The 144,179-nt window shown below is 37.1% G+C and overlaps 7 protein-coding genes and 1 pseudogene across 18 annotated transcripts; 5 read left to right on the forward strand and 3 right to left on the reverse strand.

Moving 5' to 3' along the window:
* Window positions 1-6,994, forward strand: part of LOC122351712 — a 9,640-nt pseudogene extending 2,646 nt beyond the window's left edge.
* Window positions 6,995-14,037: 7,043 nt separating this feature from the next.
* Window positions 14,038-16,832, reverse strand: cd247l (CD247 antigen like). The gene is made up of 7 exons (XM_043248994.1): window positions 16,804-16,832; window positions 16,690-16,732; window positions 15,905-15,955; window positions 15,626-15,658; window positions 15,393-15,440; window positions 15,209-15,238; window positions 14,038-14,219 (listed from the first exon to the last, which is right to left on the reverse strand). Exons 1-7 carry the CDS (start codon window positions 16,830-16,832, stop codon window positions 14,142-14,144), a joined length of 312 nt encoding a protein of 103 aa, XP_043104929.1. The 3' UTR covers window positions 14,038-14,141.
* Window positions 16,833-21,707: 4,875 nt separating this feature from the next.
* Window positions 21,708-25,123, forward strand: lamp1b (lysosomal associated membrane protein 1b). The gene is made up of 6 exons (XM_043249545.1): window positions 21,708-22,004; window positions 22,682-22,887; window positions 23,197-23,319; window positions 23,406-23,472; window positions 23,551-23,715; window positions 24,387-25,123. Exons 1-6 carry the CDS (start codon window positions 21,944-21,946, stop codon window positions 24,524-24,526), a joined length of 762 nt encoding a protein of 253 aa, XP_043105480.1. The 5' UTR covers window positions 21,708-21,943; the 3' UTR covers window positions 24,527-25,123.
* Window positions 25,124-25,947: 824 nt separating this feature from the next.
* Window positions 25,948-29,459, reverse strand: grtp1b (growth hormone regulated TBC protein 1b). Its single transcript, XM_043249544.1, has 8 exons — window positions 29,143-29,459; window positions 28,709-28,860; window positions 28,451-28,609; window positions 28,219-28,343; window positions 27,854-27,950; window positions 27,033-27,205; window positions 26,675-26,860; window positions 25,948-26,559 (listed from the first exon to the last, which is right to left on the reverse strand). Exons 1-8 carry the CDS (start codon window positions 29,208-29,210, stop codon window positions 26,473-26,475), a joined length of 1,047 nt encoding a protein of 348 aa, XP_043105479.1. The 5' UTR covers window positions 29,211-29,459; the 3' UTR covers window positions 25,948-26,472.
* Window positions 29,460-30,362: 903 nt separating this feature from the next.
* Window positions 30,363-43,429, forward strand: med14 (mediator complex subunit 14). The gene is given in 31 exon segments (XM_043249407.1): window positions 30,363-30,763; window positions 31,306-31,332; window positions 31,707-31,815; window positions 31,893-32,066; window positions 32,151-32,284; window positions 32,421-32,473; window positions 32,476-32,547; window positions 32,971-33,078; window positions 33,367-33,499; window positions 33,577-33,727; window positions 33,973-34,084; window positions 34,406-34,531; window positions 34,613-34,691; window positions 34,774-34,933; window positions 35,021-35,215; window positions 35,412-35,546; window positions 35,651-35,727; window positions 36,310-36,470; window positions 36,556-36,702; window positions 37,065-37,156; window positions 37,313-37,465; window positions 37,649-37,918; window positions 38,722-38,938; window positions 39,310-39,435; window positions 40,451-40,633; window positions 40,830-41,056; window positions 41,134-41,313; window positions 41,570-41,677; window positions 42,164-42,289; window positions 42,461-42,650; window positions 42,780-43,429. Coding segments are annotated over 31 exon segments (4,269 nt in total). The 5' UTR covers window positions 30,363-30,593; the 3' UTR covers window positions 42,854-43,429.
* Window positions 43,430-44,051: 622 nt separating this feature from the next.
* si:ch211-218d20.15 lies at window positions 44,052-46,496 on the forward strand. Of its 3 annotated transcripts, none has more exons than XM_043248420.1 (8): window positions 44,052-44,404; window positions 44,509-44,627; window positions 44,706-44,769; window positions 44,926-44,993; window positions 45,073-45,175; window positions 45,545-45,663; window positions 45,773-45,918; window positions 46,042-46,496. In XM_043248420.1, coding segments are annotated over exons 1-8 (684 nt in total). In that variant the 5' UTR covers window positions 44,052-44,340; the 3' UTR covers window positions 46,043-46,496. The 3 variants fall into 3 exon arrangements, with proteins under 3 accessions (XP_043104355.1, XP_043104353.1, XP_043104354.1); XM_043248418.1 differs by having other exon boundaries at window positions 44,053-44,404; window positions 45,992-46,496; XM_043248419.1 differs by having other exon boundaries at window positions 44,053-44,404; window positions 44,709-44,769; window positions 45,992-46,496.
* Window positions 46,497-46,685: 189 nt separating this feature from the next.
* si:ch211-269e2.1 (cohesin subunit SA-2) lies at window positions 46,686-65,559 on the forward strand. Of its 5 annotated transcripts, none has more exons than XM_043248944.1 (32): window positions 46,686-46,810; window positions 47,808-47,889; window positions 48,035-48,119; window positions 48,230-48,394; window positions 48,515-48,611; window positions 48,765-48,841; window positions 48,931-49,002; window positions 49,416-49,620; window positions 49,718-49,869; window positions 50,256-50,329; window positions 50,408-50,531; window positions 50,643-50,738; window positions 51,770-51,849; window positions 51,985-52,092; window positions 52,222-52,339; window positions 52,538-52,655; window positions 52,928-53,031; window positions 53,198-53,290; window positions 53,374-53,460; window positions 53,738-53,938; window positions 54,120-54,196; window positions 54,523-54,610; window positions 54,681-54,761; window positions 55,798-55,890; window positions 56,798-56,975; window positions 59,068-59,207; window positions 61,813-61,914; window positions 63,282-63,436; window positions 63,596-63,841; window positions 63,912-64,117; window positions 64,742-64,796; window positions 64,879-65,559. In XM_043248944.1, the coding sequence occupies exons 2-32, from the start codon at window positions 47,849-47,851 to the stop codon at window positions 65,003-65,005; spliced, it is 3,645 nt and encodes a 1,214-aa protein (XP_043104879.1). In that variant the 5' UTR covers window positions 46,686-46,810; window positions 47,808-47,848; the 3' UTR covers window positions 65,006-65,559. The 5 variants fall into 5 exon arrangements, with proteins under 5 accessions (XP_043104879.1, XP_043104878.1, XP_043104881.1 ...); XM_043248943.1 differs by having other exon boundaries at window positions 46,713-46,876; XM_043248946.1 differs by having other exon boundaries at window positions 46,713-46,876; window positions 56,798-56,969.
* Window positions 65,560-65,568: 9 nt separating this feature from the next.
* Window positions 65,569-81,634, reverse strand: ppp2r3b (protein phosphatase 2, regulatory subunit B'', beta). Of its 6 annotated transcripts, none has more exons than XM_043248949.1 (15): window positions 81,509-81,634; window positions 80,466-80,645; window positions 80,241-80,381; window positions 71,581-71,769; window positions 70,950-71,053; window positions 70,311-70,413; window positions 69,357-69,431; window positions 69,026-69,112; window positions 68,568-68,724; window positions 68,127-68,175; window positions 67,927-68,016; window positions 67,558-67,733; window positions 67,295-67,413; window positions 67,094-67,200; window positions 65,569-66,420 (listed from the first exon to the last, which is right to left on the reverse strand). In XM_043248949.1, exons 2-15 carry the CDS (start codon window positions 80,592-80,594, stop codon window positions 66,279-66,281), a joined length of 1,668 nt encoding a protein of 555 aa, XP_043104884.1. In that variant the 5' UTR covers window positions 80,595-80,645; window positions 81,509-81,634; the 3' UTR covers window positions 65,569-66,278. The 6 variants fall into 6 exon arrangements, with proteins under 6 accessions (XP_043104884.1, XP_043104883.1, XP_043104888.1 ...); XM_043248952.1 differs by adding an exon at window positions 66,834-66,878 and having other exon boundaries at window positions 66,285-66,420; window positions 80,241-80,645; XM_043248951.1 differs by adding an exon at window positions 66,834-66,914 and having other exon boundaries at window positions 66,285-66,420; window positions 80,241-80,645.
* Window positions 81,635-144,179: the final 62,545 nt, after the last annotated feature.

Below are 144,179 nucleotides of genomic sequence, written 5' to 3' on the forward strand. Positions count from 1 at the left end.
GGCACTTCTCTATTCATCATCATTTTCTTCATTCTGAACAGTTGGGTATCAGTTTCCTTTTGAAGTGGTGGACCCTTTTTTGTGACTTAAAATCACCTTTAGGTTGACCATTACTTGTCAGTAGCACCAAAAATACTTTATATCACTTCAGGCTGCCAATCCTTGCTGGTTTGATTGGCCAACCTAAAACCTGGACAGGCTTCAGTGTCATTGCATCATCAGTGTGATATATATATATAAACCTGTTATGTAGTGACACACTGAAATTCCTCACTGTTTTCTGTTTTGTGCACAAATTCAGGATTGGGGAATCATTGAAATAATAAAAATAATGCACACCCAAGGATTACTGTGTAGGTTGATATATATAATAATTCTTGGCTAATCCTAAATGGCACATTTTGACAATAACAACACTGTTCTGCAACTACCATTGAGTCCAGGGTAAATGGGCTCTATTGCCAAAATGTGGTGATTAGAGGTTAAATGAATTCTTGTCTTTGTTTCTTTGTCTTGCTCTCTTTTCTGCAGTTGACTTTGGCTCCAGCGCGCAGCAGCAGTTGTGCAGCAGGCTCAGGCTCAGCTCTTAGCAGCAGCGGGTGCAGCATTCAGCCGGCCAGCAGAGTAGCACTACAGGAGCCAGCATCTCTGCCTCCGCTGCCACCCCATCACCCAGATCCTCTCTCCCAACCCATCCAGATCACACACCTGTAAGAGAGCCGCCAGTCCCGTGACTGAAATGCCTTGTTTTATTTGAATGTATTTATTTAGCCATTCTTTCAGTGCAATTATTATCATTTGAATAAATGGTATTTCAGTAAAAGGCAAACTAAGGGATTACAGACTTTAGCAAATGGTGTATTGAAAAGAAATCGGAACAAATATGTGACCCAGGACCTCAAAACCAATATTACATTATTGGGGAATATTTATAAAATAATAAAAAATGTAAAGTATAGGTCAAAATGCTTGAATTTTTATTTCATGGCAAAAATCATTAGGACATTAAGTAAAAGATCATGTTAGTGAAGAGATTTGGTAAATTTACAGTACCATAAATATATGAAAACTTGCTAAGAACTTTGAGCAATTTTACAGACAATTTTCTTAGTATTTTTTTGCACCCTCAAATTTCAGATTTTGTCAGACAAAATTGTCTCATCAAAACACGCATCATTAGAAAACTTATTTATTCAGCTTACACATCATGTATAAATCTCAGTTTTGAATATTTTACCCTTATGACTGGCCTTTTTGTGGTCCAGGGTCACATATGGAAAAAGATAAACACATTAAGAGATAAATATACAATTTTTGATGGAGTTTGCAGACCTTTCAATTTATTCTTTAAATGTGCCAAATGTGTTGGCAAATTTAAAAAGAAGGCATTTCCTCTAGGATCAAAGTTGCATGAAAAGCGAAACCTAAATGTTTTACTTTGCCGATTGTCATGGAAACAGCAAAATATATTTTTGTAACAAAATCTAAAATGTCTTTACTGTTGAACCCTACTTATTTTTAATTGATGAGGTTGTCATGGCAGTCATAGCTTAACTGGCATGCTTGGTATAGTGACTCATACTAATGTTGTTCACGTTCTGCGTTTGTGTGGAAACAATAAAGCAGTTACAGCAGCTGCAACAGCAGCAGAACTCTCAACCTGCAGCAGTTTTGTGCTGGTCCAGCACAGCCACCCCAGCGCAACACAGCTGCAGCCCGCGCAGTTCATCATCTACGGCAGACACCACAGGGCCAGCAGAGTGAGTCCAGTGTCATCTTAACTTTCTCTCCAGCCCTCTGTGTCATCCACCTATCTGATTGCACCGTTTTTCCTCTTGCTCTAACCAGGTCTCCTGCAGGCCCAGAACCTTCTAACTCAACTACCTCAAAGCCAAAGCCAACCTCCTGCAGACCCAGCTAAGCATCACACTTGCCACACAGGTCAGGTCATCCCATTCACCCACTGCATCCATTGTTTTATTTTTGATCTGTTAGACATCTGCAAGAGTGGATTTGCATACACCTTTTTGTATCTATTGCAAACAGCGCTGACTGCAGTGTACATTTTTTCACAGCCTGCTACACCCACACGCATTAAGTAGCAGCGACCCCCATCCAATCCCCTTCCTCACAGCAGACGACACCAAAGCACATCGACACACCCAGCCTGGAGGAGCCCAGCGACCTGGAGAGCTAGAGCAGTTTGCCAAGACCTTCAAACAGAGCCGCGTATCAAACTGGGCTTCACGAGGTAAACAGGGATTTACTGCACTTACAGTTAATGCGCCTCTTGTTGATCTCACTATTCGGATGTCTCTGAGGGTTATTTAGTCATCAGAGAAGCTGAATTATTTTGAATTATTTGCATTCTCCTTCATAAGTCACTTGTAAATTCTTTAACATTTAATGCTATTGTTTTGCTTGTACCAGGGGATGTTGGCCTTGCCATGGGGAAACTTTAGAGGGAATGACTTCAGCCAAACCACCATTCTCGCTTTGAGGCCTTGAACCTGAGCTTTAAAAACATGTGCAAACTGAAGCCTCTGCTTGAAAATGGCTAAATGATGCAGGTATGTATTTTCTCTGCTTTAGCCACATTTCTCTTCTTTGCTGCCTTCATTTTAGAATAACATTGTATACCATGAAGAATGTTAGAAAGGATATGAAGATTCCTGGTGCATTCCTCTTTAGTTTTGGAGTTCTCTCTCAGTGCACTGCAAGTCTCGGGTCTTTTTTATATAAAGCTAATGTTTTACTTAATGTTGCTAAGTAGTAGAGCTGATGCTTCAAAGCACATCCGCAGTGCTGTGTGGCACAGGTGCTTATATCACTCCTTTGTGCTTTGTAATGCAGCTGTTTGTGCAGAGAACCAGACGTCTGACAGGCCCTGTCAGTCCCAGCTCTCTTGGCTCACCTGGGCTGGGCATGGAGGAATCTGAACTACGCTGCAAGAAGAGGACCAGCATTGAGACCAACATCAGAGTGGCCTTAGAAAAGAGCTTTTCTAGGAAGTGAGCGACATCTCATCAGAGCTTATTTGATGAGCAAGTTTTACTTAGTGTTTGAACTATCAATTAAATTGAATTAGAAATGATTAAATATGCAATTCATATTTTCCAATTTAGTTTATTATTTGTATTATTTTTTTATGTACATTAAATTATATACACTCATTTATAATATACAGTAAGATTATAATATATACACAGATTTATATGCTGTGTTTTATCAGAATGCACTGATTTAAAAAATTAGTTGAAAATTTATTCTTTACACTAAAAATATTAAATATTTATAATACAGTAGTAGCTGCAAAATATTTAAAAAATACAATTATTGTATTTATTTATAATAACATTTATCATTTTAATATTAAAATATTATAATAATTTATTTCAGGTTTACACAATTTATATTATTATTTTTATTATTGTTAGTAGCAGTGTACTTTATTACTACTACTACTACTTATATGTTAATAATAATAATAATAATAATTTTTTCAGTTTGAACATTGAAGTTTTTTTAAATCGTTGATTCATATTAGTAGTAGTAATAGTAGTGCATTATATATGATGATAATAATTATAAATAAATAATAATACAGCACTATAAATCTGTAATATTAAACTATAAATTAAAAATGTAAATAATCTGTATGATTTAATGATTAATTACCTTCTTGCATGATCAGAAACAAAACATCCACAACATTCACACCTTCTTTAACTAACATACATTCATACAGTCCTGTTCAAACATTTGAGATTGTCTCAACTTAAAAGGTTCCAGCTGAATTATTACTTCCTCAGACCATGGGCTGTAGGTCATAGGTCTTTGTGTTTTGTTTGGCAGCCAAAGGGCGCTTCTTGTGCATTTGCCCTTTTTAAGCAGAACTAAAAACCTACCTCTGAGGAGATCACCATGATCGCGACTAGCTCAACATGGAGAAAGAGGTGATCCAGGTATGGTTCTGTAAACCGCAGACAGAAGGAGAAGAGGATCAACCCACCCAGCAGTGGCAGCGCCCGCTTCAGCACTCCTATCAAAGCAATCTTCTCTCCCACCACACCTCTGGTACGCGACATGCAAACTGCCTCCCTTCATTCATCACAGCAGATCTGACTGCTTAAAATAGTGCTAAACCTCCTCCTTTCCTCCTTCCTCCTTTATAGGCACCCGGGTACAGCAAGTCTTGTGACCAGTAACACATCGACTACAATGACTGTAAACCCAGTTTTGCCTCTCACCAGCACTAGTGTCTCCAGCATCGGTTTCACTGGTAGCAAAGAGAGAAAACACTCCTATTGTTCTCCTCACAATCTTTAAAGGGGTCATGTGATGCTATTTTAAAGATATTATTTAGTTTATTAGGTGTAATAGAATTTCTTGACATGCTGTAATGTTCAAAAAAACACATTATTTTTCCAACACTTGACATAATTGTATCTCCTCTATGCCCCACCTCTCCAAACTCATTGTTTTGACAAAGTCCCTCCCTCTGATAAGCACAGTCTGCCTACTTTGAATGGCTAGCTGGCACAGTGTATTGTGATTGGCTGATCACCAAGCTTTGCAGAAATGTAACACCCCTTTTCTTAATCGTGAAGTCCAGCTTTCAAAAATAAATGTAAAACAGTTAATGATGTCCTTAGTAATGTGACCTCTGTCTCTCTCTGTGACACATGATATGTTTTGAAAGCCCTGTCACACAGGATGAATTGGAATGGGTGCGCTATGAAACCAGTCATTTTCCATGGCTTGTGCTGCAAGTGAGAGCTAACCTCTACACTGGAATGGTCAATAGCAAATACTTAAAACTAATACTAATACATACTTGCCACTTGTTTTTTTTTGCTTTTTCCAGCCAGATATAGCCTTTGCATAACCTTTTGTAACCCTCTGTTGTTCTAGAAATGCAAATGCACAACCAAAAATGGGTTGTGCTGATCTGTCGTTGTAATCCTAATGATTTCATATACTTTAGGAAGGCTAAATATGTGTAAAGTGTCGCATCTCCCTCGACTGGCTGCATCAACACTGCTATGCAATCCTTCTATTGTTGCGTGACTATTTGGGCTGCTTTGCCGAAAACATTACTACATTTTGACGAGACATGTGGGGTGTTTTAACTAGACTTTAACTAACTCTCATACAGATCTTATACTGCCCAAGTGACGACACATACCACCACACTAAAGAACCCTTTAAAGTCTTTTTATTCCTCCAGGCACAACCATTGGCTCGCCACTACTAACACTGCATCGGTCATCTCCACAGCGCCTGTGATCACCACATAGCATCCTCTCCTTCGCTCAGCCCCATTCTCCCACCGCAGCGCAGACGTCCCTCCTCAGAGCACGCTTCTGCTCCAGAGACGGTGATGCGCAGTGCAAGTTCCTCCCTGGCGCAAACTCTGGGCACTGGGCAGGTGATGGTGGCAGCTCCCAGCCTCTCAGCTGCTCTGCAAGGAGCTGCCCAGCTGCCCACCAGCGCCAGTGTCGCTGCCATGGCTGCAGCTGCAGGCCTCAATCCTGGCCTTATGGCATCCTCACAGTTCACTCCTGGGTAGTGTCATTTTAGTCTTCTGAAAGAACCTTGAGCTTGTGATTGACATCTGTGTGTTTAATACTTCTCTGGTGTTTCTCGTGCAGCGGGGCTCTTCTAAGTTTGGCACCCGTGGTCTCGGTAGCGCTTTGAGTCCAGCACTGATGAGCAACAGCACACCTTGGCCACAATCCAAGGTGTGTGGGGTGGCAAGTACCCTTGTATTTACTTCTATTAATAGGGCTCTGCATGTGCATGATGAATATGTGGCAGAAAAACAATGTTTTAGTGGCACTTTTGTCACTATACACTCTCAAAAGCTTTCTGCATTTGAAATATTTGCATACAATTCCAAGATTAAAATGACTTATTTGCATACAATGAAAATATTCTAAAACAAATATATTTGCATACAGTGCAAATCTTTATAAGTTCATGTGACCTTCTGAGTGCAAGTTTTATAGATAATCTTTTTTGTAGTACAATTATTATTTTATTTATAATATTAATATTTTATATATATATATTAAAATTATGAAATTTCTTTAATCCTGTTGTAATATATTATTGTTTAATAGCAGTAGTAGTGTACTTAATAATAATAATAATAATAATAATAATAACAATAATAATAGCAATAATACTATTCTGCAATTTGTTTATAAAAGTTTATATTAAATCACAAGTTTCTAATTGTTGCTATTAGTATTGTAATAATTTACTTATTATATTATTTTCATAATAACATTAAACTAACTGAACAGAAATTTGAGTTTGTATGGAACGTTTTACATTATCAGAGAGACTGAAAATCTACAATATTTCTTTAAGAATCTATATTTTTTAATGATTAACATCAATCTTATTTGGTTGATATGATTGGTAATATAATAGAAAGTATTATTTGTTTAAAAAAATTTAATAAATGAAATATATTACACATTTGCCAGTATCTGAATGCATAAATTACAGAAAATATTTCAAAAATGAACGTGCTAGGCCTGGGTATGTAAAGAATAGTCAGTTTCAAGTTGGCAGTCAAAATTTCTATATTGCTGTATTTCTTTTCTACTAATTTTATCTGTTATAGGCCACTGCACCTGGAGTTAAAATGCTGTTCATTGTCTCTTTAGCTCTGGCATCTAGTGGCACTCTGCCGATTACATCCCTGGATGGGAGCGGGAACCTGCTGTTTGCCAACACCAGCGCAGGCAGCACCCCTAACCTTGTGACGGCACCGCTCTTTCTGAACCCTCAGAACTTGTCACTGCTTGCCAGTAACCCGGTTAGCCTGGTGTCTCGCGGAGGGGCCGCGAGGGGCTGCCGGAGCCTCAACCTGCACATCACCGCTGATGCCCACCAGAGCGCTGTCACTACAGCAACTATGCCCGCCTCCACCATCACCACGGCCCCAAGGCCCAGTGAAAGCTTTACCCACTCCTCCTAGACCCCCCTTTCCTCTTTCTAAGTTTTTTTTTCTATCTCTTGCTACCACCAAAAACAAACCCTTTAAATAGGATTTAATGTTGTTTTAACGTTATCTTAAAGTTTTAAGTTTATACGTTCTAATTTACACCTTAATCTGCGATGTTTGGACCTCATTGATGGGTTGACTTCAACCAAATCAACCGTAAGCGAATGTTGGCGTCTCTACAGAGCTTGCATCAGGAGAGCAGAAACCTCCCTGGACATTGTGCCAGAAGCCTCTGTGTGGCGCAAAGACATAATCGAATTTCAGTGAACTCGCTCTTTTCTCCCATTTTCACATGAAACCTCTTCTTCAGAGGTATTTCTGAAATGCTTTTAACCCAAAAACTTTGTTTACTCTGTGTTGAATGATACCTTCTTACTGCTGACAGTAACCTCCTCTTCCTCACTGTAGAAAAATGTTCTGTCTATGATCTCTGTCTATGATTTCACTGGAGATCCTGCTTTACAGACGTTCCGGTCCCCGTGGAGCGTTTCCTTTTTAGATGCACATGATTTATTTTTGTCAAGCAATGGGTTAGCTTTATGTCCATTATCTTACTAACTTGTGGTTACAAGGCTTTAAATGGAGTAATAAGCGGCTGTGATGCGGTTTCATTGCTTTAAGGAATCGTTCGACTGGCCTTTCTTTCTATTGAAATGCTTTCAGATATTGTTTTCATATCATATCGTAGTTTACTCGGTAGCAGAAGACTAGTCTGGGTCTGAATCCTCACCCAGTAACAGGCTCACTTAATATACTAAAAGCTTTAACGAATTATGAAATGATTAAATCACGGAGGAGATGTTCGGGCGTGGTAGAAAGTAACTGAGCAGTACAGTCTACTTTTAAGCTTCAGTAACTGAGAGCTCATGGCGTTAGCATCAGGCTATGTAACCACATAAGGTAAACCTCCTCATGGTCTTCCCTAACATGGGATGTACTTAAGGTATCACCACCTGATTGTGAGGGTGTAGGTCAAGCGAGATAAAGTTGGATGATGTTCAAGTTTTGTTTTGTTTTTGTTTTGTTTTGGGTTTTTTTTAGGGTCTTTGGTTTTCTACTTGTGCACAGTATCTGTACCAAAAAACTGGATTTGAGAACTGCAGTCTGCTCGGTTTTTAGCAGAACTTCTGTCACGCTTTAAGAGGTCTTTATTTCGGAGGTCTTTGTATTGCCTCTATTTCAAGATATACCAAAATCTTTTTGTTATACCTGTTGCTGTATATTGCTACTGTAGCGTAGTTTAAGCCTAAATATTTATGAGCGAAGGCTCTCGGTAGACCACAGGAAATATAATGCAATATTTTGATCTTTTCCAAAGACGAAAACATAGTTGTTCTTTTTATTTCTTTCATTTGAGATGGCTGCCCCTCCTCAATTTTGTAGTGTCAGTGAAACTAACCAAATAGATCCGAGGTGAGAGCAGGACGTGATACTACAGCAAAGGACCAGTTTGAGGTTTGGGATTGTCCCTCCTGCTGGTCATTGATGAGGACTTTTAGAGACACGAATGGGGGAGTCGGTTTTCCCGTTTTGTTAAGATCATTTCAAATTGTAAACATGGAAGTAAAGCAAGCGCGTTCTTACTTAACAGGCTTTTCGAACATTTTCCCTTCTTTGTAGTTGCAAGGCGCCAGATTCAGTCCTTCGTTATCTGAAATCAGGGCCTTCTCTAAATTTCACTCCAGCCCAATGCGTAGGCTGTACCTTGGAGGACAGAAGCAGGCGTGAAATATCCGTTATAAAGAGGTGAGAACTTAATAAGGGGGTTTTAGCCGAATGGTCTGTTTTGTTTTCCCTACCAATGTAATGCAGCCATGATGTAAAGCTTGAACCAAAGTCGATTTCTCACTAGCTGCTGTGCCTGTGTGTGCCAGTGTAATGCTGACCACACTTTCACTACTCACTACTGACAAACTTTACCATCTATTACACTTCTTTTAAACCCTACTCCTTTTGACTCGCATTGTCCGACCAATATGAAGAAATATAGCTTCTCTAGCGCAGCGCTAACTTGCTTTAGCTCTCGATATCTGAGCGATAACGATCCAAGAGAGAATCTTAAGGGCCTTGTGTTTAAGTGCTGTTGAGATTTTGGGAGTCTGTGTCCTTCATTTCTTTCTTTAACCTTTGTTGCGAGTCTTTGTTTTTTGGATGTAATCTAATTGGACTCAACACCCATGCTGCGTTTTCGACAAATTAATAGCAATAGAAATATCAAGAGTCCACCAAACGTTTAATTTAAAATCCAGAAGAACCTGTGGAAATGCAAAAGACTCTAAAATGGCTTCATTTGACAAGAAGGTGGATTTTAGTGTTGCATTGGTACACTGTCTAGACTTGCTTTTTGTTGTTTATTCTTGTTAATGAACATTGGAGAACAGGTATTCTGGGAGAATAACAGTACTGTCTCATCCGTAGCATTGCTTTTAACACACACACACACACGTTTTAAATTCTGTGACAAAGTGGTCAGAGTCTCCCCTTACTGTCCCTTTTGTCATTCGTTACTGTGGCCTTGTCTGTCAATTTTTGTTAAGACTGTTTGTTAGCGACGCTATGTGTTTTATTGTTAATATGATTTGAAATACCTCAGCAGCACTTACATGGAAGGTTCACTTTAAGCAAAAGACACCAGTAGTCAACTCCAGAATGTAAAAAAAAGCTGTTTTGACAGTCCATTTAAAATGACCAACATGTAAACAAAACTACAAAGTATAACAGGAAAATAATAATGTCTCACAAGTCTACTACTGCTATTTCAAAGTACTACTATTACTACTTAAAGGGTATGTCCAGGTTAACTTGTAATGAATATTTTATCCTACTTGCCAAAGTAAAAAAGAAAAAAAAAAAAAGCCTTTGTCTTTGCGGCTGGGTCTTGTTGCTGCTCATTCCGCTGGTTCTGTCCGGAAATTTCAACGTAGCCTCTCTGGACATGTAGATTTATGTGTTGTTTCATGCATTAGTGTCACGACCCGGTGGTCGCGCCGGGACTGTGGGGAGTTACTGATATATTTATCTGAGGAATGACTCAAAAGATTAGAGAACTTCTTTTCTAAATTCTATATATATTCACTTATGTAAGATGCTCATATTTTATATTTGAACTAATATCTAGTTTGAATGTAGTGTTTTGTCATGCTTATTCACTAAAAGAAAAAAAAAATAATAAAAAAATTACTTCATTTATATTATAGCTATTCTAAAAAATTAAAAATAAAAATAAAAAAAAAAAGTCAAGACCAAAAATTGCAACCACACCCTTGTGATGTGGGAGTGGCTGTTGTGTGCCCTGCCCACATTTAAATGTGGTTTGTTTGAGTGGGAGGGGCTTGTGATGGTGCTCCTAAAGGAAAGCCCCAGGCTTTTCACTGATGTAACAGACTTGATGGCACCAATTTTTTTTTTTTTTTTTTCTCTCTCTCTTGCTTTACTTTTTTGAATTTAATTTGCAATGTTGCTTTTTAACAATCTTTAACAATCATTTGAGTTTAATTACTTTATGCCCTTTTTGTATATCATGAGGGAGCAACGTCACTGACTTTCTTAGTTTGACAAAACTTGCATTTATCATTTATGCCTTACTATTATTTCTGATTTTGACACATTGTAGCAAACTGTAATATGTTGATGTGAAAGATGATTTTGTTTGGTTGTGAATTTGTGTGTGTGTGTGTGTGTGTGTGCTTGTATATGTGAAAGAAAGGGTTGCAACAGAGCATGCACCAATGTCAAAACTCACATGGTGCATATCAACCATGAAAATAACGCTGTGAGTTTTATTTGTGTTTTGTGATATTTTGGAAATGTTGCTACCTATTTTCTTTAGGTAAAATTCAATCCCCGGTTGGATACCTGTTAAAAAGCTTTACTAATAATCAACTCCAGCTAATAATATGTAGGGGCGCTAGTGGTGCATTTATTTGAAAGATAATTCTTTAGAGAGGGTTCTGTCTGGCGTCATATCTTAAAAGTGAGACTTTTAACTGAGACTCATTGGTAGGAAATACAGGAAACTGATCTTTTTTTTTTTTTTTAAGTGGATATAAGGATGCATCGTACATCATTTGGTGCAGTTGACCACTTGGCTGTAAATGATATCCTTTTTAACCTGTGTGCTCATGAGATGTTTGGGATGTGATTTACCGAGGATGTTGAACCTGGCAACAGCTCTGTACATTTGAAGTTGTTGCGAATCCTTTTGGCACTTGATTTTTGGTGTGTGTGTGGATGCTCTGACTTGTGATTGGATAGTTTCACGATTGTAGCGGGTTTGCCGCTGTAGACCCTCAGTCTAGTGACAAAATAGGATAGTTGCAGAAGAGGTCATGCACCAGAGAGCCGAGCGAGAGCTGGTCTGAGTAAAGGAGCTGTTGTATACCTCATTTATAACTCAAAACTGAGTAAAACTTGCTTTAATCTACTTCAAAAGATGAAATAATAATGAATAAAAAAAGATTGGTCCCAGCACAGAAGCCTGCAGATGTCTGTTTTAAGTTTTGAATGAGGAACCGGATGGATACCCAGAAGGCCGCACAAGCTCATGCACATTAGAAGCCCACCCACTTATTTATATTTTGCTTTTAACGCAAATTTAATTTCACACTATAGCTCCTTTTATTCATTTTGTACCAAAGCTGTTTTTCTATGATTTGACAATCGTCTTTTATAAACCCTTAACCCTTATTCGCTGCAGGGTTTGCGCCGTTCGCTCTTCTGGGTTTGCGGTCTGCTTGTTCCTCACCTTCTCAGTGGTAACCAAAGACTTTCAATGTGATTGTATGGACTAATCTCTTTCTTCTAGTGTCCTGCCTCAACCTTCAGCTTGCGGTTTTAGATCATTGGTCATTTGTGGCCAAGTGGGCAGGGTTTAGTAGAAAGAGGAAGTACAACAGCTCTGCCGGCTTCTGGACTTCAAGGACCTAAAGTAACCCCTCGTGGGCTGGGTGATGTTTATTAATACACGCTGAAGGATGTCCTGGGCTCACTGCAACCTGCTCAGGATAAACTGTCCTCTGGAGTTCCACTCTGTGGCTGCAGCAAAGGCAACACTGTTTCTATGATTGTCTACTGAAAACATGCAACGTCTCTCCATAGTCGTCTTTTAGGTGCCGTCGTCCGTGGTTTAGCTGTTTTGTCGATGTCTTTTATCTAGCTTTGCTGTTTCCACTATCATGATTTCAATTGGTTTGATCAGCTGTGCTACTATGCATCGTTGTCCTCCATCCTGCAAGGGGCTGGCGTTTGTGCGACATGGCCCTTTACAGATGGATCTTAATAGTTTTATGCCAGTGGAGGTCGAAAGCAACTATAAGCTCTATCCCAAAGCAAAAATATCCAAATATGAAATGTTTTACAAGTGCAGATACCAAAGATTGCTCTGTTCTTTTTCCTCTTCCTTCCCAAACCCTTCAGCTTGTGTATTAAGAAACAGAACCCAGCTCTGACAGTAGTCCTAACCTCAGTAATTCCAAAGTTTAGATGTATATTTTGGTATTTTTCTGAGATGCTTATGAGGAAAAAAAAAAAAAAAGTTTGTCGTTTTTAATTTTTCCTGTTTGTTGGATATGTTGCTCTTTTTCTGTCACAGCATGGAAGTTAACTGCAAAACTGTCTTACTGTAGGTTAAAGAAATAGTATTTTTGTATGTTTTTGGATGTGTCAATGTATGTGATATCAGTTTCACTGCCCAACTTATCATTGTTTTTAAAACAAAAAAGAAAAATGGTTAAGATAAAAAAAAAAAAAGACTATGTACATAATACTTTAGTCACTGATTTCAAAAGAAATCCCTCTGTACTCTCATTTCCATGTTTCCCTCACGGCTGAAGCTCAAGGAATGTGTTCCATTTTCACCCTGTCACATACTGTAGATTGTACTTCTATATCTCTCCCCTTCTGAACGCTGTAACTCACTGTTGTAATAATAATGATTGGTTGGATTCTGAGTATCACTACAGACCTGAACTCTAGTGCCACTCATGGCCTGTTATCAAGCGACATATACTCAAGACTGAACGCTAAACGGCTACATCGCAGTAGCTTAGAACTGAATGATTGTGTAGAATATAAGTATGTGAATCAGGATACATGGTAGATTTGATGCATTTGTCTGCTGTATTTTGTTCGCTTTTTTTATATATATATAAAGATAATCTTTTACTGTAACTGTACAGTTCTCTTTTTTGTTGTAAACATCATTAAACCATTTTCCAAGTGTTTTAATATTCTTGCATGTCTTTTGGTCTGTTAATAGTTGCCATGTTTTGGATCATGTTGAAGAATTTATGGAGCCCGATATCATTTTACATTTTATTTTATATTATTTATATTTATATATTATTATAAATATGTATAAAAAACAGTGCTACATCTTTGGACAGGTACTTGAATTGTCTTTTGACAAATGACAAATTCATAAAAATGATATGTTTATGTCTTGAATTATCAATATCTGCATTAATTATCTCAATATCTTGTATATATATATATATATATATATATATATATATATATATATATATATATATATAAAAGTGCATACTATACATATGGAACACACTAGTGTTCAAAATTTTCTAAAAAAAAATTGTTGTAAAAGTCTTGATAAAGATGCATTTAATTAGTATGCAGCAAAGTAATGTAAAACAGTAATACAAAATAACGTGTCAATTTTAGTATATTTTCGCATGTTTATTTAGTCCAGTTATGGCAAAGCTGAATTTCACATATCACATTCTTCAGAATTCATTAAAATATTTTGATTTGGTGCTCAATAAAAACATTTCTTGCGTCTGAAGCAGTTGGGCTTCAAGTTTCTTTGTATAAAACGTTCAAAAGAACAATATTTATTAAAAGAAAAAAATCTGTATAATTCATCATAAATCTGTCTTTACTGACATTTGATCAAATCCATGCATCCTTGCTAAATAGTGGTATTAATTTCTTTTCTTTTTTTATCTTACTGACACCAAACCATTGAACTGTAATATATGCAAGACTCCCAAAACACAGGTCAGGCGAAGTAACAAATTAAAAAAAAGATATAAATGCATTCAGCAAAGATATACAATTTATCTGTTAACAGATATAGAGGTTGCTCCTGAGCTTGTGCTCTGTGTTAATTGTGTAATGCATCAGTGGGAAATGTTTCCATCTCCACAGCCTCGGCTGCATTCCTGTTTCTCCCTGCTCGACCCTTTAAAGTAATAAACAAAAACTTTAAACACAAACAAAAACTTAAATCATTTTTGTTTTTTTGTTTTTACAAAACTGTAGTCTGCTTAAAGCGTACCATGTTGTGATTACTGATTACCTAGAGCACTTACAAGCAGTGTCGGGGATAACGCGATTACAGGTAACACAGGTTACGTAATAATAATACTTTTTACTAGTAAATTAATAGTAAAGTAGCGTTACTTTTTTCCCCTATTTATGTACAGAAAAGTCTCCTTTCCCCATGTTGGGAGAAAAGTACAGTGGCGTTGTGTGTGCTTTGAACATGATGCTACTGTAGGTCTAGACTAAATGTCAACACGCATTAATTCTTCACACACAAAAAAAAAAAAGATTTGTAATTATCAAAATGAATTAAAACAGTGAGATGTAAACACAAATGTACCTAAACCCATTTTATTAATCAACGTCTTTGCTGCTGACCTATGATGATCCAGTTCAACCATACTAATAAGCAAAAATTACTTTACATAAGCTAACAATTCTGTTTCAGTTTTTTTATTGTTGAACTTTCTTCTCCTGCATTCTTCTGTACAGACGTGAATTTACTCTTCATTCGGCCTGAGGTTTATTCATTACACTTGTTGGTACAAAATGGCTTTTCATTTCTATAAAAATAACATATTATATTAAAAAGAAGCAATCAAGCCCTGCTCGTATTCAAAAAGTATTGCAAAAGTAAAGTAACACATTACTTTCCATAAAAAGTAACTAAGTTACGTAATTAGGCGATAACATAATATTGTAATATTTTAATTTTAAAGTAACTGTCCCCAACACTACTTACAAGACAACTTAGGATAATTCTGGAATAGTAACTTGTTAAAAAGATTAAAAAAGATAGGTAAATATTATGTTTTATGCAAAGTGCATAAAAAGGTATTTTGATGTTTAAATACGTGAATGGGATATATAAAACCAAGTTTTTAAAATTAGTAATTCGTACATTACCTCATTAGATTTGTTCTTGCCTTTGCGAGGCTGCAGAAAGAGAACATTAATAGTTAAAATTATTTGTCAATTAAGCACAGTGTGTATATTATGCTTCACTGCTGGGTAAACCTCACATCTAAAACACTTCCTAACCCCCACGACCCACACACTTTTCTCATATTCGTTGGCTTGATACACTTACTTTAGTTCTTATTTCCTGGTATTCATCGCTTGTATGTGCTCTCAATTCCTATAAAATACACAAACCAAAGTAAAAACACCAACCACCCCAGCCGAACACAGTATATTTATGTGCTGTAAACAACCACAGGAGGGCAGCAGGAAACAGAGATGTCGTAAAAAACATTTTCGAAGGTATGAAACTTTTATCTGCTTCATCTCTCACATCCTTTTTGACAAGTAAGTGTTACTGACCTGATAATGTGTCTCTGGCTCTCGTCTTCTTATCTGAAATATGTTAAGGGGTAGATGTTGATAGGCATGTGAAATAACTTAAAACTGCAATTAAGGTTTATCATACTGTATCACAGATTACAAATAAGATTGGAGATCAAGGCAGGAAGTAAAGTATGTGTACAACACACCAAATGGGCTTATCATTAATCAGCAGTTAATGCACTACCGTGTTCTCTGTGATGTTCTGGTTAATGTCAATATAATTGCACAGTGAATTAAAACATAAAATAATCTCACCGGTCTATCCAGTTGCTGATAATCGGAACTCATCTGAGGCAGATCCAAGTCCTAAGAAATACAGCAGGCGTGTTGTCTTTGTTATTTGGGTCGTTCCAATTGTGCAATAATTCAAAAATGCTTCTTTTGTAGTTCAAGGAGGTATTTTAATAAAGTTAAACCTGTTCTGGCTAGACTCAGGCTGTGAATTGTAAGAATTGTGAGAATTGAATGAAGTACATTACATTTGATTTTACATTTAATTTGAGCTTTTCAACAATTTCAGTAACCACAAATGCTAGATTAAAAATTAGTCAGAGTGCTTATCTGTTCTTGGCTGTGAACAGTCTCTTCTGCAAACAAGAAGCCCAGCCCAGCCTTATACATATATATAGATAAAATATATATATATATATATTTATTTATTTTTTTATTTTTTGATTTTAGCTGCTGTATGGTTACCAAAGCACAGAGTTTTCCGATATATATGAAAATAATACTTGGGGGTTTTGGAACGTTTTGATAGCCTATTAAAAGGAAAAAAAGGGGACTTAATAAATTGCCTACCATGCTCATCAAAATATGACTGCAAACTAAAAAGTAAGCTCAAACTTCATGTTTAAAAAGGGTGGTTAATGCTTTTAATATTATTAATATAACACCCATTATAAGGGGATGAAAATGCGCTTTATAGTAGGAATGACTCATTCAGTGTAGGCTAATACACATCATTACGTGAAGTATATTTCAAACTCTATTCAAGAGACTTAATAAAGAGAGAGTTAATAGAGAGTTAATAAACTCACTGTATATACAGGCTCATTGGGGTTATGGCCGGGGTCGCAGGATCTGGAGGAACAGGTCCCTCCTTTGTAAACTAAGCGATACAAGGCAGGTTAGCGGTTAAAATCGTGAAGTACATTTTTTTCACTTGGGGCGTATGGTGCATGCTAGAGCTCAACTTACCTCTCTCTGAAGTAGAGAGCAGTAAAGACGATAGAATACAGCAGCAGAAAAACATCTAAAATATAGCAATACGTTGGGTCACTGACAGACGAGGCCTCTCGCGAAGAGAACAAACATTTTGTAAAGTACTCAACTAAAACATGCTGTTTCAAATTTGGTTGCTTGTTCTGGTGATTTATGGATGTTTTGTTTGTCTTCGTTTCTTTCATTCTCTGCTTAGATGTTTTTGTAATGTTAAAAAGCAAGAAAACAAGAAAGAATATGTAAAAAAAAGAAAATTTAAGAAAATGATCGAAACCACCATGCGAATGTATTTAGATTAGCCGATGTTAGTTTAGTTCTAAGGCAAGTTGTAAAACATCGGAAATATTTGATATGCTTAAATGTCTATATGGGATGTTAATACAACAGTAACAAGGCTTTCATGTCTAGTTCAAGAGTCACTGATTAATATACTATGAGTTTTTCTCATGTTTATTCTTGTAAAATTAGATTTTAAATGATCTGCTTGCATTCATTGGATTAGATGAATACAAGAAGAATGCAAACTGACTTCACAACAAAACACAAAGACCAGGTAAAATTAGCCTCTGGTTAAATACGGCACAATGCATCGAATGGAAACATTTATTAAAAAAGAGCACACTGTTCCTTTTTTTAAATAAATACATTAAATAATACATTAAAACAGTGCACACATGTATATAACATTTATTCAGACATTTAACAGAATAATAAAAATAAATCAATGGATAGTATTAAAGATTACTCGATGTTTCTTGAAGACCGTAAATGTCTTGATCGTGAACAAAACAGGTCTATATGCATTTTCTAATAACTTGAAATAACGTAAATCTTCTGGATATTATAGTATTTTCACTACAGTTTATTATGACGGCGCAACAGAAATGGTACAAACAACAAAAATTCAGAAGAAACAAAAAATGTAGTTACATTGCTCTAAGACATAAAAGAATTTTGCACAGACTATACATAGCATTCATAATTATTCCCATCAACGGAGGGAGATGGGTCACATCCAAGTACTCTACAAGCATTGCGATCTATTAATTTAGCAAGATTTTATGGATAAAATTCTACATCTAACTTGACTTTTAACTGCAATCAGTTATTATGATATTAAGATATTCATGCACTAATGATACTTACCGATTGATACATTGGGGCTAAAAAAAACATTTAAGTAATTGAGGCAAAAATAACTAATGCAAGCAGGAATCACAAATAAACTTTTGTCTAGTTAACCCAATGATCTACTGCTGTTGAAATAAATGCAAATAATGTTTAGCTAAATAGACAATGATTAGATAAATGCATGAAAAGAAAGTAAGTTAAACTAACATTCACCATATGGTAGTTCGTTGCTTGGCAGCCTATTGTATTATAAATATTATTTTAGACAATTCTTGCATAATTGAACATAAAAGGGAACAAGTGTCATTCCTCACACTCATTTCTACATTAGTGGTTTAAAAATAAAACTTTATGGAAAAAAAACTGCATTCATGCCTTCCTGTTAGAGGGCCCAGGCTCCTCTATCAGTCTCTCTATGATCTCTGTGCAAATGTGTGTGTGTGTGTGTGTGTGTGTGTCATCTAGTTTGGTGGTTTCTCTGCATGGGTCTAGTTAAGTGCAAGAACGAGCACAAAATAGTGAAGCCCCCATTGCATCACTGCAGATCAAGTAGGTGTTTACGGGGGCTGGTGGATGAAGGTTAGCAAACTGACCACACACCTTTCACACGACATAGCACTCTTCTTCTGCACGATCATTGCATACAGAAACAAGGACATAGTAACTATAAATATATATTGTATAAGTCTAGACAAATAAAATATTTATACATTCTATAAATAAAACAATTTTGAATTTTGCACCACACTGCATTTTAACATGAATCATTTTTTTTAAGTGTGAGTTTTTTTTTAATGACAATACATTGACTGCTAAGATAGCATTGTCATATACAAATATACATATGCATGATTTTGCAGTTTGTCAAATATATTTGTCAGACATATCTAGCAGATTCATTTGTCAAAAATCGGGTTATGCCGTCATTTATCTACTTTTCTCATTATTGCCTCAAACTTGCTAATAAAGTCTTCCAACATATTTAATAGATACTGAAAAATTTTTCTTATTGCCATGTTTTGATATTGATTTGCAGCACAAACATTTTGCGTATTGGTACAAATGCTCTAGTAAAGTGCAGGTATATTTAGAAAATACTACTTTATTCACAAACAAACATTCTTCTTACTAATACTGTTTTCCTAAAAACACTGCTTTCAGCTTTCGTGTACTAAACAGGTAGAAAGTGTTAATCAATGGATTTGAATGTTGAACTGAAAGGTCTGCATCTCTGAATTGGCCTGGCATTCATAATTCCAATATTTCAATTACAATAAAAGTCCTGTAAGTACATCTGCACGATTTGTTGCTCTATTTATTTTTGTATCGTTTTTTTAAATAATGCTTACAATAGCCACTACACATGAAATAATAATATTGTCAATGATAATAATAATAATACAACTATAATAACGTTTTGCTAAATATTTTTGGTTTAAATTAGATTAGGGTAAATAAAAATAATAACCAAAGTATCCTACAGTAGGTATGTCTAAGCGGCTATTGATGTTGCTTTTGAAACATTTGCTGATTCTGCCAATTTTGACCTCGGGTTTCGTAAAAAGGAGAGAGTGGGTTTTCAAAGTGTTTGAGTTGCTTTTCTTGGATCCTTCTTTTGTTTTTATTCTCAGGAAACAACATGTAAGAGGTTTAAGAAGTTGACAGTTACAAACCATCATAGCAATGCTAAAAACCTTTCATCTTTTCATGCATTCTGTTGCACAGCTGTTACATTTTATGCTGCCTGTCTTGCAGAGGGAAACTAAAATGGCCACATGAAGATGTCCTGATGTTTGACCTCCATGTTCTTTACGGAGAAAAGCAGCGCAAAATAATTCTAATATTTAATTTCTACAGCGTTCACTCCAAACAGTGACAAATACAGATTTCACAACGCATACAGCAGCGAAGAATACAGATTTCACAAACCATATAGTATAGCATGAAATCTTAGCGCTGAACGTACTAGATGTATGCCAGTGTATGGCACCTTACGCAATAAGTATGTACAAAGCAAGAGAAATGATTTTACCTGTGGAGGACACATGTGAGACCAAGAATAAAAGAGTGATTGTCCTTCTCATTTCCATTACATTCCTTGAAACTATGATTTTCTTTGGATGCCGTGCCTTCCTGTTGCTTGGCCTGTATGTGATGTGCAACAGTTTTTAGCCTTTCTGTTTTGATTGCTTCTTCTGTGTCAATCTTTTACCTAACAGGAAGTGGCCCTAGCCCTAAGTTTTCTGTTCTAGTGAATGACAACCACTGCCTCCTCTTGTCCTCTCATCTCAAAAAAGTCTCACCAGCATTTCCTGTATATTTTTAGACCATCTTCACGCTAACAGTTATGTGTCTTTCATCAGTATTGCGTATTGCTGCCACTGAGTTAGATTTTTCCATTTTAACAGCATTGTATTCATAACAAATATGAATCTGAATGAACTTTTTATGCAGGAAATCACATGCAATAGAAATATTTGTTCACAGTTAAAGAAAAAATGAATCAGGCAACATCTTTAGAACAGAGATTATAAACATCACCTGTAACTATTATAAAACATTTAAGTGTTTTTTCACTTTGAAAATAGGTTGCAAATATTATTTCACAAGCTAATTTTTACATGTTGTGCCCCCTGCTGTTTTGCATTTGCCATTGGTGTGGTTTTATTTGTTTTTAAACACTAGTACAATAGTGGCTTTAATTAGAATATTTTTAGCAAGGCCAGCTAACAGAGAACATTCCATTAACTATGTCTATGTCAAACTAACCTTTGATGACTTTTAATGATGTCCATCTTACCTTTTTTAAATGTTCTTACTTTTTTCAGAGTGTTCCTGTTTGCAGAATCATCTAATGGAACTTAGAACATTCTTAAACTTAGTTAACATTAAATATATACTTTGGGAAAAGTATATATAACACAGTTATTTGTTTGACCACAGTCTCCCTCATGATCACTGCAAAATGTTACAGATACATTTTATAAGATAATTATGGCTCTTTAAATAAACCTTTGCAAGCAACATAAAAGGGTAAAAGGTCAGGTATCACACTTCTGTGATGGCACTGCAGAATGGTTCTAAAATCTTTCGCCTCCTTGTAAATTGTCTCTGTGATGTGACACTTAGGAGTATCTTAAGTCACATGTATCCTCATTCCATTGCTCATTACATCACTTACCTTAGATTACTTATGTGTAGCTACTTTTAAATCTAGGCTACATTTTCACAATATTCTATCATTCTTTAAGTGCCGCTTAAAGACAGGAAACATAATATAGGCATTAACTTGCTTGTTCATAATTGTCAAAATATTAATCACGACTAAACAAGATGCAAAACACACACACAGTTGTTTCCTATTATAACGATCCAATCGCACGATGAAATACTACACTATAGGAAATGTAATGCATCGATGTGAGGTTTAATTGTATTATATTTCACTGTTTGCATTATTTTATGATTCGCTAACTGTTCAGAAACGAATCATTTATCACAACGCTTACAGAAATATTATATGACAGAAATATATGACACATATAATTATATATAATTATGTATAATTAATTATTATTATTTCGTTTATTATCGACAGACATAGCAGCACTGCATATTATATCATATCCTATCTTTTCTAAAAGAACAACAACATGCATTTAACGCAAAAAAAAAAAAAACAAGCACCCGACGCGCATGCGCACTTGCTAGCAGTCGCTCACATGACGCTAGTGTTTCTGCTGCGGTTACGAGAAACTAAACAAATCTGACCTACTGCGTTTATCAGATGTAGATTTGGCACAGCGGCAGTTCAAAGCGGCCTTGACGTCTGTAACATAACGACAGTTATCCGAAGAGTCCGTTTGAAGGCGCATATTGAACAGTCTGCCATCATCTGGTTTTCTATCGAATGTGTTTTGATTCACTTTGGCAAGAAACATGATCCCCATCATCCGCAAACAAAACATGCCATCCATGGCAATTTTTAGCCTGCTGTTAGGTAAGTTTGATTTAAATATAGTTTATTTGGAGCCCGCAGGCCTTGTATTTTGGTTCATTAAATAATAATTACAAAAAATAAAAAATAAAAATAACAAGAAAGGTTATTCTTTCTTTATTTGATGTTTGTTATTTAAAAATATATATAATATGTATTCCAACTAAACCGTGGCCTACTAATGTATGCTGTGTATGAAAATCTGAGTATTTCTTATTTGGAGGAAAATGTTTTTGCGTATTTACAGATATGACTTGTAAAATGACCACGTCCATGCTGGTTTTTGACTGCCAGTTTATGAATCTTTTAAGAAGCTGACGTTCATTGTTTTGAAAAAACAAAAAAAAGTTTCTAAAATGAAGAAATGATATGATTATTTGCTTTTAGTAAGGCTTAATGTTTATATAAAAAAAAACTGCATTGTGTACACCTAAAGGGTCGCCCCCTCATGGATGTCACCATATTGCCATTAACTGAACAGCATGTCTTACAGTTTGGTTATTATTTGAATATTAATAATTATGATGATGACAAAAAAATAAACACATTTGTTTGGTGGAGCAGCAGCATTAATAAACAAATACAATGCATCCATGTCAATAGATGTCAGTATAATGTCAAAAATTACTTATGCTATTGGAATGAATAAGCATAGTGTAATAATGACATTACTGTTCCAGCTCTCACTATACATCAGACTTTGACTGCTGATGTTCTCCCCACTGCGGTCGCCCCTGAAACCAGCTCTCCTTCGGCTTCTCCTGCAACCCCCGGACCCCCTGAGCGAGGCAGCTATAATATCACCAATGCCACCGATGCTGTCTGTCTCTTGGCACGGATGGGACTGCAACTAAACATTAGCTTCATTTCGAGCTCTCATGGCAAGGTACTTCCACGTGTACTTTTAGTTTCATTGGACAGGAGTAGCTTGAAATATTCTGCTTAATATCTCTTTATTCTGTTCAGTGGGTAAACAAACCTAAAAATGCCAATTCCATTTTTTATTCTTAGCTTGTTTATGCATAGAAAAAGGACAAATACCAATAATTTTGCTATTATTAAAATTCCTTTGGTTGGCCTGCAAATAAAGGGATTTGCTGGGATAAACGGATTTGTATGACCATTTTATGATTGTAATTCAGATTAATGAAGATTTGTAAATGTAATCTAAATGTAGGCATACATTTCTTTCCAGACTGTCCAGGAGGTCTTGAACCTGCATCCAAACCTGGTTAAAATATCTGGATCCTGTGATCCGGACAGTGCAACTCTCATACTCAATGAGGACAACATTACTCTGACTTTCAGCTTCTCTCTCGTAAGTTTCGCATCTCCTCCAATTTTTCCCTCAATCCTCCGTTGTTGGTGTCATCATGACATAAAATACGCTTGTTTCCTTTTCAGAATTCCACATCAAACAAGTATCATCTTAGTGGGCTGGAGTTATCAGCTGCATTGCCTGATATGACTAGTAAGTCATTAATAAATATTTCATATTTAATAGTTTTAGCTTTTAAAATCTGAGCAATTTTTTATATTTTTTGCCTAGAGCGCAACACTTTCAGGAACACCACTCTAAACTACATGGTGGGAACCCTGGGTCACTCTTACATGTGTCAGAAGGAGAAGACCTTGAGCGTTACACAGGAGTTCTCTCTCAACACCTTCCAGCTTCAAGTGCAGCCTTTTGGTGTCAATGGAGATTTTGGAGCAGGTTTTTTATTCTTTTCTCAGTTTTGTCCTTTAATTCCTCAAGGAATGTTCTGGGTTCGGCACAAGATTAATCCGCAGGATACAATGCTTAGTTGTCATAACAATGTGAAGCTGATAAACTCAATAACCTTTACATAAGAATAAATTTGACACACAATAATATTACTATAATGTGTATATATATATATATATATATATATATATATATATATATATATATATATATATATATATATATATATGTATATGTGAAAAAAGCTAAATTATATTTATATTTTGATATATTTTATATTTATATTTGCTATATTTTTCTTCTATTATTCTCCTATAATTTTATTTTCCTGCACCCAGTAGTAAAAAAAATGATGTATATGTGTATAGTTCATTTATGTATACCAATATAGTTAATTTGTCTTTTATAATAGCAAAATAAATGAACTGACACATTATATTCAAAAATCCTATTTTTCATATAATTGGTTGTAATTGTGTACTCAAATGACATTGCATCTAGTTGTCTAATTGTGTACTCAAATTTAACAGCTGATTTTCAATTTGTTCTGACAATTTGTTCTAAAAGTTTGAGTCTGAGTTCTTGTTATATGTATTATAATTTTCTAAACTTTTGAAAATTTTATATATATACCATCTCCCCTTCTGTCTTTGTTCTAGCTGAGGAGTGTGAGCTAGATGAGGACGACATGTTGATTCCCATTATTGTGGGTGCTGCGTTGGCTGTTCTAGTGCTCATCGTGATCCTGGCCTACCTTATTGGCAGGAACAGAAGTCATGCAGGCTACCAGACCATCTAACCTCATTCTTCAAGCAGGATGTGTAAGCACCACCGATTTCTACTCTCATCTGGACTCAACGACGCTACTACAATTGAAACTGCCTAGTTTTTAACCCACCCTGCCCTCTGCTGGTGACTCACCTGCCACCTCTCAGGTGGACTTGCACTTCCTGGACTTTTTGTTGTATTATGTTAAACATAGTATAATTAATGCATACTTAAGGATGCAGGGCAGAATCAAATGTGTGTTTGAGGCTCTAGGTCGTGCTAAGGCAATGTTTTCAGGAACCAGATTATGCTTATCTAGGGGAATGCCTGGTGTTTGTTGTTATTTAGGTTTAATCTGGATTAGAAAGCATATGATCTGTTTGGTACCTCATATTCTTAAATTTAACTTTGTGCGCTTATTTATATAAATACACAGATTTATGGAAAACTGATGATGCTGTTAGCCTAATAGGGACTAGATATTTACTTCCTGATACAAGACAGCTTTTGAGATTCAACAAATTGGAGAAAGATAATCTTTTAATACTGTTAAAGAAGCCTTGCATAACAGTGTTGAGACAGATGTCAATTTGGTACTAAGTTTTAATAAAGAGAAATTCCACATCTAGCCTGGATCTCTCCAGATCTGCCGAGGCAGTGGGTACATAAGAGACTCCGTTAACTTATACAAATACAATATCCACTTTCTAGAGTAGAAAACCCTTTAATAACACTAAATAGCTCTGTTTCTCCTCTCATACTGCTTATAAAAACAATATAGCCTGCTTGCTTCCATTTAGCATTGTATTTGTACTCATTTAAAAATGTTAAAAGGAAATTCTGTTAGAGCGAGGAAATATTTTTTGCACTACTGGATGGACAAAGGGTATGTTACACACTAACACAACAGGAAGTTCTGAATAACTTGAAGTAGGTTTAGACTATTACAGAACCAGGTAAATGGTTAACTGTTACAAACATAGAGTGCACTAAAAACACGCTTGATCATATGGTGGTTAAATTGCTCCTTTATGATGCACCTTCATATAGAATGACTGCATAAATGGAGATGTTGTGGATATTGAAGTGTTGCCTTGATTGCTATGAAGTTCATGTTGTTTTAAGGAATGCGATTCTAAGTTTCTAAATAAAGTGAAAAATAAAAGACAGGAAAAAAAGAGTTTGCTTGTTAAATATCTTTATTTAATTAAAGCATTTATTTATTTATAAGATTGTTGGTAATAAAGAAAAAAAAAAGTCCTCTTAGATTGTTCACCCAAAAATGAAAATTCAAAATATCTACTTTTGCGTTTTACACACACACACACACACACACACAGTAAAGATTATACAAGTTTGAAACAGCATGTGTCCAGTATTTTTTTGGGGCGAACTACTGTTTAAAGGGTTGGGGTCAGTAAATTTTTTGAAAATTGATTCAGGACACATTAAATTGATCAGGTCAAATTTTATACATCGTTTCAAAAGCATTCAATAAACGCTTTATTAGTTTTCCATTAATCAAACAATATTCATTGTTGTATCCATGAAATATTCATATTAAGCAACACCGAATCAACAAATTGGAATGATTTCTAAAGGCTCATTTGACACTTAAGACTGAAGTAACGGCAGCTTTTGCCACCACAGGAATAAATTGCAAATTTAAGCCTTTCTATATAAATAGAAAACATTATTTTAAATTGTAAATGACACTTTCAATTATTCCTGGTTGCTGTATTTTGTATCAAATAAATGCAGGCTTGGTGATCACAAGACTTCACTGTCAGACACAGTAAAAAAAAAATCTTACTGACCCGACACACTTAAAATGTAGTGTATCCCTGTCATTATGTTAAAAATATGCATATAAAAGTTTTTTTTTTTTCCCCCCCATTTAGTAAGTAATAGATTCTCATCTAACATGCAGAACTGTATGTCCATCATCCATCATTTAGTGTAGTATAGTGGAGGGTTTTAGGCAGAAGTAATGCGATTCCTACACATCTTCCTGAGTTTAGTAATTGTTGCTGTAGAGAGACCTCCAGGCTCCATGAAGATTTTCTGAAGGGAGATGACAAACAAGCACTCTTCAGAACAAACACATCATTATGAGAAGTTCTGTAAGTATTTGTTTAGTTAGTAGTTAGCCTAAATAAACAGTATCCACAGAATTTACCTGCATGAAGGTATGGTAGTCCTCTACGTACTCGCCGCGAGTGATCTGTTTGAAGCGTTCACAGATTTCTGGGAGATTCTGGGCCTGTGAGATGAGGTTCTGATGTTGATGAATCAGCGTCAAAGCCACTCTGAACAAGATCTTGGATCCCTCGTAAAAAAGGCAGTCCCATATTCTCAGCACTGTCTAGCAAAAACAAATGGCTACCAGTCTTTTCATTCAATATGGTCATTACAGACTTTACATATTCTAAAATCGATACTTATTTCATAAGATTTCAAAATTGTATGCATTCAGTGACTGCGGAGCTTACCACTCAGCTCTTTTCACAGAGTACAACCTTTGACTTCATCCTCACCTCTACAGGAAGTATGTCTACATACAGGCAGATGAACCAGCGCGAGACCACCAGGGTCCACATTACATCGTGCTGATTCATGACCTTCCAGACAGCAGGAACCTTCATTCTGACAAGCTCTCCAAGCACCTCTTGATCCATTTTAAGCCCCAGCATTGTTGCTGTGTAATAGTCTAGATTAAAACACACACACACACATACATATATACATACATACATACATATATATACATATATATATATATATATATATATATATATATATATATATATATATATATATATATATATATATATATATATATATATATATATATATATATATATATATATATATATATATATATATATATATATATATATATATATATATATATATATATATATATATGTATATATATATATATATATGTATATATATATATATATATGTATATATATATATATATATATATATATATATATATATATATATATATATATATATATATATATATATATATATATATATATATATATATATATATATATATATATATATATATATATATATATATGTATATATATATATATATATATATATATAGTATATATAGATATAGATAAAGTAAAGAATAGTTTAGAGTAAAGAAAGAGTAAAGTAAAGAATAGTTTAAAAAAAAAAAAAACCCTTCATGTACACCCCAAGTAATTTCAATCCTGTGTGATTTTTGGAAGTCTATATGGAAGATATATAATATATATATTCTCAAATATTTAGTTTTATCTTCCAGGATAACCAGAGTCCTGGTTATATACAATCGTAGGTAATAGTGACTGACCTGGTAAGATCTTGCCAAGTAAAGCATCCATTAACCAGAAAGACTTCTCTTCATCTTTAGTGATGATGAGGAGGTATCCAGCAATAAAGTTCATTCCCTAAAAAGGCAACAAGGGATACATTTCATCAGCCTACTGATTTGAATTCAGACAGGTACAACAGGTTCAGTCATTATATTGACAGGGTAAACAACACAAAATTAGAGCAGTTTAGAGTGTCGTACTTCCTCACTCGTTATAACAGACTATTCTCTAGTATATACACAACAAGAGTATTAGATTCTCATCTACAGTGGGAACTTCAATACATCCTGAATTCAAGTGACAGTGGCCACGTGTGTAAAAGGGCATGTGTACATGACAGTACCTGACAGTAACCAACATCCTTATTGTGGTGTCCATAAGTCAGAAGTACATTAAACAGGGCTTTTTGTAAACATGGCTGGGAGGAGGCACGGAACTGAATGTTGTCAGGAAAGGTTCTGTGCATATCTGGAAAAAAACTCTGAAATATTTTGTTTCCCATACGTCCTACTCAATCGGATTTAAAATCACGCTTTAAAATAAAACACGGTTTTATGTCTGGAGAAATAACTTACCAGCACGTATAACCTCTTCTATTTTAGGGTCATGTTCAGACTTTAATAGAGAATGATAGTAGCCAGGATTTCTGTCCAGCTGGTCCTGGGCTCCACTGGTTGCCATCCAGATCTGAGTGCGATGTTCACATGGAACCCCCTTCCTCACGTATCGCTTTACTGCAAACCCAAAGGACAAAAAAGTGAAAAATACCCCCCTCCATCCTTTGTGTCGATTCAAAAAAACCAAAAACAACACCCCTGAATTAAATCACCTACCTTTAACATTTTTCTCCACTTTTACAGTGCTCTGCAAAAGTTTCGACCACTTGTTTGACCTTCTAGTGACAACAGCTAAATTCTTGGACGTGAAGTCCTCATAGGATTCATAGTTGAAATCTTCTGCTCTCTCAAATCCATACTGGTCTACCCTAGGGATACAAAAAAAATACACGTTTTTAATACTGTTAAAGAATAATAACATTAAATACCATAACATTATGAAGCTAAAATAAAAAAAATTTCATTATAAGTATTATTTTACATTACGTTTGTTTCTTGTAGAAGTGTTCATATGACACTGACGCAAACATCACCTGACGCACAGGTGTTTTGGACCATCTAGTGGCGACCGTTCCTCTATCCATAATATAGCGATTTGTATTTTACAAGAAACATCTCTGCATCATAATAATATAAAGTCGGGGTCATACCTTTGGCAGTCGTTGCTGTCTGAACTTGCGGAACCTTCCGTGTTTTGATCATTAAAGTGATTCTCCATGTAGAGTTTGATGCGTGTCTTCCATCGGACACTAACTGAGCCGAGCTGTTTATATAGACTCCTCCCCCTACACTGGAACCTGGCATATTCACAGGTTACTTTTACCTTGCGTGTTGCGCGTATAATTTTATGGTGTGTAGCCTAGCTGTCTGTTGTTTTAACTCGACGTTTTAACCATTTTAGATGTTTGTTTTAAGTGTTAATACTGAATCTAGGTCGTTAAGTTCAAAGTAATTTATGCAGTTCACTTGATCTACTGTAAACTACCCAGCAGGTGATTGGATGGTGGGAAAGCTGTAAAAAAAAAAAAAAAAAAAAAAAAAAAAAAAAAAAGGACCAACTCTGTTATTTTATTGATTATATTATGTGGTTAGCTATATTATATTAGTATTCTTTTAATAATTTTAATCACATTAGCATTTGTAAGTGTGTGTGTCTGTATATATATATATATATATATATATATATATATATATATATATATATATATATATATATATATATATATATATATATATATATATAATCACTTTAGTTTCGAAAGTTGTTATATGGTATAACGTATATATTTATTATACATGATTTATTATTTATTAATTAATAAATTGCATCAATATTTATCACTTGGTTTCACTTAGTAAAACTGCATGCAAAAATAACCCATACATAATATTTAATAATAATATTTCTATTTGGTTTTGGTATATTATTACTTTAAATCATGTTTTTTTTTTTTTGTTCTCTTCTCTCTCGATTTAGTTTTCAGAAGTCCTGTTTATAATGGACAAAAAATGTGTTTGATTTGTTTGTAAAAGTATCATTAATTTAATTCATTCATTTGTTTAGTTTAATTTTAAATGCTTGATGTATTGAAAAAATACAAATATATTCCAAAAAAACCCCGGATATTCTTTCCGGCCGTTTACCGTGGCAAAATAAAGGTCTCATAGACTATCACTTTACAGCAGTTAAAATGCTATTTGACTGCACATATAGACAAAACGCATTTTTAAAAAAAATACATTAGTGTTCTATTTTATGTACTTTAAAAGAAATAAAATACAAATAAATCTAATATAATTATTTTATAATCACGCTTTTGGCTTTCAGACTTTTATTTTAAATTATTTATCCAGCGCCATTTAGGGAAAAGAAGAGTTTTGTTTCCTGCTTCAGCTCCAGTGGGTGATGGCGGGGCTCCATCTCTCCACATCTTACATGTTACAGACTCATTTCTTCTTTTCTCCATGGGTTAAAATTGTTTCCGCCGCCTATAACCATTAGGACGAACGTGTGATAATATTCTCTCGAGCTAGTCTGCGGTAAACGCGAGTGGAAAAGGGTCGGATCCGTGGCCATACATCGCTCCCGTTGTATTTTAAAATGGCTCCAGTTCAAATCGGTTCGGACGGGCAGCTGGTCCCCGCCGGGGGTCCGAGCTCAGCCCCGCAGCCTCCTCCGGGAGCCCCGGCCACTCAAGGAGTCCGGCTGAGCCTCTTGATCGAGTTCCTGCTGCAGCGAACCTACCATGAGATCACTCTCCTGGCTGAGCTGTGAGTTCATGAGAGATATCAGACCGGTTCTGCTCACTGGTCAGGCATGCTTAAATCAAGTTTAGTGTAGCACTGGCTCGTTTGTTGCCTTGACAAATATTTTACTTTGAAGAGCATGCCAGCTCATTTATAAATCTTGATTTTAAATTGTTAAAGATTATATGGGGGTATATAAATTATGTAGGGATGTTGCTGCAAGTCCTGCTAACCCTTGTATTACTTTTTACTTGGCTATGTTTATTTGGATAACCGTGTAAAATTTTTCAGGGCAAAGTAATATCGCAACATGAAGCTAGTTTATTTGAATGGTCTGCTCATAGCAGCCGAGGTTCATTTATGTTGGATATAGTGAGTGACAAAGGTTTTAAGTTTTGTCTGTGGACCAAGTCTGTTAATAATATGCTGCAAAAAGAGCATAAAAGAAAATGTGCACAAATTTTCTTGTTCTGTTACTTTTATGGATCTTTATTGTTAGTTCTTCCAAGTTGTAAAATGTAAAATGTTATTTGCTATTTTTAACTTGTATCCTTTTTTTTTCACAGACTTCCTCGAAAAACGGATATGGAAAGGTGAGAAACTACCTTAAAGTTTCCGCTTAGATTCTCAAAAACATAAATTACACCAGAGATTAACAGACGGGAGCTGCAAGGCAGAGCTAAGGGAGAAAAAGTTTAAATGTTTACTAAATTATATACTTAAATTAGCAAACGAATGAACGTTTGAACATATAAATTAAGTAATAATAAAGTGTGCTACCATAATGATGAGAAAAATAGCAATATTGTTCGTATTTATTTTGCAAATAATAATTTAGATGTAATTATAACATTCATTTTTAACTATACACATAGATTTGACTGTCCTTGACTCCTAAATGATTGAAAACCCCCGAGTTACATTTTACTCACATATGAACTTCACTGATTTAAACTGTATCTTACAGGAAAATTGAAATTGTCCAGTTTGCCAGTCGGACACGGCAGCTCTTCGTACGTCTGCTTGCTCTTGTGAAATGGGCAAGTAATGCTGGGAAAGTGGAAAAATGCGTGCACGTGATATTTATTATTTTTTTAAATGAATGTTTTTGCTTTCTTGTTGAGGTAGTACTCATTCTTAGCTCTGATTGCAGATGATCTCATCATTTCTGGATCAACAAGCATATTTATTTGTTGACACGGCTGATCGACTGGCGTCACTGGCCAGGGACGCCTTGGTACACGCACGTTTGCCTAGTTTTGCCATACCTTTCGCCATCGACGTATTGACCACAGGGTCTTATCCGCGTCTGCCCACCTGTATCCGAGTGAGTAGTCCAACGCGAGAGCTTAAAGTAGACAGTATAAACGTGAAACAGACAGCAATGGTGGTCTTTTTTTTTTTTTAACAGGACAAAATTATTCCTCCTGACCCTATAACCAAAGCAGAGAAACAGACAACGCTAAATCAGCTCAATCAAATCCTGCGACACAGACTAGTCACCACTGACTTGCCCCCACAGCTGGCCAACTTAACTGTGGGTAAGTTCCAAGCTCCAAGACGTATTCTGCTGTGTAATAAATATCTTATATGTGTCCATTTTTTTAATTTTTATTTATTTATTTATTTATTTTTTTTTTTTTGTTTGTTCTGATTTATAAATGATCTTATTTGTGTGCAGCCAATGGCGAGTAAAATTTAGAGTTGAGGGGGAATTTGAAGCCACACTGACGGTGATGGGGATGATCCTGACATCCCTTGGAGACTTCTTAAACTAGAGATTCTAGTTGAAGACAAGGAAACTGGAGGTAAGATGCATAATAATAATAATATTTGATGGAACCCCCTTTGCATGTACCCTTGTTTTTCTGACATTTTCTTTAAATATGTCTAAAATTATAATTTAAAAAAATATATATTTTATTTGTTCCACTGTTAAAAAGTTTTAATATATTCTGAAGTGTTTTCGGCAGCCGAATATGCCGTTCATCAGTGTGACGCAATCCTTTAGAAATCATTCTAATATGTTGATTTAGTGTTTAGAAATGCTTTCTTTTTATCAAAAGTTGTGCTGCTTAATATTGTGGAAACGGTGACGCACTTTTGAATGCTTTGTTGCATAGAAAGAAATAACTTTAGAAAAAAAGAAATGAGCTTATTTGAAACTTTTTTTTGTAACAATTTAAATTTCTAATTTCTTTTAATAAATATTGGTTTTATAATCCGTGTAGATGGACGGGCATTGGTCCACAGCATGCAGGTGAATTATATCCACGAGTTGGTGCAGTCTCGACTGTTTGGAGATGACAAGCCTCTTCAGGACATGTACACCTGCCTCCGTATCCTTCCAGAACAAATTTGGTTTCTGTTTTTTTGATAGAAAGTTCTATTAACAGTACATACATGGAGTTAAACCGTAACTTTTTAACCAACTTGGATATTTTTCAATACACAACTAGTCAATTTAAACAACTTTTTCTTTTCTTTTTTAAAAATGTTTTTTTTTATATATATTTTCTAGAATACAGTTTGCATAAAATACAAAAATTATCAGTTAAAAAAACAAACAATTGAGTCAAAATGAAAATGAAAAAAATCAAAAGAGTTTCCTTAATGATTGTTATCAGACTCATTTTGCCTATCACTACAGCTGGAAGTGTTGCACTCTCAGACTCTGATGTTGATCAGAGAGCGGTGGGGTGATCTAGTGCAGGTGGAGCGCTATGTCCCTGCCAAGTGCCTCACATTATCTGTCTGGAAGTAAGTTTTAAAATTTGCTACAGAGATTCAATTTAATTTTTCTCTTGGTTTTGTATCTAACGCTTCCTGCCTTGCAGTCAACAGGTCCTGGGTAGAAAGACTGGCACTGCACCTGTGCACAAGGTCGCCATCAGAATTGATGAGACTGATGGATCCAAGCCATTACAGATCTCTCATGAGCCTCCACTCCCTGCCTGTGATTCCAGATTAATGGAAAGAGCCATGAAGGTTAGTATCATTCTTTAATATAATCTCCTTTTTGATGATAACATTGATGGTACCCCAACGATGAGCATTGTATGGGCTTTTCTTTGCTTATAATATATACCACAGTTTCTACTAAATATTAAGCATTACAACTTTATCAACCTTGATAATAATAAGAAATGTTTCTTGAGCACAAAATCAACACTGAAGACAGGAGTATTGGCTTTTTAAGAATTAAAGCTTTTTTTTTTGGGCTTTTCTTTCAGATTGATCATCTCTCAGTTGAAAAGCTTTTGATTGATAGTGTACATGCCCGCTCACATCAGAAGCTGCAAGAACTCAAAGCCATCCTAAAAAGTAGCAACCCTAGTGATAACTGTGAGTATTTTACACCACAATGATTTGCCTGTTGTTCTATTTTACAAAACTGATTTACTATAGTGCTGTCAAATGATTAATCGTCATTTAATTGCATCCAAAAAAGTTTGTTTACATAATATATGTATGTATTGTGTGTATATTTGTTGTGTGTGTGTATATATAAATACACAAAACTTCTATTTTGAATGCAGTTAATTGTTTGACAGCACAAATTTACTGTATATTCTTTTTTTTCTTTTTTCTTCAACAAGAAAACAAAGTCAAAATAAATTATTTAATTCATATGCATTTAATTGATTTTGCGTGTTTATTTTTCAGCCTTCATAGAGACTGCACTGCCCACACTAGTCATACCAATCCTGGAGCCCTGCGGCCGATCGGAGTGCCTCCACATATTTGTTGATTTACATTCAGGAATGTTTCAGCCAATGCTGTATGGAGTCGGTAAGTCACATATCCGTCGGAGGCACATTAGATAATTTGAACAAATCAACTACTAACTAGTCTCGCTTCTCTTATTTCCAGATCAGTCAATGTTAGATGACATTGAGAAGAATATTAATGATGATATGAAGCGCATCATTACATGGTTACAGCAGCTAAAGTAAGCACTCAAGCTACCTGTTCTTGGTGCGTTTTATTTGTTGTGACGGCGATGATAATATATTATATTATGTTTTGAACAGATTCTGGTTGGGCGAGCAGAGATGTCGACAGTCTGTGAAACATCTTCCCACACTCTGCACAGACACTCTTCACCTATCTAACTTAACCACGCATCCTGTGGGCAACTTGTCAAAACACCGCCTGTTCATCAAACTCACTCGCCTACCACAATACTATATTGTAAATACTGAAATAAATATTTACTGTATTTATGTCAGAGATAAAGGCTTTTTTTCTACACATTTAATTAACTCTTGTCTGTCTCAGGTGGTCGAGATGTTTGATGTGTCCAACAATCCGACAGAGCTCCAGTACAAGTACTACTTTCTGTCTGTGAGTCAGATTGAGAGTGAGGATGGGCTGCCTTCTGCTCAGCTGCTGCAGCTGTTTAAGCCCAACCTGGAGGAGCTTGTGCAGGACATTTCATCTGGACGAATGGCTCGTCTTGGGTCCAAGAGGAAGGTGGGATACTGAACTGAACATTTGTTACCGCTTTTTGTTGTACTTAAAAAGGCTTTCTGTTATTGATATTATTATGAATTCATGCATTCATTTCATTTTTTTAATTGAGATGTTGAATTTTTCTCATGAAAATTTTTTTTGTGGCTTTCAGCTTTCTTATTTTAAGTAATGAAGTCTCTTTTTGGTCACCCTGTAGTTGTCGGGAGAGCAAAGTGCCATTGAACCGAAGAAACCCAAAAGGTCAGGAGAAATGTGTGCCTTTAATAAGGAGCTGGCCCACCTGGTAGCCATGTGTGACACCAACATGCCCCTCATCGGATTACGCTGTGAGGTACTACATAGCCATTAGATGGTGAAAGCAGTGCTCTATTAGCTGAAGCTGTTTGTTGTAAATGTCACGTTTTGTGTTTACTGAATGGTCTTTTATTCTCGTAGTTGTCCAATATGGAGATTCCTCATCAAGGGGTTCAGGTTGAAGGGGACGGGTGTAGCCATGCCATACGTATACTGAAGTAAGATTTATTCAAAAATGTTTTCTTTGCATCAACCTATAGCGTCCTTTTTGGAGTCTATCATATAAATAGTGTGTGCAGCGTATGTACACAGATATGTTGTGTACGTTCAGATCACGTGCGTATGTTGCAAACGTTGGGTACATATGTGATACTTTACAAAATGGCAAAATTGTTTCAAAATTTTTTTATTTTTTTTAACAAAAGATTTCGATTTCACTCAAATGCTTGTTTAAACTTTTAATTAAATTGTAATAATTGAATCCTAAAAATGTATCATGGGTTCCACAAAAAATATTAAACAGCTTGTCTTTTTTTAAATGTTGATAATAATAAGAAATGTTCATTGAGCATCAAACATTAGAATATGATTATAAAAATGATTTTTTTAAGGATCGTGTGACGCTGAAGTCTGGAGTAATGACATCATAAAAAAAATTTACAATATTGAAGTTTTTACTTTTTCAAAAAATCCAATTAATACAACATTGGGGAAGATAAGAGACTTCTTTCCAAAACATTAAAAACCAAAATGAAACTTTTGGTGATAGTTTGTGAAATGTTTTTTTTCTTTTCTTTCAGAGTTCCACCTTGTAAGGGAGTGAGTGAGGAAACCAGGAAAACTCTAGAGCGCTCCCTGCTGGACTGTACATTCAGACTACAGGGCCGGAACAATCGCACCTGGGTGGCAGAATTGGTTTTCTCAAGTTGTCCACTCAACAGCACAGCCAACAAAGAACAAGGTAAAGACAGTTCATTTTACTCTAACAGCTTTCGAAACAATAATGTATGTGTCTTTGACAATATTTTCTGTCAATTTCAATTCAGCTTCTACACGACATGTCTACCTGACTTATGAAAACCCCCTTTCGGAGCCTGTGGGTGGCAGGAAGGTGGTGGAGATGTTCTTGAATGATTGGAACAGCATTAGTCAGCTTTATGAATGTGTGCTGGAGTTTTCACGGGCTTTACCTGGTTGGTAAACTAGTTAAATCACATCTCTTCCATTTTTAAGTTTTAATGGATGACCTACTATGATTTGTATTTATTTGGTGCCAGCATAGTACATCTAAAATTATTTCGTCAATTTTCGATTTCTTCACAAGATAATGTTGTTTTACAATATGTTTAAATAGATTTGATAACATTTTACAATATTGCTGTTTTAGTGTTTTTATTAAATGCAGACTTGTGAGTGTAAGATTTCTTTCATAAACTTTAAAACAAATCTTTTTTTAGACATCTTTGAAAGTTTGTATAAGAAGATACTTGACTTATGAATGGTCTGAAGAACTTAAATTGCTTGTACAGTAATTTAATAATTACTTCTTTTTCAGAAATGCCCTCCTATTTGAGCCTTTTCTCAGAGATACGGCTATACAATTATCGGAAGCTTGTTCTATGTTATGGAAGCACCAAAGGCAGCTCGGTAAAAACCTTTTCATCTTGTTAAAACGCAGATGTTAAAGGTCCTCCTAAAGGAATAGTTCACCCGAAAATGAAAATGAATGGAATAGTTCATTTAGTGGTTTAGTTTAAATCGCACTTGTTTCATTTACTTCCATTTGAATACTGTTTCTTTCAGGTGACCATACAGTGGAACTCAGCATCCCAGCGTTACCATCTGGCCCTGGGGACTGTGGGACCTAATTCAGGCTGTAGCAACTGTCACAACATAATTCTCCATCAACTTCAAGAAATGTTCAACAAGACACCCAATGTAGTACAACTTCTACAGGTACCTGGAGGCTTGACTTTAGAAATCACCATAATAAAATTCACGTTTAGGTTCATATTCACCATATTGTATTTGTATTTATATTTACTTTATATATAATTTTTATATAAGTATACATAGCATCTACTACTGAATAGATAGATAGATAGAGATATATATTCTCACATACTTGTCTGTTCTCAGGTCCTCTCAGACACTCAAGCACCTCTAAATGCCATCAACAAGCTACCCACAGTGCCTATGCTGGGCCTCACCCAAAGGACCAATACGGCCTACCAGTGCTTCTCCATCCTGCCTCAGTCACCCACTCATATCCGTCTGGCCTTCCGCAACATGTACTGCATTGATATCTACTGCCGTAGCAGAGGTGTGGTGGCCATCCGTGACGGGGCGTATAGTCTTTTTGACAACACCAAGATAGTCGAAGGTTTCTACCCTGCTCCAGGACTAAAGGTAGGTGGAGCAAAAATATTAAACGCATTAAAGTAACCATTTACTCACTCTTGGCATTCCAAACTTTGCTTTCTTCTGTGTAACATAAAAGAAGATATTATGAAGAATTTTCTTCATAATACATACTTCAAAATATCTCCTTTTAAAGAAATAATTCACCCAAAAATGAAAAATATTTTACTCACCCCGAAGTCATCCTAGGTGTATATGATGTAAATAACTGGCTTTTGTGATTTTTTTTTTTTTTTTTTTTTTTTTCCCAGAAGAAAACTGAGTTCTGGCTTCTTTGCTGACATATGACTCGATGTATGATGCAACTTACGTCATACATCGTACTTTGAGTCAGAAGTCAGCCAAGAAGCCAGAACTCTGTGCTCAGTCAGTGAGTTATGTCAGAATTTTAAATCTAGAAATGTTTTTGTTACACCCACCAATCTGCTTCAGATGACATGTAATAACCCACTGAAGGCGTATAGGTTAGTTTTTTGTTGCTGTACTTGCATATGTATTTATTTTACGAAGCTTCAAAACAATGGCCGCTATCCACCTGCATTATAAAGCTTGGAGAAGCCAGCAAACGATTTTTAAAAAACTCTTGACTGCGTTTGTCTAAAAGAAGAAAGTCAAATACACCTAGCTTTGGGGTGAATCAAATCTGGGGTAATTTTCAATTTTGGGGGAACTATTCCTTTAAGAAAGCCAGGACCGAAACAATTTAAGGTTGAGTAAATGATGACAGAAATGTATTTTTGTTTCACTGTCCTTTTAACTGTTGTTGTGCACTTCTCAATGATTTTCCGCAGACGTTCTTAAACATGTTTGTGGATAGTAACCAAGATGCCCGCAGGCGATCGGTCAACGAAGACGACAACCCTCCCTCCCCAATAAGCATGGACGACACCTTCATGCCCCACACCCAGACGCAGCCTCCAGGCAGAGGGGTTTATCCACCCCTCACATCGCCCCCCAACCCGTACCACGTGCCTCCCTCACCGTCCATGATAACAACACAGTCTCCAGGTATATAAATATGTGTCTTTATCATGTCATATTGCTGCCTGTGCCGTCCTGGTCATGCCACCATGCAGTCAGGGAAACGAAAGGAGGAGAAGCGTTTTCTCATTGGTGTCCCACTCATTTTAAAAGCGTCCCACCAGCTCTTCCTGTCTGTTGGTGTGCATGCTTTTATCGGTCAGTCTGTGTTTGATGACACCATCACAGTGCAACCTCACGAAGCAGCATGCCCACAGTTGCCCACCCATCTCCATCCGGGGTCTGCAGATCCTGTCCCGCTTTGGCTGCAGCGTGTGTGAAAGTGAGCGTGCAGGAACGGGAGCTACACGCTTTTGTTGGATGTTTGATGAGGCCACTGATTGGTTAATTGTGTGCAGGGAACATCCACGCAGCCAATTCCCCTAGCGGAGCTCTGCGGGCCCCTTCTCCTTTTGGGCCCACTCCTTCTCCCTCCTCTCTGGGCATTTCTATGGGGCAGACCTCCAACTTTGCTAGCCCACATGGTAAGTGCACGGGAGGCCTGGATCCAGGGTTTTGCTGATTGGTTTTCTCTTTTACCTCTGCGGTCCAGGGCTTTCCATCTTTCATGGGCTGGTGAAAGACATCACATTTGTTGCTAATGATCGACTTTGCATGGTGGACGTACTCAGTTTAAATGAGCACTTGCTTGATACCTCTTGCATTATTTCTTGATTTTTATTTATTTTTTGTTTCTTTGTCTGGTGGGACTGAGAAATCAAAACATAATCATACACGTGATTATATGCAAGAAAAAAATACAAAGAAGAACTTGGTACTGGGATTTAGTCTTGTTTTATTTTTAATTATTAAAGTTTTTTTAATGATAATTTTTGTTTGTAAAAATGTTGGGGTCTGTAAGAGATCTCTCATGCTAACAAAGGCTACATTTATTTGGTCAAAAATACAGTAAAAATGGTAATATTGTAAAATATAATTTCAATAAAAATATCTGTTTGCTTTTTTTTAGTATTAAGTGTCATGATCATTCAGAAATCCTGTAGGTTTTGTGCTCAAAGAAAAGTTAAAACCATTTTTTTTTTTTTTTTTTTAGGATTCCCTGATGAAAAGAATTCAAAAGAACATCATAAATTTGAAATGTTTTTGTAGAATACTTCTTTAAAACTATGAAATCTTACTGACCCCAAACTTTGAATTACTGTTTATTTTTGTACAGTTTTTTTTTTTTTTTGTACAATTGACAATAAATTCTCACGAGTAATGATTCAGTACATTTTCATGCTTTGAAATGTCTTAATTGGTGTGCTTTTGAAATCATGTGAAAGTGAATCCGCATCATTGATTTAAATCTCTTTGCCTTGTTTTAATCATACAGAATTATCATTGTTGGTTGTTAAAGCAGTTCTGACATGGCATTAGGGATATATGTGTTTCTGGTGGGTTGTGTTGAGTACTGTTACTGCCATGGACCAAAAACTTTGATGGGAACTGGCACTCCTTGAGAGATTACTGTGCAAATGTCTTTAATTTGTATTGCAGGAACTCTTGACCCAAGTTCACCATACACAATGGTGTCTGCCAGCCCAAGGGTCGGACCATGGCCAGGTTCTCCGCAGGTCTCTGGACCCTCCCCAGGGGCCCGAATCCCTGGCATGTCACCAGGCAACCCTTCTTTGCACTCACCTATTCCAGATCCATCCCACTCCCCTCGAGCTGGTACCAGTAAGTCCAGAGTGTCTAAAAACACATCCATGCTATCAGAGCATGTTGAAATCAGTCATTTACTTATTTCCTTACATTACAGTAATCAGAATAATTTATTATTATTATTATCATCATCATCATCATCATCATGTCAAAGCAGAATTCCAATAAGTTGAATTGCTCAGTCAGTAACTATGTATGTGTGTGTGTGTAGGTTCACAGGCAATGCCCCCACCCCGTAAACTGCCACAGCGGTCCTGGGCCGCTTCTATTCCCACCATCCTCACCCACAGCAAGCTGCACGTTCTGCTTCTTCCGTCACCCATGCCATGCCCAGTGCCAGGGCTGGCGGGCAGCTACTTGTGCTCACCTCTGGAGCGCTTCCTGGGCTCTGTCATCATGAGGCGGCACTTACAGAGGATCATACAGTTAGAACCCAATGTGAGTCAGAAACTCTTAACATGTTACAACCCATTAGATTGGTATGATTACGATTACTCGTTAATTTTTCTTCGCAGCTCACCATTGTGAACTCCAATGAGCCGGGCGTTATCATGTTTAAGACAGAAGTGCTTAAATGTAGAGTGGCTCTCAACCCTAAAACCTACCAGACTCTGCAGCTGAAAGTCACACCGGAAAACACTGGGCCCTGGTCACAGGAAGAGTTGCAGGTCCTGGAGAAGTTCTTTGAAACCAGGGTAGGAAATGAACTTTTGAAGAGAATTGTATTGTGTATTTTAAAATTGCCCTGTTTGTACTGATGTAACAACGCTGGAATAATGTCATGATTAGGGACTACCTGTTTAAAACTAGACTGAAAACGATTGTCTTTGCTATTCTGATTAGTGCAATTGGCTTTGATTTATTTCTTTTTTTTAAGCAAATCAGTGTGTTCAGTTCCATCAAGTCAGGTATTATGCAAGTGCAAATAATTTTCTTTTACTTAAACCGTAGGTTGCAGGACCACCCTTTAAATACAACACACTAAATGCCTTTACAAAGCTGTTGGGAGCTCCAACCAACATACTCAGAGACTGTGTTCGCATCATGAAACTGGAGTTGGTAAGCACATTCATGTTTAATTTTCCTTTTTTGTTGCCCTTGTGCAAGCATATGTTGTTTCAAAATGCTGGCGTCAATAAGTTTTTTAAATCAGTAATCAGTACTATATTTAATAAGCATATGGTAATCTGGTCAAAGTGGACAGTAAAGATTTTAAAATTAAATGTTGTTCTTTTGACCATTTAATAATAATAATTAGAAAAACAAGGATCACTTAATCAACAAATAAGAATATTACAATTATTTCTAAAAGATCATGTAACTGTGAAGACTGGAATAATGGCTGAACAAATTAATTTTAAATCTTTAAAGCAAAAATCTAGCTTTGCCATTACAGTAATAAAATACATAAATATGACAGAAAACCGGTATTTAAATTGTAACAATGTTTCGCAGTATTACATGCAAGACCCCTTTCTAAAACTTCCTAAACTTTTGAGCGTTATTTTACATCACAAACTCACCGGCTCATGATTTTTCCCGCAGTTCCCAGACCAAGCGGCCCAGCTGAATTGGAATGTGCAGTTCTGTCTGACCATCCCACCCAGCGCTCCACCCATTGCCCCACCAGGAACCATTGCTGTGGTGCTTAAGACCAAGATGCTCTTTTTTGTAAGTGCTGCAGCCACAGTTTTCTGGTTCGCAGTGTCTCTGGATAAAACACGATCTCACCGTACATGACCATGTCTTGAATTCATTTTATTATTCATTTTACGCTTGGCAAATTGTATTTGATCTGGGGTTCCAAAATGTGTATTAACCTGAAGTGATGCTCTTCTACAGCTCCAGCTGACCCAGAGGCTACCGGTACCCCAGGATCCCATCAGCATCATAGTGCCTATTGTGTATGACATGGCTACCGGACTGACCCAGCAGGCTGATATTCCCCGCCAGCACAGCTCCTCGGGAGCTGCGGCCCTGATGGTCAGCTCAATCCTCAGGAGGTTCAATGAGCACCATCCACCACGACAAGGTTCGCACATCTGTTTTGTTTAATGTGAATTTTTAAATTGAAATAAGCATATAATATTAGTCAGATGATTAACATTTTATGTTTCTAGATTTGCATTTCAGTATTAATGCTATCCTTTTTTTTTTGCAGGAGAGTGCACAATATTTGCAGCGGTTCATGAGCTCATGGCTAATCTCACACAGAACCCTGTTGGACGGCCATAACTTGTCTTTTTGGAAACTTCTCCAGACGATCAGTAAATAACTCAAGGGAAATTCAGGTTTTCTGCTACAGCCGATGGACTCTTCTGCTGATGTATCATATTGTCATAAAAGGGAGCAGAAATATGATGGAATTTTTTAATGTATTATGAAGCATGTAAATTAATAATTGTGACAAAAGCAGGACTTCATTTTTTTTTTAAATAGCTCGAAAAAGTTCTGCTAATGGATTTATTTTTTTTCAGATGCACTTCTTAAGGAAATGATTGTGATAGAAAAAATGTTTAACTACAGCTGTATTTTTTTTATTTGAAACTTTGCAGAAAATTTCTTTTTTTTGTAATACACAATATCAGTACTGTGTAAGTATTGATGTTTTCTTTATCAGCACACTATTTAAATGTTTTTTCTTTGATTTAATTGCTTTGATTTCTTAGTATACCTGTCACTTTAAATATGCGTGACAAACCTCCTAAATAAGCAGTGTTTTATTGTCATTCTTTGGAATCATGGAAAAGGTCTAAGATTTTTCTTGTTTGTGTTTATTACTATTTAATAAACCTTGAAAATAGCTCCATCCTTTCATTAATAACTCCTTGTTTGTTTAAGTGAAATTAAATATATTTAGACAACAAATTGAGAACAGCTATCCTTCTTTGTTAATGTAAAGACTAATTATTGTATATTCTAAATTTGTGTGGGTACTTTTTTTTTTTTTTTTTTTCAGAAAAATATGTAATTATATTGAAAAACGTATTTAAAATTTAATACAATGTTTGGTCAAACAAAGGTCCACCCACTGAGTGGAGAATTTTACAAGCTAATAACGAATTCTTATGTAACGGATACATCATCTTTTAAGGGGTGCATAGAGCCTCAAAATGACAATTATAATAATATACGCGATTAAATCGATTAATTTCTAAATCGCCTTACAACAGCAGTACGCCTTAGAAATGCTCATCTAAGCGAATTTGATTGGTCCATCCTTAACAGCGCAGAGAAAAGTAACAAGCACCTCATGACAATTTCACGTATGCGCTGTTCACTATCGGTTTGTAGAAATTTGTAAATTCAATTAAATATAACTTTTAAACATTAAAATCAAATTAACTGAAAATACACGGTAAATTAAAAGTTATTTCGACTCATCTTACCCGACCTATTAAATATAACGCCTGTGCCACAAGCTCCGCCCATACAGACATTTCTGTCTCATAGATGTCCATTCTAGCCAATTTTCTCAATTTCTATCACAGGTAGTTCAATGCAGATTCACAGAACATCGTGGGATTTTCGTCGTTTAGCAGACTTGACCACTCCTTTTATTTACATCTCATGCCGCTGTGTGAATGAACGCCATGGAGAGGAGGACGACTGAAAAGCCCCCTTGCAATGAGAGTGAAAAACGCCATTAATGGATGAATAAGCCAATAAATGCAGTATTAATCATATGAATCCGTGTCACCGCTGGGATTATTGCTGTTATAATGGCAGCTGTGAGTCTGACGGATCCGCTTTGCAAACCCTGCTCTTACAGTCCACGTTTTAAAGGTAATGCCGATCTCTTCAATGATGGTTGCGTTTATGTAAAAATAATCAGCTGACTTGGTATGAATACGTTCATGTTTTATTTCTCGATTATTTAATGTTTGCAGTTGAGGTGTGCGTGAGCAAGCCCTTGATGCCCATCCACCTGAGCAGTGAGCAGGTGGCACTGGAGATGCTGTGTCTCTGCAGCCAGCTGGATCTACTGATTAGAGCTCAGGTCCATCAGGTGAGACGCTTACGCTGATGCTCAGGTCTTTGAACATACTCTTGTGTTTGTCTCATTCAAGTATCTAATCTGAATTAGCAGTTTCAGGAGCATCTTAAGCAGGACACAAGTCCTGAAGAGTCTGATTGTTTTCAAAAACAAGGTAAGTTTAGGATTAAAATAATATATATATATATATATATATATATATATATATATATATATATATATATATATATATATATATATATATATATTTGTTACTCAAAATCAAAATGAAATTTATAAATGTATGTACAATCAATGAATTTGTGTGTAGGGGCAGAGATAATATATCAGATGAACCAGTGCCTTGAACATCTCAATGAACCGGTGCTTCAGCTTGAGGTAATCAATCTCACCAATTCCTCTTAAACCAGTTCACATTTTTTGAATGATGTGATTGCGCTTATCTCTATTTCTTTAGGAGTATTTGGATGTTATAGGATTGTCTGCTCTGTTCCCTCGAGTGGAAGTTTATATGATACACGGCAGCCCTATTGACATGTTGGAAAGACCACCTTCGGATGGTGAGATCACATAATGAATGGGAGAATGATAATGGGATACAGTTACATTTATTGGCCAGTGCTTGACTCGATGTGGGTAATAATGAATAATAATAATAATAATGCATTTTATTTGTATAGCATGTCAAACAACAAATGTGCTTTACAATCAAAAAAGCATTACCTAAAGCACCAAGTACACGAACTAAGACAAAAAATGTACTTTATTATAATAAAATATTGATAGTAATAACATATGTATTCTACATGTTTAATATATACAATATATTAAAAGGAACAAACAAAACATCTAGAATCTCACTTATTTGTACCTAAACACCTTATCTTATTAATCAGTTTGATTAGGATTTTTTTTTTTTAACATTGCAGCATATTTTCCTCATATTGGGAGGCTGAATCAGCTGCTGGTTCTCAGTCAGCAGTTAGATGAAGATGTGAAACATCTGGGCAGTCATAAGTATGTCGCACATCAGCTATCAGCAATTTACGTGAGTTTGTTTTGACTTGTTCCACAATCAAATCAGTATAATCCACGTGATCTGTCCACAAAAAAATTTGATTCTGCAAATCGTTCAAAGTTGTTTGTTTCTGGTACAGCAAGTCCTAAACTCTCTCAACGATATTTTGCCGTTGTCCATCATAAGAAAGGATATTGAGAGTAATTTCAAGCAGCTGAAGACGTCTCTTTCAACTGAGGAAGGGTCCAGACTGGATCCTCAGTTGCCAGCGCATCACGCGAGCTGGTGAGAGTGCTTTCAGTTCCATTAGAATCAGCCAAAAGTAATCCAGCATAATAAATGAAAGTACTTTTCACAGGCTGTCTGATTTAACACAAAACGTGATATCAACGGTACTGTCACTCGCAGAAGAACTCACAGAAGACCTCAATCCCGTCATGGAAATAGTCTCTAACCTCTCGTAACCGCTGGATCTACAGTGCCTGAAGTGGACGGTGAGAAATTGTCACAGAATGAAGTGATTCCTATGAAAAATGTTTCTTTTTATTTCTTTTGATTTATTCATCTGTACACCCCACAGATATGACTGTGATAATGCGATCCAGATATTTTAAGACCATAAAAATTTTTAAGAAAAATGTTTACGTTCTGAGTACTACCACTAAAAAGTAATTTATTTAAACCATTTTAGCTATTTTTTTGTATTGTTGGCTCATGTTTTTTAATGAATGAAATAAAACACCTTGTGCAATAATGTATTTTATAATGCATCTGTATACTTGAAGTGACTGTTGCTTTCCATTCTGTATATGATGGTGCTAGCAAAATAAACTCAAACACGTTGATCATAAGCGAATACCTTATAAATTTGTGGATTTATTTTTATTACAAATTAGAATTTATTATAACATTATTGATTATATTTGATTATATACATTATAATTTTATCATGCTATCACTTAAAACTATTTCGTATTCATTGTATAAATAACATTTTTTTGTATCAGTATTGCTAGTAAACTGATTTGCTGAAATTATGTAATATGCCTCTCGTGGGCTTACGTCAGACGTACAGCGCGCTCTCGTTGACGTGCACGCGTCTATGTTGAACTGGGAGTAGGCAAATTTATACGTGCAGTTTACATTAATCCTCCAAACAAGATGACGGCTGTCATTGGTAAGACCAATCGCGTTTTTGCAGTAATCGATATATATAATAGCAAGTCTACAATAAAGCCGGAAGGTCAGTATACACTATATCCCGATTGCCTTTTCTGTGCTCATTAGTTTAAATAATTAACTCAGTAGCTTGCGTGCCTTGTTCTTAGCCTGACAGTTTTGTTAACGTTTTGAGCCCGGTCACACATTCAGATGAATGAAACTGCTTCTCGTAAGAGGCTTTTGTTTCAATATGGCACATTAAGAGAGAAATGGAAGAATTCTGATTGACATTTGAACTAGCCAATCAGGTTTTTGGTTTTGTTTCGTTGACGGGCACCTCAGCCAATGGCATCCAAGATTAGGTCACTTGTCACCTTATGTTTTTTTCGTGGTTTACTCGAGTTTCTTTTCATGTCTGGCTCCAAACTGTACATTAAAAGACCCAAGTTAAATTAGAAGCGAAATGTTTTTGTTTTAAATATTTTGGCAAACGTTTAGCGCGCTTAAATGAACTATGGTGATAGTATACTATGATTTTCAGTAAATTGTAAAAATCACGGGAAAACACTGCAGCAGGAGCTCTTAAATGTATTGATCTAGTTTTTGTGAATATGAAATTATATGAAAACAAACTATTTGCTGATATTACAACAGTACCTTACCGAAGTATTGCTTTAATATTGTCTTATATTGATAACATATAGTGCTTATGTCAAAAGTTTGACTACCACCGGATTAAGCTGTATAATATGAACAAATATATCCGTTTATAGTAAGTAACAAGATATCAAAAGCCAATATTTTAGTTTTTGTTTTTTTGATGATGTGAAGTTAACTGGATAAATAAAAGGTATGTGTTGATCTCTTTCTAGATGCATGGAGTTTAACAACATATTCGTTTATTTATGTTTGATATTTGGTGTCTAACAAATGTTAACAGTATTAATGTCGATGGTATTAATGTGACATACTGATTAACATTGTGATTTTTTTTTGCTTTTGTTCCAATTCAGAAAACCATCAGTTTTGTAATCCAGTTATGATCTGAGAGGAGATGATAGCAGAGCCAACTTTACTGTCCAGATCGGTGCAAAAGTGAGAATCCTGAACACTGTTTCTGCGTTTTCATCGTAAAACATTTAGAGATTTTATGCAGGCTTATTCTGAAATATCCCAGTTTGATGACATTTTATCATTCAAGATGTACAGATAAACAACTGCCTGTTCATCCTGTTTTCAGAGAGAACTCTGTAGTTGATGTCTCTTCTTGTGCATCGTTGCATCATGTTTCAAGCGAGAGAAATGAAAACAGACAGAAGGCTGTGGTAAGTGCTGCTAAAACCGCAATGTTTTCATCACAGTGACTTTAATTATAATGCAACTGGCTTCTTTTGAGATTTTGTACTTATTTAGTACTGTGTTTCGTCATGTTCAGAGAGGAAAGAGGAAAGCCCGGGAATGTTCTGAGAATGCCAAAAGAAAGCATTCAAAGAGCAGTAATGGCAGCTTCAGTAGAGCGGAGAACGAACAGCTCAGAAATGGGGACGTGGAAGCCGTCACACTGTTTGAGGTGGTCAGCATGGGCAGGAATGCAATGCAGGTACGTCCAGCATGATCAGCCCTGCTACAGATAATACTTGGAAGGCCACAAAGTTCTTTTTAGGTCATACTGATTAAAACAAACCTTTAATATACGGATGATTGGTTTGTTTTGTTAAAGGCTGTGGTGGATGACTGGATTGACGCTTATACTGGTGACAGAGACACAGCACTGCTCGACCTCATCAGCTTCTTCATCCAATGTTCAGGATGCAAAGGCAAGTTTTGTAATGCCTGTACTCTCTCAAAATAAAACATAGTGTTGAGTAATATATACATTTATGACTAATATAAGTAGTTATTTTTCAGTGGTTTGTTGCTTGTGTTGTATATTGTAGTTCGGGATGTGAATTCGTTCTGTGCTTTTGCAGGGATGGTTACGGCAGAGATGTTTCAGAGCAAAAAGGGGGCTGATGTCTTGAGTAAAATGGTGGAAGATCTGGATGAGGTTAGACATCCAGCATGCTCATCACTGATTAATTTCCCATGTTTCTTGCTCTTACTAATTTGTGGGTTTTTTTTTTTTGTGAATCACAGGACACAGGTTTACAATATAAGAAGTTTCTTGCATTTCCATGGATTTTAACTGTCACGTGGCCTCTTGACATGGTACGATTCAGGGCACTTAACACAATTTTGAAAATTATGATCATGTTGTCCTTAGTGTCTCATTTGCCTTTTTTTGGTGAAATGTTATTGCAGTTTAATTTGAAACTGTGTTCTATTTTGATGTATTTTAAAACAATTTATTCGTGTGACGCAGAGCTGAATTTTCAGCAGCCATTACTGTCACATGATCGTTCAGAATCGTTCTCATATGCTGATTTGGTTCTGAAGTAGAAACAATTGTTATTCATTCTCAGTATTATAAATCATTATGATGCTTTTTTTTGCTGAAACCATGATAATTTTTTTGCAGTCTTTAAGTGAATAGACAGTAGAGAACAGCATTTATTTGAAATAGAAATCTACTGTAACATTGCCAACATTACTGCCACTGATCCTCTTTCCATCCTTTTTAGGACAGTGGCGAGTATCCCCTCATTATGTCTGGCCTGTACTGGAAGAGGTTTCGGTCACACTTCTGTGAATTTGTATCGGTGCTAGTGGCCCAGTGTCAGAACTGTGTAATCTTTGACGGCTACCTCTTGAACACACTCATTTCACTGCTGACAGAGCTCTCCGATTCCAGAGTTCGCGCTTTCAGGCACACCTGTACGCTAGCGGGTAAGTTGCCCCGATGATTAATTCCTCTTGACCTTGAACCACACACACAGACATCCCGCATGCTGATGTTTTGCTGCTGCTGTGTGTGTCTCTGCAGCAGTGAAGCTGCTCAGTGCTTTGGTGAATGTGGCTCTCAACCTCAGTGTCAGTGTCGATAACAGTCAGCGGCTCTACGAGGTCGAGCTGGCTAAGATGGCCAGCAAACGGGCTTCTCCGAGGCTGGACAGGATCCAGAGAAAGATCAGTGAGGTTAGACTGTGACTGGTTACGGAGTTAAACATTTCTATACACAAATCTTTCACACTTGGTTTAAATCTCATTGTAAGATTTAAGTTACAGGCGACATTTAAAAAGAATGACGTTAAATGTTTTAGTTAAATTTTTAACAGCAATTTCTCTAGTCTTCTTTGCCACATGATCCTTTAGAAACCATTGTAATATGCTGATTTTGTGCTCAATAAGCCTTTCTTTTTTTATTGGTGCTGTTTGATCATTTAATCCAGAAACTATTTAACTATTTTTCAGGAATACAAAGTGTTACAAAAATATTCAATGGTGGTGTTGATGTACAGGAAAGAGTAAAGTTAGAAAAGGACAAGACAAATTGAACTAAATGAATTACTTTCATTCCTCAGTTACAGGACAAGAAATGTGAAATTGAGAACATGATGGATGCCATTTTCAAAGGAGTCTTCCTGAAGAGATACAGGTGACCTAGTCTTCACTTCCCTAAAAATTTTATTTAAATTGAAAAAATGTACCATTATAACTGTGTTGTGACTTTCAGAGACGTGATTCCTGAAATCAGGGCCATCTGCATGGAGGAACTGATGGTGTGGATGAAGCTGTATGATTCAGTGTTTCTGAACGACAGCTATCTAAAGTATGTGGGATGGATGATGCATGACAAGGTGAGTGAGCCTGTAGCCGGGTGTTTAAATAACTGTTAAAATGTTTAGATATTTTCCAATATCAGTTGTTGTTATTTACCTGCCTGTTTTATGTTTTGTAATATTCTGCAGCAACCTGATGTGCGTCTGAAATGCGTGCTGGGTCTACAGGCACTTTATCAGGATCAAAGTAGTTCCAAAATGGACCTTTTCACAATAAGGTTTAAGGTAATGATTGCTTTCCCATTCTCACATTATAACTTGTGTCCTGAATGATATACATTACATACTATGTACTATTTACCGTGTAGTGTATGAATTTTAGAAGGTTATTTTGTCTGATAGCCTCTCCCCTTCCTCTACATTAGGAAAGCTGCCACTCTTTCCCCCACTTTATGTTTTCAAAGCGGTTAAGTGCACCCTCTGTATATTTGAAGTGCACTTTTAGTCTTGTAATTTTCACGGCAAACACACTATTCACTATATTTATACCTCAAAATGGCTGCATGAACTGGGACACTTGTCACTTGTCATTTTGTGCCATTACACAAAAATACTGAAAACCATGCAACATTTACATCTAATCAGAACATATTTAATGCGCGATATACAGTTGTGTGCATTACAGCTGACTATTAAAAATACTTAAAAATGTATAAAGCTACTTATCACGATGCTACAGAAACCAAGCACCTTACAAAAATTCCACTTGTTGCCATCACAGGTGATTAGAATAAAATCTCAAATTTTCATGACTACTGTCTGTCACATACCCAGTTAGGACATAGTGAAGTTTTAAGCTGAAACTGTACCTGAGAGTAACTGCTGTAGAAAAATAAACTTCTTTGTGGAGAGTTGTTTACTGGCTGTAAGTTTGTTCTCTAGCTCTTACGGTCTTGCTGTTTTGCCAAAACTTCTTAAATGGACGTGGTCTGTAAACTTCTTTGGCAGTTGTTAAGTTAAGGTCCAGTAAAGCTGCAGTGGGACAGCAGGAGGGCATGATTGCTGATTGACAGGCTGGAAAGCCCCTCAGGTTTTGCCTTGGGCTCACTGCCCTGATAGCTTCCCACAGGACCCCACCCTCACCGTACCCTCACTAACGGCAGCAAGCACATTAGCACAGCCATGATTTAAAGAGCTGTTTAAGTGCATTGTGGGTCTTTAACTCATGTCCTGTTTTAGGGTTTCGAGATAAGATTGCTCTCATAGCGGGTTGTTAAAGTTTTTACATGAGCGATTGAATGCTTTTTCTGTTGAAGGAGAGGATGATCTCCATGACTCTGGATAAAGACCATGATGTGGCCATACAGGCCATGAGATTGCTCATGGTCATCTCTCAGTAAGTATCTCCCCTTGCTCCTCATGCTGACTATTTCTCATAGAGTTCGATCATCCATACTTTGACTTCTCTTCTGTGAAGGGTATACTCTGCTGTTCCTCATGTAATTGTTGAAATCGTTCCCTTCTGTATCAGATCCTGTGAGGATGTTCTGAGTCCTGATGACTACAAGAATGTCTTCCAATTTGTGTACTGCTCCCACAGACCTCTAGCTACCACTGCTGGTGAATTCCTCTATAACAGGTCTGCGTTCATTGTCATGTTTCTACAAAACCAAGCCCTTTTGTGTGTTAAATGTATATATGTAAATGATAGCTGTAATTTGCTTACTTCAATTGATTTGCTGTCATGGTGTCATTTGTCTGCTCTTAGGCTGCTTAGTAACCCTGAAATATCAAAGCCCAGAGATGGAGCCTCTGATCCGGAGAAGCACAGAGAGTTAGTCTTAGCTAGGGTCCGAGCCCTGATTCACTTCCACACTGAGAGCGAGGTTTGTTAACTTGAAGTGAGCCATGCCTAAAAATAAAATATTGTGGGTAGTACATGTGCTTTGAGATTTGGTTGTTGTATGCAACATTATTTCAAAAGCCCTAGACAACTTAGCTCCTGTGGCAATCGTTAAGATTCTGTGGTAATGTATTTGTTTTGAAATTGAAAAAAACTGATTTTTTCTCCTTTCTGTCATAAGCTGCACCAGCATGTGATGTACCTCGTGGATAGTCTGTGGGACAGTGCAGGAGCTCTGCTAAAGGACTGGACCGGTCTTACCTCACTGCTCTTACCTCACATGTCCTGTCAGGAACAAGGCAAGTAGTAGTAGTTTAGTGCACACTACAGTATACACTCCAGTATACTTCTGTGTAATGCTGCAGTATCAGTAGCAGAGATTTCCATCCTTTAACAAATATTTACAAGTATATATATACAACTACAATGAGTTAAATATTTAAATAGACTAATGTTTTAATGATTAATAGAAACAGAAATTAAAATAACTGTTTTCTATCTAGCGTTATCTCCTCTATTTGAAACTCTACCGAGAGAGAGCAAACTGATATCTTTTTTGCATTAACTGCAGCTCTGAGTATTGCTGAGGAGGCTTTTGTGATTGAGCTCATATTGGCGTCAGTGAGGCAGGCTGCAGAGGGCCCTCCTTTGTCAGGGAGAGGAGCAGGTAAAAAGGTAAGACTTCCTGTTGCATCTTCCATTAGATGGCGCTCTGATCTAACAGTGCTGTCAGATATACTTCACTTTTATGTTCATACTCCAGCTGTTCACTTTCTTATAGACACATCTAACACACTGCGGTACTGTTACTTGTTGCTAGTCACATATCTATGTTTTTTAGGTTATAAATGCTAAAGAGAAAAAGTTACAAATTGATGACTGCACAAAACTCACTGAACACTTTATTAAAGTACTACCTGAGCTGTTATCCAAGGTAAAAGAAAAATCACTGCACTGTTCATTTTTACCACAACTGCTTTTTCAGAAATTAACTTGATATCTAATCTCATCCTCTAGTACTCAGAGGATGCTGAAAAACTCACCTCCCTTCTAAAAATACCTCAGTTTTTCCAAACGGACACCTGTGATCATGAAAATTCACTGGTAAGTGTTTGTGTATTATCTGATGCACTGACTTCGCTGTGTTATTTATGCATATAATAAGTTTTCAGAATTCTTTGGTCAATAGAAATTTTGATAGAACATGCATTTAAAATTGACATTATAAATGTTTTTACTGTTTTTGATCAATTTAATGTATTCTTGCTAAATAAGACTAAAATTGCTAAATTAATTCCTTAAAAAAACATCTGAACTGTCTATGTTTAAATTGATAGAGTTTTCTGTAGCACTTTGTATATATATTTGTATTTTGATGTAGTGTTTGCAGGCATTGTTGTCTGAGCTGGAGACTGCTGTGGACAGACACACAGATGCTGGTCTGCTGGAGGCGGCTGCTCGTTCTTACCAGTGCCTCTGCGCTCAGGATTTGCCCTGGCACTCTCTGGCCCGGCCCAGCTTTGACAGGCTCATCCAGCACTGGACAGACACACTGGGAACACGGTTAGGAGAATCACTGAGTGTGAGTACAGTAATGGACCACTAGAAGCTCTAAATGTTCTTTTACATGCTCGTACCAGATACATACATGCATTGTAAATTTTTCTTGACATCAATAAAGAATAAGTTTATTTATGACTGTATCTTATACAACAGAATAGATTCTAATTAAATAAAATTTTCATTCTTTCTTTCTTGTACAGGACGCTTGTTTCACTGCAAATGAGGACAGCACTTTAGATATTCTATCCACACTGAAGAAACTTAATGCGTTCAACGTGTAAGCAGTTTCTAGTTTATTTTATCTATGCACACTTTGCAATATTTCGGATAAGCACATTTCAAAAGCTGTGTTTTAAGAATGTGTTCCTAACATTCTCATTACATTGAAAACACTACTTTAGAAAGTTTTGCACACATTCAAAAAGTAATTCTTTTTATACTTTAAGAATATTTTACTTCTATATGAACATTCCCGAAATGTTACTAAGATGCACAGGTGCTCTTAAATCATAAACATTTAATAAAAATCTGTGTCTTAATTTTGTCTGATGGCATTCAAATGTATTGTTCTTATTTTATTTGTGCTTCATCATATCTGCCTAGCGCTCAGGATCTGTCTAAATGGAGCCTGTTTGAGCTTGGGACCAGACTCCTAGATGTGGACATAAAACATGGTGGTCTTCCCATGGAGGTAAGATTATTACCCTCTACTCTTTTATTCCTTCAACAGGGTTTATCTTTCTAATCTGTATTTCTTGTAGGTATCAATTGAGGCTCTGCGCTGCATGTGTAGCTGCATCATTTGGAAGCTCAACACCTTTGGAGAAGGTTTAACCTCCAGGGTGAGGCATCTACCTTTCTCGTCCACTTCAGTTGAATTGTGACTGCTGTCATAAACCGCAGAGATCATGCTTAGAATGGTAATATCTACAAGCACAGACGTAAGGCCAGAGTTTCCCCTTGGGCAATTAATTAAACAAGCGTTTTTTGGCATGCAAGACTCTCTTTCTACAGAGTTGCCGTATGATCCATCACAAAGAGCCGTGTCCTTTAAACCTGCCACGTTGCATTTCAAACATCAACACAGAGGCTCTAGGGTTATGTCCAGCGGATTTTAATAAGTGATAGAAAGCAATTGATCGTGAGTCTTTAGGAAAAGTTGGTGCTGGTGATGGATTGTAGGGGGCGTAATGGTTGCGCCGCTAATAGCAGGGCTTCTTATTAGGCCTGTGTTTCCATGCTGTGCACGGGGTAATCATATCTTTCCACCTCTAACCTTTATGCAGTGAAATATTGGTGGCCATTAAGACTGCTGTAGGTAAGATTCGCTCAGTACCGGCAAAGAAATGGCCGCTTTCTCCTCTGGCCTCGTCATCAATAACTGACAGGGCAGGCAGCAATTTTTGGCCCAGGCGGCAGCTCAGCTCAATCTGCAATTCTAATGTGAGTGGCGACCCGAGGTGAGAGGGAAAAAAAGACGTGTTCAGCATAAAATTGCGATATATGTCCGATTCAAAAGAGTCATTTAGCTGAATTGACATTGCGACTACGTGGGATGGAGGAACCGATCCGGCACGTCCACCCTGGAGCTCCACGTGCACGTAATTATGAAAGAATATTTTACACAAGAGTCTGGCGGCACTTCTCACAACGACGCTTTCATCGGTCTACATCAGTTAGAGCCCCGCTGCAGTCTGTTATTTTGCTCTTTTTGTTGGTCATATGACTTTGTGTCAAAGCTTTGTTTACTTTCTCTATCAGTACGGTCATATGCATGCGTAATAATTCAATAAATGTAACTACAAATGTATAAATCAAAAGCTGCACAGGAAAAGAATTGTCATAGTTTTGGATGTGTGTGTTTGTGTGTGGTTTTAGGAGTCCGCCCTCCAGCAGAGAAGCCAGCTACGTGCCTTCTGTGAGAAATGTCACCGCTGTCTCTCGCACGCTGAGCAGCTTGTACGAGAGCAAGTGAGCAACACATTTCTCTCTCTGTTCACAGCATACCACTCGATTCAGCCCTTTCTTCAAAGTGGATTATTCCAAGCACATCAGAGAGCATTGTCTGTGCGCTAAGCTGTAGCATGTGTGCCAGTGGGCCGATGCGCTGGCATTGTTTGAATCCTGTTTGTTTTGACTTTAATTTCTTGCGGAGTGCCCTTGGCACCTGCGCTGTGTTTTAATGAATCCTCACTCCATGCCAAGGCACGCTGACAGCTGAAAAACATACTAATTGAAACTAAAACAAAAGGACGTTTCGGACAGTCTTTGTCTATTTTTAAGACCGCTTTGAATTGTCGATATTCTCAGTGAATCCATTTAAAATTTTGAGGGCTGTAATTTTAATAAAGTTAATTACATCAATAATTTATGTTACTTGAGCGAGAAAATTAATTGTATCAGCGCTACACTGCATAAAATGCTTTTCCAGCTTAGACATAGATGAAATTAAGGTTTTGGCTGATTATTTTCCTTGCTCTAATCAAAAACTTGCTTAATTTTGACTTGTTTTATTAAAGCCAAGACAATAATTTTTACTTGTCCAGAAAATCCTTCTTTATTTAAATTTTTTTTTAGATATTTTGGCTGGAAACAAGACGACAAATCTAAGCTAGAAAAGTGCATTGAGAGTTTCTGCTGTTGCATTGCATTTTTTTGTTGTTTTTTTTTAGCGTTTTCAGTCATGAGTGTTTGATTGTTTTATTTCTATAATTAATTACACTTAACATATTTTATATAGGTAAAAAGTGATGAAAACACAAAGTAATTTAGTCTTTTGGAAAAAGATATAATTACATTGATTAGGATTGTTATATTGTCTATTTTATATCACATCTGTTGATCAGGCACTGTCTGTTTTGTGTTGTTTTTCACAAAGGCCTTCATGTGTCTGAGTGATGTTCTCATAGCTCATAATTACCAGCTTCAGATGTGGGATTCGTCTGCAGGCACTCCGTTGCTGTACACCCCTGATCCCAAACTCCAGAAAGCTCTTCTTTCCTTCATTGTGGAGCATGTCTTCACCAGCCCTGAACAGGACACCCACAGTAGTAAAGGTTTTTTTTTTTTCTCTCTCTCTTCTTTTCAGAAAATCTTAAGGGTTCTTGTGTGGCCTGTGCTCTGCTGTGGGCTGACATGTGGGCGGCCTCAACAGATCCAGTGTTTAGAGAGTTGTTGCCCTTTAGATCATTTCTTTTTGTATGTTTTTGAAATTTAACTGAGGCTTCTTTGTGCATAAAACAGAACTTTCATGTTGTTCATGACGCGCTTAACATTGGATGTGCACACAGGATGCTTTTAAAGGAGGGCCCTAAATGAGGATAAAAAGTGGCTGTGGCAAATTGATGAAAATGATGAAGTGCTTCCCAGTTGGCCGATAACTTGAGCAGTTTGCAGTTCAGATCAAACTATCTACTAAAGAAAACGTCTGATGCAATTTTTTGTGTGGAAAATTTTCCATTAAGAGATTATCTGGAATACCTAAGGGTATCATACAATTCTGACACTAAAATTCACAGGGCCTGGGACAAACTTTTTATGTGTGGGTGTGGGCTCCCCCTCCCCTGGGCCCAATTAAACCACAGAGACAAAAACACGAGGAACAAAATCACAACAGCTCTTGATGCTTTTGTGACAGACGCAGTTTCCCTGAGAGACAGAGGTTGTCTCAATCTATATGTGATGCTGTGAGTGACACAGTGACATGTGCTGTTTGTCAGAAATATGCAAGGAAAAAACAGCTACATAATTCCCTTTGCATAGAGGTAAATAGATTTTGTATTTTTTTAATATAAGATAAATCCATCTATATATGAGTGTATATGTATACTGTGTGTACACGTGTACTCTTTATAACATGAGAAATATATTTTTGTTTTGCTGACCAAGTTTACATATTAAAATTATTTCTCAAGTATCATGCAAAACTAAAGACTGGAGCAATGGCTCGTAAAAATTCTGCTTTTCCATGACATTTTTAAATATGTTCAAAAATACAGTAGTTATTTTACAAATAATGATCTAATAATTTACTCATGCATTATTTTTTGAACTGCATTTTTCATCAAATGCATGCCGACAAATACATGAGCAAAAGAAACTTTTTTTTTCAGAAAAAGAAATCTTTCCAATTCCAAGCCTATATTATACATTTAAAACCTTTGTATTATATATATATATATATATATATATATATATATATATATATATATATATATATATATATATATATACAATTTTAAAGTGTAGTAATTTTAAAGAATAGTCTCAATTTTACCAGCAGATGGCAGTCTGCCTCTACACCTGCCTATGTTAGGCACTAAATAATCACATAAAGAAACACAATCAGCCTCATTCGCCTTCTATTAGTGAAAAGCTCTGTAGCAGAACACAGTATTTGTTTGTGGTTAGTTAATCTAATTGTAAACCCACCTTCTTACTGACCTATCAGACATGCCATTGAATCAAGTGGTGTAAGTCTAACAGATAATGCATTATGATAATAATCCCTTATGATGTTATTAGGTGAGATCTTACAGAAGTTGCACTTGTAAATGAACAGGTAATTAGATCATCACAGACGCCTGTGGAATTATATTTAGAAGCTTTGGTAGGCATATCCAAAATGACTACATATGCTGAAAAATCAATATTAGCTCTCCTAAACTAGTTTTTGTGTTGTTTTTGGCCTTGTGTTGCTTTAAGACAAACACAAGCAGCATATGAGATAGCATCAGATTTTGGGGTATTTGATTAGAAATCAAGTGTGACTGAAGCAAATCGCATTAATTCTATAAATATTTCAGAGAGTCGTCGATTCGTGCTGGCACAAATTCCTTACCTCTTGAAAAATGCAATATAAGCTTTTGCTGGTAACATGTAATAAAAAGCAATTTAGTTATTGGATTTTCTTCACGTCACTAATGCTGTTATGAAACCTCTCTATTAAGTGATGGCTTCAGGACCAGGCAGGACGACGACAGACACATTCTGTTTCCAGAGCAGAAAATGTTGTTAACTTTAGCTCACCTTAGGAAAGCATTTCATTTATAAGATTTGAGTATCATAATTATACTGCTCCCTTATTGAATCTCAACCCCTCTGTTTCGACCTGTCTCTCTCTCTCTTTCTCTGTGTCTGTCTGTGCAGTCAGTGAGAGTGAGTGCGGAGACGGACGGCTGGAAGACTTGCACCGGCGGAGAAATCTTCTGGCGGCGTACTGCAAGCTGATAGTTCACAGCGTGCTGGAGATGAGCATGGCTGCTGAGGTTTTCAAGCAGTATGTGAAGGTACGAGTCTTCACTCATCACGCAGGTCTCTCTCGCTCTGATCTGATCGGAGTTAAGTCGATACTTAATCTGGAGTTTGTTTCTCAGTGTAATTCTACAAATAATCACCGCAGTTTGCTGGAATAGTACAACAGCACGCAATGAGCATGAAATAGCAGTGTCCACAGCAAATATGACTTTTTACCGTCTACTTTGAAATAATCTAGTTTAAAAAAATAAATACATTTTATACAAACACACAAACTTTTGCAAACATTTAAAAATCTTACACACTCCAAAGTTATGAATGGTAAGTGTATATTAAACTAAAACCCTGAAATCAGAAAGGAGGATCATTAGGGAAACTAAATATCTCAACTCTTTATAAAGCTTTATATATATATATATATATATATATATATATATATATATATATATATATATATATATATATATGTGTGTGTGTGTGTGTATAATGTATGTCTTTTTTATCACTATATATATGTGTATATATATATATATATATATATATATATATATATATATATATATATATATATATATATATATATACGCACACATATATGAATTTTTGATTTCTAAGTAATGTAAAAAATATCAATTTAGCATACTGTTTAGTATTAGATGGAGGTGGTGTGTTCATTTGGCTCCTCTTTAATAACTGGAGCTCTTAGAATTGGAATTTACGATAGGTGGGATTTACAGTGCTGTGTGTGTTTGTGTGTTTGTGTGTGTGTTTGACATGCTGACATGTTTGGAATGCCCACTTGGCTCGGCCAGCACAGAGCCACCAACATTCTCTGATGAGGCCTACGAAGAGAAAACCACACACACACACACACACACACACGCTCGCAAAATGAATGCCATCAGTTTGAACGACAGCTTTCAAAGTTAAGGCAAATGATGTGAAGTTGGCAAGCCCTGCAAACCCCTCATTTGAACAGCTTCCTCCCGGTAACAAGCGGTCACTTCTCTGAACTGTTCGATAGTGGGATATTTTTTGACCGCTCAGAGCGGATATGTATTAGATTATGTATTCAAGCAAATAGATGGTAATAAATGAAGGCTGCTGTTTGGCAATAGCTGGGTCAGCGGCTGAGGGTGGTTAATGCAGACCCTCACCTACAATGTTTGGGTTTAATAAACAGCATGCATTAACTGGCAGAAGTCTCAAAGCCACTCAGTGTAAGAGTGGATTCGTGCGAGTTTTCAGCAAGACATGTCGGAAATCTTACTTTCTGAGAGAAACCCCCACCATCAGTGACACGTATATACTGAAACACTTCACTTAGCACTTCACAGAGTACCCAGAAAAGCTCAATATAAATGTAATGAATTAACTTTTTTTTATTTATTTTTTTACAAATGGATAAAATAGTAATTTATAGTTAATATTTGATATTTAATTAATAAAGATTGATAATTAAAACAAGCATTTAGTGATACTTTGATTTTAATACAAGTATGAAATATTTCATTAATAATGCAAAATAAATATGTTTCCAAAAGCCGAAAGACAGAAACTGTAAACATTGTCATGTCATACATACACTACTGTTCAAATGTTTGGAGTGATTAAGATCTTGTTCATTTGGAAAAAAGGAAACATTATTCAGAAGTGACAGCATATGTTTATGTGTGTGTATGTGTGCCCCTGGTATTTATCACGTTATGGGGACCAAATGTAAATGTTGACATTTTTTAGGTCCCCATGAGGAAAAAAGCTTATAAAACATACAAAAGAAAAACTTTTTTTTTAAATCTAAAAAAGCCAGTAGTTTCCTGTAAGGGGTATGTTTGGTTGGTGTAGGAATAACACATACCCTGTGCAGTATAAAAACCATTCACCTATGGAGAGTCCCCACAAAACATGTAAACACAATGCGTATGTGTGTGTGTTATGAAACTGATTTGAAATGAATACCGTTCTGTAGACCTTTCATCAAAACATTCCTGAAAGCTGAAATTTCAGCTTTTGTATCACAGGGAAAAACAGGGGAGTTCTTTTAAATTAATAATATTGTACAATATTAGTGTTTAGCTGTATTTTTTATTTTTAAAAAATGCAGCCGTGCTTATAGTATAAAAGACTTTTGCAAACATTTAAAAATCTTACGCACTATGAATGGTAAATGTATATTAAACTAAAATATCTCAACTCTTTATAAAGCTTTATATTAGCTAAGTTTTCTTAAAAGAAGAATTCATGTAAAACATTTTTTTAATAAAAATAAAAGGGTGATGCTGCTTCCCCAAAAGTGTCCAGAACTGCATTACCGTCACTTATCTGTGATATCTGAGACCCCGACTGTACCTCTAATAATGAAGTCACAACGTGAAGTGTGACACATTGTATATGATACAAGTATGGTATTTTGGTATGTTCGAACATGATGGTCACCATATTAGAAGTTCAAAAAAAAAAAGAATCCTTAAACCTCTCATGACTAATAGGCGAGACTTTCCAGAGTCTTATCCTGAGGGCCAGACAGACTTATGGGTAATGTGCTTTCAGTATGCCACAGGCTTGCATTCCTAGGCGTGAAGCCATATGGCAGACACGGAGCCTGTATCGCTCACTGCTGTCATATCTCCCCTGCAGTACTACAATGACTTCGGCGACATCATCAAAGAGACCCTGAACAGGACACGGCAGATGGACAAGATGGAAAGCGCTCGCACGCTGGTGCAGTGCCTTCAGCAGGTATGGAGGCTGCAGTCCTTCACCGCCGCTCTCTCTCATGTGACGTGCCTCTGCGTGGCACATCTGCTCAGCCGGTTGTCCCAGGCCCCTGTGCTCTCTGCTCTCTGATGGGCCCCTGCAGCTGTCGACACCTCAGAGACGCAACGAATCCCGTCATGCTCAGCGGGGAACGTTCTAGCAGCTCTTTCGCTCCTTCAGTAACTTAATGGTAGATACTGTGCCGAGGAACGACGTGAAGGCATGGCTCACACACGTGCACGGCTCTTTAGACATTTTAGAAAACTATTTTTTTTAATAGATATATTAGAACAAAGCAAAGCCTAAAGAGCTGTTTATGCTTCCATTTAATATATGTTTAAATTATTTATATGCATTTATTTGAATTGGAATTTTATTTATAAAATAAAACAATAAAAACTGTAATATTGTTAAATATAATTTTTTTTTTTTATTTAAAATGTAACTCTTTTCTGTTTAATATATCATCAATTTTAATACGCTGATATCAAGATACAGTTTTAAATATTAACTTTGATAACACTTGTGCTGCTTCATATATATGTGGTAACCTAGATTCTCTAATGAATAGAAAGATCAAATATGAATATTATTTTTTTATAATGTAATATTCTTTCCATTCACTTTTGATTAATTTAATGCATCCTTGCTGAATAAAGTATCAAATTTCTTACTCATTTAAAAAATATTACCAACCCCAAACTTTTGAATGGTAGTTTAGATATATTATTTAATCGAAAATGTGTACATTGTATATTGTCATTATAAAATTATTAGTTTTTTTAATGTGTAAACAATATAACTGATATACAGTATACTGCAAATTTATTGTACCATTGTATTCATATTAAATGTATACATGTTAAACTAACTATATTATTTAATTATAGTGAAGCGTAAGCTGCTCCATGATTAAATATTACAATAATGTAAAAAAAGACTACTCAGGATTTCAAACTTGTATCATATGACATGTTTATATTTCATTAACATATTATGCATATGCAGTACCAATTAAAGCATCTTTGTTTCTTTATATATCAGATATCTCATGTTTGAGCGCCAATGTCCAGCATACTTCCCCCCAAAATATTATCAGTGCATTTACTAGTCAACATTTCAAGTTGATTCAAATCGTTTATCTTAAGTTATCTTAAAAAAAAACTTTTGATACACTTTAAATGTCGATTGCTGTATACAACAGAAGACTGTTTTCCCTTAGCTGACAGAGAAAAAATAACCTGCGGTATATTTGTGATCACATATAATTATTAGTATCAGTATATGCAATAGAAATAAGGTCAGATTGTCTGTAATCTGGGGTTTACATGTTTCTTGTGCGTGTTCAGCTGTATCTGAGGCTGAAACAGGAGCAGGACAGAGGAAACACATGCAGCTCCAGGATCCAGACCTACAGCAGCATCAAGGAGCTGGCCAGACGCTTCTCACTCACCTTCGGATGGGACCAGATCAAATCCCGCGAGTCCCTGGCCATGATCCACAGGTATCACAGTCCACTCCGCTGCTGGCTCAGTGTCAGCCAGTTCATAGTCACACAGCTAAAACAGACCGATTGCTATGTTCGACCGCAAATAAAAAGATGCTGCACCGCGTGGCTTCAATTTAAGCCAGTACAGAAGAGTCCTGTCTTTGGTTATTTCAGGACCGAGAAATTCATTTGGCCCGCTGTATTATTGGTCTTGATTCAAATGCAGATGGATAGGAGAAGGAATCTTGAGGTCTTAAAAGGAAACGTTCCCTTACTGGTTTCTTTGTGCAGAGACGGCATTGAGTTTGTCTTCAAAGGCTTCGTTCAGCAGTCTGAGAAACACTCTCCACCGTACGTCTCGTACCTCACCATCCTCAGCGAATTCTCCAGCAAGCTGCTCAAACCGGACAAGAAGACTATGTAAGTTGAAACTAAAATTAATTCTGCGATTTGGATCTTAACGTCTCTAAAGCGGTCGTATTTTCCTCAGCTACAGCTATTTGCAGAAGTTTGCTAGTGAGCAAGTCATTAACAACAGAGAGGAGAGCTGGATGCCGCTGATTTACTACAGAGCGTCTCTGATGGGCACGGCTGAGGGAGAAGATGCCATTTCCTTCATCAGCTCTGACACCAACAAACAGCCCTCCCTCAGCAACCGCTCCAGATCACCCTCCGTCAAACAGGTCAACTCTGAAGGTGGGAGCGCTCAGCGGGTCACTTCTGTGGTCCAGCTTTTTATTAATGCAAAAACATGAACATGAACTTTTTCATCTTTAGACTTAACTTTAGGTTAATGTTGATATTTTAGGTAAATTTAATAATTAATTTTTTTTATTTATACTACACTTGTATGAACAATTTTAATTGTGTGTGTGTGTGTGTATATATATATATATATTATTTTATTTATTATTTTTTGAAGTTTATTTGCAAAAACAGATAACTTTACATTTTCAAACCTTGTGTTTTGTGTTAGCTATGTTTTTAGATATTTTTAACCTAATCAAAAAAAACAACAGTGTTTTGCAAATGAACTCTTCCTATATATATATATATATATATATATATATATATATATATATATATATATATATATATATATATACATATATAAAATTAAGTAACAAATTTGACTAATTACTATTAATTATATATGTCTATGTCAGCAGGTCAAAATAACATTGCAACAGTATTTGTTGATGCGATTAATAAATATATGCACAAACAATTTAGAGCACATCCAGTAGTGTTACTAAGAATTATGAATTTTATGTGAAGTTTAATGTAAGAATTGACCGATTTCTATTTCTATTTTAACAGGGGACCAAAGGTTTCTTTCCCCCTGTTCAGAACCAAAGGGAAACAAGCTGAAAAGGTGAGGTCAATAAACTTTTATTGACTGTGTGTAATGTCAGGCAATTGAGTAACATACTATTGAATTTTTCTTCCATGTGAAGTTCTGAAGACTCAAAAGTCCCACAAGCCCCACTGAGCAGAGAGCAGCTGACCAGCTGTCTCATATCTGATAAAGTTCCAAGGATCAGTGAAGACGTTGATGTGGATACTGTAGATATTGATGGTTAATGTTGTAGTGATGATTAATATGTCAAGGATCTCTTTTTGTTTTACATTTACTGTTTTGGTAATGTCGTTAAAAGACAACATTTGCACTACATAATGTCCTGTATATAAAAATCGTGCCACTTGAAATGACAATAATCACGATCACATTCTAATAAGGCGGTGCTTACATATTTATAAAGAACGTAAATTCAAGGTGCATTGCTATTGATTACATTTTTACACAGCCTATGTGGGCTTAAAAAGATGATGCACTTTCAAATCTTGATGTGTAAAACTCACTTATTGAAAAATATTGCAATTTGGACCAATCTTTTTTAAATGTATGTATTTTGTTGTGCGTTGCCGAATCAGAATGTGGTGGTTATTCGGGTTTTCAAATGAGCTACACCTGTATTGTAAATTGAGAAGCAGCTATATTATTTTTACATTATATTTTTTTTCATTATATTATTTCACAGCTATTGTTTATGCCTTGTAAAATTACACCAGGTTACTCTATTTAAAATGAATTTGACTAGAAGTATTGCCGTTTAATTAAACATTTCCATTCAGCAGTGAATGTGTGACTTTTGTTTTAATACTTTATTGAAATCTTTAAGACGGGTGAAAAGGTTCATTTTCACAATAATAAAAACAAATTGTTAGGAAGCACTTCTATAGAATTACAAACATGGTTTGTTGAAAACATTTAGCCGGACTGAAGCTTGAAGGTTTAGAACAAACAAATATGTACAAATACATTATAATTTAGAAACACAAACAGTAAAATGTCAGTCTAATAACTGCATTATTACATATTAATGTGACCCTCAAACACATAAGGCAAGTCGACAGGGCTCCATGAGAAATAAACCATGCATGAAATCAAGCTGAAATCACTTTGGTGAATCTCTGGAATGTCTTATTGGCCAAATCTGTGCATTAAAAGTAATTATATTTATAAACTTAGTGCACATTCAGTATTTCAAGTGTACCGGTCTGGTTCCAGTGTAGATGCTTGAAGCCTACAGTGCAGCTACATTTGTTTCAGAAAGGTGGTTGTGCATTGATGTCAGACTGACAGAGACTGGGCCAGCACAACCGGTCTAGCTAAACAGATCCTCATCAGACTGTTGGTTGACAGTCTGTTATCCAGTGGCTAGGGGAGCAGATCTGTACACTCTCAAGCCTTGGTTAGCTGAACCAGGCGACATCAGTACTGGAGAGCAGGATTGGTCCACTTCCTGTTCTACACACTAGCAGATTGTAGCCTTGTGTTGTGTGAAGGCGGCTGTCATTCAAAATCATCCTCGTATTCATATTCATCCAGTTCCAGGTTACAGTGAGGGTTGGGAATCTCAAAGAGATGTCTCTTCTCATTTCGCAGGTCAAACGCACAGGTAATGTGATCAACTGGGTCTAGAACATTGTCATAACTGGAAAAAAAAAGAAAAGAAGCAAAAATCGTATGTTGAATTAAAATGACAATGTATTTCACCTAGCCCAACAGATTTAATCAATGATATCAAATCACAATCCTTGGATTGTTCATACCTTTGGAATGGAATTTATACAAAGTCCTGTACTTTGATGATGCTTAAAATAAAAGTCAAAATCAGAGAGGATATTCATATGGATAAACTTCTAGAACCAACTGGAGGGCAAAGGAGTTTAGGAACTGATATGTGAATGCAAGCCATTAAAAAGACACCTGATAAAACTGGAGTATGACGAAACTGTAAAACATACTTTAATCTGTTACGTGATGACCTAAACACTGACCAGGTGAAGCCACGAGGAACAGAAGTGGGGGAAGAACACAGAAGGAACCCTGCACCTAGTGTCTTACCTGTTTCAACTCTACTCATCCTGCCATTAGAAGTCTGTGCTGATCCTAAAAGCATCACATGATACCTCAGCCCTCTGATCACTGATTTAGTGCAGTGACAATAAAGCAAATGACAAAAGTGGACTAATGTTATTAAAACTGCTGCATGAGGTGAAGTCCTGTACAGTTTATAGAGGCTGCTGGCATCTATCATCTATGATGCTGCGCAGTGATAATATTGTGGTCTGTGGGCAGTTCAGCGGTGAGAAATGCAGTCTTACCAATCATTGTACTGCTCGTTTGCAGTTTCTTCAGCTACCAAGTTATCATACTCCTCTGCAGCATATCTCTCCCAGTCAGAAATTTCTTGTCCCATTGTCTCAGCATCCTATAAAATTATATATGCAGATTATATATAGTATTAAATCAAAGTCACCAAAACATAAAACAATATAAATACTGTGTTTAATACTGTTCTTTACCCTTGCAGCCAGTAAGGGATCCCTCTGTTCGTGGTCAAGGTACTTCTCAACATTGAAGAAGGTGTCAAAGAAAATATGGGAAAGTTTACATCTCTTCAAGTCCCTGAGAGTGATTTTTCCTGACAAAAAAAAAAAAAAGCAAACGCGACAAGCAATTTTTACTGTTTTGCTCACTTTAAGTAAGGATGTGTGATTACTTCAGAATGATGACAGACCAGCATGAAATTCAATTTAACATTAAGTTCATCATGTTAAAACAATACCTGGGATTTCTGGCTTAACCATGTCTAACATTTGGCACAGACAGTCCTCAAAAGGCAGTGGTTCAATGGCCATGGCCTCGAGCTTCTGAGACTGCTCCTGGTAGAAGTACTGCAGCTCATACATGGATAGAACTCCATCCCCATCCAGATCCATACAGCGAAACCAGTACTCTATGCTACTCAACCAGCAAGAATAAAAAGCAGCTTATGTAAATAAAATATAATAATTCAAAGTTGGTTTAATTAGTTTTTAAAGGTTTGAATTTTAACAATGTTAAACGTTTTTGGGAAATTATAAAATTTTATCAGTTCAAAAGGAAGAACTGATTAATTATCAAGAAAGCAACGATGGAAGGTCATTTGAGTTACCTGGTCTCAGTCTTTTTGTCCTCCTCAGATATGAGGAACCATACGAAGTCAGAGTAGCTCAGTCGGGCCTCTTTGCGAATCTTTCTGTCCCTGAGCATCGGAGTACAATTAACCACAGAACTCAAAATCTATAATAATGTGACATGACACGCAAGCTTTCAAAAGAAACAAAAGAACATCTGAAATATGAGAGATGGTACCTGGTTACAGCTCCTGAGAATAATCTCTCAATCATTCGGTGGGATATGGCTGTCAAAAAGAGCAGAAAAATCACATCACAGTCTTCTACTTTATTCACAGAAAATGCTCAAGCTTGGTAATAATTTGCTGTCAAAGGTTGTAAATATTGTAAACTGCAACAGCAAGACAGTGATTTAATATCGTTATTTTATCATTTTAAAAGACACAATCATTACTGAACCTGGCTGAAAGGAGATAAAATGATTAGAGCGTCAGACATGCCGTCATGCTAGAGGAAATGAAATGTTAAAATTTTACGCACTTCATTCAATTCACTAAACTCATTCTGCAGCAAACAGAAACATATGCAGTCAAGTGCTGCTAGAAGAGATATTTAACGTCACCTCCAGCAATAAGCAGCCAATCGTTGAACAGTATGTCAGAAGAGTGTGATGGTCTACCTTGATCATTATGTCGCAACAGGTCTCTCTGGTCTATGTACAAGTCATGATCCGTATCCAGCTCCCAGAACTTACAGTAGATAACATAGAAATGTTCATAAGAGAAGAACTCGGTCAACTGATTAATCTCTTCCTCTTCCTCCAGAAGTGCTACATTCTGTTGGGAAACATTTTCACCACTTATTCACCCAAATTGTACAGTGGCCAGCCTGAATTTAGAAAAACCAGCAGTAAACAATTCCAAAATAACTATTTTCAACAAAATCACAACTTGAAACCTACAATGAAAATAATAACAAATCAGCAATTAATATAAAAATAATGTAGGCTGTGTTAAAACACTATATTTAGCATACAATTTGTTCTGTTACGTTGGTTAGAATTACATTTATTAATTAGCATGAAAATAAATTGATAAATATCCACTAGTCTTAGATATAGACTCGTAACATATTTACCTGTAGAAAACTACTTCTTCTGAGTTCTGAACATGTTATTTTTCCAGTCCATGAGCGGTTTACATTATAAAATATTCTTTGGACTACCTGTTGGCAGAAAAAGCACCTTGTTGAACATCAGGTTGATTGAAGTAATTCAACAAGACAGTGCTGATCTGTAAACTGTGCAGACTTATGCAGACAACTGTGTACCATAATAATAACAACAGTATACATATATATACAGTCTGTTCAGGTTATTTGAGGTTTTAGTTAATGGTGCAAATCCATGCTTAATATACAAAAAGCATTTGAATTACTAGAAAAATACACAACTGGAAGTATTCCTTACAGTGGTAATGTAGCGTGAGTGAAAGTCTGAAGCCTCCTTTAGAAATGCCAGACCTGTATGTGAATCCACCACATCCTTAAAAAAAAAAAAAAAAAAAAAAAAAGGTATAAAAATGATTCACACACCAATATAACATCAAAGTCAGCATATAATAACTGTCGCAGGCTTACAGGAGAAGAAAAAAACCCAAGCAATGTTAAATCCATTTGTGTGCAAAGAGGCTCTGGATTAGATTACAGAGAAAAGGCGAATCATTTTAGCCTGTACACTTGCAGAGGCTAATGCGCTGGTACAAGATGTGTGGAAATGTTAAAGGTATTAAACTTCTAAGAACAAAGGGGTGATTTTAAGGCTAAGTTCAGTTTTTAGCTTGTGCATCAGTTTCAGTCTCGCTCTCTGCATACATATGGCCTGCTGGCTTTTCCATCTAGTGCATTCTTCAGCAAAGAAAAAGATTTTACTCATGCATGTTTCCTAGTCAAATACTGGTATATATGCGTAAAAGGCGATAAATTACGACAACTTATTTTGGGGGAGGTGTGAGACCCTGTGACCCTTCCCCATGTGAAATTAAACAATAGAAAAACACATAAATCACTGCTGTAAAGGAGCAGACGGGAACAGGCCAATCTACTCCAAAACAATACTTTTTTCATTCATCAAAACAGTCAAAGCAATTGCTAAAGCTACACAATACAAATTAAAGTGCGCACGCCAAAATGCATCTCCTCCAGGGTGCACGGCCAATCCTGCCAGTAAATATTATTGACACGTCCATCACTGAATTCAAAGAACGCACTTCTGCACAAAATTATTTTAGAACGTTAAGCGTCACATTTGGAATTTTGCAAGTACATAAAAAAGGAATAATGCTGAAATCATCAGTGCTTGGTGCATTTTGACCTGTGTGCGCCTGTGTTCTCAGTGGTAGGTCTCTATTCCAGAACTCTGTACCTGCAGGAATGGAATAAAGTCTTCTTGTTCCAAATAATTGCAGCCAGGCTTGGCCAGAAGGTGAAGAAATTTGGATGCGTCATCATGACAGGTCTGAAGCACTCTGTGGGGAGGAAACAGATGGTTTCAGGCTCCCTCTCACCCTTTCAAAGAGCAATATGGTCTCCAAAACCTTTCACTTCAAATATATGTCTTTAGATTATTGGAATCTACAAATGAGGCTCCAGAATTCACGCTCAGCCAGTTCTGACATGCATTGATGGAAGAATAATGATTTAAAACAAGAGTTTTCAACCTTTACAGATTCACAGACCCCACACCCAGATTAAAAAAGATTTGAAAGATAATCTTGTGTATACCATGGGCTCTCCCTCTCAGTTTAAACTTAAATGAGCATATCCAAGACAGCCACACACACACAAAAAATAATAATAAAAATCAAAGCAATACAGGGACATCTAAAAAAAAAAAAAAATGTAAGTATCGTTGTACAAAATATCATCACCAAAATTGTTCACACAGAGCTCTCTTAACAAGAGCTAAGGTGCAGAGGACATCCACACACCACATTTGTTAAAAAGGACCATGTGCAGCCGATATTAATGTGAGAAGGCACTGTGAAGAGAACTATTGTCTTACTTTCGCCACATTGCCACAAACTTGTGAACGGACACATATCCCCTCCTGTCTCCTCCAGCAGCATGGAACAATGGAGCTTTCCAATAGAGTGGGCTCTCACAGGCCTGCAGGGAGACAAAAGTGTCACGCAGAAATAGATTGTTAATGCAATGTCAGATTGACAAAATGGATCAAAATGTAATGAATTTTAAAATGACTTATTTCTATCTAAAAAATAAGGGCCAAACAGACGGCAAAGTTTTGATAGCTGAATGTTACAGTAGTGTTCCGAAATAAAATGCAACACTATAACCTTTCTCTCTTAAATGGGCAATTGAGCTCAATCAGAGGTTTCTGTTAAGTGCTTGGACATTATGACTACATCTTTCACATGTGGAGTAGAAACTATAAATGGGGCTAATTAGCAATGATTATGTTTATAAATCATTTTGTTTAAATTCCTGAATCCCGTCGTTTACTTAGACGGGTTCTATTCAGGATAAGTATTTCAACATATAAACATTGGTGATATTTTTCCACTGGCTACAGGAAAAGTAAAACCTTCAAACTTGTAAACAGCTATACCTTAGTTACACAAAATGAACAATTTGCAGAGCGGATAAAAGGTTGGCACGTTACAAACCACACTTACCTTGGCGACCAGCCCCATGTCTTTTAAAGTGACTCTTTCATCAGGAAATTGAGAAAATATTTTTTCTATCTTGGAAATAAGATTGTCTATGTTGATATTGGCCTGGGGCTGTCCTCGAGGGAAGTAGAACTTTGGAATGCTTTCACTTAAAGCTGGTGTAACGGGCTCTTCTTTCTTAGCCTGCGCCTGCTGAAAAAGACAAAAATAATAACCATTAGCCACAAGACTCATCGTGGGAGAGATGTACGGTTGCTCTAAAAATTGCACCTCAATCAGCATTTCACTGTGATGGCTTAATTAAGTCGTCGCAGAGTGCATAAAACACACAGTTTAAAACTAGTTTGACAGACGAATTTAAGGAGGAGGCTTGCAACAAAAAAATAAATAAAAATCCTACGAGAATTGCATGTGATGACATGAAGGATAAGACAATTTAACGTGGATAATGGTTTGAAACATGAGCCGTGACTCATTCATGACTAAACTAAATACAAAATGAGGGTAAACCCTTTTCATTTAGCATTTTAAATTGTTTTCCTTAAGGGTATATCTATCTATCTATCTATCAGTATATATACATATATAGTATATATATATATATATATATATATATATATATATATATATATATATATATATATATATATATATATATATATATATATATATATATATATATATATATATACACACACACACATATATACATATATATATATATACATATACATACATACATATATATAAAGAGAACTTCCACCTGTTAACAGAAAATAGGTCCAGTACATAATGTAAATAACCAACTATGAATTCTGGCTGAATCTGGATGAAGTTAAACAGGAATCTCTCCACAGTGTCATAACCAGTGCTAAGCTGCCCTTGAGTCAAATCTATTAGCTATCATGTTATGAAAAGAAAAGTTTTAAACAGTTACAAAACTTATGATTGACCACAGGTTCAGACTTGCAAATGTTACTTTTGGAAACATTAGCTTGGCATGGTAAACTACATCAAAAATCAAGTTAATCAAGTATTTAGTATGTAAAAAAAAAAAAAAAATCTATTTAAAATTTATAAAATTGACAATTGAAGAACAGACTTTATGACCCAGAGGTGGGTAGATGAAAACTTATATATATGTGGAGATTATGTGAAAATGTGACCAAAGTGTTTACAACAACAGTATGATGGCTTTAATCAAATGACAAAATGTCCTTCAGGCCCAAATGTTTTGTGAACACTTGTGGTTAAATTCCTCTTATTACTGATTTTCCAAAGGCTCAGCTTCCCACAGTAACATAAAACCTCAACTATTTGAGTGTCAGGCTGCAGCTGTGAAGATCTTGACCCCCTAGAACTTCCACACAGGAAAAAAGAGACTCCATCAAAATCCACTCTCTAGAATAAGTAACATTACACTGAACAAGACCCATTTGGCTTTCTCTATTGAACGAACACATGGACATTCAGGCTCCAGTCAACCTGACCTTCTGTGCTGCTGTTTTATCCTGAGCGATGTAAATATTTTAACTGGCAAATATTTGGTTACGGTGATATGGAAGCAGATATTCATAACCTCCACTGTCATACTTCAAACCAGCTCTAAGATTTTTCATAACATTTTAAACATAGCAAAAAAGTAATTGCAAATTGGGTCAAATTAAAAAACAACAAAAAAAAATGACAAAATCCTTTGCAACTACACAATGCAACAGAAACACAAAAATGATAAAATCACACAAGGCCACATCGTTAACTATGCAGCTGTATTTTATGCAGCAATAAGACATCACATGGACAGTCATATCACCTCAGTAAACAACATCTTCAGGAACTGTTTACATGTACCAAAAAATAAAAATAAAATAAAATCTAACGACTATATGAGCTTGAGTGTTGTGTGGTAATTTTGACAGTTTACTAAGTCATTACATATTTCACTACCTCACCTCATTCTAGAGACACCCATAACATAGGTCTACTAGAAGTCCACTGCTACTCGTCAATAACAGCAAACAAAATAGCTAAGGTTTGCTTTCAGATACACTAACTTTTAGGAGCCCGCATTGAAGTCTAACACATTTGGAAAGTCTTTCTCTGATGTGGCACGCAGGGGATTCTGCTAAGTCTACCCCTATGGGAGAGATAAATGTGTTTAATCTTGCCTTCCTCAGTCAGTGTCAGCCATGTCTATAAAAGGGAATGACCATCATCAACTCCAGCACAGAGCAGACAGAACCTCCTGCATAACCCTAAACAATTGAATGCTCTTAAAACCACTGACAATCCTCAAGCCTCCCAGGTATTAAAAAAACCCAAACACTACAATTGGCATAGCTATAACCGCACATCTAATAAATACAAAGATCACATCACATCGCCATGGAGTCTGACAGCAATAGCATTAAGCAAACATGATCAGTCTGACGGCTTCACATAGAACACATAAGACAACCTGCCTGTCCTTGCTGGAAGGCTTTGAGCCTCTTCTTAAAGCGAGAGGGTAACACAAAGTCGCAGCCGCGTGCCAGCAGTGCCAGCTCCTTCCTCAGGTCAGGGTCCTGTCGTAAAGAGATCTCCTTCATTCTCATGCTGCTGTTGGCTAATGGAGCCAGTGTGGCAGACAGTATGCACTCCGGGGTCAGGATAATCTTGCTCAGCGACTGTCCCACCACAGGACACTCCTCTGCCTGTCTTTATCAGAGCACTAGCTCTCTTAATGGTGAACGGCAGCTGCTTGCTTCAGCCGTGCAGTAGCCTGAATTACAGCCCTGCCTGTTGCTCCATACATCCAATAGTGGCTGGCAGAGGTCATACAGTCCTGTCCTGAAAAGTCACTGGGGAGATAGGACGAGGGTGTTTGTGTGAGATTGGTGGAGGGAGGAGGGGGGGTGGATCTGCCCTTTTCAGTGTGCATTCCACTGCTCTCATAGAGGTTATGTAAAGACACAAACTTGCTCACTTGGAAGCCTGTGATTCTGTATCCAGGAGATACAGCAGCTACTAAGAACAACACAGATTAAATGCAAATAGGATAGCAGTTCTGATAGATCAGCATACTTCAAATCTACAAAAGCTAAAAGCTTAAAAAAAACCCAGATTCTTCCAAAATTGAAATTGAATCTTTTTTTTTTATATGATTAGAACTGAATGCACTTTGCATCTGAAACATACAACACAATCATCTGCATGGGGTGGAAGATATTAGAAGAGGAATTGTGCAGAGCTCAGGAAAGGGTTGTTCTTCCTTAAATTAGAATGTCAAGTCCACACTATTAACTACTTGTAAAATGTCAGCATCATCAAATATGCCTGAAAGACGTTGTCGAGTAAGTCTGATATTTTATTCAAACCATTACTCCTAAACAGGTGCTTTCTTAAATATTCCGTTTATACGGAATGGTGCAACAAAAAAAATATTTAGTAGTGTGCAAGTTGTACCCATTTACGTCAGTTATAAAATAAACATGGGCCTGTTCTACATGGGAAGAAATTATAACAAGCAATTAAAACATCATACCATATTCACTGTATAACAGTAATGCAGTGTCTAGGCTACCTACTGTGCAAAACTTCAAAAAGCATCATATTTAGATAATAATGTAAGCATTTATATATTTATTAATAAACAAACATCAGTAATTAGCCAACCTAAGCCATTTAGGTAAGTAAAATGTAACAATACGGTGCTTCAATTAAGTACATTGGATACAAGTTGGCATTTTTTGCAATACATAATTTCTAACATATTTGCTACTGTAAAAACAGATTACTTTTATTAGTAGAAACAGATTTAATTATTAGTAGATGCACTATATTTAAAAAGTTGTAAATTTGTGACCGATATTTTATATGTAGAGTGATTTCTCCTTTCTAAACAGATTCTCTCATCACCACTAATGTTGCGTGACGTATCACGACAATAAGGAGATCAAGGCGTGTCCAGAGTGACACATATAATAATCAGTTACAACAAACTCTGGTGCGATTGCTCCATTAATGCAGTTTGCCTGAATGAGTGAGAATGCTACAATGCAATCCCTGGTACACACCAAACAAGTGGACTGACACAGCTAACAACATGTCTATACCGGACACGAGCGGTTCAACGCAACAAAACACAGCAGAATAGGTTCTGTTGTCTAAACTGGATGCAGCGCAACAAATTCCCAACCGAAAACTGTTGTGTTCCATTTATGATGTACTGACAAGTTTCAAACGATTTAATGGCCGCATCCAGACATTAGCTGTTGTGGTGCAGTCACGCAAACCACAGGTTCTCTGTCCGCATTGCTACTTTTGTGGTGAACAATTCACAAAAAAAATTGTTTTCCTTAGTAATCTATAATCTAAATCTGAAAATGCTCATCTTCTCTAAAATGACAGGCCTTCTCTGATAACATCAGTTTGGGCATTAGAGTGAAATTTTTAACCATGCCCCTCCAACTGTGTCCATTCCTGAATAAAATGGATACTTTACTACATGCAATCAATGCCTCTATGTTCATCATTCAATATTTTGTTTCTCTCTGAAGTATGTCAGAATACACAAGTAAAACCAGACACAAACTTCAGATTCACGCAGACAATGTACCTTAATGTACCATATTGTTGGTCATGCATATGGCTATGGTTATGGACAAAGGAATAAGGAATTTACATCAGTCTGAAAACAGCACTCAATTACTATTAAGGGAAAGACACTAGGGATGCATCGAAGCTGAAGCCGAACAAAACACTGGTCTGAAGGAAGAACATTGATGCTTTTTTTAAATTTTTGCATAAATGATATAGCCAAAATGTGCTATTCACGGTTTTGTCTTGCTTTTTAAAAGAAACAAAACAACAATTAAAAAAATATTTACTTAACACTGAACAATTCAATTAAAGTAATATTCCTTCCTGATTCAGGCATGTATAACTTTACAAATAAATGTAGCCTTGCTGAGTAGAAGAGAATTCTGAATATATAGAACATATTACAGATCCAAATTTAAACACTATGTTTGAATGTTATAATAAATGTAGTAAAAGAGCTGTTGTAATTATTATCATTATTATTGTCTATTTTAGTTTATAGAACAACAGTAAAATTACAATATTAAAATGTATGATTATGATACGATTTTTTCCAACATTATGTTGTTCATGGTTGGGGAAAAAAATAAAAAAAAAATTTTTAACCATCTATACAGCTATGGTCAACAATTTATTTATGGCAAAAATGTACAAAGCCTGAATTGGCCCTGAATGGTGAAAAAAAACCCTACACATGCATTACTGCCAATGTTTTGTTTATTTTGCTTTCCAAGGCTACAGCTTCCAGCCATTCCGAGGCTTATTATAGATGACAAGTCTTAGTTAGTAGCACACTGTAGAAGTATTGAATTCAAAGAATGATGGCTGAAGCAGTTGAGGACTATTAAAAGACCCAACATGCTCTGTTTAGGCAACCCCAAGAAACAAATGTATCTTCAGTCCTTTAACAAACATCCGCTCCCAGACTGACTGCAATTACGTCAATTCTCCATAACTGTGCTGATCCAAAGAAACTCAACCTTTGAGGCTGGTTGTTGTGCATCTGAAAATCCCTTTCTTATGCCCATTACTGCTTTGAAAACTAATTGAATTAATAAAAGCAGACTTTAGTGACAACTGATCTGTCATAAAAGTGAGTGAATAGGCACTGAAGGTTTGGAGCCAGAGCATCTAACAAACAAAGAGGTGCAAAAATAAAGCCCTGCCTGGCTTAAATAAGTATTTTTAGATGTCAGATCAACCAGTCCACATTCTTCCACTCATTCCTGTAGAAACAGTTCCTGTTGTTGTCCAATAGCAGGATACTGCACACGTTTGATAAGCCCAATTTTCTCACTAACTACATTTAAAGGTCCTTGATCATCAGTTCATTAATAAACAGGGAAAAAAAACAAAAGGGCCTAAGTCAACTTGCTGGTGAACATGTCAATATTTTTGTTTGTCATCTGGCTCTATTGGAAAGTTTTCTCCTACCAGCACTTTCCCTTCCATTGGACTCTGTGTTTGTGCTATACGTAAAACAACTCTCCACTGTCAGAGTAAGCTGGTACTAACAGAACGAGAAAAAGATCTGCCTGAACAAGAGGTGGCAGCTGTCCGCGCAGACAGTGCCAATTTCCAAACAAAGCTCTGTGTCCAGTCAGTAAAGCCAAGTGGTTGAAGAGAGGATGACCAGCAAGGCAAAAGTGAGAAGCACTAACAAACATGCTACAATTCAAGTGCTGGAGGGGAGAAAAAAATATAAACACTGTGTGTTAACTGTGCCAGTAGGAGGCTGTAAGAGTATAAACTTATCAGAAGTCAAACCAAACTTTCAAATAAAAGCCGTAAGCCAAACTCCTCTTGTAACTGCATATCATTTGAACATATTTAAGGGGGAAGAACCAACACGAGGCAGAAATGTGCTTCAGAGAGAACAAAATGCTCTTGATTTCTAATATAAAACTTGATTAAAAGTAATACTTCGGACAAAATGGATGCTTTTAAATTACCTATACTTTAAAGAGAAAATACTAAACTGTATGGATGGTTCCTTAGACATTTTGATATTTAGAAAGACACTTAGATATTTTTCCAAGCAACATGCCTTAATGACCTCTCACCTTGCAATCAGGAGCCAGGGATGACAGAGACCCAATTATGCTGACCATTAACAGCATCTGACTGAATTTATGCATACTGTATTACACCATGGATAAATATGTAAACTGCCTATGAAGTGTAAGCCAAATTCTCAGTAGTTAATTCCTGCACAGTGGAACCAAGGCTATCTTTACCGGTGTCCTGTGTCAGAGTTGGAACAGTTGTTCCGATGAGCATCAGCATGACGTTAATTGAATTTTTAACTAATACTTTGGAGAATGTATTTGTATTCTGGAATTCCTTTAGCATCTTAAAATAGACCACATGGGATCTCTGTAATACATTGTGACAAGTTGTGGGCACATGTTGATTGTACCATGCCAAAAACCATAAAATACCCAACAGTTGTTCCATCAGCATGTAGGATCACCAAAGCATTTGAGAATAACTGGACATGGAAATCAAAGCCTAGACACATCTGCTTAGCATTTCACAATAAAGTATCACACCGGTCAGATAATGTCCCTGCTCATGATTTACATTCACTGCAAACAGATGTCTTTCCTCAAAATGCAACTTTGTTTGTCACCCTTAAAGAAAATCTAATTGTGCAAAATCTAAGTTTGAAATAAGACTTTTTAAAGACAGAGAAAAATGTCCTCTGTTGTACCGTGTACAAATTACAGGGGCTTCTTGTGTTTCACATCAAAAGCTAATTTTATCTCATAAGCTTTTTAATTTCCACAGGTGCATCAGTGCTGCTTATGGACAAGCCTTCTTGATATCAGCTTCCTCCTATTAGGCCAATAAGACGTGTGCGAATTTAATGACACATTGATCTGATACTGACAGCAGGAAGTATCATGGAAGCACTGCTTTAATTACAGATATTCCTGCATAATCCAATTTAAAGGCTCTGAAACCTCAGCAGCAAGTCCACCAGCATCGCTGGACAGCTCATGATGACAGAGTCATTACCATTCCAGGGATTGACAGCATAGAGACTCGCCCACCTTCAGCCACACATGAACAGGATTACTTTACACAAAAGACACGCAGGGTTCACAGAGCTCATCTGACCAATGCAGGAGCCCTACACGAACTGACCAGGAGCTGCAAAAGCCATTCAGCATCCTCTTGTGGCTAAACTGGGGAAAAGTAGTTTAAGCCTCACTTAGTGATAAAATGGCCATTAATAAATGTGTGGGACCATCATGAGAACATTCCTTAATTTCCTATTAAACCAATTTAAATGAGCAGTTTCTATATTAACATGTAGAAAACATTTGGCAAATGCTTTTTACAACATGAAATATTAACTAGTGGGAAAAACGTTTTCACCACACTTTTTTAGTTTATGTTTTAGTGTGATATGAGGGATAAGCACACACGTCTTAAGACTATTCAGGGCTCAAACAGCTTGATATAGATGTGTGCAAAATGTATTTAGGAATATGTGTATTAATTGAAAAGCCTGAATGTCATTAAAACGTACAGAACTATCACTTATTGAATGTAGGATTGTAAACAGACCTTTAAAAACTACTTTAAATAGCATAGTAAACGTCTATATTATCATTTTCATTTCATCATATCAGTATTTAATTTGGAAATGGAAAAACAGGAATTGCAATGCAGCCTAATGTGATTTAATACATTTTCATTAAATAAATGCGTGTACTGCATGTTCAAAGTCAAAGTGGTGTTCTACATGAGAGACAAACAAAAATAATAATTATCACATTATTATGTTATTGGCCAACTTTAAAGTAGGCCAATACATTTTTCCATTATTATTGAATACCATTAAAATTTTACTTTTTGTACTTAATTTTGTTTGTAAAAGTCTTTTGTATAGTATAAGTTAATTAAAAGAAAATGTTTGATCAATTTAGATTTTGCTCCCACATGTGTTAACTTAGAAGTGCAGGTGAAAAGCATCAAAGTCCGATGATCAGACCTGGATATAAAAGTCTGCAAAGTGACAGAACTGGGGTCATACTGCATTGTAAAGAGAGTGCTGAGCACAGATGCTTTACCTTCTTAGTGCTGACAGAGCGTCGCAGGGCCCTTGCATTCACTCCCACTCTGTTATTGCTGCCACTCGCAGATGGCAGGGTGGCTGAAGGAGGGCTGCACGGGGCACCAAGGGCCGCAGTCATTCTCTCTGTAGCATTAATCTTTGAGGCAATGTTGTTGTTGTTATTTTCTGTTAATACCAAAGTGCTTGTGCCCTTGAAATCAGCATGACTTAGCTCTATTACTTCTCCATTCTTGATTTTGTTGAGGTAGTCTTTTAGCATCGCTTGAGTACTCGGCTCACTCAACCAAAAGAGAAAGAGCTCGTCGACCTTCATCTTCAGGACAGGCTGAAGCGTTTGTGGTGATGCCATTTCTGGTTTGCTTCATGCAGCCAAGATCCTCCCCCCAAAAATAGAAATAACCTAAAGAACAAATCAAAGGACATTCAAAATCCTTAAATTTAGATGTTTGAAACACGCACTAAGCAATTCGCAAAATAACTAATCATCTTTTCTATTAATATACATGCAGCTTTATGAGTGCAAGTATATAAATATTACTTCAAGTGTATGCCATTGTGTCAGCAAAGCTTGCTCATTAATGCATACAAAAAATATATAAGATGTTAATGAAAAATGTGCAATATTTATTTATTAGTAACATTTGTAATGGCCCAAGCTTTATCAGAAAACTTTTAAACTATTATAATTCTAAATAAACAAAACAAACATCTCCTTGTTTTTCTTTTACTCTCAAACAAGCTTCATGAATTAACTTATTCTTTACAAAAATTACTACAAATATTAGTAATTTAGGTCATACCAAACATTATAGTCACTTTTATTGATAGTACTGAAAAACTGTGGTAACTCGCTTCTTCTGTCATAAATAAAAAAATTTTACACGATGCAAAAAAGATTCACGTATTTCGCCTTTTACAATATAAATAACAGCTGTAACTATGATGTTGCAGCGTAAACTGGTTTCTAAACATCCCACGACGGAAGTCGAAACTAGAAAACAGCGAAAATATCTTGTCATTCAAGTTCACTTTATTTTTCTATAATTCCACATATAAGCCAAACGAAAGCGCTTTAATAAAACTAATAGCTAAACTGTGACGGTTTGTTGTTGTTGCTAGCTGACTACACAAAGCATACACGTCCACAGCTAACGGGTAAATAATTACATAAACACCACCAGTTTTCCACAACACAGGCAAAGAAACGTATTTTTAATAGTTAAAGTCCTCAGAATTAAAAAAATACGGTTGGCGTTACTCTACCTTCTGTTATTAAGATGCGTTTTGGATGTTTGTTTTCGATCATTCAAACGGGTACACTTTGAATCAAACTCTCGTTTCCTCAGGTAACCGGGAAAGTTTATATCGCGAGAGCAGAGTTCATGCGCGAACGACTCGTTCGTTTAAAGCGGATCGTTTAAGGGAATCATTCGAGCCGATTCGCAAGAAGAACGCATTCGAACTGTTTGAGGAACCGTTTAAATGGATTAGAGAGTCGAATAATGGGAGTCGCTGGATGAAGTGAATGTTTTGAGATCTTGTTCGACTCCGAACGAATCACTGTTTAAAAGGAAATATTTACGTCTCTTAAGGTGAAAAAGTTACTAGAGAAATATTACGCAGCAGTCCCATGCAATATTTTTCCATCATCAGCAAGTGAACGATTTTTTTATTTTATTCTATTTTGTTTTTATGTAAGGGACACATATTATTGTTCAAACACAATTACTTAATCTATGATCTTAGCGTTTCGATTTTGCTGATAAAATAACCACAGCTAGACAATTATTATTATTATTTTCACCTATTGTGCTTCCCCAGGAGTATTTATATTATTAAGTAAAATAAGTTTTTATTTGAATACTCTCACTTGCTTTATATATTTCATTTAAAATGTAGGTCTGTTATTATTTACATTAGAAGCTGAATGAAAGTTCTCAACATGCAGTAGAAACAGCTTTAGACAAAAACAAAACGATATTATAATGATCACAATATTAAACTGATAAAATAATATAATAATAATAATAATATTATGGAGCCTGCAATGCCCCTAAAATTTACAATAACACCACTTTAGGCTATTTACTTAACAGACATTTTTTGTTCATGTAATGATTTCCTTGCAACCATCTCTGTGTAAAATGTTTAAACTAGACTACAACTGTAATAACATCACGCTTAAAGGAAACATCAGCACAGTCTGAAATCCTTAAAAAGTTATTCCACCCTGTACCTCATGATTTTTAATAAAAGCACAAAAGGACGCCCTCTTTATTCAAAAAAACATTTAGATTTGTAATTCACATAATAAATCAATGCTTGGTGGGAAGAATGGATTTCACAAGACACTTCAATTGCTCTCAGATGTTTGGATTCTTTATTTGAGATCACAATGGGAAAAGGGAACGATGCTTATGCCTTTGAAAATCCATGGAGATTTTCTTATGCTATATTGATGCTAACTGAGGAGTATGGAGGGAACTTGTATTGCTCAAAAAAGAAAATGTTTTTAATAGTAGACACCATCTTTTAGTTGTTTTCTAATTGCACCTGTCTTTTTATTTTTACGTTTCAGAAAATACATAGTGTTTGTATAAACAACGATAAGAAAAGAGTAAATGAAAAACTGATTTTATATATATATATATATATATATATATATATATATATATATATATATATATATATATATATATATATATATATATATATATATATATATATATATATATATATTAAAAATGACTGCAGGTTAACACTTTTTATAGTTTGTATGACCTGCAGAGATCATATTTCACCAGAACACACCCACCCCACACAAGCATGTTCATTATTACTACCTTTAAAGAAGAATTATATATCAGTTAGTACATTAATGCCTAAAACACAGATATATCAGATGACTGGTAGAAATCTGAAACACATCTTTCTTTGGCTACATCGCCAGGCAAGACCACAATATCTATTTTTGCTTTTAACTTTGAAAAACCTTTCAGGTCTCATGCTTGAGTGCTGGATACGATTTACAAGCACGTTGCATGAGAATAAGACTAAAATACATTTCCATTTTAGGTTCACAGAGAAGTTTTATATTTGTTTTACAGCAAGGTACTGAACTGTAAACACAATTATGCGCATATTCCTTTTATTGTTTTATTTAATCACTCTCAAGTACCAAGGTCAAGTGGCATGTCATCAATATTAATCGAAGAACATCACAGTATTTAAAGCTATTTGTTTGTTGATGTGCTATTAACTGCATTTAAAGGCAGATAAGCCAGTTTCCTTTCAAGATAAAAAGGAATGAACATTACATCATGGCGTGAATTATTTCATGCATTAACTAAATTGCCCCCTAAATACTTCCTACAAAAATGAGTAACCTATTTTGGAAAAATGTGTTTCATCTATTAATTGACTTGAGATTTCAATCTAAGTTTTTTTCCTCAAACATTAGAAGAAAAGTCATGCGATTCCCCCCATAATGCTGGACAAAGAGCCGTTTCTTTCCCTGACGTGCCACGTGAATGTGGAAATAGGTTTAAGTTAATTTTGCCAAAGACATTACAGCATATTCATCCCTGGTTAAAAAAGGTAAAAGAGGTTGCTTGAGCCCCCGGGGGCCTGGGGACCCGGGCCCCACCTTTGAACACGCATCACATCACTCTTTCATTTCAGCTCCCAGAATTTCATCATTCATTTCACATTATCTGAAGCTCTCTCATAGGGAGCTTTGCTCGCTGTCGAGATGCCTCTGTTGCTTCAAGATCTCTTTGAATAATTCAGAAAAAGCAGAAGAAGATTAGAAGGCATTGGATTTGACTGCATGAAGAATCAGTCCAACAACTCCCATCATAGTTATCAGTGGATCCGTGCTCAGGCAGACTGTGGTAGTTGTGGTTCAGATGTATTTACAGTAGTGTAATATCTCATTGATGTGAGTGACAAGGTGTAGATTGAGAATTTAACTCACCTCTGCATCACGAAAATCAATGGAAGTATAAATACAGTTTAAATGTCATAAACACTATCATTCAGGGATACATTCTGAGCTCAGCACAGTTCACGTTTAGTTTTTTTTAAATATGAATGATATTCAGAATTTGAACTGCAATTAGTCTTTAAATTATATATATATATATATACAAACCAATTAGGCAGATACTGTTTAGGTTATAGATTATACAGTAGATCACTTTTTGTGTAGGTAAAAAACTATTTCTATTCACCGGTATGCACAGGACAATAAGCAGCTAGCAATAAAATGAAAGAGACTGCAATTAACAATCATTAACGGACCACAAAATTAGAGCTCGAATTGAACATGAGGCAAATTGTCACCAGCAATACTGTGTTGAATTGCTTTTTCTGCCTAAGTATTAATAATAACCATTTAATGTGAGAGATTATGTTATTATTATTTTAAACGGGCCACAATTTGTCATGAAATTAATCACACATTGAAACGTAATTTTTTTAATGAGCATGAAAATTCAGTGATGCCTTATCAAAGGCAGCAAACTGTGATCTTTCAATAGAGGCAATATTCTCTTTATCTCTGCCAAAGAATGTCTCCTTTGACCACAGCAGGATCTAATTTGTGAGCATCTTCGGTACGTGTGATAAAAATTCCAAAAGTTCTCAAAAATTCACACTAACAAGTGTTTCCATCTGGTTCATGTGCAGAGACATAGGCTATGTATATACATATGTGACTTTTACAATAGATACATATCATTCAGTACGGGTCTCTGTGTATATAGTGCAAGTGTGTGTATACGTGTGTGTATATAATTACCTAAACATATAGCCTATAAATATAAATATACAATTTTTTTGTATTCTCAGTTATAATTTTTTTTCAGTTTATTTTTTTCTTCTTTCAAAATTTCAGCGCTTTATGGAAATGCATATATATCTGCAGCTCCGGGGCCTTGTGTCTGTCAGATCACATGATCTCATGGAAACGTGTTCTGTCTTATTCCTTAAACATTATTCCACCTCACCTTCTCAGAGACGTTCGTCATGACGTTGGGGATGTAAAGATCTAGTTCTTATAATTAGGCCGTGAGTCAATCCACTCAAAGTGCTTCAGTTACAACTGTACGGTACCATGGAAACAGATATGGCTGACTGTATGGTAAAACGAGACATTAAAAAAAACCTTTTCGAGGACAGTATACCCTTCTCAGTCTTCGTATCACGTGAGGAAGTATTTGTTTGATATGTGCTGAAAAGGACACATACTTTTCACATCACAAGAGGCTAAAGTCTTGGCAATGCTCCTTGAAAAAGGATGAAAACAAGCCGTCTAGTCGGACAGAATCAATGTAAAGCAATTACATTAGCAACCCCGGGAGCAAGCAGCGTGTGTACCTGTGCAGCATGTAGACAGTGGAGACTGCAGTGACGGCCTGCTTTGCTCTTCTCAAGCATCTGTGGAAATCTGCATCTGCAGGAGGCTGTAAGCATATGAAATCGCTCAGATGTGAAATATCAGAAACGTGTCTTAAACTATCTGTACTTGTGTATGGGAGGCACAGACAACAGAAATGTGTGCGCATACGTGTGCTTATTCGAGGTCTGATATCGCACATGTGCCCTCCTACAGAAATTACATTCATTGTCTGTGTTATTGCTAATCACTGACAGAGCACGTTGCTCACAGCAGGGAAAAAGAGGGCCATCGAGAACAAGCCTGACTGATTCCCACTGTGCTAGTGCACACAGGATATGCGAATAAACCCTCTTATTTGCATGCTTGATTTGCAACATGTTTTGCTCGTTTTCGCTGCTCTTTGTTCTTGTTTACTCAAATTGCGAGACAATTAAAGGACACGCACGTTGATACAGATCAACGTTGGCTTTCTTAAAATTGTTTTCAGCCACAGCACCATTATACACAATTTGATTACACAAGTGGCAGAAATATTTGCCAACTTTTCACAGGCTAAGCCTGTTTGTTTCCTGACTGAATAAAATACATTACAAAAAAAGAAATGTGTGTATTGTCACTGGAGCAGCTCGTCAGAAGTTAGCTAGCGCGTACGGCGTCTGAAGTTCAATTTAAAAACGCTGTTTCATAATTACTCCACTAGATGGCAGTACACGCTATTTATATCTTCAAACAGATAACAGAGCAAAGATTTTTACTTAATAATACTTAGAGACACCGAGGGTAAGAAAACAAACCAACAAAGAAATCACACCTGCCAAAATATTTTGATATTTGAATTAGCCTGCTATCTTATAAAAAAATCTTTGAACATTAGATTAAAATGGCATTTGTCAACAGTCAGAAACACTCACATGAAGGTGAAAGAGCACTAAAATAGGCTTAAAATAAACTTACCAAAGGGAAAAAAAAACATCAAAGCTTTTATTACAACGCACATCATACAAATTCTTAAAAAATAGTGGGTCAAGAACAAACATTTTTTTTTTCACATGACTTTTTACATATCTCTAGATATCAAACATTAAAAGCCTTTCTGTCAAACTTATTACCGGCAAGACAGGGTCACTGACTGCTTCTTTGTCCTGAAATGAAAATATAGCCTATATTTAGGGCACACTGGGTCTAGTTGTCCATGTTTGTTTTATATTTTATATACACTATTTAATATTTCTTAGGGTATTTCTGTGAAAAAAAAATCTTAACTACACACGGGTATTGACGTTTTCCAGTATAACTGGCCAAAAAAAGGATACATTCAATCGAGCACACTGGCATTGTAGTGGTGCGGGTTGTCACAATGTTAGCTTATCATTACTCAATTACAATTTTCAGCTAAATTAGTAAAATATAAATAAAAGCACACAAAAGTGAAAGAAACAGAAAAGAAAATGTAAATGATATAGACAAATGATCACTTCCCCAGCATTTAAAAAAAATGTCGTTGTGTTAATACACTCTTGTATACGATACTATCTAGCTTTATGACATATTATAGCTGAGCCTTGTATTGATATATATATTATTGTAATTGATTTATGATGTCACAACACAGCTTAAAATATGATTTCTCATTGTGGGCCTAATTGTAGTTTGGAGGACAGAATTAACTAAATTTTTCTAATATAGTATTCAAACAAATATATGTGTAATTTTACCCATAAATTAAAACATTTGTGTGTTCTGTTGTCCCCTTTATATTTATATAGGTCCAGAATCGACATTTGGTTATAGAATAATTCAGCTAACGTAATGGTCTCAATTACACTTTTATATATTGAAATTTTCTTGTCTTGTGTCGATTCCATATAATCAGATCTCGCAGCTAAGAAACTGCACAATGAACGTCAGCCTTAAATAAGAACAGTACGTTATATGAAAAGATGAAAATTGAATTTTTTTGCTAAAATAACTTTTATTATTCAAATAAAAGTCTAAATGTACACTTCACAAAACTAGCGTCGTTCTAGGTTTCCAAAAGCAAGCCTACAAGTGAGAAAAGCATGCGGCAGAGAGTGACTGTCCACACGGCCAGACTGCTCAACGCTGCCTTCTATTATGATGTCAGCGCCTGGGTTGAATAGCATTCAATATCTCAAGGACGGCCTTTAGTGGGAACATCAATAGAATAATACAGAGCAACACTAAACAGTCATTGCTCATAGTTGCCCAGTTCATTTGCCCATTGATTTATTGATATTTCACTGCTTAATACAATTAAAGCTCAGCAATTAGGGGTGCTGAAAAACAGGTTGTTTGTGTTATTATGTTGCCCTGAAAGCATCTATCCACCCTGAGGCTGTGCCCCTTCCTGGACGTCATCTCTCAATATGATTATGATATATGTTGACCATACCATATCACTGGATGATTCTAACACAGCATGCAGCGGAGATCTTTTCAAGAAACTATCCATCTGCCAGAGAAGCATAATTAAGAATGAAATCTACAGTGGCCAGTGTAAAATAAATATAAGCATAAAGCAGGCATGACACTCTTCCCAGCAGGAAAATTAGCGAGTGCAGTAATTTTCGAAACAGGTTTTGAGATTGAATTTCAACATCAAGTGTGAAGCTCCCGTGGTGAGAAAAACACAACTGTCAGTCCAATAAAAAAGCTAAATAAAAAACAAAAGAATGAAGAGGACAGAGACAAACACTCTTTTATTGGTTGCCTCCAAAAATAACACAAATAGCAGCTTGTTGATCATTTATCTCTATTAACGAATAAACTGCAAATCATTATCTTGAATCCAGGTGTTTTTTTTTTAAAAGACACAATGCAATAATTTAGGCCCACTTATTTACTTTCAACCCTGGCCGTCTCAATTGCAAATCAAAATAAAACACAAGGAACGGTCGTGGAATGACAAAAAGTAAAATTGTTCTCTACAGCCGTTGTCGGTCTACTGGGGTTTGAGCTATCGAGGTACTCAGCTGTCAAAGTAGTAGATATAGGGAGATTTGAGAGCAGATTAATAGACTGCTTTGTGGGTTCTCTCCCTCATTTCTGCTCCCTTCCTGTTTTTTAATTCATGTAAAATTGGAATGAAAACCTTCGTAGCAACATGCAGATTCTTATGCAAAGCAGATTTACCTATGGTGCACGGACTGCTGCGTTTGGCTTTGATCTGTGTTTCTGACACTCTCCAACTATAAAGAAGAAAAGAACTTAAAAACCGTAAAGGCTCTTAATTGAACTGAACATAAAAGAAGATACATGGTGTTAATTGGTCTATGCTAAGAATAATTCAGGCCTTGGAGACTACTGTCCCTTACCGGCCCCCCTGCCAAAGTGTCAAGATTTACATCTTTAATTCAAGATTTCCCTGTATTAATTACCTCTCAGCAAGATGTGAATCAGTTCATTATAAAGTATAATAAATGCCAAATATATATATTTTCTGGTCTGCGAATATCAGTTTTCTTCAGTGAGCACAGTGAAATGTTTCCTCGCTTTTTTTCCCCGCCACATATTTTTGGGAGAAACTTCTACCAATTTTTTTTTTTGATACTTCACACTTCAGGCAGGTTTATTTATATAAATGCATATAAGCAAATTTTGATAATAAATATGTGGAAGTCCATTACCTTAATATGAAACACAGAGTGCATTTTGCTGACATGCAGAGTTTACTGAATTAGGATAAAACAGAAAATGGTGCTAAATGTCAAAAACATAAAACGTTATTTCCAAATTCAAATAGTTATAATCAAGTTAAAATATATACAAATAAACAGCAAAGAGATTATATTTGCCATAAGCACTAAAAAATTCAACTTGATTTAATCAAGACTATGAACTTTATTTTTACAGGGTTTTAGAAAAATTAAGCCAATGAACTAAACTACAAGAACAAATAATTTTCACTTACGAATAATGAACAAAATGTGACAAACCAAAACCTACGTGAATGCCTAAAGGGCTTCGGCATCTTCCATATTCAGCACAGTGCCGAAAACAAATCTATCGCCTCAGCGGCCATGAGACCATTTGAAATTCTACCTCTGCTTCAAACCGCGTTCCTCGGGTATGGCACTGCTTGGGCTGAGCATGTTTCATTGTAAAGTAAAGCAATTTCAACACTCCACCCCCTTTGTGACCTTTCATTATCACAGCCCAGTACGTGGCTCCTCTATCCCAGAATCCTCGGCTCACCGCTGAAGATGATAGATGGGACAGTGGAAGCTGCTGGACAACACTAGCATTTAGGGAGGCAGAGCAACACACATTAGCACTAATACCCAACAATACAAGCGTAAGGTAACTGCATTGCACTAACCTCGCAAGAGCATGCTAAGCATTATGACTTCTTGGGTTAGATTTAGAAATGAACATTTCTGAATCACATGTGCAGTGCGTTAAGCAACACGCTCGATACGTAAACACAGATCTTTTACACCTTATTGTTTTCGGTGTCATTTTATTTTTAAGATCTTACAGTAATTTATTGACACAAAGCGCGCGATTTTACGGTGGTGAAAATTATTTGATAAGGAAACCTGCAGGGACGTATTAATTAAAAAAAGAGAGAATCTAATTAACATTCTGCAGTGACTTAAAAGCTGAATATTATTAGAGCTGCAACCATCAGTGTGATGAAAAGAGAAACATGACAGTGAAATTTAAATTCAAAGAGCTGCGAATAATGTACACACAGATCAAAAGAATAAACAGTGGGAAAAAAAATAACACCACAAAGTTTAATTTCCCTGCCATGCGAGAACGAGTACAAAAGCGCTAGGAGAGAGCGCTCTCACAAACAACAGTCTGCTCGCTGATGAGCTCTAATGCTGCCAATTAAAAGGTGTCACAAACAGACACGCTAGGAGCGCCACATCCCGAGATTCGTCTGCTCTCATGTGGCCTAAATTCTCTAGATCAATGGCTTCGCCCGCATCACCGAAAAACAAACCAATATGCTCATAATTTCGTCCGCGAGAAATGTTTCATCCTTCACCTTGAGTTTGCATCGGCCCTTCGGCTAATCTGCCGCATGTTGAACCCGCTAGTCATTCCTAGCGGTGTACATTTAAAGCGTATTAGCATTTGTCCCTGCAGTGCGTCTGGGTGCCAAAGAGCCTGTAATTATTATTCATTAGTATTCATTAGTGCTGGGTCCTGCCCGGTGTGTAGCTCATGTTGAATCAGCTCTGGTGTTAGATTTCTGACGAGGCCTGGGTGTGCAGGTCAGGGAGGATTCCTTAATTAGGCTTACAAGTCACAAGTTATTTTCCACGCTCTACACGCGAGGTTAAGAACGCAACGGTGCTATCACTCCACTAGGACGACGAGAGGAGAGAAAGCAAGGATAAAAAGAAAACGTGGCTTCCATCTCTGGCGTCTATCGCCTGTCTTGTTGCATTGGAAGAGCATGATTAGTTTAGCAGGCTACGTTCATTATGCGTTTGGCCAGATGAGAAGCTTTTTACTTTTTCATCTAACTTTAATTTAAAATGCATGCTCATTGCGGACGTCCGGTCTGTGAAAAAGCCTCAGGATGGTTTGTGAGCTTGCTGAGAATTCTGGCTTGGCTACAGAGGGTTTATCATCAAACTACTCAGCAAAACAAAGAGATGCTAATGCTCCAGAGAGACACGAGACAAAGTACGTATAGAAGGTCCACCGTCTGCAAAAAAATTCCAGACTTCTCCATGGCCTCCGTGTCAAAAACTTGGTATTTAGAAACAAATTTGTGTCATTTGAGAGCTGCTGCATTGCGTCGCCGTGTTGAGCAAGAACGAGCTCGGCTCACTGAGTCTGGGTGGTGGATTGAGCGCATTTTAGCGACTGTAAATATTGCATCATTATAATTGCATCATGGCTGTATTCAAGTCAACAAATACGTAAACATCTAAAACATCTTTTTTATGGTGTCGCCAAATGAGTCTCGCAGGGTGGCGGTCAGACACTACACTGCTACGTTGCACTTTAAAGAGATAGTTCACCCAAAAATGAAAAATCTGTCATCATTTGCCCACTCCCACATCGTTCCAAACCTGTGAGATGTGTTTGCGAGGAAAACAAAGAAGGATATAATGAAAATCAGTAATTGACAGCTAATATTAGATTCTACATTGATGTAATCGTGTTTGAAAGTGTCCGTACAATATAAAATAAAGAGCTTGATTTTATATTACAGGCATATAATGAGAGCCAGTAAGGATCCTTCCATAACTAATCACATTCACAAGTGAATCTAAATGAAAAAATATCGCTGCTGTTGACCGTTTGGACAATGTGTCCCTGAAGAGCATCTACAAAGCACTGAGAAAGGGATATTCTCAATTACTCTCCCCATTACTGGAACAATTGTTTCTCGGTCTCAACTGTTTATCATTGTGGTTATCGAGACGTTTATGGTATTCACAATGGAGCAGAAATAATGAGAGAGGAGTGGGTGGGTTAAACATCAGGGTGAACTCACATTATTCCAACCCCCATCAGCATCAGAGAACCATAAAACCCCACAAATGATAATTGTTATGGTCGATGCATGTAGGAGGGTGGATTGTTAGCTGGAGCTGAATTTCCCTGCATGGTTTGCACTGCACAGCTAATTGTGTAATTGTTAGCATGACTGAGTGCGCTTCTTCCAGGCACGCCGGTGGCTCTGGAAAGGACCAAAGTATAACTGAATTAATCTAATCAGAAAATAATTATGCTTGCCCCAGAGAGAGTTGGCTCAAATTTATCAAGCTTTTTTTTTTTTTTTGCTTTTTTGCTAAGCATGCCGCAGAGATGGGATTTACCCATCAGTCCGGGTCCCGGATCCTATAGCGGACGCGAGCCCACCAGGGGGTCACGCATTTGCACAAGCAGTACACCTTCAGACAAAATGCAGTAGAGACGTCCCAATCCCAACGTCACTTAAGTTTAATTTGAGACACATATACGTACAAAGGTATCACGTTCCTGGAGATCCTCCCAAAAAGAAAGCGCCTCCCACCCGCAAGCCAACTGCAAGTCCCCCGTTAGAAGATCCCAAAACGCAACTGAACGGATGACATCTTCCCGCGTCTCAAGTGCGTGCGTCTTCCTTTAGATAAATGACACCGCTATATAGGTGCGCTTGACAGCTTTCAGATTGGAGCAGAGAAGAGAGAACTTTTTAAGTAAGATGGGTTAGCTGGGTAAATCTATCAAGGGGTCTGTCCTGGGAGAGAGGCGGGAGAGGGGGCTATGAAGAGCCCCGCTGTGCAGCAAGCTTCCATGCTGCGCACATCCTCGGCTCTCTGACAGTTGTGCTCAGCCTTCACTGTAATAATGAATAAAAGGAAACTCCCTGTAGATTACATATCTTCCATGTTTTGACATTGACCTTAATACATAATTTAACCACAAAGCCTGAAGAGTGTGTAACAAGATAAGATAAGACCAGAAGAAAACCAGCAAACAGGGGTGATGCTAAGTTGCAAATTGGATCCAAGAGGACACAACCGGAGAAATAAGGAGGAGAGGGACGAGTGACAAGGCGAGAGAGGGAGAGCGCGTATGTGTGAAGAGCGATGCTCCAGAGGGCCTGCTGGAAAATATGTCTTGAGCTCCTTAAAGAGCTCAGGGAGCTGTTGAACAGCCTAAGCAGCGCTCCCGATGCCACCTAGTTAATAATTGCTGAGATTGGCTGCTCTGAGCACAGACGTGCTACTGGCATCTGTGTTCCCATGAACGCCACAGAAAGGCTGCACCGTTTCACCTCTTTCTAAATTCCCAGTGGCCCGACGAGTGGTCGGTCTTAATGGCGTAGAGTTTGTACCATATTTCTACTGAATAAAATGTGCATTCATGTGCGTGCTGGAGATTTTACATCTTATAAATTTGTTGTCAAGTCTGTTTTCTCAACGTTTGGTGGGCTGGTGAAGGCTTTCGCTTGCGTCAATGTCTGTGTATGTGGCGTTGTGAGCGATGAGACAGCCCCTTTGGAGCGCTTGTTGAACTCTTGTATCTGCTGTGCATGCACTATATGACAGGAAAGGGACAGCCGTAAAGAGCCATCACGTCAAATTGGTGTCATCGCATGACAATTCAGTGTGACATGCTGTTACTCCATAAATTTGAAGAAAATGTCACGCGGAGCTCTGTTTTGACCTTCCTTTAGCATAAAACTGTCTCCCTGGAAGAGAATGTTTTCTTTACAGGACTTTCTAGTAAGTGAAAGAATAAAATGTTAATATTTTGACTCAAGTCAAGGCTTTTTTCTTACTTAGTGAAAAAAAAATATTAGCAGTACTTTTTTTTCTTCTAAACTAGACATCTTACACATATTTTCCCAGCACTGATTACTTATACTTAGCGTCAGCCCAAATGCACTCACATATCAAAACATTAGATGGCAGCACGGAATATCCCAGACTTCATGCTAATGCTTGACACTGACTATGCAAATGAGGACTGCACATGCTTTCCTACTACTTTTAAAGGAAGAGTTCCAACCCATTCTCAATGGAAATTTGTGAATCTGGCTACATTTCTGCAAAGCACTGGAAAAATATGCTTTGGCAGCAAAACGTTAACAAATTATGATTACAGGGGTTCATTAGGACTAGAGATTGATTAATATAAAGCAGTTGTTTTCACATAGTTCCTTTGGCAGTCCTTCGACAAAACACTTTTATCAAAGCGCATAATTTGTAAACTAATACTATTTTACATTTGGATCACATAACCAGTTCCATATGTACGTTTTTTTGTTGTTGTTTTTTGATGTAGTAAAACTGCTCAGTAGCGCACCTGGTACAACACTGTTGAAAGTGAAACACGAATTGTAACACTCCTGAAAAACAAAACAAAAAAAATTAAAAGTAGCATGACTGAATTTGTGATACATAACAAAATGTTGCCAATCACATTTAACTTTATAGGAAATTTGAACTTGCTATTTTTCTTCTGCAATGAAGAAAAATTACATTGCTTGTAGTGCCTCTTGTGACATACTTGAAAAGTGCAGTGCAATGTACCTGGAGCAATGTATTTCAGGTTTTACAGAAATGTAGCCAGAGCACACTGCATTTCCAATGAACGTGGACTGGACAAAGAATCCAAAAAATTCTGTCATTAATTTCTTATCTTCTTTTTCTGTGGAACAAAACTAATTTTTTTATTTATCTATTTTATAAATAATTTTTATTCAGTTAAAGTCAGTGGGGCTCAGTGTTGTTTTGGGCAGTTGTTTACTTAATACATGAGTGTATTTTTATATAATATATTATTATAAATATTAATATATAAATGTATATACACATAGAAATGTTAAAATATATACTGAATGTGTGTTTATTTACATATTTATTATTGTGTGTGTGTTTATTTACGCACACACACACACACACACACACACACACACACACACATATATATATATATATATATATATATATATATATATATATTGGATGAGAGCACTAATCTATATAATTATAATCGATTTCGATCATCTGGAGAAAAAAAGCACATACAGGTTTGAAGTAAATGTCACAATTTTCATTTTCGAGTGAGCTATCCTTTTAAAGCATGCATTACCTTTATGTCGGTCTGGAATAATTAAGAAACCTTAATTGCAGGCTCCGTTTGTTGCATGTAAAAACAAATTCCTCAGGAGTAGCCCTTAAGGGCACGGCAAACAGCATAAAAATCAGTGATGATGCAAGTCATATGGTTCTTAAGATCTCCTTTGCATCGCAAGCAAGCTGGGATTCTCATTATGATGATGATGATGATGATGATGATGATGGGAGCTATGAATATGAAGATGGCTGAATCCGAGAGCCCCAGATCTCCCCTGCAGCTGGACAGTGACCTCCTCCCCCCTTTAGTTCTCAGCGGGACGCCTGGCTGAGGAGCCCCCACCTCCCCTCCCCTAATATCCAGCCAGCTTCACTCCACAGCGCCATTTGAAGTCCTGGAGCCCAGTCTGCATATTAACTAACTACTGCAAATGTGAGCCGAGCAGGCCGATAAATAAAAGATTTGTGAGGTTTGTGGGCTCTCTCGCTCTCGCACTCTGTCAGCCAAGCCCCAGAGCCTGCCCTGTCACACCAGATGGAAGGCCCTCGAGACCCCGACTTGGCCGCCTTACAACTGGCTCTGAAGCGGCTCCAAACAGCTCCAGCTGTGTGCCGGGGCCCTCGCCACCGGTGCGATGGTGGCCGAGGATGGAATGAGGCTTTCCAGGGAGAGGGAGGTGCACTGTCAGTACAGCACTCATCCAATCAGCCTGTAAACAGACTCATTTGACACCAGTAATTGGAGGGAGATCAGAAGACTTCAGCCAAGAGGGGGTGGGGGGTTGATCCTATCAGAAAATGTTCTCCCAGATCAAAGATTTACACTCTAAAATCCTTGATTATGTGACATGGAGACACATTAGATGCATTTTTCCTTGCACTGGCAGGGAGAGATGAGCCGCATGGACAGCGCCAGAAAATCCAGCTGATCAGCCACGTTCGTTGGCATAATGTGGCATTTGACTGAGGAGGGGAATTAGAAACTGCACAAACGGCATTACAGAACGCAGAGGCCTATGATTTTGTTGGCAATTAAGTTAAAAAGGAGGCTTAGAAGTAGAAAAAGGCCTGGGGAAGCATCTCAGAATTCATTGTTCCATCCAATTGATTTTCAACTTGGCAATTTTGTTTGGCAATGTTTTCTTTTCTCAGTAACTTCATGTCTAGAAGCCAGCACATCATTTGAGCTCCTGATACTTGTGCACAGCGTATCGTAAAAAACCTGTCCGCTAATGATCAACCACCTGCACAATGGAGTTTCGTTGCCCTATTAGCTTTCATGTCTGAACCTCCAGACTCAACTTCCTCGTCTGCTTTATTCTACGCGGACACACTCGTCTTGGTGTTTTTGGATTTGAATGGGAGCTAGTTTGCAAAGAACTTATTTTTTCGTGGAGAGCGGCAACGTTATGAAGATTTAACTTTCTCCCTTTGATTCCCTCCTGACATTCATCCTTCAGCCTCCCTTTAAAGTCCCACTTTCAAACCCTAATGGCTGTCATGTCATTTTGTTCTCCAGACTCTTACTCAAAGTGTCATTGGCATAATGGTCGTCCGCCGTTGGCCTCTTTTGATCATCCATGCTGTGTGCGAGAGGTTCTAGTGTGGATACTGGGGGGTAGGAGAGGGGCACTCGACAATCGCCAATCCCCTCACCCATTCTTGGAAGAGAGCGCTTTGACCGGAAATCTAAAATTCACTTTCAAATGGTTCATTTCGTTTAATAGCTTCACAGAAGCAGTACACTCATTAAAATGCGTGAGGAAGACACGTGTCAGATTCTTCCTGTATCAGCATCTCAGGCACATCTTGGGCAGAGAGACAAGGCCCCACCCTCACCTCGCCGCTTCCAGTTTCAGATCCATTACTGCACACATCCAGGCCTTGAGAAGGACCAGATGGTACTAAAACGTCTCATTACGTATATGTAGGTAAAAAAAAAAAAATCATACAAACCTCAGCACATCAAGAATAAATACATATCATTCGTTTTTGAATCACACCAGAAGGAATGTTCACAATGACAAAGTTTAACTTAATGCAGATGAGCAGCAGCAAATGTTATACAGCAACTACCAGGAGAAGATCTGCTGCCTACGGCTGACAGCGCAATGCATTGGTGACCTCCAGCAATTCCATCACTGTCAGTGTGAACAAGGGTTAAACATGATCTAATTTTTTAGGACATGAAAAATGCAGTTTTAACTGGTCAGCCAGACATATAAAGGTTATCCAATTGTTAGCTACAGAGAAAAAGAAGATAACACAAGAGGAACAGAAAAATTAAAGATTAATGTCAATAAGAAACAACTTTCACCCAGCAGAAACCAGCAAAATAATATTAGGTAAATCTAGTAAATATAGGTACATCTCCAGGGAAAACAACATATAACTACAATATCCTTCCAGTCTTATAGACACAAAGAATTGGTGTCAGTGAGATTTTTTTCATTTATATGTTTGTGCATCAAGGACATATTAAAATGAAAAAAATACTGTAAAGACATTAATAATGTTAAAAATGCTTCTCTTTCAAATAAATGCTGTTCTTTACATCTTTCTATTCATCAAAGAAATATGAAGAAAATGTATTATGGTTTCAACACAGATAATAATGTGAAATGTTTCTCATGATAAAAAGTTTTTGTTTATATAATGTGCCTGTGTACTGTGTATATGTATTAGGTGTATATAAAGACGCACACATACAGTATATATTTTGAAAATATTTACATATATTAATATTAATCGAATTTATATTCCACATAAATATATGTAATATATAACATAACATATTTTTCCTAAATATATACATGCATATGTGTGTATTTATATTTATGTATTTATATATAAAAAATGTACACACACACACACACACACACACACACACACACACACACAAATTATGTTCACATATTATTTTGGATTAATTGTTACCAAGCACAAATGTTATTATATAAAACCTTTTCAAACCTATATAAAGATGATTAACTATCATAAAAATCATCTTTGCCGTTAACGATAGAAAACTGTAGTAATATTTCACATTATTATTCCATTGTACTTTTGATCAAATTAATTGACTTTCACATATAATAAAACATTTTATGACCCCAAGCTTATATATGTATGTACATTTTACATATTTTATAGTGAGTTATAAACATCAGAAGATTATCTGAACTCTGTTGTTTGGAATGTTCACAGCACAAACGATGAAACAGAAAGGTTTTTAAAAAACTGCCCCTGAATAGGCTTAGTTTCAAAAGGGCACCTTCAAAGACCAAAGTCAACTTTTGGCTTTCACAAATGCTTAAATATTAATAAGAGCAGGTGAATCTTGGCGGTGTACTGGCTTCTTATGTTATACTGTATGCACGATTGTCTATCTTATGCGATGACCCCATTTCACATGTTAAAACAGAGGCTGAATATTGATAACGCGTCAGCAAAAAGCAGTTAACTTTTCTGTCAAAAAAGTAAACTTTAGAACACATACTTTATCAATCAATTTGTTCGTTTGTTTATTTATTTATTAGACCGAGTCTGCTGAATTTGCCCTGCCTCCCCTATGGAGAACAATGATCAGAGTATGTGGCCAAGTGAATGTGATGCAAGGGCTAGAGAATAAAAGATGTCTCTTTCAATAACACACTTTCAGCATGTATTGAAAGACATGTCAATTTCACTTACACAGAGTGCTAGAGTTGGAAGAGAACAAGTTTTTCCATCGTAAAAGCAATGCCATCCAAGTCACTATAGCGCATTACCTAACCTGTATGACTGATACTTAAAACACAGGGAAACAGCAGGAGACACAAGAGGATGGGATTTCAAAGCTCAACAACATCTTGAAAAAAAAAACAAGGCAACACAATCAGCACATTCACCGGGAAAGCACACATAAAGGGCAGAGTGAGAGTACCTTTTTCCGTACCATCTACTCGATTCTGCGATCGCATAGGGGGGAAAAAAATCCATCATATTGTCATGTAATTAGCGAGAAAAATAAATTCTTCAAATGCCGGCCGTCAGGGAGGAAAATCTATACAACAGGAGGATGATAATGTTTGAAAGGGGAGATCTCACAGCTTTTCAAGTGCTCATGTGCTAGCCTGCAGAAATGAATCTCCAGAATTGAAACCTACAACTTCCACATAAATCTGACAGAACTGCCATAGTCTTGCACTGTTGCACGAAATTAACTCAGACATGTGATAGGACAACTTAGACCTGAAATCATGTGGGGGCAAACTCCGTAGAGACGAATCGCCTTTGTTCACCGTTGGACACATTTTTCCCTTCCATTTGGGAATCTGACAAAAGTCATGTTCTGCCCTCTGACTGCTCCCAGGAACTCATCAGCGCTCTACTTCAGTTCTACCCGAGCACGGCGCAGGTCTACGAGGCCACCTGGATTTTACACCTTACGAGCAGAACGGCTTCTTGCACTACGCATTTTATTAGGAAAAGCACCAATAAAGACTCTGTTTATGAGCTACAGTGCATGAAAACAGCATACAACGGTTAGCTAGAATACTGAATAAGCCTGATAGAGGACAACGGTGACCGATATTGATCACAGTCTCCACTCCCAGTGCTGAGGCAGTTTCTCACACCAGCAGATTTTGTCAGTTTTCAGCGGTAAAACACATCCTTATCTACTATGTACTGCGGTAATTGGCAGACATTATTTCAGTGGTAGACCTCTATTTTTTCTTCGCTAACTTGAGCAACTGGGAATACATGCTAATGGTTCAACAGAGCCTCTGGCTCATACTTCAGCATTCAGCCTCCTGAATGTATGTTTGCTAAATGGCCTCAATTAGGAGTCTGGCAGGAAGACCTCCCTCTCTCCATATAAAGCACATGTTGTCCATCTCGCTCAAACCATCGGCTTATGCCCTTCATTCTTTTCAATGAAAAAGTGTGTCTGTCAGCCGTTCGACGGGGGGAGAAAACCCTCAACGAAAAAAAAAAAACACAAAAACAATTTGAAATAATGATTTTCGGAGAGCATTGCTTACATATTAACGAGGCTGTGATTATCGTAATAAAAATAGCATCAAATATTTAGCAGATTTTAATTACACTGCACTTAGTTATAATTTGAGCCTAATTAATAATAACCCACAGCCATCTACATTAAACCACTGGAGCTCGTAAACCAGCTCGGTGCAGAAAAAAAAGGCAACGGGAGAATGTCACAGCTGCCATGTTTTTTTTTAACAAATACGTATGTTTGTGCGTGATTGATAGGTTAGATTTAAACATAAGCCCGCAATGATATGGCTGCGATCATATGCGCGTGGTGAATAATGCAGTGCCAACAGCTATAGTCTGGTCTCACCTTGCAGTGGAAGTGATGCCAGTTTGTGGCATGGAGCTGCCCATGCAGTCGGACTTGTTGGCTAGTCAGCCTTAATGCCAAACCATGTCAAGTGGGAAGCCGTCAGCCATCATGCAGACAGCTGGATAAACACTGCCAGACTGACCCTCTGAGAAGAGCTCCGCTATGGACACTTTGTGCCGAGAAGTGTCCAAACAAACACAAAAATACAAGTGCATAAACTGAAAATAAACTTTCCGGCCAGCCGCGGCCTGAATACCATTAGACATAATAAACCGGTGGGAGACAGTATCAAAATGGCGTCATGTCAGTGACACCGACATGTATCTTGGTGCTCATTATTATCCTTGAACAGCACCAATTTACATCTAATGCAATGACTAATTCAGATCCAGTGTTGTCAAGAGGCATAGGAAATGCCCTGGCAGAGATGACAGTGTTCCTGTCAGGAGGTGCAGGATGGAGGATTCCTTGGGGCAATGATTTAATGCCCATGTCAAGTATTGCTGTCAGGCTTTCTTAGCCGACCATTAGGATTCAGTATACGCTGCAATGGACTTGGGCCCTGGCTAGTTGAGATTCATACTTGCATGGAAAGAACGCCCTATTCTGAAGTTATTACCCTTTGGCTGTAAACTAGCATTAAGGCTGGTAAAAAAGGGTAAAAAGAAACACAATTGTGTGACCTAGCAGGGCAACAAGCAAACCATGAGCTGTTCATCATCATGCCTCATACTGTGTTTGTTCTTTCCAATTTCCAAACAGTGTTTATGCTGTGTTTACAGCCTGCTTAGTTACGTTGCAACAACAACCGAATTCGCATAAGCCTTTTGTGACTAGACTTAATTCGCTCCATGATATCCGATGATAGATTCTCTCAAAGAGCGAGGGAAGAAATATGAGAAAATGAGAATTTTAAGCACATACCTTAAAGTCTTGATTGCAGAAAGCTGTCAATTATATCCACCGTTAAAGCCTAAGGAAAAAAAGAAGAGTTCGTTAAACAGCAAAACAATTTATGACAACATCAAAAATGTACATCGTTACACAACAAAGATATTATTTCAGGTGACAAAAATAAAAACCTGGAAATATTCTAACACTGTGATTTAAATACATATTATGAACAGAAATGAGAGTCAGGCGAGACGGGACTAGTTGTTAAATGTTTTACTCCAGTGAAATTCCTCATTCATTTACGAAAGTTAATTGCAAGCACATACTTTAAAGTCTTGATTACAAACAGCTGTTGAATACACCCACCGTTAAAGCCTAAGCTATGTTAATCTATATAGTTGCATGTTGTCACAATGGAACCTTCCATTAAACAGTATTAATATTTTAATTAAAAAAAAGTTCAACCTTTCAGTTATGATTCACGTTCATAGGTTACAATTTGTTACAATTCAACTCTTTGTTGAAAGCTTGTTTATTATGTTTTCTTGTTATAGCAACAAAGACATAAAGTTTTTTAGCTTCAATACTTAACTGACCTTTTCTGAATTAAGTGTTTGATAACAACCTACAATACAACTTTTAAAGATAACACAATATTGCATAATCAGATTTTTAAAACTTTATACTAAATGAAATACAGTCCTGGTGACAACTAGCCCCAGTTTCCCCTAATTCAAAATATCCTGTGCATCCTCAGGAAAGACACACATCCAACATAGACATGTATTTGACAGCTCCAAACATAATAATTGCCTGCAGTGCAAAAGTACTCAGTGACTCCATACGCACCTGTAATCTATTCAAGACACAGTCCATATGGACATTCCTATAAAATGACAACTTGTTCTTGCACCGGACAGAAGACCGACTCGAACATGTGGTAGAAGCTAATGTATAGGTACTGTACGTCTTGACACATACCCTTCTGCAGACTTGCGAGTGGGCCAGGTTGATCTGGAATGGCCATCAGCGAGCTGAGCCTGTGGCTTGCCGGAGCTCCCTCTTTCCTTCATTAACCTACGAGCCCCGTCTGGTTCCCTCCGGAGTCTTCGCCAAGGGTGTGAAGCCTTCTCATACGGGCCTATGATGAATGACTTCTGCTGGTGCTGCTTAATGAGTTTGTGGAACGTGTGTTTTGTTATGTTTTCATGTGGTTTCACTAACTCCACAGCATTCCTGGGAATTTGCAGGACGTGGACCTGTTTTAACCGTATTATTTTATCAGCACCGAGTCCACCAATTACCTCTCCTATAGTGGCACAAGTTTTGTGTTGTGCACGTGCAATACATAGCCAAATAAATCCAACGGGACACCCCGTCATCTTGCCCACCTCGCTAGGTCCCCTTACAGACCTCATTATAACTTTGCTACATAAACACTACAGCTTTGCACGGGAAGATTTGTGCCACCTGTTAAATATGCATTGCTGAAAAAACAGAGGAACTTGTAGAACCTGTGGAATATTCCGGAATATACGTCCCACAGAGTGTTGTAAAAGTAATTAGGACTGAGTCAATATTTGACAAAACCAAAAGAATAAAAATTTCAGTGTAATCACATATGCAGCATAAGTTTTGCAAGGTCACTCACTACTCATAGGGTCAGTTCTTGGTGTATGAACCCATCCACGAACATGTAATAACGCAAAACAGCCTGGCATCACTTCTCCAATAAAATGAAAAAATTCTTCACAAAGCAACTTGACTGTTTTTCTTCCTTGAAGTCGTAATGAACATTAATTGCCAGTGGAATGTGGCGTGCATGTTTAGCTTAATATTTTCTCTGCCCATATGAACTGGAGCTGAACGTAGCTGATTACCACATTCGCAACGCTTGGCCTGCAAAAGAAAGGACACATTCAATTTACTGCACCACATGGACACAGGAAACCAATTAGGGCCAGAGAATGATAAATGGCCATTTTATAAGAAGTTTGCTTGATTTTCCTATTAAATAAGAACCAGTACATTTTCCACTTCAGAGCCAGCAGCAACAGGGGATTCACTTAAAGCTAACACAAGGGCCTCGCACAGACCCTGCACAGAGGAAAACGACTTTTACAGCTTTGAACAGCCAATCCTGACAGGCCCCAGTATCTTTTTTGGTAACTTTCAAACACAGGCAATCCGAAATAGGCCCAAAATGTACCACACACACATTAATGATGAGGACAGGGTATTTAAAGAGGCCATTTACATGTTGTTTGAACATAAATGTGTGTTGGCAGTGTCTGCATCCACCTAGCAGTTTTTTCATTCCTATAAATAATATCCCCTATCTCGCATGAATCTGTTCTCATTTTCTTGGCTATGTGACATCACGTAGATCCAGGCTCCTCCCACGATTACTGATCGACACTGGCGTTTTACCTTAGACCCTCCCTGAGTGAGCTGTCAAAATTCATCTACCAAAATTCATCTATGCTTGCATTTATCATTCGTGATCCAACCTCACCTAGAAGAAGTGAGTAAGGTTCTTTCAGGGTGAACAGAGCTCATCAGCATTTAAAGTGATATGCACTGAAATGGCTTGCTGTTTGCGGAGCTGTATTTGAAAAGGTAAAAAGGGTGTTTTAAACATGGTTTTATAAAAAAAAAAATATGTTCCTCTGTTTTTTTGTGCAACGCTGTTGTATGTACTGTACATTTTGCTGCAGTTTCAAAGAGAAATGTCCACCGAGTGGAGCTAAATACGAGACCCTAACACATTTTTATTATGTTGACATAGGTAAGTATAGCTGTTTTTATTATGTTGCTTCAGTTATATATCATGACGGTTCAGAACGGTTCAAATTTCAACCCTAAACCTACCCAATAATGTTAACAAATGCAAAACTGATATCAAAAGGCATTTTTTGATGCAAACTTCCTTTTACACAGATTTGTACTGTTTTCCCAAACCATAGTTACACAGAAGACAAACTGGAGCTCCTTACCTCTTAGGTATGTTTCCGTATTCTGTGAGCTACCGAGTAAACCTACCGTCTATGAAAACCCATAGATAAGAAGCTGGATATGTGGGATGCTAACGTTCAAAAGCACCAATTTTTAAATCTCTCAACATATTAATATTGTTTTGAAGTCATAACATGATATTCTTCAAGTAATTGTGCAAAAATTATGCTTTATTAATTGAAACCCTTTAAGTTTGTGTGAAAAGGAATAAAAGATGTCAGAGATTTACTGCCTCTAGTGTTCTTTGGAAACTGTACTGATTTACTTATTGGTATTTCATAGCTTGCTAAAAAGTGCACCAAGGTACGTTTATGCAATGAGAACAGGTAGGGTGTTTTTTTACACTACCATTGACAAATTTTAAGTATGTTGTAGACTTTTCAAAAAGGCCCTAAAGAATCACATCAACATGTGGGAAAATGGGCATCCGATGACTATTTTTTGTAACATGAAACATTTTTTTTTTTATGAAAAAATGTCATGTTTTTTTTTTTTAATAAAACAAAAGTGCACTGTGGTCATTAGGTTTCAATTTCATTTGGCAAAAAAATAAGAGAGAAAGAAAAGCTATTATTTACGTGTTTTTCCTCCTATGGCCATATTCTTCCTTGCTTCCTTTTCTGACTGACAGGTAGCTAATGAATAAATAAATAAATAACACACATTTCTCCTAATTCATGAGTCCATTAATACATTTCCATTGTTTGTTATTGTGGCCAAACTGCAAATTAAGTTGGAAACATTGTCCTCTGATTTTTATTGGCAAAGGAATGTGCAGTTTTTAATATTTAGAAGTATCTATTGATATATGCAACTATGTTTTCACAGGTGAACACACAATGAACAGTTCTGAGTTGATTCAATAACTCACTAAATTGTTTCATTCCTGAATAATTCAGCTATTTTGATTAAGTCATCGATTCATTTATTAAATTGATTCCTTTTTTCAACCCATCTGAATCTGAAAGTATCGAATCAATAATTTACCAATAATAATAATACAGGTAAATAAATAAATAAATATTGCAGAACACTTTTGTTGATATTGAGGTGGGATACAGTTGATTGAGGACATTTTTCATGGTTGGTTAAGTGGCAGGAATAGAATCGCCTGCAGTTTTATTTATTTTTAGTATTTATTTAGTATTTATAGTATTTGTTTTTAATGGAAGTACAATGTAAAATCATGTATATACACAAAGCACGAGTATAATTGTATTAAGTCATTTATTTAAAGGTAAGTAGTTAGTGAGACTTAGCCGAGTGGTTCAAAAAGTGGGTGTAAAATTCTTGGCCATTTTAACCCCTTTGTTTGATCAGTTAGGATATTGTTCAGGTCTTTTGACACCTCCTACTGTGTATATTTAGATTTTTTTTTTTAAATAATTGTACTCCACTCTGCCAACTTATGCAAACGTCTACCTGTTTTCTATGCGGTTGCATATGGGAGAGCCTGGCACTTAGATTGAACTCGGCATGGTATCAACATGCCAATACAGTTCCTCTCCCGTCATGCCACGCTGTCAGGGAATTCGCCGTCTCTAGCTACCGCTGTTATCCCTGCTCCCCTTCTCTGGCGTGGGAATGAGGAGGAGACAGGAGACAGGGAGAGCACAGGAGATGACAGCCACATAAAACACAATCTCCATTTTTGACAATGGGGACATTTCTGAACTGCAGAGAACATGGCGAAGAATTTAAACACTTTCATCTCGTTATAATTATTTCCAAGAACAGACATGAAAAGGAGAATCCATTTTTTTTTCTTTTTGTTTATAAATTGTAGAACACAGATACAGTGTTGACAATTCTGATGTTTATTTTGTTTGTTTGTTTGCTTTTTTTGTCAGGTTGGAGTTTGGGTTAATGATTTGCCATTTTCTTAAACAAGGAATAATTACAGTTATTATTATTATTATTTTACATGAAACAAACTGTATAAAAATATAAAACTGTACAAAAAAAGAGTAAAAGACCAGTTCAGTCCATATAAATTACTAAAATTACAATTAAACTAAACTAAACTAATTAGATTTATAAATAAATACAATAAATACAAACATGTTTTATTTTATCTAGCTGCCAAGGCATCAAGTATTATTTTAATTCAGTTTATTATTTAAAACTAAATCTGAAATACAGTTAATTAATAAAATGCAAATAAAATATTTAAAATATTTATTTTTGAATTAAAAATAGAATTTTGAATATTATTGAATTAAATTATATTTTGTTAATTATTATATTAAATAATTCAATGACTCATTAAAAATAATTCAGTTGAAATTTATTTAGAAAAAAACATTTTAAATATTACTAAAACTATAATATTATCTCAGTTATATTACAGTAACATTGGTCTGAGTGAACAAATCAAATAACAAATAAAGATAAGGGCTTTTTTTTTTCACTTTGAAGTGTGATCATATTCAGACACAAATATGGGTACTATTATGCAAAAGCTGTAAATATTTAAGAAAAATTTTGTAAAACGCAAATACAATAAGTTTCACGTTACAGTGATATTAACTAAATCTATATCACATTCAGACACTAATATGGGTATTCTGTAATAGCTACAATAAGAAAATCTCTCTCAGCTGCAAAGTCAGCACCACCATTGCCATTGGATGATAGTAACCAGTAAACAATCGGCCCCATTTTCTGTGTTCACTCTCCTACAAACACTACAAGGCGCTGACCGATATCCAAAACCCAGCATTGACTGCTGTGTGTCGTGCTGTGCAGGCCCAAAGCCTGATCAACAAATGGAGAGCGAATACAAAGCCAACACCAATCAATACTTTCCTTTGTGAAGGACTGGAACATTCTATGTATCCATCAGTCTGAAGTAAGCCAATAACTCAACCCTTTCCAAGCCTCAGTGGATCATGGTCTGACAGTGAAATATGACATAATACCGTATCTGTGAATCTGATGTTAATTCAGTGTAGGTCCAGCTGTACAATTCCATTTTATATTGTCAAACTGCTCAGTTTAATAGTGTATGCTCATATACACAAACAATTTCACATGAATACCACAGACGGCTAGGTCTGACATGCCACAGAGATTCCCTCTAGGGATATAATTATAGAAATAAATACAGTGGAGGCTGTAGCTGTTAATAACTGTGTGATTGTTGACAGTCAGAGTATAGTTTAACATGCACGGTGAGGGGCTGTGGTGTAGCCTTTCAGATACAACTCTGTGTGCGAGACTCCAGGCTGGTCAAAGAATTGCACTAATGCCCCTGGTCCTGGTTTTTCCACACTCCCGTAGACAATGACCTTGTCTATATAAGGACCCTGAGGACCTGAGTTGCATTTTAAAATAGCAACTGATTCTGACCTTGTAGGATAATGAACAAGGATATACAAAGTCTGGGAATCTCAGATCTCTGTTTGCCCAGATCTGAAAGACAGTTTAATTTACAGTTTACTTTATATATAAATACAGAAACACACGCACACACACAGCCATTCAAACGTTTGTGATCACTAAGCATTCGAATGTTTTTTAAAGAAGTCTCTTATGCTCATCAAGGTTGAATTTATTTGATTAAAAACACACACAAAAAACTGTAATATTATTACTATTTAAAATAATTATGTTCTATTTTAATATACTTTCGAATATAATTCATTTTTGTGATGCAGAACTAAATTAGCCATTAGTCTTTAGTGTTACGTGATCCTTCAAAAATAATTCCAACGTCTTGATTTATTTCTTGTTTAATTTCTTTTAATTCATCAACAATTCCTGAAAAAAGTATTAAAGTTTCCAAAAGAGTGAAGATTTATTTTAAGGCTTGACAAATGATATATAGATAGATAGATATGTATAACTGCACAAATAAGTGTTAGATTTAGGTTACAGTATCAGAATGTAGGAAAGTTTCAAAGTGTGATCAAGGAAAGCTTTGGGATGTGTTCAACTCAAGTCAATCACAGATGAAGGCAGGAGATAGTCGTTAGGGGACTGAGGCTAAACTAAGCTCCTTAATGGTCTTCAACTTTGAATGGACTTCTGGGTTCAATTATGACATCAATATTGCATGTTTCAGAACTACTAGATGAGACCATCACAACCCTCCCAAAAAATCAGCCGTATGAGCTTTGAGGTCGTACATCAGTGGAATATATCAGAGGGCTTTGTATTAGATGAGATTAGACCTGCCAGTTCCAGCCCCCTTCGTTATAGTGGTCCCATACAGAAGGGCCGATTGATCAGTTTGTTTAAGGGGAATGTAAATAATGAATTCCCTGGGATTAATTGTGGCCTGGTCTGTAATTGCTGGAGATCACAGCCCCCAATTCCAAACTTCAAACTGCAAGCGTGAGGCGTTAGAGTGAATAATGATGATTTTGACGAAAAGAAAAAGAATTGGGAAATGTAAAGAGGCAGGTAGGCAAGGAGAAAGAGGGAAAAGAAAAAGCGCAACTAATGAGGTACAAAGACCTAACGAGTTTGGTGGGGAAAATCGAGTGTTTCCAAAGTCATCTTTAAACTTGGCGAGATGAAACCGAAGCGCGGCAGTTGTTTTTGACAGCTGGGGATGAGTGGGGCCACAGCTCTGAGAGAGGGGTAATTCCCTATTCCTTTTTTATTATCCCCCCTCTGTCTCTCTGCTGGGAGCCCCCTCGTCTCTCTCCCGGTCCCAACATTGATTCTTGAATTAGACTGTTTTATTGAATAATTAATATGGCGCTCCTTGTGATTGATGATTTGCATGGCTTGAATATTAGCTTTTCAATCAAACGCTGCTTGTTCTAATGTAATCATATTGAAAACATGTCAAGAAGTGTTTACCCACTTTGCGTGTGATGTCATCTTTTGTAGCACCAATGCCGCCGCCGTACAATGCTCTTCAGCAGGGAATAGCCTCGTTCGACATGCACGCGCTGGTGATTACACAAATCTTCAGCTCTGGCAGCTCGGAAAAAGGGCTGATGGATTTTTTTTTGTCCGCTGAGAGCCATCATTTCCTCTAAGAGTGCCGCTCACAGACAGAGAGAAGCAGGACTCATGTTGAGTGGCAGGACGGCATGACTGGGAATACAGAGTTTGCGAGGCATGTAGATAACGGCATGCCAAAATAAGCACGAAATGCATCAATGAGTCTGCATGTGAATATCGAGAGCCCGCTTTAATTTGGGCCTGATTGAAGTGGCGCGCTTGTTTGTTTGTTGTTTGGAGTCCATTTCTGGGAGTGTGTCAGCTCTCAACTGGGGCTTGAAAGCACTTTGCCTCATTGAGTGTCGGTTGTGTTTAGACTTCGCCAAACATGTGCACAGCTAAATTATTTACGCCAAACACACTAATGACAGGGAGGGATCATGTAGAGCAAAGGAAGTGGGGATGAGTGATGATCAGGGACTGGGCCCGTCTGTTTGACTAATGCTCACAACCACGCAAGGCCCATCCTTTCCCCCAAGTCTCAGCATTACAACTCACATGCTCCGAATAGTCACTGTCACACAGTAACGTCATGGTCACTCAATACCGAGGGGGAATGTGGATCTTGAATCCAACTTTACAAAAAGAAAACAACAATGATATTTGATATCTTTGATGATTACTTTTTTTGTTTAAAAGTCTAAGGATCAAATCAGTCTGTTTACATGTCTGGATTTGGTCAGCCCAATTGAGACGCTTCTTCCTTAGATCCATTTGCTTTAAAGGGGTCATCAGATGCAAACATTTGTCGGAAGTGTCTGTACACATCCATCCTATAATGATAAATATCCACCCAGTGCTTTTTTAAAAATCTCTATTTTAAAATCCTATTTCACAAATCAGACTCTTCTGAGATTCTCATCAGAATGACGTAGTTCTGCACTGGCCCCTCCCTCAACAGTTGATTGACCACTGCCTCAGACATTCCCGGGCTGTCATCAGTCTGCCATTGTGTTGATTATGTTGCAGGGGAAGACAAGAATGTCTCCAATTAAGATACTGAGGTATTTTGTTTTTTGGATCTTATAATGCACATAGCAGACACCATTTCTCCACATCTGAGCCAAGATGTATGGGATTAATGTTTCTTTCATTTTGAAGGGAATGCAATGATCCCCTATCTGCCTCAATGCATCTATGTTCACGTAAAACATTTGTTTGTGAGTATAAGGGTTTTTAATGAACCTTTGCAAATCGCCTTTCCTAGTGTGTGCTATTTATCAAGTTCTATGAGTCACGACTAAAGTAAATAGTCTCATGAGAACGGAGTGACAGCCCACCTCATGTCACTCATATGTTTTTTTTCATGAAATGCTAGAGTAGCATAAAAATGTCAAGCTGTTTTTTTTTTTAAATAAAACAAAAGTGCATGGTGGTCATTAGGTTTCACTTTCATTTGCCAAAAAGAGAGAGAGAAAAGCTATTACTTTTGTGTTTTTCCTCCTGTGTTCTTTTCTGACTGACAAATGGCAAATACATAAATAAATAAATAACACACATTTCCCTTAATTTATGAGGCTATTAATGAATTTCAATTGTTTGCTATTGTGGCCAAACTGCAAATTAAGTTGGAAACATTGTCCTCTGATTGTTATTGGGAAAGCAATGTGAATGATATTGCATTATAATCAATGTTTAAATACATCTTGCAGCCAAGTGCAATTACCAATGCAAAATAATATTATATACAGTAATATGTTGTGTTGTTTTCCTGTCACTTTTAATGTTATGGCATATTGTTTTCATGACATATCATGTTAGTTCTGAATAAAAATAATAAAAAAGCCTCATGAAAACACAAAGCTCACTTACATTAAAGGCACCTTGAAGATAGGGGTCTGCTCCCCGGGGCTTACTACATGTCTCTTATATTATGCAAAAAATCATTAGGCTAAATTAAAAAGCTGTTTGAGAGTAACCAGATATTTTAATGAGGCCAAAGAGGGAAAAAAAGCAACATTAAAACAGAACCCTAGAACAGAAACACAATACAGGCAGAGCGGGCAGCTATCGATTATCACTCGGCCAGGTCACTATCTCACTTTCTCTGGACACTGCTGCTGAGTCCATGAGAGGATGAGAGAGAGGCCAGCTAATACCGCGCAATCTGAACACGGTTCCAGACCTTTTCATTATCAGTCTCGTATTATTGATGGCAAAGTACTGCAGGAGAGGATCGATTTTAGCATTCAGCTACCCTAAGGAATGGAAACAGATGAACAGATAAACAAGGAAAGAAACATTTATAGATATCAGAAATAGCTTGGACTGGATATCATATACCCTTTATATAACATTTTATGGTTTTTATTGGTTTCTTGCACCAATAACAGACATAATTTAGCTTCATATACTAGCCATTTTCACCAGTATATGAAATGAGTAAATGCTTATAGATTGTGGGTTTGCTGTCAAACCTGGTACAATTGACTTTAAATACCAATTAAAGTATCTCCTTCTTCCATGTTTCCAGCTACAGTACACCACAATTGAATTGGTCAAGTAGGCATTGTTGATATGTAAATATGTGCTGACTTACAGTTTGCTGTTATAATTTCAGTATATTAAATATACAATAGCCTACTTCCAGTAATTTATTTTTCCTGTATGTTACAGTTTTATACCAAGTTACGACCTTTGCGACTGAATCATTGAACTATTCACTGAACCGATTTATTCAAAACGCTGACAGATTGTTTTAGAAAAGATATAAATTGGTCTGTCCCAACACTCGCATTTGCAGTCTTTGCAATAGGGTGATACTTCTTCCTAATTTTTGACCTGGGAAAAGTCATTTACACTATGACATGAATTTTATGTTCATATCACATATCATTGTTGTCATGCATATACATATACATATATATCTTATACAATCGTGCTTTAACAATTGTTTGATCCTACTTCATCTCTCTAAATCCTACTAGTGTTCAGCTCCTCCAGATTAGCATCCTTACTCTATCCACCTTTTTCTTCAATGCGGAAGTAAACCTATGAAAAACCTAAAAGAAACATTAGCCACTATAGCTAAATAAAGAGGAGAGTAACAACGTGCGGTAAACAGTAACACTATTTGCACTACAAACCAGTGTTTTCATCATTAAGATAACACAAAATAATATAATAAGACTTACAATTTTCATTATCATGCAACAAATATATATATTGTTTTGTACAGCTAAAATAGAAGGGAACGCAGTGCAGTATATAGGCACCACGTGACACGCATTCCCGCGTCTGCGTCGCGGCGGAAAATAAAAGATCATAAATGACGGACAACCTGTCTATATCAGGGAAAATACATACAGAGGAAGGAAAAATAAAAAAGATGAAGATGAAGCCAGTGCAGTAGTTTCAGGTAATACTATGTTCATAATCATGTGAAACATTTTTGTCGTTAGTAGGCTAATGTGTTTTTTTCTCGGTAATAATTTTACCATCACCAACAACGCATTTGACTTAATATTCCAATTTCCCTGACTTAAATGTATTATATAAAAACAACGAGGCAATGGTATATGGTTTAATTAAGGTTTCGTTGAATAACACTGTTAAATAATGTAATATTTAAAAATATTTAAAAAATAAACAATTTACATTATTACAAACGCCTGCAAAGGGTACCAAAGAGCTGGTAATTGATGATCAAATCTATGGTTAATATTGGCCAAACATTTAATTCAAACATCCAATGTTGGCCACTTTTTGCAATAGAAATGCTACAGCCTATTCCATTCATTCAGCAAAAACATGGACATCACAACCATTATCAAAATTAACCATGGTTTATCGTAGTAAAAGACTTAATTTTATTTTGTGTGATTTTTGAATGCTTGTATTAAATCATAGCCATGGGTAACTGTCTAGAGCTACAGTTGTAACTTATAGATAATACAGTTTAATTACAATTTATTTATTATTTAAGTTCTATTTTGATTGCTTTTTTGAGGGTGCACAACAAAACTATTCTGCTTAAGGTAGAATGCAGTAGTGGCCCTGATTCCTAAACATGATAAATGATACTAAAAGCTTAGTCTCAAACACTGCTCCAGAGCCGCTTATATGGGCTATATTTTGGGTTGCGTGTGTGATTCAGGCATTTTTCACATCTGGGACAGTCTCACTTACCAGTAAGCACTCTCAAGTGGTTCATACTTGAAGTTTGACAATTGGGATAGGCCCAGTGTTTTATGAGTGACTTTCACATGATTTCTTTAAAAATACTTTGTTTGGCATTTTTTGTCATAGGTGGAACAACACCAGGCAGATTAACTGGCAATATCATGTAATTTATTTATAAAATGAGTTACTTAAAGTTACTTGAAATCATTTCTCGTTTACTGATCAATAAGTAATACATTGAACTCGGCTATGAAAAAGAGTTTTGTCAAGATGTGATTAATTTTAATCAGGCTGTTTTTAAATTCAGTAAATGCGTTCATTAAATCAAGTCAATAAATGCAATCTACAATCCTGTCTATCGTACAAGCAATCTTCTCTTAACTCTCGTAACAGTTACCTAATTGGATGATCTATTTCTGCATCAAATCATCATGTCTGGCATAACAGCAATTTCGTAATTAGTCGGAAGATAATACTTTGAATAGTGTAGAGGTTGTGTAAGGGAATATATCATGTTTAAGTATGTTCATATCTTTGGCACAGGCACAGGCTGATGATACAGGTGACTGCAGCTGGCTGAAATATGTCATCGATGGCTGAGACACACGCATGCACTACAGGCAGTGGTGACTTTACACCCAACTGACAAGGTAATGGGAGAGAGTAGGAGAGAAAATAAAAAGTGTGAGGGTGAGAAGGGAGAAAGGGAGGGAGAGAGAATCAGAGTTTTGATCCTGGGGTTAGAGACGTAATGTGAACGCCACATGACATTCTGGTTTGGCTAACCCTGGCTGGAGGTGAAACAGGGTTTACGGTTTTAGTGAGTGGTGTGGTTGTCTCTTTATGGCTACTCTGCCAGAGATATCATCTCTTATTTGTCATATTGGGTCAGCAGAGGTGGCCTTGTAAACCCCGCTGACACAAAGTGCACTGTCACTATAAAGTGTGATGTCAAACCCTTCCTCTCCCTGAGACATAAAACCATGTGATATAGTGAGACAACAAGCCATGACATCCTTACATACACACAACTTGTAGTACAAGTGTCTACACAGAACCTGTGTCTGAACCAAGAGTCTGACAAGCAACAGCTCTGAAAAAAATTCTAACAATTATTAAATGGTCAAGCAATAAAAAGTATTCCCAAACTGATGTTCCAAAGGATATTCTTTAAATATATTTTTACTGTATATTTCAATCATATTCAGTGTATATTAATTAAATATTAATATGGCATTTTATTACAAGTGGATAATAATTTTAAATTATATTAAATACATTATTTTCAAAACTATTACATAATTTATTAATGAAACTGCATTTGAATTCATCATTATTCATAATTATTATCATTATTGTAAATTGATCTTCAAATAGTAACAATAATAATAATAATTAAGCTATGAAGAGATAGATTTATAGCTTTTAAATAATAACCGTATGTACAGTATTTACAGTATATGTAGGACCTAAATCCAACCCTTTCATATCAGTAGGATGACTCTGTAGGATGTCTCTGGCAGCATTTGTGTAAATTTAGCATACTAAATCGAAAGCCATAGTGCCACAGTTATATGAATATTGCATCAGTTCCATACACGTTAAAAACAGCAGCATGTTTCTAATGGGACATTCTGATACATTTGCTTTTGAATGCATTAAACCTTTTTTCATTCTTTAGGAAAGAGATAGTGTTTCAGCCGTGGGAGGGAGGCCTTCAGCTGCAGTTAATTTAAGCTCAATGTCATCCCTCATAACTGGCTCACTACACTTGTTTTAAGTCAGTTGCGGGCATGCGGTGCCACAGCAGGTAGTGAGTGGAGGGATTAGCACTGAAAATAACCCTGCCGCTGATACGTCCAATCAATCACTGAGCCGCCCACCCCCTGACCCCGTGCGGCTCTCGGCGCACGGCGCTCCCACGGGGCCGTGCTGCCGTCCCCTGGTCCCGCTCAGGGGGGAAATCACACACCTGCCACTGGAGTTGAACTTTGACCCACTTCCTGTGCGTGAGCTCCCTATCCAGGGCGCTATCAAACGGGACTTTCTGCACGGTTAAGTCAGATGTGATTATAGGCCTTGATCACGCCACTGTCAACAGAAAGCTAGGCAGAGAGCAGAGTGCTGAATTATGGAGGAGCTCTGTTGCACAAGAGACATAACCTAAACGCAGGGTCTAACCCCATGTGCCCCGGCACCCCGCTTGTTATTCAGCGCAACAGCAGGGATGTTTTTGAAAGGGTGTTTTAGGGCCAGTGCAGAGACGGATTGGCAGATTCGCGTCTGAATGGCTGTGAACGTGCAGGGGTGTCGTATTTATGGCGGCGCTGATGAAAACACAACATCTTCATCAGAGACTAAAAGGGTCATAGGAAAGCAACAGTTGTCAGTTGATCTAACGCTGCTGATTTCTGCACCTGCTTGACTCGTGCGGGAGCCGGGCTAAGGGCCTCGGACGCCCGGAACACCCATCTCACGCATGTGTCGAACTCTGCGTCTTAATCACCGCAGGGAGAGCTTTTGGGTTCCGCGAGCTATTCCGTTTGGTCTTTTTCAGGCAGAAGAAATGGACAACCCGGGCCAATTAAATACCATCCCTGACACAGTTACCACGGCGACAGTGAAAACACATCTCAGCCGTCATATTTCTATTCTCAAAATAGCTATATCAAGGAGCAATTTGGCAGGTGTATGATTGTGGGCCAGGACGCAAGGAATTTAAGAGGAGCTGATGGATTGCCTTGTGCTGGCAGGGTGTCTGGGTGCCGCGGACACATACGCCCGGCCGGGGCGGGACACAGAGCGGGCCGACGTTTGATCCCAGAGCCCCTCCTCGTTAGGCGGACAGGCCTGCCAATTGTTCCTGCCCTCCTCTTGCGGCAGAGGAATGATTGTGTGTGTGTAAGTGTGTTTAGCTGTGGGTGAAGGAACATGACTGGGCTTCTCTGCAGCCAGGTGGCTACTCTGAGCGGGGTGGGAATCTGCCAGCTAGTGATGTCACACATTAAGCGGGAGTCTAGGAGTGGCTGCCGTCCTGGGAGCACATTAACGACACATACTTCACATAGCCCAGCTCTGAGCTAACTTTTTCCCAAACGTCTCACTCATGTACATACTCGTGTACAGGGCCATTTAGATAAGCTAGCGGCCACTCAAGAGAAAAATAAGCTCAGCGAAATTATCTAGTTACACTGCCTAGCCCGTACGTCTAACGCCAAGTTCACACAGCGCGATTTTCAAACTCAACGGATCACCATTGTTTTCACACTGCACGACTATCTGGGGTAGCATTTAGTCGCTGCTGTGTTCACATTGCACAATGGATAGGCGACGGGGGTTTCAGACTGCATGACTTCACAATAGAAGGAATCGCCTCAAACTATTTCACAACAAAACACATGTGAAAAATGATGAGAAAATAAAGTGAGAACCAGTGTGCGTCAAACCAGAGATCTTGTGCGAGACTGGAATTATAAAAAGAAAAAAAAATGTATAGCCCCTAAATTGTCTGTCCTTGATAGCTACAAGGAGAAAAAGATGCAGGAAACAGGGATTCTGCAAGGAGAGTTGGAAGTAAATAATAGTCAAGCAAATGTTTGTGCTTGTTTCTATTTGATATAATTGTACATCTATTAAAATACTGATATTCTGGTCTATAATTACTCCCTGAACTTCCCTCTGCCCTGTATCTTGGTCTCCCAGTGGCTGCAGGTAATGACCGGTGTAGCTTTCAGTCAGAAATCATTTCACACAGCGTGATGCCAACAGCTGTAGATATTTAGCATGCTAAATATTTTGCTGGTGACGGTGATGTTCCGGCGATACCTTCAGACCGCGTCTTTGACAATTCACTCTGTGTGATTGTCACTCTCGTGAACGAGCGCTGATTTGCTTCCAATTTCCGCTTTTGTCTGTGGTTTATCAAAACCTGTCGCCGAGTGAAAAATCGTGATAAAATGGTGCTATTTTCAAAAGAGGTAAAAGATTTAAAACTATACCGCTAGATACTGTGTACGTCTTATATCACAAACTACTCAAATGCATTTAATAAAATGTCAGAGCACCCGAGTATTACAGTTTGATCACTGACCATGGTTGCACCATAAGTTTGGAGTTTTTCTTTGATCAAAAATGCAGTGAAAGGTCAGAGCCTATATCATCATGGGCAATGCTCCAACAGAAAAAATCTTAAACCAAAAAAAAAAACCAGTAAAGAAAAACCTGTAACAGCTATTTTAATTACAATTTGAAACTTTCTATTTGAATGTATTTTAAAATACTTTATGTAATTTATTCCTGTGAAGTCAGCAGCCATTACTCTAGTGTGACATACACAGAAAGTGTATTTATATTTGATGGTCTAGGAGCACTACTTATTATTATCAATCTTGATACTGATAATATGCTTTTTCAAGATTCTATGATACACACATAAAGACTTTTTTATAGATATAACCATCTATTCCTGCACCCTTTTTGTTCAACCTGTTTGGCAAGTGTAATGTTTATCAACAACAAAACAGCATCCCTACTGAAAAGCTACATGATTTGAAAAGTAGAAATGTTACTGTATACACCTTGCTGGTGAGAAAAGTAGTTCAACTAACAGCTTATTAGTATTATATGTACACTACTACCCTCTGTTCCCCCTGCAAGAAGATTTTTTCATGCCAACCGTCTACAATGATCACTGCCGACGACAGCCATTACAAAATATATGAATTCTAGATTCTAAATATACGAATACTAAATATTTTTTTTGCAAGCAATAAGAATTCACAAATTTTTAATGAAACAATAGTAGATGTTTTACCAGTGGAGAACCAGTTTTTGGACACGGGCTAACTCTGATGTCACACTCGTAAAACTTGTTGTAGTGCCATCAGCCAGTCAGGACGGTCCTGAGGGTATTTCTTCTGTAGTTGTGGAGTGGTTAGTCGTATGCCATTTATGTTCAGGGCCCCCTGTCTCAAAGCAGAATGAGCAAAGATTTCAAATCACATTCTTCCTTTTGAGACGAATGGCCATAATAAAAATGACATGTTCTCATTATATACCCTATACATGTCTGTTACTGTCCAGCCGTACCTATACTATCTGGTGGACGACATCTCGGCTACCCTAAAATTTAGAAGGAAAGAGCATTTCAGCATGTGCAGTGTTGTGTGTGTGTGTACTTTCCAATAAAACTCCAGCTAATGATCTACTAAGTGCTGGAGCTCGGTACAGAGCCAACGATCCAGCCCTGCTCTCACAGACTCTTCAGATCCTCTTAATACTGCACAGTAGGAAGCAACCTTGCCACTGTGTGATCTCACTTTCATGCAGCTGTGTAAAGTGATTTGTTGGCCAAACACTTGCAACGAGCGGAACTCTGACACAAGCCCTTTTCGAGATACAAATACAGCACTGGCAAAACGTCACTTCATTTTTTGGGTGCAGCTCCTCTAACTGTAGGAGCCACGCTGTAATTAGCCACTGGAGACTTTTGCTGTTATAAATAAAGTGACTTGTTTGGCGGGAAATTAAGCGGAGTCGCAACAACACGGGGGCGTTAAACCAACACAAACAGCATCTTTACAAAGAAAGTAGTGCAGTTGCGATTTGTGTTGCCGTTTGATGTCGCACTCAGAGGCGTTACTTTGCCGAGGTGTTTCTCACAAAGCTTGCTTAAATGAAAACACATGTTCATTAGTTAGGATTACGCCTATAATAAGCTCAAACGATCGTATATAAGGTTTAAGACTCTGGGAAGATGGGAGATGAAGAGAGATGCTCTTGTACTTTCTTCCTTACGTCTCTCATCTGTCTCGTGCATCTGTACGCCCCCACATCAGCGTTTCGATATGTGCATCAGTCTGAAAGTCTGAACTTCAACCAGTTGTTAAAACATGGCACCCTTGTGGTTGCATCTGGCTTTGAAAAATAAAGAAATTCTCGTCTTTGATAGGAACGGAGAGAGTATAGTTTCAGCAGCAGTCAACCAACCCATACGCACACACACACACACACACACACAAAACAAACACACAAAGGGGAGGGGGAAAAAAACAGACAGACACACTAATACACATTTTGTTTTTCATTTTGAAATCAAAAGGTTTCTGTATCACTGTTTGCCCCAAAGCATCATGCAACTGCTTTGGCGCAAGACTGCAGGGGTGTAAACCCACACTTGTTTTGCAAAATGCTGTGCATCTTTTGTAGAATAAAAGAACTTGTATGGATGCGCTCAAAGAGAAGAAGGCATTTCTTCATCTGATCTGTGCTGCAGTTCATGCACTCTCACAGAAGCTTGCTTTAATCTCATCTCATGTAACATAAATATTTGCAGAGCTGTGATCTCGTAAACGACGTCTCATTGCCAAAGCGCGTGCCCCATTCGCACGGATTACGTTTTACGCACTTAACCACCTGCCCCTCTCAGATCAAAACACTCACCATGATACAGGTGTCAAACGTCTTAAAGGAGATATTCCGGCTTATGTTTCACCTTAAGTGACACGCAAGGCTGCACAGGGCTTCAGTGGGTCGTTTTCAACAGCTTGAATTCAAAGCATACATATCTATTCTTTTTCAGAGTGAGTTAAAAGGCTTCACCTTGATTTGATCAACAAATTTTCAGAGATGAATATAGTGATAAAATCAATGGCGAATTTAAATTGGATTACAAATTAATAGTGAGAAGCCCACAGGAGCTCATTTACGTTTCGAAAGGTTTGACAGGTTACACCGAATTCTTGAGTTTGTAGTCCATTTATGGGCTGCATTCAGAACCATTTGTTTTTGCACAATATTTCATCATCATAGTTTGTATTCATACAATACACTGGAGTGCATTTCCAACAATTCAGCATGACATAAGTATGTAAGTAAGTTTGAAAAACTGCAGCTATACCAATAGACATTAAAGTGACCAAAGTCAGCTCTGATAAACGGAATCACTCATCATTAAGCATACATGTGCAAGCAAGGTACACGGCAGATGTTTTCTTTGGGATATGGTTTGTATCCTTTTGATTTAAATCATGCACAGCTCTTACATCAGCAAGGATCACACTGTTATTTTCATACAGTTTGACTTTCAAGGGAAAATAGTGATGGGAGTAACATTTTCTAAGCTATTTACAGTATCTCATACTTTGATATTATTTTTTCACATTCATTTTCTAAAAATTACAAAGTTGCTTTGAAATCTACAACTTATCCCTGACTTGTGTAAATTAATTCCAAGTCCAAAGAGTGCTGTTTATACAACCTATATAATTACCTGTGTGAGTTGTAATGGGTTAGGTGTTATTTTTTTATACCTACCATAAGAAACAAAATTTAATTTTAAGCATTTTAATAAAAAAGTAAACTTCTACAACAACTTACAATTTAGAAAATGCATTTTCTAATTCAAAATGTATATACTGATTGTTCTTTTCTCAGCTGTAATTGGGGTAATTTAATCTATGTAATTTAGATACTAATACACCCCATTTAGTACGTTTTGTGTATATTATGAAAGGGTCCTGCCCCCATAATAGCTTCTGTAGAGACTTCAAGGGGAATGTCAGTCATGTATTGATAGGGAATATCTGGTTTCTGACTGGACAAATCATGTTGCAACTTACACGTTACAACCATCCACATTTTCCATATACTGTTGTGGTTCTTAATAAAGTTCCTGGCCTCTTACAAACCCACTTTTGCTAGCATTTGGTGCTTGACGATTGTGAATTTTGGACCCTGTAAACAAGTTTATTGTCAAAACAAATCTGCTTCAGCAGTACGAAATTAACACAAAACTGTTATAGCAGCTTAAAACCACTAGCTAAACAGCTCATAAACAATAAGAATTTGATTAAATGAAACTCAAACACACACACACACAGACACAGAATGAGAACAGTTGGAAGCAGGGACGGGGATTCTGCACCACAGCTCCACCGTGGGTGCGTTTTTCATTTCGAAGAAAGTTGAAAAGATCAGGTAATTGAAAAAGAGAAGACAATCCCGACAGCTTGTTCTCTGCAGATGCCAATGAAAAGCTTGAGGGGTATTAAAGCATTACACTTTGGGGCCTTTCTTTGGGTTTCTTTCACCAGGGCTATGGAGAAATGGCTTTTTAATGACAACACCTGAAAAGTGTTTTTCATCCCGCCATGCATCATTGTCAGCGGAGGAGATTAAACCTTATTGTTTCCTTTTGGAGGGCCGACAGAGAGGTGGAGAGTGGGACAGCCAAATGCAAAGTGCACAGAGATGAAATAAAACAGAGGAGAGACCCCCACCCCCCCAGACACACCACCCTGAATACCATCACACCATTACACGTCTGCCAAAGTATGTCATTATCAGATCTTAGAAAAATTCAATTATCAAACCTGGCCAAGTGATCCGGAGCTCATAGAATCCACCAGTGTATCTTGCAATAAATTGATTCGATAAAGCAGTTCTGAATATACTAAAATGGTAAATTATGGATGGCCTAATCTATATAAATAAAATGACTCACAAGAAAAACATTTTAAATACTAAAATATAAATGCATAAATACATTTATTATGCATGTACATTTTTTTTGGTATATTTTCAACTTTATGTTAAATTGAATGTTGTGCCGTGTGCTGCACGAATGGTGGTGTTCCACATTCATAAACGTGGATTACGCTGGGAAAAAGTAAAGCCATTTTTACATGATATTTCACAAAACTGGGATGAGATATATGACATTATGTGGCGATAATATATCTTCCATTTCTAACCCATATGTCTTGTTCCCCATCAAACGGCACATCATTTCTTTGGACCTGCATCTGTCTGTTATTAATAGTTTTATGATTTATAGGCAGAGGCTGGATGCAGCTCTGAACAGCCGCATATACAATTATCCAGTGCTCAGCCTATATGAATGCCATTTTCCTGCTGATCTCTACCTAAAAAAGACAAGACCATTTGTCTCTCTTTCTCCTCAGCTCTGCTAATAATAAGCCATCTGGTGGATCTAAACATGAAAGATTAAAATGATATACAGTATGAAAGCTCTCTATTCAATTGCTAATGTCCAAGATTCAGGATCCAGAGGCCAAAGCTGTCATTTTTTTTCTCTCTCTGAGAGAAAGAGAGTGAGGGTTAATTATAAGAATTCCTCACCGAGATGTCCCGACTTTGGCCCGTGCCGCATGCGACTGGCGAAACTCATTTACGGCTAGAGAACAATGCCTACCAAATGTCTTATGGGCTAATCCCCTCAATCCTTTGTATTCATTGACGCCTGTTCGCGTGAGCTTTGGGAGAGGGCTGACTCCGGGGCTCGGAGGGTCAACATCAAGCCCTGGTGCCATGGGCTAGCTGCGCTCCAGTGTAATTATTTCACTTTCCATCGTTAAATCTTTACGTGGGCCGCTGAGGGAGGGGGTATACATAAACAGTGAGATTTGAAAGACAGAAGGGGGAAACCGGGAGATGAGGGAGTTTGATCTCCATCTAAGCTGCAGATAAAGCGGGACCAAATTGGCCACGCTGTCTGAGTGGACAAACACTTATTTCGGCAAGCACGTTGATTAAACTGACCCTTGCTGAGGGAGAGTCAACAAAGTATGTTGTGTTGAGAAAACGGAGTAAAGGGTGTTGAGAAAATAGAGCTTGACAAGGCCGTAGACGCTTCAGGAAACATGTATGATGGCAATAGAGAGAAAACAGACTCGACTAATTGGTTTAAATTTATGTCAAGATTTCCAGGGTACATTTAAAAAAATAGAATTACTATCAATTAAAAATGAAGTAAAAGTAATGTTTTGTTTCTGTAAAAAAATATTTGCTATATTTGTATATTGTCAATTAACAGGATCGGTGCAAGTAGTATTATGATCACATACATCGTCGACCTTATAAAGCTGGTTAACTGCGCAAACCATTGACCTTACGTCTGCCATTATCTGGAGTTAAATCAAACTTTGACACAGCAGGAATAAACATGCGTGAGACTGGGAAAAAGAATCGTTGCAGAAAAATAGGTTAGAAAGAAAATAATTCATTCTGGAAGTTTTCCTTTTTTCTGATTTTCATTGAGATCAAAGCCTTGTTTCAGCTCTAATTAACAAAACTAATGCAGATTCCAGACCTTCTGGCACTGGGTAAGGCCTTGGAGGAATAGAGCTGGAAATTTTCTGCAGATTTAAATAATTAATATGACACCTTGAGCTCCGCGAAGAAAGAGGAGCGCCATGTTCGTATTTAGAACAATGTCATTGCCAAGTGTAATGCCATTTGTTCAGATGAAAATGAGCTGGGTGGACCGCAGCAAGTTCATTGTCTGCCATTCTGGCGGATCGGTGAATTGTTGGACCCTTTGTCATGGTAAGAAGGGCCTTTGAGAGCAACTTTGTAAACCAGCCTCAGGTCCATCCCTGGACGGGGGCACTGGGAAGGCCCAGGCTGCTCAGGGAGTTTGCGCTTGGTCATTTTCTGGTGTCTAATCCCCTTAATCCCCGTTAGAAGGGGGTTTGCGAGAGACAAATCCGCTCCCTAAGGTCCTTAGGATTCAAACGCTGTGCTTGAGCAACTGTATCATTTGATAACAACAAGAGCTGAAGAAGTAGACATATAAAGACTCCAGAAAATGTCTTACCATCAGGCTCTCTCTCTTTTTTAATTTTTTTATAAATATCTCATCTTCCACCAGCTTGTTCTTGTAGCGTGATTTCAGCTGTATGTGAAACTTGATGGAGATGGTTGGTGAGATGTGTATGGGAAACCTACGCACAAATGGTCTGACCTTTATGCAAATCGACCTTATGTTCATCTTTGGCCAGTTGAGCTCTCAAACGGTTTCTCCGTGTGCAGGCAAGACCTGCTCTAATCCACCCCGTTCTATTGAAATTAATGCACCTCTGGTGACATAATCTCCAGCACGCCACTATATCATTACTTAATTAATACTGCATATGAAGAGACAGACCAGACGAGTCTAAGACCCAAAGTTTACTGTTCTGAGCTCTAAAAACCAACAGGGAATAAGAGGGTGCTTAATACAGGCTAATGTAGAATGATATGGGTTAAATGAGACTTTAAATGTCTAATTTCTCAAGCTCAATGCAATTAATAATAAGACTTGGCTGACTGTAGCAAAGATATGGGAGATTCTGGCTTTAAATGGATTGAATGAACAGAAGAATTAAGATTGAAGAAATGAAAAAAAAAACAATGTTTGTCAAAATAAACGTAGCAATTTTAAAATTAAATGTAACCCTGGATCCCAAAACGAGTCATTAGCACATATATATAGCCAAAAATACATTGAATGGGTCAAAATTATAACAATATAGTTATAATTTTATTTCATGCTACAATCAGGATTTTGAGTAAAGATAATGTTCCGTGAAGATATTTTTTTAATTTCCTACCATAAATATATCAAAACTTAATTTTTCATTTGTAATATGCATTGCTAAGAAGTTCATTTGGATAACTTTAAAGGCATTTTTCTCAATATATTTATTTATTTATTTATTTTTTTTGCATCCTCAGATTCCTGATATCAATTCCAGATTTCAAATAGTTGTATGTCAAATATTGTCCTATGAGAACAAGCCATACATCAATGGTAAGTTTATTTATCCAGCTGTCAGATTACTGTATAATTAATAAAAAACTATTGAGCCAAAAAGTGTTTGATTTTGTGGTCCAGGGTCATAAATGTAAAAAGTCATGAATAATAGTTTATAGGCTTTACAGAAAGATAGATACATAGATTTACACAGATTTAGTTAGATTTCATACACAACAATACTTCATAGTGCTTTACATAAAAAGGAATTACTACAATAAAACAAATAAGCATATGAGTTAAAATGAACTAAAACAAGATAGAGATGTCATCATACTTCATAAATAAACTGTTGTGGGCCAGGCTGGAAGAATACTTCATTTCCCAGTATGCATTGCCTGTGGTGAATGCCTTTGAAATACAACACAATTTTTTCTTCGTATCAACTTTTTCAACTTCCTGTGGGGCAGAGCCAATTGAATTCAAATTTTAGCTCACAAATTGGAACCCTTCTGGCTAAGGATATCTCTCTGGCTTTTGAATTATAAAATATGACAGTTCAGGAAGAAAACAGAACAAAATATAACCTAAACATTAAACCCACTTCCTTTCATAGAATACACATTTCATAGAACACAGTTTGAAATTGTGTTCACCATGTGGTGTCCAGAGAAAGTGCAGAGGAGATGGGGTGAACTCAGCAGTTAACCCTCATTTATAGCAGCTTTCACCGAGGGCCTCCACCAAAATATGCAGTTACATGATGCAACGCAACGAGAGCATAGCTGCGGTTTGAAAGATCTCTCCCTCCATTGCATCTGCTCTGCATAGAGCACACAGATATCAACTCGCAAGTTAAAAACAACAACTGCAAACACAGACTGTCTATAGGGTGCCAGAGATGGTTAGTGGTTTGATGTCTTTGAGATGCAAAGGCAAATCACTGTCATCTATGCAAAAGAGTAGTAAGAGTCAGTTCTGCCATTATAAATAAGTGCAACTGGTAAAAAAAAGTATCATTCATATCTTCTTTCGTCTGTATGCCATACTCACAGAGATATCTGCTGTGTTAAATATCTCTTCTCCATGTTCGGTTCCATCAACCGACCCCTACGGCAATTCTGGACTTGGGATAAATGGGTTCCTAACACAATTTTTCCACTAACAATCACTTTGTCCATGTAAGAGGATGAATCACTGCAGGAAAAAGATTATATAAAGGGGTTCATTATTGGTGTAATGAATACAAGGGTACTGTAATTGATAGTGACAGCATTCAACAGACCGCAGAAATAAAAGTATGCCCTGGCAAATTGCTATGAAATTTCAGGCCAAGTCTTTTGGTAAATAGCTAAGGTCAGTTCTGGTCTCTATTAAAGCAACATTGTATGTTAAAAGCCGAACTGTGGACTGTCTAATATTTGAGAGCACAAGAAAAATTTGTGTATATTATGAGAAATGTGGTTCAAAAGTATATGGTCAGTAAGATTGTTTAATGTTTTATAAAAGTCTATAAAAGCCGCATTTAGTTTATCAAAAATACAGAAATAGTTATATTGTTAAATATTGATACAGTTTATTGGAGCCAATAATCCAGTCTTCATAATCAAGTGATCCTTTAGAAATCATTATAATTTGCTGATTAGATGATATTACTCTCAATGTTGAATATTTATTAATATATTTGTGGAAAAAGTGACATTTTTAGTTTGTCACTGTTTGATTGATAAAAAAGTTCAGAAGAATAGCAAGTATTTTTATGTTTGTGGAATAAAAATCCATGCACACATAAGCTTATACATACATAAGTTATGTAGCATATTGTTAGCATATTAGTTATTTGCTGTGCTATTGAAATCTTGAAAGAATCGTGAAATGTTGCATTGTGATTCCCATACATCAACCCTATAGCACTGCTTTGGGAACACTGTGATGGTTTCATTTCCTTGGCTATTTTTCTTTCAATAAGATCAACACTGAGATGAAAAAGTACATAATGAGCATGGTGTTAACCCATGTGTGTTTCAACTGCTCAACCTTTACAGGGAGTGCAACTGAGAGCAAACCAGCAGTGTTTGTGTTGACAGCCTTTGAGCCAGGCTCTGCCTTCACGAAAATGCTCAGGGCACAAAGGAATCTTCCCCTCGTCTGTGTACACGCGCCCCGTTCTAAAGTCTGTCAGGAGCTGAAGGTAAATTCAAAAGACATCCTGACACATACTGAGAAAAGCGGTTTTGATGGGGGAAAAATGGACCACTTTGCAGTATACAAATAACAGGAAAAATGTCAACAGAACAGGCAAGTCCGATGGGGAAAGAAAAACAAGCTAGTTTCAGATTAAATTACAGGAAACAAAACATGAGCCTGAATTACTCGAAACCCCCCTTCCCTACATAGACTCAAACATACCGGCGAAATAAAAGATGTTTTCAATTCTTACTTGGATGGGTGAGAAATCTAATGAAACAGTTAGTATGTTTTGCAAATAAACCTCAGCCATCGACATCATTCCTTCCCCCTCTTTTCCCGTCGTCCATGTTTAGCTTGCAATCATCGCCGTGCCCGCGAGCTCCAAACACATTCTAATTCAGGCGCCAGCAGCAGGGGTCAGGCCCAGTGATCCTCAGGGCGATGAATTTATTCACTTAATCTGGGCTACACCTGTAGGTCACGCCAGGGGAATGCTAATCGCTCTGAGGGGAGGGCTGTCCGGCTCCTAATAGTGATCATCTGCATCTGAGGCCCATTCCCCAGGGTCCAGGGGGGCTGGGGGCCATCAGCAACAGCCCTGTCAACAGGGAGGCCAGGTAACCGGTGGCTGCCACCGCATGTCTTCGCTGTCTAATGGGAGAAGGGTCCTTTCTTGATCGTTTTTGCTGCAGCAAACGCTCCATTCTCAGACAGAATAATTTGTTCCCAATTTGCATGGTCACATGTTTTGGAGGAAAGGCTCAGGGACTTGTTGGAGCAGGTGGCATTCAGACCCGCTGCCAGATGCAGCTCAGTTTGGCCTTGAAACACAACAGAGAGAGCCACTTGCAACACATCTCTCCTTTTTTTCCCTATAAAACAGAAATCGCAATCACCACTGTTTAGGACGTTGGCAGCCATCCCTGCTGGTTAATATGCATGCAAAATTTATCATGAAGACCAACAAAAGAGCTTGTTTTCCGTCTGGTTCTCGCTTATTTTCGTGCAGTAGTGTGTGAGCTCAGCAGCAACAAAAATATTTCATTCAAAAACTACACTCTGCCATCTTAAAGGGATAGTTCATCAAAAAAGAGAAAATGTTGTCATCTTTTACCCACCTTAATGTCTTTCAAAATCTGTATGACATTTTTAGCTCTGAACAACAAAAGATATTTCGTGAAAATAAACTGTCAATCCATAAACAAACTGCTCTTCAACATTTTTTTTTTTTATTCTGTCTAGTTTTAATAAAAATGTAATTAAAGATAAAGTGCATGTGCAATGCAAATTAGATTGCATAAAAGCATCTACTAAATGCATAAATATAAATCATATTAAATATATTGATATTTATATATTTATAGGTCAAACTATTTAAACAATCTATACATCGCTCCTGAGAGGATTGTAGTATCCTGTCACCACATCAGAGCGCAATACCCACAGACAGACCCTTTGAATCAGTAAATCAGGTCCATAAAGGGCCTCATATTTTCCATCAGAGCCGTGCCGGTCTGGACAGCCCCAAACGGTTTGTGCATCGCACATATGACACCGAGCCCTCAAATCCTCAACAAGGTGCCCAATAACTTGTGAGCGGCAGCCAAATGACTACAGTATATGGCAGAAGAATAAACATTCTCTCTTTAGCCCGAGGTCCCACTTTTCATCTGTCAAGCATGTTTTAATAATTAATCTGTTTAATACACACTCAGCATCTGCCGGAGACAACTTGAAGCCTTCCACTCCAACCAGCAGTCTCCCACTGAGGCTCCGCTCTGAGATAAAGCATACAGGCTGAATTTCACGAACTGGATTCTGCCTCCCAAAACGTTTTGCGCTAACCGAATGAATCCTTAGCATGTTAGACACACATATGGATGCCTCCCCTGTGTGTACTGTATGAGGTGAATGGAGAGAGTGTAAATTGAATGCATTTCTTTTCCTCATGCCATAGAAATGATGCGAGATTAAGCCCATGAATATATACATGGGCCAGCGGTGACCTGTCTGGAGATCACTGATTTCCCAGTGGGCCCAGGCTGACACGGCGGGGGCTCGGGCCTTGACGGAGGTGGGGAAATTCAAGCGCAGGTCCAAATTGAACTTAATCTCATTGCTCATTGTGCTTAGGAAGACATGAAATCACACAATGGCCTTAATCGACCAGGAGCCATCCGCGGAGACTTCTGCAGGCTTCCCTTGCGTCACGTTTACAGTCGTCATGCTGAAAGAGAGATGATTAAGATTGCAATTTTTCTCTCAGGAAGCCTTTAATAATGTCTTCTTGAACAATCAGAGGGTTAATGTGGAACAATCACAAACCAATAAGACTCATCCGGCGTGCCCATCCTCGAGTAATCCGGGAAGATCCTTTTTCAGTGGCCCTGGGTGGAGGCAGCATTGCGCTGAAGCGCGTCTCCACCGTCAGAAGGAAGGATTCAATCAGTCCCCCGGGGTTGATTACACCCTTCTCCAAGTTTGGGCTCCGCCGCTAACAGGTGCTTCTTATTACGTTGATAGGAAGCCGTCACTGAAACGGTCATTAGCCATGTGACTGACATGGGCCTTGCTGAGCTGGCTGTGCTGGGAAACCTCATCCTCTGTGATTGAATGCCCACAGGCGTCCGTCATAGACTTCACTCTGCATTCTGCCTCTAAAAAAAAAAAAAACATTCAGAATTAAAACCACCACGTTCACCAGTAGAAGTTATTTTCATTATGAATCTGTGCTCTGCCAGATTGGTTAATAGCTTGGAAAGATACTGTGGTAAAGAATATTTTCATATGTCATGATCATAATTCTAAGAGAGCAGTCGCATGAAGAGAGATAATCAAACCTGATAGGATGTTTTTTTGGTAACCCTATATATAAACTCTGGCTTTATGGCCCTTTGATACATCCAACAAACAACAGCTGGGGCTTGATTGTCTCAAAGCAACACAGAAATGTTTGGAATTTAGAAAAACATAGAGGCATGAGCACACTAGAGGTTCTATAGGCCATCGTGTACCAGGAATGTCCTCATTATGGGTGGCAATTATGGGTTTGCTTACCGCTGCGCATCTTTTCAGGAAACCAATGAAACCATTGTGACCTACAACGCGTTGGCCGCTACAAGGCTGTCAAGTCCAAAAATAATTAGGCATCAAGATGAGGCCTTTTTTTATTCATGTCAAGGAACTCGGGAGACTCTGTAATGTAGTTAACATGCACGCATCATGAATTTTCATCACATCAGAACACGGGTACAAGTGCGCGCAGCAGAACAGAGCAACAGAGCTACGGAGAGGGCATATCTTTTGCACACATTGCACTGGAGCTCCGCAATTACATGCACACATTATAGCTACCCATTGCCCAATACAAACCTGTTTCTGTTTATCTAGCACCTACAATAGGCCTGTTAATTAACATGGCTGTTACGTGAATGTAGCTGTTTCACGGTTTCCCTGCACTGTTTGTTGTCTTGTTTTTCCCACTATTGTTATGACAGACAGGTGGGCCATTATACACAAAGCCGAATTTCCCATCTGTCAACCTTTAAGATGCTTTGCACTTCAAATGAGTCAGAAGTTCTACATTAATCTTCCTGTGATAACAGGGTTACGCAGAATTCTGAATTAAAGAATCGACTCCCCTTTCATGGATTGAATTGGCCATAGGAATTTTATGAATTCTGTAATTGAAAAATAATTACAGATCCACGCAAGTTATTTTTATTAAATATAATACAATATAAAATTTTGTAGGTGCCATCTATCCATTCATAAACCTTTACACTTGTAGCTTTTAATATTTTATTTTGTTGTTGTTGGTGTTTGTTTTTGAAAACCCTCACACAAGGTTTTTCTAGGTCAACATTCAAAGTTATATTCATAAATTGTTATATGAATCTAGCTGTTTCATGGTGTCCCTACAAAGTTTTTTTGCCAAATTTTTCACATATTTAACTCAGCTGATGCATTTTGGGAAATTAAATGTTTTTCCACCAGGTCCATGAAAGATAATTTACTAAATATGAAGTAATATATAAACAAAATACAATAGGCAGCATTTTCAAATATCCATCCATCCATCCATCTTCAAATTTCTAGCGTTTAAATATTTTTTTCCAAACTTTTACACAAGGTTTTAAAAAAAACTACAAAGTTCAGTACATGAACATTTTAACTGTATTCAATATTGTTTAAATCAGATAGAAATGAGTTTCATGCATCTCGTTTTTTAAAATAAAATTTAAGATCAAATCAAAAAATCTAAACTGGAATGTTTTTGCCTTTTTTGATTGTAAACGCAGCACAACACTGTGTGCAAATCACCTCAGTCATTGCAAAACCACAAGCAACTCTTTACACAGATCAGCATTTACACGGTTAGTATACTCTAACTGCTTTTCTATGGAGCTCCTGTAATTATACACACATTTGAGTTTCACAACCTTTTTATATGGCATTTGTAATAACTGACCACAAGCTTTAATGTGGCCATTATAAGATATGGGCAGGGACTATTAATATTTTATAGGTTTTTTTGTTCTACCGCTAGGCTGGCCCTCACCTCCAATGACCCTAACATTCCATTCAGCAAAGTGTCTGATATTAAAAAGATTGCTTTCATGCCTACCTAAGTAATATCATATGCTTCACATCAGAGCATGCTCCGGCTAGCTGAATTCCCAATGTATGGCAACTCAACTGACTCAACACGGCATGCATGCCTGTGGTCCACGCACTCACTCTCTTTCTCTTTCACACACACATATGGACACCCCACACTCCCACAGTCGCTCCCAGCAGCACTTACAACACACTGTTTTCCCCCATTTACAGGAATGTCTTGAATTGTTTTGATTGTATGACCCTATTTTTTGATCAGTAACAGAACCTCTAATACAATTTTTGGACGCATATTTTAAGAGCTCCATCTGACTAGGCCCACACTTCCCACCGAGCTCAGAATACAGCAGCACCGATAGTTTTATCACCCTGTTAAAAGGTCTTTATATTGCTGCAGTGAACATGCTCAATTACCCAGACTCCCTGGGGCGTGGGGAAAACACACATCAGCTGGGCATGATTTATTTCACTGTCCCACTGAAACCCCAAATTAAGAGACACCCTCTGTAACCAGTGAAGTATAACACAACAGTCTGTCTAAGAGGATGTCTTCATTATATTAGCATCATCTTTTGACTAGCACTTACAGTCCAGGCTTGAAATATTTCCTACATGATACATCTCATTTATTCAATGATCTTCAAGACACACTCTTTTTTGTTTCCACCAGGGAACAATGACATCCACTTAAACCACAGATCATGTAGCCCAAGCCTATTTAAAGACCCCATTTTGTGGCTTTTAATCCACGTCGGTTACCTTTGAGGTCATCTACATTTACGCATTTGGCAGATGCTTTTATCCAAAGCGACTTACGTTGCATTCAAGATATACATTTTATCAGTTCATATTCCTGGCAATCAAACCCATGACCTTGTCATTGCGAGTGCTTGCTATAGTGTTTTAGCTAGAAAACAGACCACAACCGCTGATGACTCCTGCTCTTACAGGCGTATGCACATCGTTGTTAGGGATATAAAATATATATTGGTTATCATAATATCAGAGATCAGTATCAGTCGATATTGGACATTTAATTGTACATGCTCATTTTCCCTCTATTTACAGATTTTTAGGCACATAATACTCAGAATAGCAATAATTTAATGACTTCGATACATATTTAGCTAATCTTAAAATATTAATTTTTCATACTGTAAATCATAACGTGATGCCTGAAATCATTTAAAATGACTTATTTTATTTTTTAGGGCCTTCTTCAATCAAAATAGTATTGAATTTTTTTTATTGGCCATATATTGATTATCAGCCATAACATGAAAGTATTATTAAAATAAAATATCAAATGCTCTTTTAGAATTTCATCTAATATATATATATATATATATAGATGTATATATATATATGAATTAAGCTTCAATTGCTAATTACTCAACCCTTTAATATATATATCCCTGTTTCAAAACATTACACAGGACTCTGCTCATCAAGCTGCTTCATGGGTTCCTAAATGCAGCTTTCCAACTTTCAAGTTTATCGGATGTATTACATTAACTTAAATCTGCTAATGACATGTTAGAAAACCTGACCTAAATAGCCATCAGGGACACCAAATTAACAAGTATCTCATCTACATACAAGCAGTAGTGTAACATTTTCCTAAACAAGTTTGGTTTAATACACAGGAACGCCAAACACTCAGAAGTGAGCGGTGCAGGAACTCAGGATGTGCTCTATGACGTGTGGCCAAAGGAACATGTGCACAGGGACACACGCACACCCTTGTGATGCGGAATACATTTCTCGGCACTTTGTTAGCTTGCCAAGACCCTGCAGCTTCGTGCCATTCCTGCCTTCATTACAATGCTCCGGTGTCTGCTGTCATCTTCTGCATCTCTTATGGCATATTTATTGATTCTTATTAATAGACTCTTGACTTAAAGTGTGACCCCATTAGATCATTCTATCTAAAGGCAGTCATGAGACTGCTCTGGTTCCCAGGAGAGATGCCAGGACCCGTCAGTGCTAATCAGCTGGAGTTCACAGCCAGCCAAGAGGGGAAGGGGCGAGAAGGAGAAGAAGAGAGAGAGAGAGAGTGGCGGAGGAGAGGTGGATCAATGAGGCCTCGGTGAACACAGACCCCTGCTTAAGGAAGTTGAGAAATTATTCCTGTTTCATGATCACAGCGGGACATACTGTAACATGGACAGCTTTCAAGACCTGCTGCTTCTCAGAATTGCCCAGTTTGCAGCAAATGACATGACTTCACTTTTCTACCTTTATATCAAATTGAGAGACACTATGTATTACTCTTTCCAAAATAAAACTGTACAAAATGTTATTGAAAGTATTACAGAAGACTTAAATCCCAAATAGACTGTTTCTTCATAAATGCAGTTTATCAGATTATCTACAACATGTTTGCCATTAAACATTTATTTTGGATTGATCTATTTTTACACCAAATGTCATTTCCTCACATACGGTGATCGACTGTTGTACAACTCCAGCAACTGGCCAGCAATTCATTGACATATAATGTGGTTTACTCTGCGCATAAGTAGTTGTTTTGCTTTATCAGCAAGAGGCGGGTATGCTATATTTCTCCATTTTATAAGAATATTTCAGACCTCTTGTGTCATTGCATTTTAGTAATAAACGCATTTATATGATCAACCTCCACTAACATTTGCACAGGGATTACAGCTCACACACTTTCACTGAGTGTGCGAAATAGAAATACATAATTTGCACCATATGGCATTCAAATTATCCACATTAATGGGTAAATGAATTAAAACTAAGTTAATCTGATATTATCAGCTTGGTTATGTGTTAAAAATATGTTTGAGGAGGCTCAGGTGGTTGCAGTTACCTCCTCTGACTGGTTTATTGAACTGCTGAAGAGCTCACGATCATGAATATTCATAATAATAGTGCTGTTGCTTGTATAATAATGCTTAATTATATGCACAAATACAATAATATAATATAATAAAAACGGATAAAAATAGATTTGCATTACGTGAAATAGCAGTGCATGCAAAGCAGCAAAATAATTGTTTTAAAATTTTAGGTAACCTAAATTTAGGATTCAGATTTTTTTACTATACCAATACTGTGCTGACTACAATCGCAAATGGAAAAAAAGGTATAAAATCTGTTAGGTGATTCCCTTAAAAAGTAACAAGTACACTTTGTAATAAGTATGCAACCTTTAGGAACAAACAAGGTACTTTCTGCTGAGAGTGTTACAAGCACGGAAAGACCTATGACCAAATTTAACTATATACTTTAGTTACTTTAGTGTCAGCGTTTACTGGACTAGAACCACCTACGCATATTCCAGACCTTCTTAAATCTTCCATCCCAAACAAAATTGTATATGCATATGCAGAGTATGAGTGGGAGTGTGTCTTTAAATCAGCGCAGCTGTCAAACAGGATTGCGACACTGGTGCTGGATAACGTGTTTTTATGTGTTGTTATATGCAATGACAACACCTGGCTTGTTTCACTGTGATCTTCCCATCACTTAGAATGAGCACAGCCCAGCTTTACCTCACATCTGTCATTCAATTGCTCAGGCGACTTCACCAGTGGGGGTTGCTTTTCACTGTTGTTTCCAGAGAAAGTCTGTTCATGTATTTTCTCTTGCACGCAAAACTGATCTTCATCATATTCATTTATATTCTGTATATACTGCACAGTATGCAAACGGAATGTACAGTATACAATTAGAATAATTTGCATGGAAATAAAAAGTTCTTGACCTGAAATTTGATTATATAATTGATTAATAATAATAGTAATAATAAATGATTAATCAAAATAGCATGCAATTTAAGACGATAAATAGAAACTACTTGTTAAGTGAGGTCATGTGACAGCAAAGTAGAATATTATAGTTTGGTTTTGCGTATGCATATGCACTGTATAGTATACTAAAACTAGTATCCATAAAAATACTATATCTTTCTGTTCTTCTGCTCACTGGAAACTAGCTGTGAAACCAGAATGCTATTTTAAGGTTCTTATAACTAGAAAGTGCAGCTTTCTGCATAAATGTAGCTGTCTGATTTTAGCGAACGTGAACATGAGTGTGTGTGTGTGTGTGTGTGTGTGTGTGTGGTAAACTGACCTGTAATATGGTTCGTCAATGCAGTTGACTGCCTTTGTTGAATCTCTGGTGAACGTGTCACATCAAATGCCTTCATTATCTCCCTCTGTCATTATCATTCAGCGCTGCTACTTTAAAACACTGTGCTCTCTCTGTCAGTGGCTCAACAATATGGAATAACAATTCCTCCCCTCTCGTTGCTCTTCAAACGCTGCTCTTTTTAAATAACAGATGTCTCACCTGAAGGAGGACAGGAGAAGAAAGCCTCTCTCAAGACTAATGAACGCTTTCATGAAAGTGAGACAGACCACCAGAATTGCCTTACCTAAATCATTCCTAGCCCTTACACACATGGCATTATGCAACATCCTGCCAGCAGATTATATCTGAGACAGTTGTTTCAGCTTTGGAGGAGTGAAGTCATGATCGAGTCACAAGGTTTTATTGTAGGCAGAGATGCCTTATTTTGAGAGGGCACTAATGGCAAATAAAACATTTTACAAATGACATTCCTGTCCCAAACCTAAGCATTTTAAAAAGTTGGAACTGGGTAATGTCCTGAAAGGTCACCTTCTCCTTATAATACCTATGTCATACCCATGACATAGTACAAATTTCTGTTGTATTCATTTGTCACAAAAATTTGCGAATACCTTGCGTGTGTGTATGTGTATATATGACAAAAATATAGGTCAAGGATGTGCTTATTTGTATATGTACAACTATAAATGAAGTCTCTTATGCTTATTTGATTAGAATACAGTTAAAAATGAAATATTAATAATATTATTAGTATATTGCTAATATGCTGATTTGGTGCCCAATGCTGAAAATGTTGTGTTGTGCTGTTTAATAATTTTGTGGATATTATGATTTTTAACTGTTCTATGTTTAAAACATGCAAAGGGACAGTACGTTTTAAATAGAAATCTTTTGTAAAATATAAATGCTTTTACTGTCACTTTCAATAAATTTATTGCATCTTTGCCAAATAAAAGTGTAAAAAAAATACTGACCCTAAACATTTATTTTGGAAGGTACATTTACCTTTATATTAAAAAAATTATATTCAGATTAATTCAATTTTGTTTTTACAATGCAAAACTGCAACAATTTCAGCGAGCTTTGATGACATATTTTCCGTTTTAGGCAAATGCGCAACTGTGTTATAATGAGCAAAACTACACATGTGAACAAGTCAAACATTTCTTTTTTTCAAACAAGCTCCAATACTCATGTAATTTAATGATCAAGCATCCTGCACTGAAATATCAACTTAAAGATGAAGATGATGCTTCTGAGCGATATTACTTCTCCACCTCACAATCCACTGCGAAACGTGGTGTAAAACTCTGTCTCCCAGACCACTTCATCACCAATACAGGAAATTAGCTGACCACTCTTGGTCACAGGTTATGACTCTTTCCTCATTAAAGGGCTGGTGCAGCTCACTCTCTCTTACAGACACGCACAGCTGAAATCCAGGTGTCTAATACCACTCCCAGCTCTCAGCACATGCATCATGAGCAGCTGTGGATGTTGAGAGGAGCAGGTCCATCTCAAGAGGACCTAATGCACCACAGACCCAAAACCGTAGGAGGGGAGGAAGAGTTTCAGCGTGGCACGCCTTTCCCCTCCATGCTATCTGACAAAGAGGCACAGAGAGGCATTCTCCTCCCTCGATCTCTCAAAGAGGATAGAAATGTTGGCGGTGAAGGTGATAACCCTTTTGTTTTGTCTGTAATCCATCACACAGGCTGTCAGGCTCAACAGCCACTGCGGGCTCCACAACAGCCCTTAATCTGACAGCTTCATGCAGCAGAAAGCAAAGCGTGGAATTAGATCAAAGTGGAGGGAGTCAGTGGCGGATTGATGCGCTTTGCCATCTTGTTTGTATCTTCATACTGGCTGTGACGTGTGGCACGGCTGGAACTTTAAAAGTGAGGTGGCTACGGGGAGGCCTGCTTCTGGGACTCCCTCTGACTGACATTAATGCATGTTACCTTTGTAAAGGTAGAGACTGACTGACATGCCAGATTACGCTAAAGAATATTTAACCGGGTGTGTTTATGTGTTTGTGTTCGGAGGGATCAGAAGATGACAGCTGCTCTCCGTGTGTATCTCCGTGCATCGTGGCCAATTCACATGAAGGCGGCAGGGCTGCAGGGGGCGTACACTGCAACACATTAAACTCGGCTCTAATTAGTTCTTCAGCCCACAGACTAGAACAGATGAGGTGATTTAAGAAAGGGCAACTGCTGAACTGGCTGAGCGGCTGGAAACTTATATCATGTAAAGTGAAATTTCAAAGAATCCAAAGTAACACCAACGCAGCTAACACAATATCTAGAGAGCAAAGTGTACTTGCATTGCATATTAAACGTAATGTATGCTTATATATATATATATACCAGTATAGATCAACAGTGTGAGACCACACTGAAAAATTAGGATTCAAATTCTAAATTCAACCTGGAAAGGATTCAAACGAGAAGCCCTAATGGAAATAAACATTAAAGATTTGACATTCAAATATAATATAATATAATATAATATAGTTGCATTCAGTTAGAAAAACATCAAGAACAAGCATTTTCACTAGTGGTCTTTTGAAGTCTTAAGTATGGGTCACAAGTATAGAATTTTTAGGGAAAAAATCATTAGGATATTAAGTAAAGATTATTTTCCATGAAATGTTCTATTGTAAATATATTTAAACTTAATTTTGAATTTTTAAACTTAAGATTTTCAAATAGTTGTACCTCTGCCAAACATTATACTAAAAAAAAACATACAAAGCTTGTTTATTCAGCTTTCAGATGATGGATAAATCTCAATCTTACGTACTTAAATTCAAATGAAAAAACTCATAAGTTAATACGAGAAAAAAAATCTACAAATGCAGATTCTACACTTATTAATAAATTTCAATACGTCTTAGACCTTTATGTTTTTACACAACATGCACTTCAGAGACAATGACATCTCTGAATTTAATGTAATTATACATTACTGGCACTCTATTCTCCAATTTGATACCGTTAAGTGCTTTGACACAATCTGTATTGTTAGACGTGCTATATAAATAAAGGTGCCTTGACTTGACTTAAACTCACCGTAAAATATTTTAACAACGTTTTTTTTTTTTTTTTTGGTTATAAAACTAGATAAAATAAAAAAATGGCCAAAAACCATCTGATTAATCAACAATACTGAATAACTGTATAATCAGACAATCGCTTTCACTAGCTGAGTGTACTGAGCACCCCTGGGAGTGATAAATGTCAACGAAACACCTAAGATGTCTTATGTAAACAATAAATATACAAATCCTTTGCTTTGGTAGATGCAGCATGCCTTGAGGCGTGTACAATATAACACAAGCTTCCTATATGAGTTAAAATTCCCAGTCCTCTGCCTGATTATAACAATACCTTAATTCAGTTACAGCCCATATGTCTGCATACCAAGACATATTGATACAACAAAATGACCCTCTAATTGCAACTTAATACAAAACATATCCTGGCCCTTCTGCCTCCAGGTCAGTCCAGCGCGCTTGTGCGGCCGGTTAAAAATATTCCGAAAAGATTAATCTTAATCACAGGTTTGGGCCATGTGTGGCTCGGCATATCCTTCTCATTACCGAGCGTGGATGGTTGCTACCTGACTTCTCAGACACAATGTTCCCTACTCCCGCTTTCAAAGCGAAACACAGGCGCTACATTCGTAATAAAGCACAAACCTGTTATTCCAATTGACCTTCTTCACATCAAGCTGTCAATGATCTCAGTCTAGGACTCAAAGTTTCGCTCATTGAGGCAGACTTCATGGTAATGGGCATTTGTTTTAGTATATGGCCTTTAGGAAATGGCTGCAGCATTTGGCAAAAACGCAAATGATGTGACAGGGCATTTAGCCCAAGTGCATTTAAAAATAGTAATGGCGAGACAGCCGCGAGCGCTTATGGAAATGCTCAAATGCTGAGGCATCCACTTGTGCTGCAACTGTTAAATCCCATTCAAAATTATAACAGCGGCTGATGGTTCAGCTCGTTCCGATTGCATGTCATTTGACCTTTAATTGCAATGAATGTTGCTGAACCTGTCAAATGTCTTGACATTCCTGTACGTTTATGCAGAAACAAATGCAGCAAAAATGCTCAAATGAGGCCCCGTTGCCGAATCCTACCAAACCAGGCCCAAACAAACAAGGATCAAAATACGCTGTTTGGAAAACAGCGCACTACAGCGATATACGGACAGATATTTTATAGCGAGGACCATTTCTCCTGCAGCTCTCTCATTATGTTTATGTCTAATGTTTATGAAATGAGAGTTACATGTGATTGATTTAACCATCTGTACACACTGTACCGCTCCATTAGTGTAACTGAGCTTGCCAGCCTGGATTATTGAGACTGAGCTGTTTATGAGACGGATTGAGAACGTTGCAGTGGAGATCAATTTGACTCCTTCAAATGCATCATGAGCTGATGACCCTAAAAGCTCCAGCATCTGGTTTAATTCCATAATTGCCTCTTTAAAGAACACGTCAATGGAAGATTTTGCTACGTCTGCAGGAAGGTGTTTAGATTTCAGAAGTACTGAAGACTAAAAAAACGGGCTTAGAAGAATGAGGTGTGAGAGGCATGCATGTTTGCAGAAATGACTCACAATAAAATAAATACGGCACGTTAGGCTACTGATTTCCGCACTTTTGAAATAAACTTTAAAAGCAATAAAAAATTAAAATGATCTACACAACTGGTAACTCTTAGTCTTAAATCAGAGAACAGTTTGTGAATTATTGTAGACATCACTAGAGGCTTTTGAAAGTAAGTGTTTGCGATGCCGTGTTTCCACATCCTCAAAAAGGCATGAGCTGCAATTGTCTGATTCTGAGCACCAAAGTCTGTCATTAGTTCTTGTTAACCGGGTGTTAACATCCCCGCCATTTCAAAGGTTTGTTCACTCCATTTGGTAAAAGCATTAGAGATGTCTTGGCTGTCTCTTGCCCCAGAGAGGCATGTTTAAAGACACAGCCAAAGCTAATAAATAAACCATACAGCAAACCTCAGCTCATAGTTTCACAGCTTGGACCGAAGGTGTTAAGCCAACTCACAAACGTGTGAATCTGCTACAGCTTTACAGTCTTTCTCATTTTCTTTATCGGTCTAAACTGTATATAACAGTGTATTTAACAGCCTGATCCCATCAGGGGATTATTATTATGCTCTGTGGTTCTGCAGAAAACCATCTAAGATAAGGGAGACCAAGGAAAGTTGTTTTCTTTCAACATCTGTAAATGTTTTTTATTGTCAGATTTGACAAATACCCTGCAATACTCCCAAACTTATCTGCTGCACATTAAAGCAGTTCAACAGATTAGTGGGAAGTACAAAGGGTGCTGGCTACAACAAACCACAACTAAATAACATTTTGTTATGCCTACATCGTTTCACAAAGAAAGGCACTTTTGTTATTATATAGTTGTCTATATAAAGTATGACTGTTTGTCCAGTATCTTAATTTTAAAACTATATATAGTTCGTAAGATTTTTTTTTTTTTTGAAAGAAGTCTCTCATACTCACAAAAACTACTTTAATACTTTCATAGAAAATACAGTAAAAACTTCAGTGGAGTAGTAATTAAAATGTAATGATTCCCTGCTAAAAAAAAAAAGTTTGTGTTGATATTTTATATAAAATTAAACCTGAAATCTGCTGATTTGGATGACACTAGAGTCATTTAACATTCATGAGCAGGGTCACTGATCCTGTGAATTAAAACTATCTGAATATAAAACTTATTTTATATTTATTATCTTACAAGATTTCACCCGTTGCTCTGTCTATTTGACTAAACTGACATTGCTACGACCCACCCTGAAGAACCTATAAATGTAACATCAAGAACTTTTTAATACCCAAGAACAATATAACCAGATCAAAAATTAAAAACTGTTTAAAGAATGACGTGTCTGTGCTATTAATCATGTTACAGTTCATCACAGTTTCCGCAAGAAACTTCATATTGTACTGGTAAGTATTGTTATCCCCCTTGGCGTGCTGGACCTTTTCTACTTCCTTGCGCAGAATGCCGAACGTCAGTGATCCGCCTTGATCCTGTTAGGGCAATATAAGTGGAGGAGAAAGGAGATAGACAAGCACAAAGAGCGTGTGTCGAAGTTAAAGGCAAACAGGCAGCGCACTGCCGGTAGTGCCGTGCTGTAAAGGGGCTCTGGTCGCCCGAGTCTTTATGAAATTTAGATGATGCATCATCTAAAGGCCACAAGAGTTTCTTTGATAGTGGAACTGTGGCTGAAAAATACGTCAGTCATCGTCTTAAGCTATGTGAGGCGAGAAGCACAAAGCATGCGCAGACAGTCACACAGCCTGTCTTCTTCACCCCATGTGTCTGGAGACAGGCTGATAGAGCTCCCCAGTGTCATTTCCAATTGCTGTGATCTAAATGTATAAGAATTGATGGTGCCTTCCACCAAATGCTGTTATAGGGAACCTGGTTTGTTTATTTAATGAAGACCGTGTCATTGTGAATCTGCGTCCTTGCGTTTGAAATGGTGGCAGGTGTTGGTGGCAGATTTTCCTGAGACAGGGGCACTGAATTAACAAATTCAATTTACATAATACTTGTAAGGGAGGACTGGCCTCTTCCCGGCAAAGTCTTCCACCCGCCAGTGTTTGTGTGTGAGAGTGTGCGCATGTGAACGTGTGACTATATCTTGCTGGGCCCAGATGTCCAGACCCCAGTAGGCTGGACAAACAGAATAAAATGATGTACTTTTTAACTGAGAGCTGAGGAGAGAGAGAGAGAAAGAAAGAGAGAGAGAGAGAGAGAAAGAAAACAACTTTGGTAACACTTTTCAATAAGGTTACCTTTTTAAAAAAAAATTAATTAATGCATTAGGTGTCACAAATGAACAAACTTTTATTAATCTATGACAAAATTGTACAGATATGCTATTATAAAGTTATGTTTGTTCATAATAAACTGTAAATTATCATTTATGTTCTTTTAGAATGTATAGAATTTATGTATTTAATGTATAGAAAATAAATATTTGAGTAATTTTAATTTAAACTTACTGTAATTAATGTTTTATTTATAATTTATTCATCCATCCACGTGTATAGACTATTGATAATAATAAGAATTTTAATTTATTAGAAATTATATTAAACTTTAATAAGTAAATCTAAACATTTAAACATCTATTGACAAATGTAAACATTTTTTACATATAAACATTATTAATCATTATAATTATTAAATGATAAATTCAATAAAAATGTAAATTGGCTGATAGATAGCTAGCTGTAGACAGATAGATATATTCATACAAATTCATATGATTTGTGCTAAATCATATTTAAATCAATTTGCATGAATGACCTATACCTAACCCCACCCTTAAATACCCATCACTGGAGTTTAGACAAAACGCATTAGTGAGGTCGTACAAATGTGTAAGAACAAGCCACCTCAAGGAATATATGCTATAATACCAATACAAAATAATATAAATGCATCAAATACCGCCTGCTGCACATTCATTCTATCGGAGATTGATATTTGTGCAAACATATGCACTCTTGCAAACACACACACACACACACACATCTCTCAGCTGCCATATTGGCTGCTCCAAAGCCCTACTGTGTACATTTCAAATGATTCAATCGGATGAATGAACATATGCTCACCCCTGAATCGTAAGTTAAATTATGCATGGCGTAATTTGATTTAATCCAGTTTATCGAGTTTGAAATAGAGCAAAATGCAATATGAAACAGACTTTTAATTTATGACCTTTCCTTCAAAATTTGTTTGCACCGGTCAATTAGGATGCATCATCTGTTCAAGTCAGAGCATTTTGGATTAAGCAAGTGAGGCCTTCCAGAAGTCCTAATCACAGTAAGATCATTTCATTACCAGCACTTCCTCTGCGTTATTTGATTATTCTGTGTGATAAAATTAATGCTAACAGCTCACCTAAGCAGTAATCATGCTGTAAATTAAATGTTTTAAGCGCGTAACAATACATGCCCTGATGATTTAACTACAAAACACATTGTCAATCATTCTGGGTAGACCTGCAGAGTTGGAGCATATCAGAGAGGCGTTGGCAGATTTTTACCCACAGTGCTTTGCCTCACCACTCATTCATCTGCCACATTGTG

Source organism: Puntigrus tetrazona, chromosome 9 (genome assembly GCF_018831695.1).
Source record: "Puntigrus tetrazona isolate hp1 chromosome 9, ASM1883169v1, whole genome shotgun sequence".
Lineage (NCBI taxonomy): Eukaryota > Metazoa > Chordata > Actinopteri > Cypriniformes > Cyprinidae > Puntigrus > Puntigrus tetrazona.

Excerpts from the sequence above, each read along its gene's own strand:
- cd247l (XM_043248994.1), bottom strand. The coding sequence starts at position 16,832 with ATGCACCATACGCCCCAAGTGAAAAAAAT. Across the intron at positions 15,659-15,904 it reads ATCAGCAACTGGATAGACCG|ATAAGAAGACGAGAGCCAGA; the intron begins GTGAGATTATTT and ends AACATATTTCAG. Across the intron at positions 15,239-15,392 it reads ACCAGGAAATAAGAACTAAA|CCTCGCAAAGGCAAGAACAA; the intron begins GTAAGTGTATCA and ends CTCTTTCTGCAG.
- lamp1b (XM_043249545.1), top strand. The coding sequence starts at position 21,944 with ATGATCCCCATCATCCGCAAACAAAACATGCCATCCATGGCAATTTTT. Across the intron at positions 22,005-22,681 it reads AATTTTTAGCCTGCTGTTAG|CTCTCACTATACATCAGACT; the intron begins GTAAGTTTGATT and ends TTACTGTTCCAG. Across the intron at positions 23,473-23,550 it reads TGCATTGCCTGATATGACTA|AGCGCAACACTTTCAGGAAC; the intron begins GTAAGTCATTAA and ends TTTTTTGCCTAG.
- grtp1b (XM_043249544.1), bottom strand. The coding sequence starts at position 29,210 with ATGGAGAATCACTTTAATGATCAAAACACGGAAGGTTCCGCAAGTTCA. Across the intron at positions 27,951-28,218 it reads AGGATGTTGGTTACTGTCAG|GGAATGAACTTTATTGCTGG; the intron begins GTACTGTCATGT and ends TTGCCTTTTTAG. Across the intron at positions 26,560-26,674 it reads ACTACCATACCTTCATGCAG|AAAATCTTCATGGAGCCTGG; the intron begins GTAAATTCTGTG and ends ATCTCCCTTCAG.
- si:ch211-218d20.15 (XM_043248418.1), top strand. The coding sequence starts at position 44,341 with ATGGCAGCTGTGAGTCTGACGGATCCGCTTTGCAAACCCTGCTCTTAC. Across the intron at positions 44,628-44,705 it reads TTAGAGCTCAGGTCCATCAG|CAGTTTCAGGAGCATCTTAA; the intron begins GTGAGACGCTTA and ends AATCTGAATTAG. Across the intron at positions 45,919-45,991 it reads CCAGCGCATCACGCGAGCTG|GCTGTCTGATTTAACACAAA; the intron begins GTGAGAGTGCTT and ends TACTTTTCACAG.
- si:ch211-269e2.1 (XM_043248944.1), top strand. The coding sequence starts at position 47,849 with ATGATAGCAGAGCCAACTTTACTGTCCAGATCGGTGCAAAA. Across the intron at positions 61,915-63,281 it reads TGGTGCAGTGCCTTCAGCAG|CTGTATCTGAGGCTGAAACA; the intron begins GTATGGAGGCTG and ends GTGCGTGTTCAG. Across the intron at positions 63,437-63,595 it reads TCCCTGGCCATGATCCACAG|GACCGAGAAATTCATTTGGC; the intron begins GTATCACAGTCC and ends TGGTTATTTCAG.
- ppp2r3b (XM_043248948.1), bottom strand. The coding sequence starts at position 80,594 with ATGGCATCACCACAAACGCTTCAGCCTGTCCTGAAGATGAAGGTCGAC. Across the intron at positions 70,414-70,949 it reads TTTGTGGCAATGTGGCGAAA|AGTGCTTCAGACCTGTCATG; the intron begins GTAAGACAATAG and ends TCCTCCCCACAG. Across the intron at positions 68,176-68,567 it reads GTTGCGACATAATGATCAAG|CCATATCCCACCGAATGATT; the intron begins GTAGACCATCAC and ends TCTTTTTGACAG.